Raw genomic sequence first — 144179 nt, 5'->3', positions numbered from 1 at the left:
GGGCTTGTCAACAGGGCAAGGTAACATGCAGTAGACAAGCTAAACTTTCTAGCTGACTTGTAACAAATGAGTTTGAATCCCTTGGAAATTAAATCTGAGGAGTGGATTATGCAATGGAGGCTTTCAGGCATATGTTTAGGGCAAGCAGAACTGGATAGGGAGAGGGGAGGTAGTTGCTCCCCTATGAAAGAACTGGGTCATCCTACCTGGGCTATCACATAACAGTGGATGGCTCTCTGGCCACAGAAGTGACAATACATGCTGCATCTTCTTACAATGTTTTAGGCTGTTATAAACATTCATTTCCAGGAGTAATGGAAAGCCCAATCTTGCATTCCAGGCACAAGCTAAACTCCCACTGGAGTCAAGGCTTTCAGGATAATAGATCAATAAAAGAAGATTTTTGGATAGCACAGAATTCTAACATATTTGGGCTTTAAATTAGAAGTAGACCTGGACCAAAATCCCAGAGCAGAACTTTTCTGAATTTTTGGGAAAGATTCAAAATCTGAACCAAGTGTCACATCTTTAAAACAGGTTGAACCAAAATCCTGGATTTCAGACTTTGGAATCTTTGAAATCTACAGCCAAATTTGTGGTATAAACCCATTTCACCTGTAAATGAAAAAAAATTCTGTAGCAGGTAAGGAAGTGATCTATACTGTTTTCAGTATCTAAAATATAATTCTTTGTTCCTCAGTCCCCACTTTTCCCCACACATACTTCTCTGGAAACATCTCTGGAATGTTCCAGCATAGCCAAGGCAATTTGATCGATTTTGCCACAGAAGGCAGTATCATACCAGAACCACAGGAAGGGGACAGGCACATTCTGAGTTTAGTCTGGATGTTACTCTCAAAGGGAAGGCATGAAGCACAGCCTCCAAATCACGCAGATCCTCATTATTTTGCAATGGAAGGAAGGCCCAACAAAATGGAGTGGGTTGCCCAGCCATGCTGTGCTAGACTCCCCTTTCTCTCTGGCAGCAGGGCTTCCAAAGGGAGCCTGCTGCTCTTGACAGGGCCCACCCCACCTGCTCCCTATTCCTCCCTGATAAAAGGTGGAGAGGGCATAGAAGTTACTGCTTCTTCTCACTTCCATCATTACTAACTCTTTCTGGGTTTTCAGGAAGAATTACTTCCAGTTTTGGAGGAGGCCATGTCATGTAGAATGGCTGCTCCAGGGCTTTTCCTCTCCTGTTCCTTTCGTCTGCCCCTTGGATCTATGAATCTCCAGGGAAGATCCTGTACTGGCTCCAACACCCAATTTCACAGATTCAAGAGCCTTTACATCACTCTTTACTCCCTCCCATATCCTACATGTGAGAAATGGGGGGGGGGGGCGCAAACCCACAATAAGTAATCTATTGTTATCCTCCTACCAGTGAGGGAACATATTTGAAGTCAATGGTTGTTCTGTTCACATAGAAATTGCAGGTGTAGGCTCTTAGTAATGCTCTCAGTCAAAGAGTGTTATTTTTCTTAGCTCCAGCAGATGCAAAATCTACTATATCGACTTTCACTCAATCTTCATTCCCCATGGATTTTTATCAAGCACTTCACTGTAGTGTCGCAGATTCTGCAAAAGTACAGGTCCTTTTAAAATAATTCTTGATAGATAACTGGCATTTAAATATGAATTCTCTGATGACCAATCTGAAGTTCTCAGCTCATCGTTCTGGGTTGTGTTCTAAATGGTATTTCTCGGGGATCAGAGACTCAGGGTGTGAAGGTCTCAATAACTTTTTTTCTTTTTGCGTATGTTCTTTTCCTCATGTGTAGGTCTCACAAGCTTGGTTGTTATAGGAGAGTGACAATTTGGATGAGGGTTTTGTGAACTTTTAAACTGAAGGTTTTGGTAATTGGGTGAAAGCCAAAAAGGCAAACCCAAACTCCAACAACCTGCATTTCTTCTAGTCTGGAATTATTCTGCCTGCTTGATCGATAAGCAATCTTTTTCACATGATAAAGACATTTAGGAACTATCCATGTTTAAGAACTGTAGCTCTAATGGGATAATTAGCAGCACACTCTATGGTAGCAAAACAAAAAAAGAAGTGTGTCCTTTAGCTGTCATCTCAATTGTAGTTGCCATCGAAGCTAAGGAAAGACTTTTTAGCTGTTCTGGGCCTAAGCATTCAATGTGATTGGACAGTCTCCCATCCAAACTGTTTGGGTGAGTATCCTCTGATAAAAATAGCTCCAATGGCTGGCAGAGGAGATGTACATGAACTTCCATGCCACAGAACCCAAGCCCAGGAGTGGGACTGGTAGATTGGCTGCATGCAGGGGTCCTCTGTGCTCCCTGTATACCATGGAAGTATGTCCATCCATGCTTTGCATATGCTGATGTGGGGACTATGTGTTGAGGGTAAACCTGGGAGTCCAATGGATCCACATACTGCAGATATTTACACGTGTTTAACAGTAAGCAGGTGAGCAACCCCATCCACTGTCTATAGACTGATTCCTTGGCTAGGATTCCCTGCACCGGGGGCACAAAGGTGCTATTAGTTCAGCCCACAGAGTTTTGGGGTCTTGATGACTGGAGATGGGTCCTGGGAATTCCTTGTTCCAATTCTGTATCCAAATTGAAGTGGGGGTTGAGGTAATTTCCCACCTCTCTCTGGATACTGCTAAACCACCTTAGCAAGGGATGACTTGTTCCTTGGGCTCACAGGAAAGCCCTTGCTATTAGACTAGCCCAGACGCTACAAAATGGGAGGTATTTTTAAAAATTCTGTATGGAAGATCACTCACAGACCTCATCAGACCACACAGGTAGAACACTGGGCAATACTATTAATTTATGCAGCAGATTTTTGCAGTGCAAAATATTAACATTTCCAGCAAAGAGTAGCTCAACATAAGTTGGTTTGCCAAGTGGTGCTGCCTCATCTCCTTGATTTTGCTTGAACTGGAACAAATGAACACGTTTCTCTGATTCTTGTGCCTCCTCCCTGCAGCACCCCAGGACACAGGCTTTATCATGGGGTAACAGGAGATATTTTTGTAAAAGCCTTACTAAAGTATTGACAGTGTATCTCTGCAGTGTATTGCTGATGAGAGCTTTGTTGCAGCCCACAGCCTGTCTCCTGTCTGGTTGGTGCACAGCATTACTCCAACCTGCACATGGGACCAAGATTCTGGTCTCAGTTATATTCGTCTAAATCTCCATGGTTCTGGTGACCCAGTTTTCAGCAGGTCTTCCAGCTGCTACTTTTTTATTTATAGATCAGCGTTACATCAGATCTATACCAGCCTACCTGAGATCAGAATCTGGCCTACAAAGCTTCTGTACTCAGGTTTTGTTCAGTGGATTATGCATGTAGGGGTGAGTGTCACACCTAGTGTATTACAATAAAATGGCACAATTTGTATTTTCTAATGTAAATTAAAAGTTAAACATGCAAATTCTTATTTTAGAAAAACAAAACAAAAGGAAATTATAATGTGAAAGCCTCTCAAAAACAGGGCCAGATTCTACCACCTTTGTTCACACTATTCTTAATTCAAAACCCACTGATATCCATGGAAACACTCCTACTAAGTTCAATCGGCTTTGGATCAGGTCCATTAAATCGATAGGACTGCTCATAGCGGGCCAAATGTGCTGCTCCTTACTCAAAGCTTGTGGCAAAGCCACAATTAGGACAGAGTAAGGGCTTGTCTGTACAGGGAAGTTGATTGGCTTAGATATAGTGGAATAATTATACTGTGATAGCTAAGTCAGTATAAGTTGCCCTGTGGACACTCTATTCTGAATAAATGTGACTTTCAAGGTGAAATATTCATCCAAGAAATAAGTCTCTTTTATTCAGGAGTACAGTGTCTACATGGGATAGCCACAGTAGTATAATTATTCCACCATAACTATGTTGGACAATTTCCCTGTGTACACGAGTCCTAAGATACGATTTGGTGTGATCTAGGGAATTTGGGGCTACAATTTTGAGCAAAGAAAAGAAGTGGTTTAGTCTAAAAGCCTCACCTCTCTTCAGTACATTACTGTTCACGTGAGCAACCCCCCCGTCAGCTTCCAGAAGTGCAAGAATGCAGACTCAAACTCAGAAGGAATCTCAATATTCTTGGAACAAGTGATTCTTCATATTACTACTTTTTCTGGCAGCGCCTGTCAATCATGAAACTTCAGAAATGTCACAAACACCCACACACTCTGTTTCAAAGATATCTAATGTAGGCTATATAATACCATATTTCAGAATGGATTCAAAGCTTTTCATGTATCCAATAGTTAAGAAAAAGGAAAAACACAAACATGAAATGAAAATGAAATATGTTTGTTTTGATATTAAGAGCAACACTATTAGTCTATTCCACATCCATATTTCATCAGAATTATTTTTGTGATACAAGTTATGGTCCTGATCCTGCAATTGAATCTATGTGGGATCTGTGCGCCCATGTAAGATTCCAGTGTGGCAGGCCTGTGCAGGTGTGATCCTAAAATATACTTTATGATTTTAGAAAGGATGTAGCATATCTATTATGTTCTTTGGTTGTTGAGCGTGTTCCAAGTAACAACACCATCCCCATTCTACACCCTCACTTGACCTCTGCAAATAAAAAGTAATTTATCATTACCTTAAGACAAAAGGAGGAAGAGAACCACATTTTTGTGGAAAGTTCGCATCTTCCACAGTGATTAATATAATAGCTAGGTAGATCACACCACAACTTCTCTTTCCAGGAGGAGAAGCAACTGAAGAGCACAAGCCCATGAGCAATAGGCCATGAGCAAAAGTTATATGCCTTGGGCCTGAATCAGTCTTGCACCTGCATTTTAAAGTTATTATTTAATATTGTTAATTAAGCCCCAGCAATATGCCTGGAACTGTACAAGACGCAGAAGAGAGACAGTCCTCCTGCTGCAAAGCTTCTCTTCTAACCAAGAGCTTGTCTATATGGAACATTATGGGTAGGTTGACATTTAGGCGGCATGTAGAGTATGGACACTGCACACCCAGCTAACATGGCTGTAAACAGCAGTGCAGATGATGAGGCACTTCTCAGAATACAGACACACCCAAACTCTAGGGTACATACCCCACATGGCTCTCTACACCCCCAAGAAGGTTCTGACTGGGCTTCCAGGCAAGAGATGAAGACAGCATGAAGAGAAGCCAGGATTTAAAGGACCCCCTGGCCACTCTGCTACCTGCCTCTTTTCAGCCTCAGCTAGGAAGAGTTAGAAAGCAGGAACGTGCCACTATTCCATCCTCCAGTGCTTCTGTCCTCTCACCTCCTCTGGCTGTTCCACCCACTCCCTGCCTGAGTCAGGTGCAAGAGCAGTAGGCATTGCCCAACCAGATCATGGAATTGAACCCTCATCTCCTGATTCCTAGTCTTGGGCCTTAACTACAAGACCATCTTCCCTTCCTCTAGTCCAGGATCTTGCCTTGACAGATACAGAGGCTTCATAGGAAGGTGCAAGCAATACTATATAAATAACTCTGGGACAACCAGCCCATAATGCATAATCCCCATCACTAACACCTGCCAGTCATTGCTTGGTGTATGCCTTGAAGTATGAGGGTTTACATCCCTATTTTGTTCCCTAATATAACTATGGACATTCTCATGTTCCAAGTAGCTCAGAAGGTCTCTCTGTGTATTTAATTTACCATCATCTCTACAAACTGGTATTGAGTCATATGAAGCTAGAGCCACCTACTGTTGGCTTCTCCTGAATCCCCAGGGGTCTAGCCTGTTAAAAAGTATGGTTACAACCTCACCACTAGATGATGGTTTTGTTTATTTGTGTTCTGCAAGCTTTCCTCTGCTATGTAGTGCAGTCTCCTCTGTGCCTGAGAGTTCGTTTCTAGAACGCTAAGCATATGGGGCTAAAGACTCAGACACAATATTTAAATCCAAACGTCTTCTTTTGTAATCTCCTATATGCAAAAGACGCAGGAACATGTAGAACACACACGTAAGGGCAGTAATGCTCTTACTAACCAACCCTTTAAGACAAGTCATTCAGCCATGTCTGCACCTTGAGCTGCGCGGTTATACAAGTCTCCAGCATCCTACCCTGTCACGTTAATAGAATGCCAGGGCCATTAAAAAATACTGAATATATTTCTCAGTCTCAGCAAGCAGCTTTCAAATGACTGTATTATTTATTCATTAGTATTACATTCAAAGTGCTGTTTCCCTTGTTATTTGGTGAAATAAATGAAAGAAAAGCAATATCATTCTAAATCCCAATTTACTGCTCTTGAATGGCCACATCATAAAATTCTCTCTCTTCCCGCTAAGTCTCCTCTCTGTCCTGCTTCAGATTGAAAGAATAACTGCCTTCAGCATCTCCCCTTATCCATTGAGAGAAGTTAGAGGCAGGCATGGTGTAATGGTAGCTCTAGCTAATTAAGTCTACGCTACTATAATAATCATCCTACTCTAGTAGGGAGGAAGGATGGTGTTGCGATGAAGACACTGGACTAGGATGCCAGAGTCTGGGCTGCTTGTTGGCCAGAGAAGCATAGATAGACTGGGTTAGAGTAGTACACTGCTCCAGAAAAAGAAATAATTTACCCTTCCCCCAGAAAAAGGGGGGAAGAAATTGAGAGTGCAGAAGGTTGGAATATTTTTCCCTGCTGTCAGAAAATCTTGACTTTTCATCAAAAAGCCCCCAAACCAAAATGTTTTTTCTCCAATAACTTTTGGCTGAAAAAAAAATCAAAATTTTCCACAGAAAGCAGAAACTCCCAATAGAAAAATTCATATAGCCCAAACCCCAATTTTCCACTGAATTACTGTTTGGTGGAATATTTTCGAGCAGCCCTAACTGTGACTCTTTCTGCGGTGGTGCATCTATGTCCTGCCCCTTATGCAGGGCAGGCTGTAGAGATAGATTCTAGTCCTCTACATGCAGTCCCTTTGAAATCAGTAAAGGAAGGTACTATTCTGTGTAGGCAGTGCAGTCAACTCTTATGATTTCATCATGCGTCTCAAGATGTTTCATGCTCTTCTTAAGGCTCTAGCTCCTGAAGCTCTATGATTATGTGAACATCTCATTTCTCCATTTTTAAAAAGTAAGTTTGTATCCTTCCTAGTTGCAGAGAAAAGCTTGAACATGCAAACCCCAAAGGCTCAGTAACTAGAAAAAAACAACAAAAAGAAGCTCAAAGTTAATATGTATTTTTTAAATTATGACTTTTTTGGGGGGAAGAAGGGGTGACTCAGGATTTTTGAATGCTTAGCAGTACAGCATAAGATGGCCAGGATCAACCCCTCAGTCAGATGTGATATTAAAAATGCATCAGGTAGAATTTCACAAGCAACCAAAATCATTTCCTGATCCAGGAGAGTTTGCCATGACCTCTGAAACCTCACTTTGTAGACAGAGATTTTTAGAGGAACATGGGATTTTTAAGCACTCAGCTCTCACTGCTTGTCACAGAGATTTGGGCACCTAACAGCCCTTTGTGTCTTTGAAAATCTCCCCTCTAATCTTCAAAGCCAATATTATCGCCTCCCACTTTTCAACTCCCTGAGATCTGGTTTAAGCTATAGCGGCTACTTTAAGCTCCTGCAGTGTCAGGAAACTTGAATTTGCATCCCAAAATGCTCTAGTACAATGATGTAAAGAAAAGTTGGCAGGAAATAGCAGATATTTGACCCACACAGATGTGTGTGCGTGATCGTGAGTATGTGTGTGTGAGAGAGACAAATAAGAGATGAACCCTGCTGTGTACTTGACTGTTTAAACACACTGACTCTGCTTTCAAATTGGCCTTGAAATACTAACTGCTAAGCAGATGCAGACATGTAAACTATGACTTTAGAGGAGGGCCCCAATGTGACAAAAGCAAATTTAGTCTCAACTATCTAGCAGCTCAAAGAAGCTCAAGTAGGCAGAGCTAAATTAAACTGAGGTCAGAATATAACCCCTTCCTGACACAGATTCAGACAGCAAACCCCAATTGCTCGAGGACACAAAAAGTGGTAGTTTATCTTGAAATCTAACATACACTATCTGGCAATGGCATTGTTTCAATTATGAAACAATTCACATCTCAGCTGACACATGTAGTGAAGCTTGCTACTTGCCTAGTACATAATTTAAGGTAAAAGAAAAGAGGGTGTGTTTCATCATGGTCTATCATATCTTTGTCTATTGTTCTGCAATCCATTTGCATACCTAAAGGGAAATGGCCTCTTTAATTTCTTTCCCCTCTCCTAATCATCTGAGGCCTATTAAGAAGTGCTCTGTATCCTGTAATCAGACAATTTATACAGTGTGCACCCTTAGGCTACTGCCATTATAAACAAGCTGGAACAGTCCTTTACAATAAATGATTAGCATGGGAAGACACCATTCATAATTTTTTTTTTTCGTTTTTGTTGGCAGATGGTTCCAGGCATCCTAGCATGGCCTATTGCCCACCTCTTTATTATGAGTAGAGAAGGGCAGTCTACGGGGGGTGGGGAAGAAAGCGAACGTCTGCAAGGCTAACTCACTTCAGGAATAAAAAAATGCTTTTCAGGTTTCCCAATCTTCTCGTGAGTCTGTGGCGAGTTTACTGCTGAAGTTGATGGAAAAATATGTAAATAAGCTTCAGATCGGAATCTTAGTTAAAATCAAGGGAACATTTTAGATCAGGGTCACATTTTGGTGCCACTTTATCCACAGCATCCATTCTTGATACACCTTAGGCAAAGCAGCTAGTACATCGCAGAAACGGGTTGGCAGCATTCAGCTTTGCATGTCCGGAACTCAGATATCTGATATCTGATATCAGATATCTGTAGGAAGCACTGCCACCATGCAAAATGAGAGTTCTGCTTGTAATTGCTTTTTAAAACCAGTTGCCTATTTACCTGCTAGTGGAACCAGACCATTGACAACTAGTCATTTTCATTTATTCTTCGATTTATTAATTTATTCATTTTACTGTTTGCTTCTTGCTTTTCACTCCATTGTCTGTAACAACCTTAACACTTTTGAGTTCTTGGAAGCTCTGTTAAAGCTTCTACACACGGGGATGCAGTCAAAGTGAACTGTCATTTGTGCCCACACTGGTGCTGAGACCCTCTCCCGTTGAGTTCTCCTGCCTGTGATAGGGCAATTTTATCAGAAGACCTGATTTCTACAGAACAGATTCCTTCCCTAAGAGCAAATAAATCTCTTGCTCTCATGGCTCAGTAAGATTCTGAACCTTCACTTTGCTGCTTTAAGAAAATAACACACTGTACTTGCATATTAGACCTTTGGAGCCAGATCTATTCTGATCTCATTAAAGTCTGTACGACTTTTCCTATTGACTTCAAGGAGATTTGCCCTCTGGAAATATAATAGCTCGTTTGCACTACCTAGAAATGTCCAAAGTCATAATTTCCAAGTGAAACAAAAGGAACTGTATTCTAGAAACACATTCACGTGCACAGACACTAAGTCTGATCCTTGGCCAACGGCAACACAAGCATTAAGGCTGAGGTAGCCAGCCATGAGAGGATCATGCCAGTGCAAGGGGATGATCAGTTGGTATACAGACAGCCTAGAAGGCAAACAAAGCAAGGGTCTGGGGGTATGGCTGGGGCTTCTTGCAGATGCCTGACTGCTGCTCACATTTACAGTAGGGGACTGACCTAGAGAACAGCTGAGGAGCCAGGGATCACAAAGATGGCTTAAGAAGCCATCACTATAATGGGGTGTTCACTCCCACATTACCCTGGAAAGGGTTAATGATGCTGGGAAAGGGCCAATTAATGGACAGTCCACACCTGAGGGGAATTAGACCTAAGCAACACTTGAGTGGTTATGGAACCCAGCTGAGAAAGAACAGGCAAAGCTGCTATAAAGCCAGGAAGTTGACATCAGAAAAGGCTGCAATGAGGAAGCCTGCAGGAAAGGAGGAAACCCAGGCGGAAAGAGAACAAGCTAGTCTGATTTCAGGAAAAGGGGCCATGTTGATGTCAAACTTCTCCAACTCTCTGCCGATGATGATGATGGACTTTCTACGGTCACTGACCTCCTCTAGATCATTTGACATACCGGTGCACATTGTCCTTGCATTCCAAAAGCAAGTATGAAAAGGGTGACCACCATATCTGAACCTTCGGTGCATATGCTTAATCAGAAAAAAACCCAACAAGGATGCAGAGGATTGCCTTCAGATCAAAACCCCTTCTTGTCAGTACTGACTAGGCCCAAAGGCTTGGAGACCAAGATGTTAGGAAGCCAGAATAGCTGTAGGAGATGCTGGAGGGAAGAGCAGATTCTCAAACCAACCAACTGATTTGTTTCTCTGCAGTGGATTTGGTTCAGGGTTTTCTCCTTTAGCCTTTGTTCAACTAAGAGCTCACTGCAAGACAGCAGCACTGGATGGAGTTATTCCTTTGTGGATACTGTTATCATTCCAATGGGTGTGATGGGACCACCTGGGTGCCTGCTTAATTCTCCAGCCTGGGCTGTCTCTCACAATGCTTTGCTAGTGACAGGCAGAAAGCTCCTCCAGGCACTGTTATCACTCAGCACAACCGCATATGGAGCCCCACACCAGCTAGATTGCCTGAATGCTCCCAAAGCCACTCCTGAATCGCACAGAGAAGGCACCAGCCAAGTCCCCACAGCTCCCAGACTTGTACCTAAGGAATATACTGTCTTGCACTGCTCAAATTGGCAGTGCAAATTTATTAATTGGTTTATCACTTCATCAATGGAAAGTGGATATACACCAGACTTTGTAAACCTGAGCAGATTTACCACACACTTTGGGCAAATTCACTGGTAAAGATAAACAGTAAAAGAAGTTTATGGACTACAAAAGATAGATTTTAAGTGATTATAAGTGACAGGCAAAAAGTCATAGTTACCAAAATAAAATAAAATATAAGCATGCAGTCTAAATTCTCAACCCTATTAAACTGGGCAACATCTAGATTAAGCAGTTTTTCTCACCCCACTGGATATTGCAGTTCATAGTATGCAGGTTTCACCCTTGACACCTAGGCCAGTCCCCTCTGTTGGAGTCTTCAGTCTTCTCTGAGTGTCCTTGTTGCTTGTTCCAGTGTAGGTGGGGGAAGGAGGAAGGCCAAGCATGGGGTCCCTGTGTTGTGTGTTATACCCTCAGTCTCATGTGCTTGGAGAACACAAGTCCAGGCATGTCTGGTGGGGCATTGCTGAATCTCCAGGCAAGCTTGAGCAATTCCCCTAATGTCACCATATGCAGGTGAGTCATTGAATTGTAGCTCCCTTGTCTGTTCAACATCCACTGATGTGTTGGTTACCTCCCTTGTTATTGTCTCTGGAGAGCTAGTATCTGGGCACTTCCCAAACCCACAGCGTATTTTAGAGACAATTATACAACACATTCTCATAACTTCATATGCATTACTGATATACATATTCAGATAGAAAAATGACTTTCAGCAGATCATAACCTTTCCTCTGATACCTCACACAGCCTGCTTTATATGCAATATCACAATTATATATAAATGAGGAATATGGGGGTTACAGGATGCTCCCCCAAGGTATAGAATGTCACAGTGGGTATCTGGCACGCCTCCCAATCACTCAGTGAGTGGTGGGGTTTCTGGTTTAGTCACTAAACACCTGACCTGTGGCAGGTTGTACTGGCTTATGTGGTACCATTGCCAGTACATGTCCGACCTGACCTTTCAGGACGAAAGGTGAGTCATTTTATTATCCTGACCAAATCTCCATGTCTTTGGAAGCTGGTTTGCCTATCAGTTCAGTGAAACATGCTTCAGTGTGTACTCAGGACAAAGAGTGACTACACTTTTTGCTTTGTTTCTGTTTTTTTCGCAATGGGGGTAGTGGTGGCTTTTTTCCTTTCACAGACAGACACTGCAGCTCCAGATTACAATCACCATGAGACTATATCAATGTAAAGGTAAGTCAAACGCTGGGAGTAAGCTACTTGAGAGAGCCTCTTTGTTTGTCTGGATGACTTAAACTGCAAAAGCTGAGGTCATCCAAACCTCTCAGTCATGGTGCAGCCAAGTTCCAACAGTTGTAGTAGAAACTGATGATGTAAAACATGCTTAACATGCCAAGCCCAAGTTTCAGACGAGGCAATCTGTTACAAGCTTTTTTTCTACTTGAATGTTACACCACAGCATGCAGAGATTTATTTAAACCGTTTCTAATAGTGTGAATACTCAGATCCCCACCACGATTTCCTGCTCCTCTAGCTAATTGCAAGGACTGTTTTGTCATGAAGCAGAAGACAATTTTTGCTTGACTTCAGATCTTTGCTGCATTCAGTTCCACAAGTGATGTGCATTGCAGGTATTTAAACTGGATTTCAGAATCTGGGTTTGGATCCCTATCTTGGGTTTCTATTGTAAAGATTAGTACTAATAAATGCTGTGAGATTCAGGATAAAAGGGAGAGAAAGTAGATGCCAGAAGTCTCCCATAAGCATTTTTTTTTTTGCTAGACCTGTTCATTTAATTTTTGAGCATGTGCTTACTCCTCTATTGCAACTGCTGTTCTGGAGAACAATACAAAGTGAGGCTGTGGTAGCGGTACCTTAGCAGGAAAAACTAAAGTATAAAATTCACCACCTAAATTAGATAATAAGGCTGCAGGCAGGATTTCCAGCTCCTGAAAAGTAATCTGCCTGTAGAAGAGATCCCTCTGCAAAAGAATTTCATAAAGCAAGTTATCTTGTACTGTATTATAGGGCATGAAAGTGAATGAAAAGAAAGAGAGGAGGCAACTCCTCAAGGGCTTGCTGGGTCATCACCGCTCTGGTGACGTTTAAGGCCAGATGCCAACATCTAACGCGGAGCTTGTATTGCCACACTGCCGACACTCGTAAATTGCCACATGTTTGGGTTTCCAACAAGATCTCTCAACAAGATGTGTTACTGCACGTCATTATTTCCACTGGAACAAGAAAATGGCTGTAGCATGTTAACTCATGGCAGGGTGTGCAATAGCGTCAGGGTAACTCACTAGGGAGCATTCCCACTTCGAGGCCAGAAGGTTCTGTTCAAGTCCAACACCAGGATATAGGCTGAGGGCTTTTACCTTATATATTTAAAAATTGTGTGAAGCTAATGCTCATGGACAGTGCCAAATTGACAAGCCCTGGAGAGTGAAATCACACTGCAGCAACAGTTCAAACCTTCCACTCCTCGCGGCCTCCATCTTCATATGTTGAAACGATTTTGAGAATGACTGATGCTCACTCAGTCCCCTAGCTTTTCTGCTCAGGCTGCCCACTAAAGTTACAATGAAACTGAGAGATTCATAAATGTTAAGGCCAGAAGGGACTGTTGTGATAATCTAGTCTGACCTCCTGTCCCACACAGGGCCAAGCACCTCACTCAGTAGTTTCTGCATCAAGCCCATAACTGCTGCGTGAGCAGTTTGAGATATTCAGTCTTCATTTGAAGACTAAAGAATTAGTGCCAGTTGTGGGGGATTTTTGTGAAACAGACTGAGATCGAAACAACCAAACATTTTGTGTCAGCTGAGATGTTTTAAAATTGATCCACCAGGTTCCAGAGGCTCTGATGAGCACATCTTTTATAAATCATCAAATGATACATAAACATACATACTTCCCAGATGCCAATCACAGAGAGCAATGGCTTTCAGTCAGTATTGATCTGAGCTGCATTAAAACTAAGATATAAATATATTCTTGTACCAACTAGCTGGGCCATCCAGTTCACAAATGGTTCATGTGTCATGTTAAAGAGTAGCAGACTACATCATACTACTGTTGATTTCAGCCATCACTTTAGATATTACTAGGATGGCCAGGTGTCCACAGTGAGCAACCTGCACAACTACTGCAATTTTGCCTCCCATTCCTGGACACAACATAGCACTCACCTCTGGTGCAGGGCAGATGAGGAGAAGCTTAGCCACTGACAGTCTGGTTCATCTGCTTACTGCAGGTGTCAGTGTGGGTGAGCTATATCTACCGATATAGTCTGGTACTTATACGACCCTCATCATGGTAGTATTTGAGCACCTCACAATCTTTAATTGAATTTTCTCCTCATAGCAAACCTTTCAGGTAGGAAAGTACTACTCCCATCTTACATGTGGATAGCTGAGGCAGATACTCAAAAATATTTAGGCTCCTAACTTCCTTTGATTTTGAGGATCTGGGCCCAAGTGATTTGTCGTAGGTCACCACACAGGAAGTCTATGTGGATGAGTCAGAAACTGAACCCAGATCAAATGGGTATAGTTCTGTGACCTTTCCACAGAGTACCCCTTATGCTCATCATTCACAGCAATGTCTGCAGTCAATACGTCTGCATGCATGATTCTACCTGCAGGGTGACGGGCTGGCTCAGAGAGTGATGAGAACAACACTGGATAGGTTGTGTGGAGTATGGTCATTGAAGCACACACACACATACTCATTTGGCTGGATGTCATTTTCACCAGCTCAGCTGGCTGGTGGCCAGAATGTGCAATTGTTTGCAAAAATCAAGCACACACACACACAACAAAACAAAAACCAGCACCCCTTGCCCCCTACCACAGATTGGGATGCCAGGACAGACCCTGAACATCAAGATGTTTCTGTTTCCCAAGGACACACAGTTTATCAAAGGATTCAATGAAGTTCATTTCTGTCCTTATGATGTGTATTCAGATCCCACCAGACTCTCCAAGAAGAGCAAAGTATTTTCCTTGCATCATAGTCAGCTCTCTCAGTAAAACATACTCTAATGTACAAGGCTGTGTGGACACTATTGCTGAGGGCATTTCAGCTACTCCTTTTGCCTACACAGGACTTGATCCAAAGCTCATTGAAGTCATTGACAATCTTTCCATTGGCTTAAATGGGCTTTGGATCAGGGCCATAGCTACTACACGATCAATAGCTAGCCCATTGCATTGTAAGGTGTTTTGGGGCAGCTAGTGTCTGAAAAGCACTCAGTTGCATTATAGTGACATAGTACTAAGATACCTCATATAGTAAAGCCAAAACTAAACTAAGATAGTCCCCAAAAGATCTTGTTCAGATTTTTAAACTAACAGAGCTCAGACATAATTGTTTTGGGCCAGTTGGTTGACTTTGTATATTATGCCTATGATTCCCGAGAAACATGTAGCACTTGCCTCACTTAGGACCCATCATCATGTCTGTAATATTTATGATCTCAAACAAATAATATTGTTTCTTGTCAAGCAGTGTACAACATATTATCCACAATTATTCAAATAAATCACTATATAATAGTAATTACATTACTTAGAAGTGTCAGACAGTCCTAGTTTACATCGACTAGCAAATATCTATTACCTTCTCCTGACCATTTCCATTATGGGTATTTTACAACACAGCTGTATATTTAGGTATAATATTGAAAACTAACAAAAATTTGAACTAAAACTAAGATGTTCAAAGAGTTGTGAACCTAACTTACTTTTATAAGTGGGATTCACATAATGAATTTTGGAAGCCTTTCACAGTCAGAAAGTATGTGTGTGTGTGTATGTGTGTGTTTAAATGCAGATTAACTTCAGTGGTATAATACAAGAAGCCTACCAAATAATTCACTGGATGCAAATCTTTTCTATTTTTTTTTTTAAAAGACCCTTAAATACTTTGATGTTATAAATATGGCCGTAAAGAATATCAGTGTAAAGCAAACTTTAAATCAGCTATGTTCAGCATTGACATTTGCTCATTATTAGACAGGACTAATCCTGCAAAGAACTCAGGGCCAGATTTTTAAAGGTGTTCAGGGACTTAAGATGCAGACTGGCACATAGTGAGATTTTCAAGAGTACTTAGGCAAGTTAGCCAACAAACTCCAGCTGAAATCAGCTGCATGTTTAGGCACCTAAATACCCTTGAAGATCTGGCCCTCAAGTATGTCCTTGATTTTACCACACTAAAGTCCTAATGGGTCGCAAGTCAACAGGACAACTCATATGCATAAATGTTTGGCCGGATTGCAGCCTAAGTGCCCTGAACTTATTTAAAGGCTTGATCCAAAGCCCACTGAAGTTGTCTGAATTCAGTGGGTTTTCAATCAGGTCCAGAGGCCCTGATGCAGGAAAGTACTTAAGCATATGTTTAATTTTAAGTATTTGCATAGGTCCCATTAACTGCAAGTTAAGCTTGTGATTAATGCTTTCCCAAATAGGGGCCTAAGTGAGTCGGATTTAGGATGCTCAGCAGTGGCACCTTGTAGGGAAAACATCAAGCCAGTTACCCCGTAGCCTTGTGTAGAGTGGGAGTAAAATACTGGTATGTCTACACTACAGTTAAAAGGTGCCAGCTGACTTGGGCTCGCGAGGCTCGGGCTAAGGATCTGTTTAATTGCAATGTAGATGTTTAGGCTTGAGCTGGACTCCAGGTTCCTGCGAGCTGAGAGGGTCCCAGAGCTTGGGCTGCAGCCCAAGCCTGAACGTCTACACTGCAATTAAACAGCTCCTTAGCCCAAACCTCAGCCAGCTGACATGGGCCAGCCATGGGTATCTAACTGCAATGTAGACATCCCCTGTGATTGTGATTTAGGAGCATTTTACACCCACTTTCCAAGAATGGACACCAAATGAAAGAGAATGGGTAAGTAGATTTTTATATTTAAAACAACCAGTATCAGATTCCAAAACCATTGAACATTGTCAGAAAATAAATGTGTACCCTTCTTGTTTCTATAAAAATGTGATGATGATGTGTTTTGAAGTGGGGAGTTTCTTTAAGAGAGAAGGGGAGGACATGGGAGACTGACAATGTTATGAAATCATCTACAACATATGTATACGCCTCTTTTTAATAAAGCCCCTCTAATATCACACTGTGAGAGCTTTGGCCCGGTTCCTTGAATGGCGCAATTATACAGGAGAATCTACAAAATCCTGAAGGAAGATAAAATAGATTCTTACAATTGTTTCCTTGGGGACTTGGGGCTATAAATGGTTACGCTAGCATCTGAGTTGAGACTATTTGCTATAGTTTCTTGTAAGTTTACTTGTTCAGTTAACTCTTCTGAGTCCTATTCATCTGGTGAGATGTGAAGGAAGGAAAAAAAGAAAAATCTACCATTTTTTAAACATAATTTTTCAAAATGTGCCTGGCTTACAATCCTAGACACAAATCTTGCAGAAACTTAGACACATGTATAACTTAATGTTTATAAGTAGTTCTATTAAACTCAATGAAACTCCTCATGTGAGTAAAGATAAGCATGTACAGAAGTGTTTGTAGGATCTGAGCATCATGCAGTCAGTGACGGAAAAAAACCCCAAGCACAGAAACATGTTATTTGTAAGCCTACTAAATGAAAGTCAAAATATAATAGGCCAAGCCCTCCGTTGCTGTGTATCATCCCAGTTTCACTGACATCAATGGAGCTATGCCAATTTAAACCCATTGAGGATCTAGCCTCATATATTTACAGCTTCTGACCTGCAATATGTACCAGGGACTCCTATCAGGCTAAAGGCAGCCACTCTGTTACTAAGGGACTTGAAAATGATGACATCTTCCCAGGTAGGTGAGCCACAATGTTGGTTATATCCAATAAATATTGATTAAATCCAATATTTGTACTCACTTGCGTCCAAGCTGTAGTTCCTAACTGAAAGGCTCACAGTAATCTGTAATACAACCACCCATCTCAGTCAACACCAATCCTGGGAGTGTTTAGAGGGCCATATGGTGTTTCAAAGGAAACAGAATATGTCACATTCTGCTAATTGAATGGGACAGTTCTTATTACCAAGAAGCATCCTTCCATTTCCCATTGTAGTCAAGATATTTACATATGGATAATGCTTCAATTTACAGTCTATAGAGATTTCATTACAATGTAATTCATAATTGTTTATATAATTGCATGAAAACTATTCACAATTCAAATTTTACAGTAAAGAGCAATGGCCATTTTTGGTTTCACATTTCGAGGTGTCTAGTGGCATATTCCCTAATTATCAGTAAAGCAATAACTTTCAAGAATAGGAAGAGAGAGTGACTCAAGGCCCAATCCCGCACACACTGGATGCTACCATTTAATCTATTATGGTTGCAGAGCTATTTTTATGTGTCTAGATCATTCAATTACAGCATTATTGTAGATTGCCTCTAACTATGTCGCCCAGGTCAGTTGAATTATAGGTCAAGGCAAGTATCAGCAGAGCTGGATTCCACAATTATCTTCCCAGTATATATGTTTAGGGGGGTAAAATTCTGTCAAACTAAGCAGAATCTCCAGTGTCATACCTAGCAGCCGAGAAAAACGTTTCAAAGCAAACATTCTAGGATATTGAAATTCTCTGCTCTTTGGATTATACAGCAACTTTAATCCAAGGATCTCTAAGAGCTTTACAATCTTTTTTTAAACTTCATGAGACCGGGGTGTAGTAAGTAATATTATACTCATTTTACAATTGGGTAAACTTCAGTATACTCAGTGAGGTTAAGTGACTAGCTGGGAAGATAGCGGTGTAGTCCTGGCTCCCAGCTTGCTGCTCTAACCACTAGCCCTGTGTCTTCTCTTTCCTTGACTCCAAGGAGACATTTCCACCCAAGCTTCAACTGCAAATGTCCACTTTTCCACATGAACAGGAAAGTCCTGAAGTAAGCAGTTGATTAATGCACTTCATGTTAACAGCAGGGTATACATGAGTCCACAAGATTCTCTTTTGTAAATAGAGAAGTATTTGTAGCTGATTAAGGTGGTCCTAACCCTCTGTAGACCAACTTGTAAAAACAAAACAAAACACAAACCAAACCAAAATGTACCAGTGATGGTGGTGGGTTTTTTTTGTTTTTAGCCACAAACTTGTACCTTGTTTATATTTCTTTTACAATCACTGATGACTATCAGTACAATAGTCACAATGGAAGCATTCTTCCCTGTAGTCAGCCTTAGTATTATTATTACTATTAATCCTTGTGACTGAGTTATTCACTGATCCAACAGTTTGTACAGAACATCACTATCACTTCCACGGAAATGTCACTGACGCTGATCTGTGACATCGCTACAGAAACAGCCAGCAGCAGCTGAATAGAAAAGGAGGAAGCTCCACAATGAGCCTGATCCAAAGCCCACTGAAGTCAAAGGGAATCTTTCCACCGTCTTCAGTAGGTGTTGGATTGGGCCCTATATACGCCAACCGCTTATTAATAAATGAATGACAGGAAAATCATCTTCTTCCAGCATCTGTTGAAAACCCACCTAATCTGCTAAGCATTCAGGCTATGAGATCCAATTTGTTCTTTTGGTAGTTATGTATCCGATCAGTTTATGGCGTGTGGGGCCCCAATCCATCCTTCAACCTTTATACAAGCAGATAGCTGCCTTGAAGGCATTGGAGAATACTTGAGAAAGCTTTGGGCCACAGCCCCAATCCTACAAACATGTAAGTCCTCATCCTGCAACTGAGTGCACTTGGGTGCCTCCCCATTGATTTCAGCTGGGGTGGACTGGAGGCACTCAACTGCAGGATTGAAGCCTTGAGCATGAGTTTCCCATTAAAATCAACTGGAGAATGAAGCTACAAATATGCTTAAGTGTTTGCAGGACTAGAGTCTTATATTGATATTTTCTGGGCAACCACATAACAATAATGGACATATAGAATAAGTGCATGACAGTAAAATTGAATTTTGTTAAAACATTTTTGGGAGTTCTATTAAGACTTTCATACACAAAGAACACCCAGAAAGAAGGAGTGCACGCATGCACGCACACAGAGGGAGAGGGAGGGAGGAAGTAAGTAAGGGAGTAAGCTCTGTTTCAAAAGATTGAATTTAGGGAAAACATGTCAAGGTTCCTGGAGCTTTTAAACTTTCTCCACCCTCAGAAGAATAAGTCCTTGTTTTGTCTGAAACCATGAACAAACCTCTGCACAATACATGACTTTCTTGTTTCACTGTCCTGGGCTGCTCACAGCCTCAAACACAGTTACCTGAATGTGCCTGCTGTCAGAGCCAAACATGGGGCGGTTCCTTACATTGACTGGTAGCTGTTAGTAATACAAGCAAAAGACATTACACTGCTGGTGCCAAACCTTTGAACAAAATTACTTCCTTTAACACAACACCACCTTAATTATGTGCTGGGGAACGTAAAGCAGGTCAGACAATTTGTACTGGGACATCATAATTCCATCAGTATAATGCTGACATTAGCAAAGATTTATTAATGGAATGTCATAACTATTTTTTTTGTAAACATATCAAGTTTCGCTAATGGGTTTTAGGGGGGCTGGAAGTACTAATTAGCTTTTTCATTTTCCTTGTACCATCTAAAATGTGGGGAGGAAGTGGTGGGAGGGGGGAGGTCTCGTGACAAAAACAAGCACTCAAACAGTTTAGGTATGGCCTGTAATTCAAGCAGATGTTCTCAAATAAGGGCTGCAAGGATTAAAGCCTCTTTGCACATAATTTCATTTTGTTAACTGCTGTCTCTCTGCACATACTTTTCAGAATGTGACAGACTTCTGCTAATAATGAGGGTTATTTTTAAAAAGGAGGACAAGTGAAAGAATCCAAAATATCTATGCTGCTAATTACCAGAGTCTGGCAGCTTCATTTAGAAATTCCTAAACTTTTAGCCAGCTTGGTGACTCCATGGCAAATTCTAGTTTTTGATGGAATTATTATAGCAGTGGCCAATAGTGGTAAGGTTCTGTCAAAGTGTCCTTTGTAACTTCTGGGTCAAAAAAAATTGCACTTGGAGTAAGCAGATAGATCTGCACTGAAGGCAATGCAACTTTACTCTCACTAAGTCCCAATTATAGCTATTTATTTTGATTACAGTAGTGGCTAGAGGCTTCCCTCATTGTGCTGGGTTCTGCAGGTCTCTGCCCCAAAGAGCTGACAACCTAAATAAACAGAACAGAAAAGAGAGAGCACAAAAACAGACATGTAAGTGATTTGCCTATGGACATACCATAGGTCAGTGGCAGAGATGGGACTGTAGCCCTGGTCTTCTAACACCCAGGCTGAGGTCCTGTCTACTAGACCACTCTGACTCTCATTTGTCTTTCACTTTTAAAAAATAAAAACAGAAAAAGATTACAAAATGGCATATTGTAAGTTGTCACTGCTGGAAAAACTCGTCCCTGGCAACAACAAAAGGTCAAATTCTTTTCTCGGTCACACTGGTGTGAATCCTAAATTGCCACTTTGATTCAGTAGATTCATGGTGGACTTACACGACAGTAACTAAGATCAGAGGGTGAAAATCCATTTCCTGAACCCAGCATTAGCTGGACAATGGTGATTTTCAAAAGGGGAAAGAATCACCTATGGCGCAACAAGGCTACTCCAGCCTTCACATCCCTAGCATTCCTCCCTCTGCAGGGTAAGGACCAGAAAATCCACCTCCAGCTAATCCCTCCTGCATGCTACCATGCAAGAATCATCCACAGAATGAGTCTCTGCACCATCAGCAAGAATTCCCTATGCAGCCTCCTGAAAGCATGCCCCCACTCCTAGCACAAAGGAAACCATGAGGGTCCTCCACATCTGAAGAAGTGAGGGCAGGGTTGCCCCTTAATATGGGTCTGAAATTGGACTGTGCTGGTCCTGTATTCAGGGATGAATACACCTTTCGATCTCACAGTCAAGTAGTGCTTTGGAATTTTTTAAAATTAAATTTAAAATGATTGGCATTTATAAATTGCAGTAACATTTGTTTTGTACGTCTCTCTAATGTAGGTTGTGTAGATTATATCTTTATCATCATCATAATGGCTCTATACAATGGATTCTGTGGTCTGAGAAAATACAAGCCAAGATCATCTTATCATAGTCTCCGTAATACTCATACTTAATTACTAAAGCAATACAGTTTTAAGCTTATGGTGGTTATAGACCTGTTCACCATATTCTACCTGACTTTGTATATCAAGTCCATGAGTGTCTAGCATTATTAGTGTTCTAAGGTCCCTCTACTTCATTCAATAGCATGCGGTTTTCAGGGATCTGTAGCAGTATGGTACACTTAGGTGCATCTCAACATACCTCCAAGTACCCTTGAAATGGAGGACTCAAAGTAAAATTCAAGGTACAGTAATGCAGTTGATCCTTTGGAGCTATTTCTCATAGCACTTTTAGAAAAAATTCTTCCCCCAAAACACTGCATGAAAATTCATGAAGGCAAAGTGAGTCCTGTTAATGTTCGCTTAGTTTCTATTAGCTAATCTAATAGCATTTAGAAAATCTGTTCTGAATGTCTGAGGACACTGGTGCTGGGATAGTAAGTCTTCAATCTCTATGTCACTGGTTCTGATCCGTTTTGATAGTGACAGAAAGTTCTTAGCATTTGCAAGCTCTTTAGTGGTCTGTACGCACTATAGACTTGGTGGTCTTAGTCCAGGTGCCCCAGGCAATATATGAGATGCTAGGTGCTCAGTGAGACCTTTGCTGGTATTTGCAGAGAAACTAATGGGCATAAAACCCTGCGCCACTAGCAGTGGATCTTCTCCACTAGGTTTGAGATCCATTGGCTGGAAAGCTTAGATGACCAATATTCAGGCTGTGGGATGCTTTTCAGTGAACAGAAGGCTCCAGAGGTGAATATGAGCGATATGACAAATATCATCACTAACAAAACTGAAATTTCATAAAGTAAAAATTTAACAAGGAAAAAGCTGCTGATTTGTTCTATTTAAAATATAAATGCAGAATCATAGAAGTAAAAATTAGGTGCCTCTTGAAGGCATAACCTCTCCCAATGTTCTTTCTTGGAGTGGAGGGGCAAGGGGAAGTGTCAAGATCCCTTTGGGGAGCATGAGATACCCACAGTATTCCTTGAAAATCTCCCCCATGTTTTTTGCCTTTAGCCTTACTGCTCTCAAGGCTCCATGCAGCTCTCACCATCCTTTTTATCCTATTAAGACTTTGGAGGCTGTCAGTGGGTTTTTTTTTTCAATCATCCAGGTGGATAATTCAGTGATGCAAGACATGCTTTCACCCTTTGCTGCTGAGTGCTCTGTCTCTGGAACTCTCCAAGAGCGAATGACCGGGACCAAGAGTGAGATGTAGATCTTTGGCATGGCGTGCAGAGGGTTAACATGATTGACTGCAGCTCTGAACAAAAATCTGCAAACCTGCAATTCAGTGTACAACCACTAGACAATCCCGTCACTTGGAGGGAAGAAGAAAATGTGAGAAACACTGAATAATAAACACTTCCCTCTAGAACATTTAGTATGAAACACACACACTAGTTTGAGATATAGAAGGGTTTGCTCTCACCATTAGTAACATATAATAGACAACTTTTCCAAACTTCGGTGTTTAAAGATGGATACATATTTAAAAACAATATTTAGACACTTAGGTGTCCTGATTTTCAGAGATTCTGGAATATCCTCAACTCTCAGTGAAGTCAGAGTTGCCTAAATATTCATGTAGATACTCAGATTTTGACACCCAAGTTTGAAAATTTTAGTCTATGGCCTCACTCCTGAGGTCAGACACACATGCAAATGCGGGTGCTAATTTTACAAGAAGCGCGGTGATATGTGCCTAGGTTTATGACATTGGAATGAAAACTAAATATTAAAGCTTCATCCAGAGATTGGTTTTCAATTGTCTCCAGTCTAGTGTACAGCCAAAGAAAAAGCTGGAAAGCATCCAGATGGCCTGGTTCAGTTTCTTTCTAAAAAACGTTTACTGTAAGTAGTAACCAAGACACCCCTTTCTTCTTGTGTTTCAAATGTGTGACAGAAATATCATATCCTTTACTTATCAATAGGCCAGGTGCTGCAGCATCTTTTGTTTATACTCACCTTTCATGTTTCACTAGTGACCTGAAGTTCTGCACAGATGAATCTTCAAATGTACATGTTATATGGGTTTAGGCTTGTCCACTGCATTGTGTACCAGTTCTGCTGGGGACTTCAAGCCACTAAATACTCAGCAGAGAACAATGAGCTCCAGAATCTTCATTAATATCACTATGAATTCAGCTGGGATTGGCTTGCTTTTGCCAAAATGTTTCCAAGTGGCCTTTGTTTTAGATGCCTCCATTTTTAAGAGTCCAACTTGCTATTTTTTTAAGAGTCCACTCCGTTTTTTAAGAGTCCGCTGCTATTTATACCCCTCCTAAGGGGGCATGCAGTGTCTGTACTCTACATACTGCCATAAGATTTGTGCAGGGTAGATCTACCTTTAAAGTAACATCACAGGATTCTGAGGAAAGAAGGAACAGCTCAGAGAGAGAGAGAGAGTCATCACTCAAATGTGATCATATTTGTATTCAGTTGTAATTACCTGTGTTCGCTGCTATTAAGAAAATCTGGAAGGAGAACTTATTTTATGCATCTTGGGGAAGAAAACAGTCACCAAAATGTGATTCAAATAGACAATAGTATGATTTCTTTCCTTTTTCTAACTGTGCTTATTAATAGGCGCATGTTTGTTTCTAATTTTGCGTACACTGTAGCATGATACATCAGCAGCAAAATAGCTGTTGTTTGATGTAGACATTGTAATTAAAATAAAAGCATTAATCCATTCAACATTTATTTTAACTAGTGTAATGGGGGACTGCTTTCTTGTTTATACAGATCTACAGTCAGCTTACCAGGGTTGGTAAGCCAGTTCCGGGGTGATCTCTGCAGAGTGGAGGAATATAAAATCTAGATTGAGGTCACTGGAACCACAACGACATTTTGAAACTTCTTACAACAATTTTCCTTAGTGAATCACATTAAATATCCTGGGGCTTGCAGATGGGAAAAAGGGTGTGTGTGTTTATTTTCTTTTTTCTACTGTAGATCTTTCTTGCAAATTCTATACTAAGATAAAAAGTTCTGCATTTAAATGGCAGAAGAAAAACAGATTAAGGTAGGGGAGTAAATAGACAGACAGCTTCCAGTAAGCATGAGATAGAGAGAGAATTGGAGAAATGCAGGGAGATGGGATATTCAAAAGCCGCATAAAGGGCAACAGGACAGTATGTAGCAATAGCATTATGTAAGGCATAGAATCATAGAAATGGAGGACTGGATGGGGCCTCGAGAGGTCTTCTAGTCCAGTCCCCTGCACTCATGGCAGGAGGACTCAGTATTACCTAGACCACCCCTGACACATTTTTGTGTCACTTGTTCTTAAAAACCTCCAATGATGGAGATTCCACAACCTCCCTAGATAATTTGTACCCGTGCTTAACTATCTTCACAGGAAGTTTTTCCTAATGTCCAACCTAAACCTCCCTTGCTGCAATTTAAGCCCACTGCTTCTTGTCCTAGCCTCAGTGGTTAAGAACAATTTATCACCCTCCTCCTTATAAAAACCTTTTACATACTTGAGGACTGTTGTCATGTCCTCCGTCCATCTTCTCTTCTCCAGACTAAACATTTTCCCTACATAAACCTTAAACAACAGAGGTTCCATCATTCTTGTCCTTTCCCCACTGCACCAAATACTTGTGTCTCGAGATGGAACATATGGATGCATTTTGCATGGGTATGAGGATGAGACTGTGGCATTATCAAATCAGCCACCAGTATTTTTCCCCCAGGCAATGGGCATGTTGTGAGCATAATGCTATTAATTCTACTTCATTTGCTCCAGCTTAGTTTGTTTGCTTTGTATCACATAGTTATTGTGATTAAAAGATACAGGGTAAAACCTTCCAATACACCTAAGTTCCCTTGAAAGGCAATGGGATTTAGGCACCTAAGTCACACAGGCACTTTTGAAAATGTTACCCAAAATCAACAACATAGGTTTGTTTTGTTGTGGGGAGACATGGGGAGGGGATTGGGGCTGTGCATCTCACTGCTGCAACCTTACACCACACATGCAGTGTCAGCTGCCTCATTGTTTTCTTAGTATTTGATTGCACATGGGTGGGTAGGAAGAACCCATGTTTTATGTTCTCTTCTCATAAAGATTATTGTTACGGCTTGGTTTGGTGACAAACCAAGTTTCATTCTAGCAATCACACGAGTGAAAAATAGATGTTTCGCCCACCTATCCTTGTCAGACAAAGATACTCAGAGCTCTCTCCACACTTCCATATTTAGTTATAGTTAGTTCCTAACCAGAAGGATTTCCCCCCCCTCTAAAAAATCCATAATGTCTGCTGTGTACAGGCAGGTTGCAAGAATTTCTAACAAGACCCATGCTGCTTAAAGCCCCTCTTCTCTTCTTAGATATTTGATCTTTTTAATCATCATTTTAACTTACAATGTGCTATTATGCCGAAAAGAAGGAATTCATAAATTAGATTCAATTTAGAAAGTTTTCTTTTCATTGTATAAATGACAGATCTTTAAAAAGATGACTGAAAATGAAATGCAATAAAAATAATTCCATCTTTTGTGGCAGTTTTTCTTAAAGTCTCAGAATTAAATAATTATGCTATCAAAGATTAAGGAACTAGCATTGCAGAACTTCAAAGTGTGCTTGGACAGATGTATGAAACTCACCTAAATTTGCAGATTGATTAGAGAAATCACATTACTCTGGAATAGGAATTTAAAGAGAATGAGTTATGCAGAATACAGACTGAAGGAGAAGACTTTGTTAGAGTTAGAGATGGACACAAGCCATCAAATTAGGATTCACATCTGGATCTGCTTTTCAAAGTCGCCAAAGAATTGAAGGTTTCCAAATACTGGGTGAAATCCCGGCCCTATTGAAATGAATGGGAGTTTTGCCTCTGATTTCCATGGGGTCAAAATGTAATCCATGTGGTTTCTGTTTTATCCATTATGAAGATAAAGGCTATTTGTAAGATTTGGATGCAGTTCTCAGTTTGGATTTCAAACATTTCCAAAGTTTGGGAGTGCTTGGTTTGCAGGCTTTGGTTCACATCTGTCTTTGTGGTGAAGGAGATGATATGTAGATTTGCAGTCTTAGGAGATATAGAAGAAGAGTTCAGGGCCATGGATGATGCCAAGGTGACACCAAGTGGAGGCTAATGAAAGATCTTAGTAAAGAAGGGAGATGGAGGAGACATGGAGTGGTGCTTCAGGGTATTCCTCTTACCCTCAGAAGCACTTATGGTTTTGAGACATTTAAATGAATGCAGACCTGAGCCTACAGTATTTTTGATGGCTCGTATTTTCTGTAAGAGTGGAAGAGATGTGACAATGGATCCACTATGGTCCTCTGCTGGCTTGACCCTACCACCACCCTTTTTAGGTAGGAGCCCCACAGAGCTGGGCTGGGCTCTATACAATGCAGGATGTATTTCTCTGGACATAGTTCATGAATTCACTCAAAATACTTAGGGGCAATCTATTAAAAGTGATCGTTCTGATTGAAAAAACTGACGGAATAGTCCTGGACTGACACAGAACAACTACCTATTACCCTATTGCTCTTGCAATTGGTTTTACAGGACGAAAGCTGGATGATATTTGAAGAAGGTCCTAGGCTCTGATGGAAGGAAATTCCAGAGTCAGAATCTGTCTACCTTTATGTCACAGTGGAAATTACATGTATTCACTTAGGCTTTGGCATAGGGAGATTGGAGATTCGGGTTCAGTTTATCCTAGGTATATAAATCTCCCCACTGTATTTTCCACTGAATGCATCCGATGAAGTGGGCTGTAGCTCACGAAAGCTTATGCTCAAATAAATTTGTTAGTCTCTAAGGTGCCACAAGTCCTCCTGTTCTCCTAGGATCAGAGTTCATTTCAATTTGTCATTGTCAAAGAATGCTGGGTATTAGTATTAATTATTATTTTACATGCCCTCAGACCATCAGATGAGTGGATTTTATACATAATAAAATATAAACGTCTGCATATTCACTTGTTTCTTTAATTGTCAGATCTCAGTCTAATACAAAACAAGGGGGGCAAGATTGTTATTGAGCCTACTCTATTTATATGGTGTGTGAATGTAGTGCTGAAAGCACTTAGGATGCAACTTTCCAAGAAGCCTAAGGGAATTCAATGAGTGCTTAATACCCTTAGGCTACTTTGAAAATCCAAGCCCTCAAAAGTGTGTTTCTGCTTTTCTGTGTGTCTTTGCATTAGTTAGTATGTGGATGCTTGACTCTGTGGTGCTGAGATCTTATTACCGAGTCTTTTTTATTTCTAGACTGACTTTTCTGGAATGTTAATAGCCAACAAACCTAGAAGAGAAGACAAGCTCAGCAGGGGGTTCTGCCTGAAAGAGTGTTTTTTCTACTGTTTATTTCTCTATGAGTTTTTACTGTTTATTTCTCTATGTGTTTTCTTATAACAAGAAACTTTGGCTTGCAGTTTTGGCTAAAGATTTGGCAGCCTTCAATCTTTCTTGACTTCAAAAGGACTGTAGAAGGAAATGGGCCTTTCTCATTGATGACTTCACAGTACTATCTTGTGAATGCCGCATCATCACATGCTGTGAAGGGGAAACAAGTCCAGTAATACTGACCCTTCATGAGTTACTTTAATCCTTTGCAGCTCAATCCTGAAAACATTCAGTTTGAAAGGCAAGTCTTCAGGCAGCTAAATACTAGTGATGTGGAAACCTCAAAGATGTCATAGGGCTGAATTGAATAGGCATGCACATTTTCAGATGCTTATCCACAATTCTCCAAAGCTCTTTGGTCTGCAGATTGGCACTGAATATTAAGAATATAGGTTTCTTAAAGGAATTCCAGTGCTGCTTTCAGTAAAGAGAAAACTATCTCAAGATCGGAATGGTGGTTTAAGAGTGTTCTATTGTGTCTAGTTGTAAGAGTAGGGATGGAAGGTAAGAAGTCTTGAATTGCCTTCCTGGTTTTGGCACAGTGTGGCACTCTCTCCCTGGGCCTCAACTCACCGGTCTGTAAAATGGGATAAGAATCCAAACATTCAAGTTCCTATCCAAATGTAATCCTATCTCTGAAACCTTTGTGATCACTAATTAATTGCCATTCATCAAGACAAGAATTGGAACTTGGCAAGTAATTCATAAGCAAGTCACCTAAGTTTTCTGTTTTCAGGCTCACCCCAAAGGGATCATGATTTTTTTTAAACCCATTTGTTATGTTAACTTGGTCAAAAGCAGTTGTGGAACTGTTTTGATTGATCTCAGAGGTAACATGGTAGATTTCTATTCCAGGCTATGTAGCTCTCTTTGAATCAGGCTTCTTCGGTGAATACTTGAAATTACAAATCCAAACTTTGCTCCTTGAAGATATTCTATAATGTTTGTTTGATGTTTGCTGAGGTAGAAGATTCATTTGCTGAAATATTTGTAAGAAGTGAACAACAAAAGAACAAAAACAGATAAAGCAAATAATGTTACAAATTTGAATGAATATTGGTGGAAATTTTTTTTTTGTAGTATTCATCTAGATCCAATAAGAATACTCACGTGAAACAATATCAGGTGCTATGACCATGAAAAATGATACTGCTGATTCATGTCAGCAGTCAGAGGAGGAGGGCTCATTAGTTCCTGTCCACACTGAAAAGAGTTTGCACATTCCACCTGCAAAAGGAAGGAACAGAGTGACACGGTGGATCCTCTGTAGAAAATCTGCAAAAAGAGCACTCTGAAGGGGAAGCTTGGGCTCCAGTTTACATATTCTGAAAACTGAGCGTAAAGGAATTCCCCGTCCCACTCCACGTGGTGAGTTTTGGACAGTAACTCAATGTGCGTGTGCACATGTCTGGAGAGCAGGATGTGGAGTCTGCCTATACATGACATCTATTGGTCCCTGAAACAGTAAGTTAATATATGACACCAGCATATGCCTCAGGAACAAACGCCAGCTGTAGAATATCGATTTTTATAGCCCATTTACAGAACTGTTAGAAACTGGGTGCTTTTGTAACGCCAACAAACCCTGGATGGGATCAAACTTGGGGCCTCTGGAGCTTACTGCGTGAGCCTCTACTCTACCACATGAGATAAAAGCCAACTGCCTGTTAGCTAAAGCTGTAGAGCAGACTCATTTTCTCTCTCTCTATGTGGTCTCGGTGTCACTAGATGGGACAGAACACCACACCCAGATGGCGTGTGGGTTTCATTATCACCACAGTATTTGAAATGAGGCATCCCCCAAAGATCTACCTTAATAGCCATCTTTTTCATATGTGGTCTCCTTCCTAAGTAATTTCTAAGGGGCACAGTATCATAAATTAAGCTGATGAGACAACTGCATAATACCTGCGCTTGAAGAAATGCTTGCATGATACTGGCAAGTAGATAAACTGGAGCTAACATGTCCTGAGCCCTAGGAAGACAGAGGTCTTGCTGCTGGATAGAAGTAATCAACAGGAGATGGCTCTCTTCCTCCGTGTCCTCCCAATACTGAAGAGAAAGAGCAAATCACTCAATTACAGACCTAGAAGTCGCAATTCTTCAATAAAAAAACTTCAAAAACAGACTCCAACGAGAAACTGCAGAACTGGAATTAATTTGCAAACTGGACACCATTAATTTAGGACACCATTTAATGGACACCATTAAATTGAATAAAGACTGGGAGTGGATGGGTCATTATACAAAGTAAAAAGTATTTTCCCATGCTAATTTCCTCCCTACTGTTACTCACACCTTCTTGTCAACTGTTTGAAATGAACCATCCTGATTATCACTACAAAAGTTTTTTTTCTCCTGATGATAATAGCCCACCTTAATTGATTAGTCTCATTAGAGTTGATATGGCAACACCCATTTTTTCATGTTCTCTTCCAACTGTATTTTCCACTGCATGCATCTGATGAAGTGGGCTTTAGCCCACAAAAGCTTATGCCCAAATAAATTTGTTAGTCTCAAAGGTGCCACAAGTCCTCCTGTTCTTTTTGAAAATCAGAACAGGAATCCTGGGATGAAATCCTGCCTTTATTGAAGTCAATGGCAAACCTCCCATTGACTTTGATGAAGCAAGTATTGACTTTAATGGTTAATTTAAAAGGGGGAAGTGGGTTGGTTTTTGGAAAAATGTTTTAGTGCATTTTTAGCAATGGAGTTTATTGTGCTGTAAAGCATCTGCATGCCTTGGTGGAAGAAAGCATATTTTAGAAATAAAGATATAAAGTGACATCACTAAAGATAGATCATCCTCAATTGGGACCGAGGAACCATTTTGAAAGGCAATAAAAATTCAATTAAACCATTTAAGATTTTACAGACGGGGAACAAAGGCACAGAGAAGTAAAATTATTTGCCCAATGTCAAACAGAAAGTCGGTAACAGAGCCAGGAACAGGACCCAGACCTTCTGAGTTCTCAGCAAATGCCTTAACAATCAAACTATACTTCCACCCCTGAATGAATAAGCCTGCACATAGGATAAGAGAGAAGCTGTCATTATGCCAGCAGATGAGAGAACATTGAACAGAGGTATCCCATAACAATGTTGTATAATATAATTTGCATAGCAGCTTTCATAGAAATTGTATCCCGGGATCCTTTACAGAGTTAAATAATACAGCTAGAGAGTTAATAGCAGAGTGAAAGAGAAATTAAGTAGTAGAGGCAAAGAGGAAAAGAAAAGGTGTTTCAACTGAGGCATGAAAATAAATGTAGGCAATAATGAGCACTTATGCAATGCTTTGCATCTTCAAACCGCTGTACAAATATTATTTTACTAATTTGCACGACATCCGTGTAAGGAGGTAGAATATTCGGTTATAATATATTATTTAAACTTTTTCCAGACAGGGAAACTGAGGCAGGAAGGTTAAATGACTTGGTTAAGGTGGGAGTCAGTGTCAGAGCTGGAATTAGAGCTCTGGAACTCCTGGATCCCGGACTTGTGCTTCAGTGTCCTTCTGCAGGTGGAGAGTTGATAAGGCAGATCCCCACAGGAAGGCTATTCCACATAGGAGGGTTCTGCAGAGGAGAAGGCTCTCAGAATTGCAGTAGCCCAACTATGTGAAGGGCAGAGAAGCAGATGGGGAGAACCATAATCAAAGATGATGTGCTGAGCTGACTGAAGCACCTAACTGAATAAAAAATTCCACTGGGTTGATCAGGGCCCCCTTGAAAAACAGCCAGGCAGGGAAGATAATCCTGCAATTGCAATGCAGCTTAAAAATACTGGCAAAGCAGGAAACGGAGCTCATTAGAGATCAAATTAGAATCAAGATTTATTTTTATTTATTAATATTAGGCCTATTTAAAAGGCCTGCTTAATCCCAAAATGGGTGATGGAGTTATTAGTTATTTATATCATGCTGTAGAAGTAAAGGGCACTTTACAGACTAATAAAAAGAGAACCTGGATCCTCTCGCATAGAGTTTACAACACCTGATCCTGCAGAGTGTTAAGCATATGAGTAAATTTATTCACAGGACCAGTCTCTTGCTTGCCTTCCCTGGGTTGTGGCTTATGGGCTCCAATCTGGAAGCCTTACTCCCAGGAGTAAACATGACAGATAGGAGTAGCTGCATGACACACATGACAAGGGTTAGATGAGGACAACAGAAGCAAGGGGTTACCTGGTTTTGTAATGTTAGTTCTACTTTGTTTATGGCCATTTTAAAATGTGTATTTTATTTTATTTTAAAATTGTATTTGGAGTAGCCAAGTGAGTCAGCTGGCACTAGGAAGACACTAAAGGAAGCAGTTTTGGTGAATGATTTGAAGGAGAGCAGGAAAGTTGCTTAGCACATGGGTTTCTTCTCAGCTTCTATTAGCATGAATGTACCTATCTACAGCAGACCTGCTTCCTTTGTTGGCAGCCTAAATATGAAATCACAAAGAATTACAGCTGGGCATTAATCTAGATGTTTTTACATAACATGCACTCTGTATGACCTTGTTTTATACTGTGCTAGAACAGGGTTATTTTTGCATTTTTAAGCATTTTCATTGGCAGTAAAAGAAAATAATGTACAATATATTGCAGGGGTGGCCAATCTGAGCCTGAGAAGGAGCCAGAATTTACCAATGTACATTACCAGAGAGCCACAGTAATACATCAGCTCCCCTTCCCGCACACCGGCAGCCCCACCAATCAGTGCCTCCCCCTCCCCCTCCCTCCCCGCACCAACTGATCAGCTGTTTCATGGCATGCAGGAGACTCTAGGGGAGGGGGGGGAGAGGAGTGAGGGCATGGCAGGCTCAAAGGAGGGGATGGAAACGGGGCAGGGCCTGGGGCAGAGCCAGGGGTTGAGCAGTGAGCACCCCCCGCACATTGGAAAGTTGGCGCCTGTAGCTCCAGCCCTGGAGTCGGTGCCTATACAAGGAGCCACATATTAACTTCTGAAGAGCCGCATATGGCTCTGAAGCCACAGGTTGGCCACCCCTGATATATTGCATACTGCTGCTCCTTACCATCCTGATGTGCCCTAATCTCACTACTATTTTGGAAGGTGGTAATGACCACTGGGAACATGTAACCCTATTTGGCTGCCTATAAACATTTAATATTCATTAAACTTTATTAGGATTGTGGGTGCAGCCAGATTAGGGCGGCAGATTAAGAGCACAAGCCTGCAAACATGTCCGTAACTTTACTCATCTGAGTAGTCCCAGTAACGAAATAATCTTTTGTCAATACATACACACACACATTCAATTCTAAATTCAATCCAAATATACTGTGCTTGTTTTAGCCTAGAAGACAAAGTTCTGAAGTAGTTGTCCCTATATCGTACCAAACAGTGGAAAGGGAGAACTATAAATAAAACTGGTGTTTTAAAAAATATCCTTACTGGAATTATGCCTCTTGTTACAGTCTTCGGTCCTGTGCTCTCCTGGTTCATCACATTCATAATCAGATCTCCTAGCCAGGCCTGAAATGGCTTAGTCAGAAAATTACTGAAGCTAAGGGTTAGTTGGAATGCAACATTTGTAGCCTTATTCTTCCTCCAGAGTATAGAACACAATCAAATTCTCATTGAAAATCAGTGGGAGCAGAATCACAATAACAGAGTCCCACTGAAATAAATGAGGGCTTTCCATAAACTTCAATGAGTTTTGAATGAGCAACAGTAAGTGGGGAAGGGTTGCAAGTATTGAAGAAGACATAAAGGAAACAGACATGGGTATCATAAAGCCACGGTCTAGATCCCCAAGACATCTCTGTATGAAATATCTATCTTCCTCTTAGCGCTAAGTGCGTTATTTACTATTATTTATTTTTCATGCGCCAAAAGGTAAATTAATCCATTTATTTTGAAAAGCATGTTTTTATTACATTCGGAGTAATTTCCCTTGAAAAAGAAAAATGTTTCTTAAAACCCTGGGCAGTAAAACTAGATTTTTTTTTGTTTACATCTGAGATGAGACTGTGTATCATTATTCATGCATAATCTGATTCCAAATTCCTCCTTGTTTACAATTTGTTTTCTGTATTTTCTTATGTAAGCAAGAATTAATACACGCACCCATGAAAGAAATATGCTATATTATCTTTTACTGCATTTCTTTAGAAGATGCTATATGTCTTCTTTAACTTCCCAATGACATTCAAAGCAGTCTGAGGAAAACACAAATAAATACACATATAAACAAAGACACAAACTCTAATGGGAAAAAGAAATAAAACACAAAACCTCTACCAAATAGATATAATGGAAGTGTGGAAATGATAATCAGAAGTTTGGAGTCTGCCTACCACTGAGATTTACTTAAGGGAGGTATAGGTGGCATGGAGGGCACACAGTCAAAGCAGGGACACAGCTTGTTTTCACTCAGCAACGAGAAAATAATTAAAAGCTAAGTTCTTCTTTTTCACTTCCCTGTTTGGGAAGACAATGTCATGGTCTCTTAGCTGCCTCTAAATATTCGCACCCTCCAGCGTGTGCTCCCAGTAATCTAAACTGCCCTCCTTTCTCTTTAAATTTATCCTCTAACAAATGCTAGAGCCCCCTGGGTGTGGGCGATCAAAGGTTGGCGGCAAAATGGCTGGGGATCTGAGGTGGTTCCAAGTCCCACTGGACTAAAGGAACACTGGAAAAGGTAAAAAGGCATTGCTGGCTTATTCTGGTAGCCCTGACTCATGTCATTGACTATTTGCATGTTGACCTTTACATCCACCGCATATTTACCAGCCTCACTCAAACTTCTGTTGCCTCCTTTCTGATAAAATGGTCACTCTGTCTACCCACATTTGCTAATTCTATTGCCTGTCTCCAATTTCCTTTAGCTCAGCAAAGTTCTGAATGCACTAGCACCAGCTTCCCTCAAGTACAACCTCCTTGGCTACTTTCATTCTGACTTTCCATCATACTTCTTTACCAAGGGAAATTGCAGTGCCTGAGGATTTTGATTTGGTTTTTTACCCCTATCATGTTCATATTTGCAGCAGAGAGAGATAGCACCCTACTGTCCTGTGATTTTGGAGGCAGTCCTGAGCACCTGAATTTAGGAGAGAAAACAAAGCTGACTTTCACAGTGCTGAGAATGCCCTTTTTTGTGTGGTTAACGATCTACTTTGTCTCTTTGCTGTTTAGCTTGTTCTCGGTACGCTTGAGTATTTTAGATGATTTGGTTCACAAACCTAATAGCTGTCGTTTAAGTGTAAATAACAATAATATTATCAACATAATATGCATTTGGATTATTTTGGAGTGTTTTAAAATTTGGCATTGTTGTGCAGCTGGTGTGTCCGTGACAGACATTATATAAATTCAAAATAAAATAAATAAAAATAAAGCTTTTTAATTCAAACAGATTCCACCATGATTTGCAACTTTACATCCAGCACCGCTGAATACAACCACCTCATAGGCAGCAACCAACCACACACTGGCCAATGAATGTAAAAGTGTTGGAGAAGAGAATTTTTGACCAAGGACACTGGGGCAAGCCCCGAGTCTAGAGCATCATTCTCATGTATAGTGGTTTAAATCAGGAATAACTATATTGAGATCAATGGAATTATATCAGTGTACAACAAACGCAAGGTGAGGTAAGAGCTAAGTGTCTAGTTCTCAAAAACGTGCCTTGGAACCTCATTCAGAGCAGAAGCCAGTAATCTTCAAGATCTTATTTGAAGTGTATTTTCTTTTAACGCTCATTCTCCCCTCTCACAGCCTGATCCAAAGGCCATAGAAATCAATGGAAAGACTCCTTAACGTCAGTGTGGCTAGGATCAAACCCTTACATTGGTGTAAATCCAGAGTAACTCCATTTGAGTTAATGGTGCAAATGGGAGGAAAATCATGACATGTTTAATTCCACAATTAGATGTGCTTTTCAGAGGCAGAGTTTTATTTAGGGAAAACAATGGCTGTGCTCTGTTTAGTTGTTCGAATCCTAGCATAGTCTTTCAGCTGTGAACTGAAAAGTAACAGATATGAAATATTTGTAGTGATCTGTGATTTCTGACTACATTTAACAATATCTTTATTTTGTATGATTGTAATAGTCCATAAGTAATTGAATATGTCTTTTTTTAAAACAGCATTAAATCATCAAAGGAAGTTTTCAGATTCAAATACAGGAAAGATTAAATAGATAAAATGTCTCAGAAAGAATTATTATCTATAGTAATAACTGGGTTGTAAAGTTTGACCTTATGAATCAAGTAACATGATGGCCTTTGGAAACCTGAGGCCTGTGGTATTTCTGGGTCTGTCACAGTGTCCCTCTGAATGTTCTTCAAAGGTATAAAAGCTGTCTAACCTGTCTTGCAACTAAAATAAAAGTTTATTCCTGCTCATCTATTTGCAGGATCACAATCCAAGAGCAGTTATGACTTAACGAAATCCAGACCACACTCATCTTTGTGGAAGGGCAGTTCTGAATTTCCCTTTCAGAATTCCACCCTGGATCCAAGCCTTTTAAAAATTCCACTTATTCTAGTCTATATTTATTATGTGTTCAGAAAGGTGAGGACATACTCAGTTATATATTTTCCCATTAGGTTATCTGACACATGCCTTTTGGAGGCATTTGGGGTAAATGAATTAGGAACCTACATCATACTGACTTTCTGTGAGACTTGGGGGCTCCTATGTGCCTACATCATTTTTGACAATGGTAATTTTGACGCTTTTGAAAATTGTACCCTTGGCACACTAGCTACATAATAAATAGCAATCTAAAATCCAAAAGAAGAATATCCAGACTACTGTACAATGATACAATACAGTGACAGGTAATGCATATACTTAAAGCCATTTTCTGCCCTTGGAAGTGCACACACTCTGCTGAGGATAAAGGGTCTCCATACAATTCATGTGCCAGCAATGCTCCTCTGCCATTTATATTGGTCAAACTGGACAGTCTCTACGTAAAAGAATAAATGGACACAAATCAGATGTCAAGAATTATAACATTCATAAACCAGTCAGAGAACACTTCAATCTCTCTGGTCACGCAATCACAGACATGAAGGTTGCTATCTTAAAACAAAAAAACTTCAAATCCAGACTCCAGCGAGAAACTGCTGAATTGGAATTCATTTGCAAATTGGATACTATTAATTTAGGCTTAAATAGAGACTGGGAGTGGCTAAGTCATTATGCAAGGTAGCCTATTTCCCCTTGTTTTTTCCTACCCCCCCCCCCCCCCCGATGTTCTGGTTAAACTTGGATTTAAACTTGGAGAGTGGTCAGTTTGGATGAGCTATTACCAGCAGGAGAGTGAGTTTGTGTGTGTATGGGGGTGGGGGTGGGGTGAGAAAACCTGGATTTGTGCTGGAAATGGCCCACCTTGATTATCATGCACATTGTAGGGAGAGTGGTCACTTTGGATAAGTTATTACCAGCAGGAGAGTGAGTTTGTGTGTGTGGTTTTTGGAGGGGGGTGAGGGAGTGAGAGAACCTGGATTTGTGCAGGAAATGGCCCACCTTGATTATCATACACATTGTGAAGAGAGTTGTCACTTTCGATGGGCTATTACCAGCAGGAGAGTGAGTTTGTGTGGGGGGGGGGGGCGGAGGGTGAGAAAACCTGGATTTGTGCTGGAAATGGCCCAACTTGATGATCACTTTAGATAAACTATTACCAGCAGGAGAGTGGGGTGTGAGGAGGTATTGTTTCATGGTCTCTGTGTGTATATAATGTCTTCTGCAGTTTCCACGGTATGCACCTGATGAAGTGAGCTGTAGCTCACGAAAGCTCATGCTCAAATAAATTGGTTAGTCTCTAAGGTGCCACAAGTACTCCTTTTCTTTTTGCGAATACAGACTAACACGGCTGTTACTCTGAAACACTAACATGGAATCTTAACGATAAGTGCTGTAAATTCTATGTCTAGGCAATGCCCATAACCTCAGAAACTTCATTGTTTATTTTCCAACACATATGCTTCAAGGTTTATTTTTGGTATATACAACTTGAATTAATATTGGCTTAGTCTAATTAAAGGACCAGCTGCTGAACCTCCCAACAAAGCATTTGAGAAGAGGGAGTCAGATTTCCTCGCTGTCTTACAATATAATCAAGGCTTTTAGAATGCTCACCTCTTAATATATTCTCAGGTAAGTGCAAAACATAGCTCATCCTTAACTATGGTGGTGTCTCCATCATGCTAAAGCCCATTTCCCGGCAAGCAAGTCTGATGGCATTTTAACCTTCTTTTTGCTTATTTTAAGAATCCTTTAAGTAGCTTAGAGGATTAAGACCTGGTCCTTCAGGGTATGTCTATTCCGTTGCTGAGAGTAAGGGTATGTCTACACTAGAAACACCACAGTGGTGCAGCTGCAGTGTCACTGAAGCACAGACACTTACTACAGCAACAGAAGGGCTTCTTCCAGCGCTATAGTAAATCCACCTCTTCAAGAGGCAGTCAGAGGAATTCTTCCGTCGACCTACTGATGTCTACACTTAAGTTGACTTAACGAGTCTCTCGGAGGGTGGAGGATGGGGTGAATTTTTTACACCATGAGCAATCTAGCTAGGCTGACCCCAGTTTTAGGGTCCCTGAGTCTTGCAGCCTAGTTTGGAAGACTTGTCAAATATAGCGTGCTAAAAATAGCAACGTGACTGTTCCAGCTTGGACTGGTATTCAGTCTCTGAAGACCAGGGAGGAGAAAGGGCTTCAGAGCCTGAGCCTGAACATCAAAGCAAGGGCTCTCCAGCTATTTTTAGCATGCTAGCTCAAGCCTTGCTAGCACGAGTCTGTTGACCTACGCTGCAAGACTCTCTCCCAGCAGGTGTGTGACATACCCCCAATGTTCTTTAAGTTAAAGTTAAACAAGTATCTAAGTGGTAACTCAGATGTGCACACTCTTCAAGGAACTGCACATTGGCTATCTGAAACCAGCACTGGGGTAGAGCCAGGAAGGCATTGTGGTCTAGTGGTTAGACAAGGAAACTCTTGGGGTGAAACTCTTGCCCCATTGACTTTAGTTTCTATTCTGATCTTTCTCACAGACTTGGGCACTAAACCTCTTTGTGCCTGAGTTTACCCATCTATAAAAATGAAGCTCAACTAATGCTGCAAGGCTGAATTAATTCTTTATAAAATACTTCAGGCGATGCTAATGGAAAAGCATTATATGTATTAAGTCACAATTACTGATTTGAACTGTATATTCAATATACTTGCAAGATAAAGCACGTTCCTACTCTGTCCCTCTTATCCACAGACTTACTCCCTTCTGTTTTCAGCCCAAGTTCATAGAAATAGTTCATAGGTAAATTTGCCCACTCTCAGTTACTGCCTCCTTCCAGGCTCCCTGCTGGTCCTTTGCACTGATTTGATTTAACTGCAACAGAGCATGACTGGACCAGATCCATAAGAGATGATGTCACATCTGCCCGAATGAATAAGGTGATAAACTCAGCATGGTACTGTAAGATGAGCTGAATGGGTCAACAGATGGGTACCACCACCGTGTTCTCCCATGGCTATCTGGGATGGAGCCCCACAATTCAGCTCTTTGGGAAAAAGCTCTTTGCAGTCAACTCAGATTAATTTCACGTTCTTGTTTGGCATATATGTTAATATCCTTTATGAGACCTTAACCTGGAAAGTCTGTTGACTCTTGAAGATCTAATACATGTCATATGTCTTTAATGAATGACTGCCAGGGCTGTTTCTTTCACCTTATTTATCTCCTACTCATGACATAAATGTATCAATAGACACTCTCCCATTTATTATGCGTGTTGTGCCTCCACACTGCGTCACTTTATCTCCACATTATTAATGGCGTACCTCTATTTTAAAATGGCTTATTGCTTAATACTTTAATACACTGGTCACTTCTTTGTCCTTTTCGCCAGCCCATTTTTTATCTTCAGTCAATGAAAAATGCTGGTCACTAAAAAAACAATGATCATAACGCTATTTATTTTGGAAGGTACACAACACACAATGTGCATATCTGGCCATTTTAAGAATATGGCTTTTGTAGGGAGGCAGCATGTTGAGTGGTTATAGCTTGGGACTAGGCATCAGGAAAGCTGAGCTCTATTCCTGACTTTGCTACTGCCTTGCTCTGTGACTTTGAACACATTTTTAAAAGTGGTCTCTAATTTCGGGTTTCTCAGTGTTTGCCTCTGGTGCTCTGTGTGAAGCAGGAAGTCAAGCTGGTCCCTACCCACCCAGAAGAGGTGGCACTGGCCCACTGGGGGCCCTAACCAGGATCATTTTTTGCTTCCCCTCTCTCCACACACAACAGATAATAAAAAGTGAATAAGAGCGCACCTTGAGCTGCTTGCGGCCCTAAACAATTGCTTAGGCTGCTTATGCCTACTGCTGGCTCTGCCACCCAGAGACCCTTATGGAATGTATGGTAATGGTCCTACATGGCTCCCGTGAAGACTCAAGGGAAGGAGTATCAAGCTCTGCAGAGTGGGGTGGATGGTTAAGACAATGTTTAACCAGAAGCCAGCAAAATTTCTAGTGCCCAGGTTAAGGGTATGGGTGAATGTTTGAAAATCTTAGCTGGGTTGGCTTGACTCAAGCCTACTTTGATATTTGTCAGATTCTGGGTTCTGGCTCTTCACATAGGTCTTCAGATTTTTAGGGGACAAAATGCTTAAAGAAACTGCTCCAAACAAGCCCACACAAACAGGGATGGTAAACAGCATTTGGTAGATGATCTCCATGAGGAGACAGGAGCACCTAGGGCTATGTAAATATTGAGGCCAAATATGACCTGGACTGACAAAAAAATGGGTTTTTTTTGGTATCGTTTTTGCATTATTACATATTCTCAAAGAATGATGGTCTAAAAACATAATTGGGCCTCCTTTGTGTACTGGATTGAGGCTCTTGAGACTGGACTGAGGATACTGGCTTAATCTACACTGTCAATGCTGAAAAAGAATGAAGGAGCTGGACCTGCTTCCTGAAACTAGCCCCCGTTCTCTATTTCCTTTATCTTCCCCACACAGGTTGGGCTTTAGCATGCCTTACTAGAAGAATCATATTGAGAAAAGCGGGGGGGGGGTGACATGTAATTATGGCATGAGAAACATACAAAGCTGTGGATATGTTCAAACTTCTCAGGGGAGTGCGACCAACCAACCAAGCTTTTGGCTAAGTACAAACAACTTCAGGTCAGTAGACATTCTAGTTCCTTTCAAGTGCTGCTGAGGTTTGGACTTCAGAGCCACTGGATTAATATTTAATTGTTAACAAGTGACTTTCTGCAGGTAATGAGGTGGACTCCAGCCATAAAGCAACTGTTTTTCTGAAAAAATGGCCTTTGCTAGGAGAGAAAAATTCAGAAGGCCACTGAGTCCTGTTTTCCCATTAGGCCTTGCCTTACATTCTACTTGTTACTGTTACTAAAAAGAGGACTGAGCCAGCTGGTATAAATTGACATACTTCTTTTTCTTTAATGAATTATGCCAATTTACATTAGCTGAGGATACGTCCCAAATACTTATGATTAATCATAAGCAACATCACCTTATCAGTGGGGTAAGTTGAGCATAAAAGCTTTTTATATCTGACCATAAATATCTGGTCCCTTCTCTAGATCCCTTTCTTACTTCCTATGATTGGCCCTAGGTCCTGGTAATACCATTTAATACTGACACAGTCAGTTAGAGATGGATGAAAAATATGGATATTGTCTAGGTCATTCGTTCTCAAATGAGGGGTTTTGACCCAGTTACACAGGGGTCACAAGCCCTGACCCTGGCACAAGGCTGCGAGCCACAAGCCCCAACTCATGCCGGGCTGCGAGCCCCGATCCCAAAAGTGGTGCATGGCTGTGAGCTCTGACACCCACGTGGGGCTGCGGGGCTGTGAGCTCCGACCCCAACTATGGCCAGGAGCAGGGCTGCGAGCCACGAGTCTCAAGCCCTGTGCTGGACTGCAACCGCAAGCCCTGACCCCAACCCCCCTGTGGAGCTGCGAGCGTTGACCCCGCACCTGCGTGTGGGGCTGCAGGGCTGTGAGTCCCAACCCTGGCCAGGAGAGGGACTGTGAGCCCCAACTCTGACCCCCATGTGGGGCTGAGGCCCCAACTCCGAGCCCCCATGGGGCTGCGAGCCCAGACCCCAACCCTGGCCAGGAGCAGGGCTGCAAGCTCCGGCCAGGCACGGGGCTGTGAGCCCCAACTCCAACCCCCCATGGGGCTGCGAGCCCAGACCCCAACCCTGGCCAGGAGCGGGGCTGTGAGCCCTGAGCTAGGGCATCCAGGACTCTGTGAGCCCTGACCCCTGTACTGGGGTTGTCAGGTGGAGCCCAGTCAAGTAGAGGATTATCAGCCAGGAGATCCGTCAGGCACAAGGTTGTTAACCCCCAGCCCTGCCACACATAGGGTTGTCAGCCCTGAGCCCCGCCACCCACTGTGAGCCTGGCCAGGCGCTTGGTTGTGAGCACCCATCACCACCATGTGCAGCCCTCAGAGCCCCAAGCTCCTCCAGCCCAGCTCCACCCTAAACTCCACTCCACCTCCAGCCCTACTCCACCTCCAAAGAAAGGGCGCCAAATAGATGTTTGCCCAGGGCGCCATTTTTCCTATGGCTGGCCCTGGGACTGAGACAACATCAGAGGGCATGATTCTTTAGCAGCTGAACAAGTACTTTATTAATTAACAGTCAGACACACAAGCGCAAACTTTCTCCTGAAAATAATGGCCACCTGTACTGCTAAAACCACTAAAAAACGAAAGTATCTTGAGTCTTACAGTAAACTGCATTTCCCCAGTATCATCACCTCTGGGATTGAAAAACCACAATGCATCATTGTCTGTGAAGACTTGTCTGCTGAATCAATGACACCATGCAAACGGTGGCAACATCTTAAAACTAGACATCCTGAGCATAAAAATCATAGCATCATAGAATATGAGGGTTGGAAGGGACCTCAGGAGGTCATCTAGTCCAACCTCCTGCTCTAAGCAGGACCAATCCCCAATTTTTTCCCCAGATCCCTAAATGGCCCCCTCAAGGTTTAAACTCACAACCCTGGGTTTAGCAGGCCAACGCTCAAACCACTGAGCCAGGTGGGGCAGCCCTACTTCCCCTTAAAGGGGCCAAGGATGACAGTTCCCTCACCTCACAAGAACGATTCAATGTTTTAAAAAATGATTTTTTTTGGTTGTTTGTTTTGCAAAAGGGAAACCTAAGCTATCTGTCAAAAATAGGAAAAAAAAACATTCCCAATTCACAGCCCTCCAAAAACAGGACACCGCGTTGTGCCACCCTACATGCAACATACGGTATTGGTTATCCTCTCCCTTTCTCCACTCCGTTTTCATGATTTCTCTGTATTCGTTTATCACTCTGCTCAATTTTCACCCTATTTTTTCTTTTCTCTTTACTCCTTGGTAACAATCTTTCCTACTTGGAATGTATCAAATTACACTTTCAAACTCATGATGCTGGTGTGTGTTAGGTTCATCTTTAGCATCAGTGGTTCTTAGTGGGCCCTGCTCCTCTCGTGTGTCTGTAACCCATTGGTGAGTATTACAGATCCTCCTCTGTGCCACTTATTTGACAGCCACTATCTTGGTCCACAAAAACAGGGACAGAAATAGGGACTTGCAGAGCTAAAAGCCTGAACCCTTAATATTTCTACTGTATTTTCTAAAACTGTTTGCTGTAGAATTCTAAATAGCCAAGGTACAGCTAACATAGTAAACTCTCCTAATATCCTAGCACTGTTATTGTCTAAACGTCGTTAGAAGCCTAATTTGTCTTTTCCCAACAGCTCTGACCTTGTATCACTTGGCTATAGAGGAAAGTCAAAGTGAACTATGAGGTATCCATAACACGGTAAAAAAATAAGCACAGTAATGCCCATTTTTGTTAAAGAGAATTATCACTGCTCCCCAACGCTACCACTACGTAACTTTTTCAAGACAATATCAGACATGCTGGGTAAACAGTAGGATGTTCTCTGTGGATGACTGGTAATAAACTAAACGACAGAATTTAAGACAACTAAATGTGCTGAATCTTATGCTCAAGCTTGGTAGTTGAAGAGGACTCCCCATACCTTTGTCCAAATTCTCCTTTAACTAGCTAAACTTCAGAGTATATAGGGTATCTGCTCTGAGCATTCACAAACCAATGAGAAGACTTGTGTCGCAGAATACTGTACCCCATTTGACCTGAGTGGTTAAGCAATATTCAGGGTCTTGTGGGTTGTTTCCGTTAGGAGAGGAAATTGATGATGGAGTCAGGTATTTCTTTGATACAATCCTATTGATTTACAATGAATGTACATAAAGTCCTGTTCCTCTGAACACAGTAGGAATTAAACAGCAGGAGACAGTTTCTTTGCTTTCAGTTTCAAGCCTGTTTCAGCCAGCACTCTACCCAAAAGCGTGCTCTCTAGACTTTTTCTCAGGGTCATGCTCCCAATGCTTGTTTTGGCTATACGCAAGTATGATTCTCAGAACAAACTCTTTGCACACCAGATGAATCGAGCGTGGTTGATTTGCTCCAGCCTCATAACTCTGGCTGCAACCATCCTGAGGTCATAAAATAGTTACACTGATGGCTTCAGCAGGCAGTCCCATCTAGACTAGTCCCATCTAACCTGAGAAGGGAGACTGTTGTGATGCAGAAGGGAGGCCTTAAACTTCATGATGGGTGAAAGAAAGGAGAGTTTTCCAAACGGCATTTTGAAGAAATCTCAGAAAGTGGTATGTCACTCCAGTGATGTGGAATTTGATATGGAATGCTCAACCTAATGTTGCATGTACTATGCACATGATACTGCAGATACAGAGACTACACGTCTCTTCAATTTACAAAACGATGAGATTTTCATACTGAGCCTTGATTGTCCCAGGGTCATGAACTTCCATATAATAGACACAGGGATTGTTTGGAAACTGAAAACAACACAGATTATCACAACGACGACAACACTAGTGCTGAAAAGATTTCCCTACTTTGAATGTAGACCTGAGTGACTCCAGTAGGTGGGGGCCTCCTGGCTGGGAGCCTCTCTGGGCACGGACAGATGGCAGACAAAATGCAACTCCAAGGTCTGAATGCAAGAGTGACACAAAAATCACCACCTGTCTATCCACATATTGATTAAATCATATTAACCTTTGAATGATCAATACCAGTGTCTATTTTTTGGGCTGTCTGAGCCTGCATCTTTGCAGGCCACCTTTCAAACACAAACATAAAAATCACCATAATTAGAGGAAACGCTATAAGTTCATTTCCGTGAAGGGGAAAAAAAAAAGAGTTTAAAGACTAGATGTTTAGACAGCCCTGCAAGCCCCCTTGTGACCTTACTCTGATATTTAACAAAACATTAATCTTCTTGCCAGCAATTATAAAGAATACAGTGATGTAGCTGGGGCTCAGTGAGTGAGTAATAGTAATTCCATTGTTCTCTTTTATTTATGCCTTGGCTGTACCAGGCAGATGAGGTAAGTTGGGGCTTTTTATATGTTATTATTCTGAACTGGCAATCCATAAAGGCTGATTACACAAATATCTGTCTGTTTCTGAAGCACTGTTTCACACCTCCTTCCAGCTCACGCTCAAAGCGTTTCAACATTATATTATGAAATCATGAAATACCCCCTCTCTTCGTTTGCATATGAATTATAGTCTTTTTTTTAAATACTGGTGTACAACAGTGACAGTGCCTTCTGAACGGAGGAACAAAACAAGGTGTTATATATTACTTCTTGAAGGCAGGGACTTGCTGAATAATTTGGTTTGCTGGAGCACAGTAAAACCTCTCTTTTGAATTCAAAAGCTCTGAGAGCTCAAAAGCTCTGAGAATTCAAAAGCTCTGAGAGTCTCTCTCTGGCAACCACAGGCCAGTGATTTTGTTTCAGTTTGAAAAAATAACAGGACCCACTGTTAAAGCATCAAGTTGAGAAAAATATGTTTCATGTAGCCATATTTATAACTAACATAAATGATCTTCCCTCTGCTTCTCCAGACTACAGCACTTGTGTATGCTAAGAACAGAGAGTCCTCATGTAAACAAAGAGTAATTTAAATAGTGTCACTCTCTATTTATTGACATAGTTCCTTGCATCCCAGAAGGTTCCACATTGTTTACAGATATGTGCCATAAAGAGCCACTGAAAAAACAGCCACGGGGCAGAGTGTGGCAGGACCCAACAAACTGTGAGCAGAAATTCTGGTCCAGGCATGAGGATAAACACTCACCTCTTATGCCACTGAATCAATCTCTCTCTCTCTCTCACACACACACACACACAGTTTATAAGGACTCATTTCACCAACATGCTAAACTGCATGGTACTCATTTTGTCTACCTCAGAAAAATGAAGAGCTAAGATGCTGAGATGTGAACCTCTGGTTCCAGGAATCATATATTTCAAAGTTTCAAACATGTGAGATTTGAGCTTACTTCTGTGGAAGTTAAAGGCAAAATTCCCACTGAATTCCAGCAGATAGTAAGTTACATTTGCTTGTAGGACATTTCTTATTATCATACAGCTAATCAATCAGAGATCAGTATTTACTTTTTTACCTGATCCTGAGCATATTTCCATGTTTTCCTTTGAAGTGGCTTCATTAATAACCCATTGAGGTACTACATTATGTTTAAGGTTTTTTTTTAAATTGCTTTACAAGATAGACAGACAGACACATGCACACACAGTAAACAATTTCAAAGCTACAATAAAGAAAGTTGTGTTTGGCTTTAAAATCTGTGAATCTTGACTATACATGCTGCTGTCATTTAAACCGCTGGTACCACTGTAAGAGCGAGCAGAATTTGGCCAATAAATATTGACCTGCTTTATTTATAAGGCTCTTCTCTTCCCTAATTCACTATTTGGATTGGTAGAAACAGATTTGGACCATCTCTTTGAATCTGATAATGTTCCAGAATCTAGATTTAGAGTGGGAGAGTAAAATGAGATTGTCTCCGTGCTTCATTACATAACTAAAGAGTGATGGACCCAAGACAAGCTCTGACCTGGGGACTTTTGTATGGGCATGAAGAGCAGGGGTACACAGACAAGCCAGCAGTCTGATTTATAATATTTTCTCTTTTAAAGATGATATTTTTATATTAATGGAGGTGTAAGTCGTAAGTAGGTGGCAAAATAAATGACTACAATAATTATTCTCTTTGTAAATAAACTACAACTTTTGTTTCCGGCATAGAGTAAAGATCAGATTCTCCCCTTGAATAGTCCCTTTCTCCTGGGATAGCCCTGTTGACTACTATGGGATTAGTGGAATAAGATACTATTCAACAGAGTCAGGATGTCAGAATCTGGCTCTGAGTTAGTATGGCTACAGTCTGACAATGCCGCCACTACACAGAATTGTGGCTGTGAAATCTCAAAATCCTTCACCCAGCAAGCTAGAATTTTCCTGGTGACCTATGTATGTGTGAAACTAGACATGTTTCTCAACTCCCCCTAAAATTTGAGACCAGTCTCAAAGTCTTCATGAAATCATACAGCTTATTGCATAGCCCACCAAATCAGGAAGAGGAGGTGGATGAGGCATTTCTAGAAAAAATAGCAGAAATAGCCAAAACACAAGACCTGGTCGTAATGGGGGACTTTAACTACCTGGACATTTGTTGGAAAAGTACTATGGAAAAACACAAAATTTCCAGTGAGTTCTTGGAACGTATTGGAGACAGTTTTCTGTTTCAGAAAGTGGAGGAAGAAACCAGGACAACAGCCATTTTAGAATTGATTCTGACAAACTGGGAGGAATTGGTTGTGAATCTGAAGGTGAAAGGCAATTTGGGTGAAATGACAATGAAATGATAGCGAATCAGAAAGGAATCCTACAAAAAGTGAAAACATGGACGAATTGCTAAGGAGGAGTACAAAAGAATAGCACAAGCATGTCCAGACAAAATCAGAGAAGCTAAGACACAAAATGAGTTACACTTAGCAAGGGACATAAAAGGCAATAAAGAGAGGTTATTTACATACATGAGAAGCAAGAGAAAGATAAATGAAAGTGTAGGTCCTCTACTTCGCAAGGAAGTAATGGGCTTAATCTACAGCAAAGGAGATTTAGGTTAGATATTAGAAAAAACTTTCTAACTATAAGTGCAGTTAAGTTATTGAATAAGCTTCCAAAGGAGGTTGCAGAATCTCTCCTACTGGAGGTTTTTAAGGACAGGTTGGACAAACACCTGTCTGGGATGGTCTAAATTTACTTGATCCTTCCTCCCACAAGAGGATGGACTTGACTTCTTGAGGTTCCTTCCTGCCCTATATTTCTATGTTCATTGGTAATATAAGCATTTCATCTGCTTTTCCTAAAAATACAACTGGTTTATATTTCTCATTAACATAATCATTGAATTTTCTATTCCAGAGTGTTTTAAAGCATGATCACAGTACAGCATGACCTCACATGAAGTATCAACAAATAAAATCTTCCATGTTGATACATTATTACAGAAATCTCCTGAAATCAGATCCAAAGAATCTAATGTTATTCCTTACATTCTTTGCATAGGGTTAAAAAAGTAGCACAACAGAAGGGGAGAGATACATTTTGAAAAATGTCAAACTTGAGCTTTAGAAAAGATTCCGTCTCTAGGGCTTGATGATATTCACAAATGCACAAGCCGCAGCATCTCTGTGCATCTTGTAAAATCAGCAGCTCCACAAGCATGAGAGACAAACTTACAAAGGCAAGAATTCAGAGCTGAGGCTTAAGCCCTGTTCATAATTTGTTGCATTGTTACAGCACATATGAGATATGTAAGACCCCACACTGTTCGGAAACCCCTGACATGTCTCGGCACAATGGGGGTGAGTAAAGGACTGAATTGTAGCCACAGTCCTTCAGTTCTCTGGCTTGTTAAGTTTTAAATAAGACACTTAGTGTTATCTGAAAGAGTTTTTGTGCTAATGGAAAAGGAAGAAAAAAGGAAATAAAATAGCATTTTAGAAAATTAAATGTAATCCTATCTTCAAGGTGTGTGAGACTTCCCATTTTATGCCACTACATTTGCTGTGGGCCATCGTGCAAATAAACAAACACATAATTGAATAATTCTAGCAACTCATTTTATCTTGTACAGTTCTCCTGAAATAATTTACACAGTAACATAAAAACATAACAGAAGGGGCAATTACGGCCTACCGAGAAAGAGGTTTTTAAATTTGAGTAAATATACATTTTATGGAATAGATGGTTGTTTTGGTCACCCTGGAATATCAAACACAAATTAAACTACATTTATAGATGTTTATCTTGTAAAACACTTGTCCAACTTTTCAATTATTACATTAATAACGGGCATTAAATGGTCTGATGTGATACAAGACTGTATATGGCAGATACTGCTTGAGATGTGATTGAATAAAGTACATGACCACAAAAGCTCCTCTTTGAACAACTGCAATCTATCACACCAACATGCAGATCTGTCATACAAAGTCTGGGACATCTGCTCATGTAACACAGCTATCAAATTGGATTTATTTGTCAATCACAGGGTCTGAGGAAAGAGCTGGGAATCAGCTCTCTTTTGTCACTGTCTTGTTGTATTGCCTTGACATGTCACATAGCCTCTCTGTGCCTCAGTTTACCTGTCTATAAAATAGGTAAAATAACGCTTGTCTGCTTAACTCACAGAAATGGTGTTATGATTAAATAGGAGAATTTGAAAAACACTTTGGGATACTTGGAATGAAAAGTATTACATTAATGTAAAATATTATTAGTGTTATTAGTTACAGTATTATGATAATAATTTAAAATGCTGTGTTATGCCACTGGACCATGCAATCTAGTATTCTATGACTAGCTTTGGGCAGTAACTGATGCTTCAGAGGAGAGTGAAAGCCGAAAAAACACATCTAGACAGTTATGTAGATTGGAGACCAGTGAGAGCTGAGAGTATTCATTCGTTTGAAAAATCTGACCCTCTGTATCTATAGCCTCTCAAAAATTGGCACACTCAAAATTACAGGCCATTTTTGAAACTTCACATCCTAATGTATTGTGGAGGTGAGAGCTCCTGACTTGAGGAAATCCTATAGCATGTAGAAAGTAGATTTCTTGGGTTTTTAGACAAGGAAGTCATGCTTCATTCTTTTGGACACTTCTGATGCTTCAGTATGGATGGGGAATTGGGAGGGAGTAGGTAACCTGGTGTAGAGTCAAGCATAAGGAAGGTGAGTCACCAAATCCTGGCTGGGAAAAGATCAAGAAAACAAAGATATACAAATAATGCATTTTTTCGGTTTGATGGTTGAACGGATTTTTTTTTAAAATTTTGTTAATTTTTTGGGCAAAATTAGTATTTTAAATAATTTAAAAATGAAATGAAAGTAAAATTCAAAAAGAAACATCCTTTTGTATAGAAAACCAAAATATTTAATTTAGAAAATGTCAAAGTTAAACATAAAAAGAAAAGGAGTACTTGTGGCACCTTAGAGACTAACCAATTTATTTGAGCATGAGCTTTCGTGAGCTACAGCTCACTTCATCGGATGCATGCCGTGGAAGTGAGCTGTAGCTCACGAAAGCTCATGCTCAAATAAATTGGTTAGTCTCTAAGGTGCCACAAGTACTCCTTTTCTTTTTGCGAATACAGACTAACACGGCTGTTACTCTGAAAGTTAAACATTTCAACTTTTTTGTAGGTGGGTTGTATGTGTATGTGGGGAGGACTGAAGTAATTTGGCAAATTTGACACAAATTCACAAAATGTTTCAGGCAACCCGAATGTGTATTTTTGACAAAAAAGAGGTTTTGTCAGAAAGAGAGCTCTAAAGGAAACAAGTCCAAATGTTACCGGTCCTGTCCAGAGGGCCAGTATATCTTAACTTCCGTGTATAAATTTTCTGAAGAGCTTTGTCTTTGTGTTTTCTCTGGTTTGACTCTATTTTCAGCTGGATATTTGCTACCTTTCACTAAAATGGATAAGGCAGAAATGTTATTTTTTGGGTGTGATTTGACTTTCTACACTTGAGAATCTGTACTATGAGGAACTCGGCTTGAATCACACTTGTGGCTCCTATATGTAATTTGGGTGTAACCTTTGACTTCAGTTTCTTGTTTCATTCACATATTGATTCTGCTGTTTCAACTTGTCGATTTCACTTAATGAACATTTCCAAAATCTGTGCTTACTGCTGCAAGTATAAGTCTTGGTTCTTTATCAGATTGATTATTATAATGGGCTACTTGCTGGTCTTCCTACATCTACTGTCTTTAAATTGCAGTTTTTGCAGAATCAGGAAGCTCATCTGATTTTCTTTATTCCCCAACCCCCATACCACCACTTTTCTCAATTTCTTTTCATCACTCAGGTGTTTACATTTGTCATACTTTTATCTATTCAATTTATAGTTTTCACCTTGACATTTAGTGTATAAAGCCATTTTGCAACACCACCCTTAAGATCCAGAATAAAATTTTCAGAAGTATCTATATGATTTAGCTGTCTAAGCCTCATTTTCAGAAGTGACTTAGGCACTTAGGAGTCCAAATCTCAGTGAAACACAATGCAACTAAAATTCCCAAGTCACTTTGAATAATGGAACTTAGGCTCCCAAGTTCCCATGGCTTTCAATGAGACTTAAGGTACAATTTTTAAAATGCCCACATCAATTTTGAAAATGGGACATAGGCACTTTTGAAAATATACCCTTGATCAATTCCCAATTTGAGCTCACTTTCTGATTTGCAGTTGGTACTCTCACATTTACAATTCTTTAAATCTGAATACTCAGCCATTGCTTGCATTTTTCCACAATGGAGGACTTCTCTTATGAACAGGAGACGTTCAGTATGGTTGATTCATAAAGGGAATTAAATTAAAGGTTACAATTCCTAGTTAACGGTTCTGCTTCTTAACTTATTTTTTGTGAGCCATATGCAACATATGACCACCCCTTAATAAAGTAAACCATGGAGACAATGTCAGTGGAAAACAGATTATATCCTATCAGTCAAACAACACTTTAACAGGAAAAAAGAAATCACATTTAGTGCTTAGATCTTATATGCTTTCTTCCCATTCCATTTTGAGCTGTGCTGAATACAGGGTTGAATTAGCAGAAACAGACCATCTCCTGAACAATTTCCATGTGGGTCTCTTGGATATTACCCTTATCCTTAACTTCAAAACCTATGGACAGATGGCCTTTTCCATTGACTTAAATAGGTTTTGGACCAGGTCCTTTGTACCCTTTTTTCTTTATTTTTCTAGCTCCTCTCCATGTTCTGCTCTGCAATTTCTCTCCTTTTTAAAGCTCCCTTTTTCATAGATAACCATTATTTTCTTATATATAATTCCTCCTAAGTGCTGTAATATCCCAAATGTTTTTAATTCCATAAACAGTTTCCTGTGATCTTTTCCAGACAACTTCTCTGCATGGTTTCTAGTTTTCTCTGAGGCTATCCTTTTTTCATCCACCTCTTCCTCTCCTCACTTCGCCCCCACCATACAATAGCACTGGCTTCCTTTATCCATAGCTCATTTGTCTGTTTAGCATCTATTTGTCATTCATTGCCCTTGATGTTCTAGCACTCCTCATCTCTTTTCATATTCTCAGCTATGGCCTACTGTGGATACTTACATACTACTATGGAAACACCAACCACTTAGTTTTCAGTTCTTTTTCTTCTAACTGGACATTTGCCTAGTTATCTTCAAAAATCTCCCTCTTCTCCAGGAAGCTTTAATATTATCACCACTCCGGTGTGTACAGATCCATCATAATAAAGTCATGGAAGCTGGCAGAAGAACCCCTATTTTAAGTTTACTGTTTCCTGAGGCTAATCTTTAATTGCAAAAATGTAATAAGACTTTTTTTTCCAGTGGAGCTACTCTATTTTCAGGAACATCCGTTTGCCTGATTTACACATGCAAAAGCCCATTCTGAAACTCAGAGTTTGGCATGTATCAAAAGACATGCCTTCTGTCACTGGTGGGGCAGATAAGGAGGCCCACTGATAATGTCCCACTTAGACTAAAATACTGAACTACACATGCTAACTTAGAGTCAGTGAATATTGAAAAAAAACTAGCAGCGTCCATGGAAAAAATACAGCAGTCTAACAAGGTTAACTATTGGCAGAAAAATTCAACTGAATTGAAGAAGCCAAACTCTGTTCTCAGTGTTACCCACACTACCCTATAAAAACTCGTGTCAGTTTAACTAAGTGCAGAATTTGGCACAATATATTGACATAGTGATGCTACAGTGAGCTTCATCTTGTCATCCTACAATTAACATTTAATATTTGTAACGTGACGGAACCTAGAGCCAATATGTATTGAAGCCCCGTTACGCTAGACACTGTACATTATATAATGAAAAGACAGTCCTGCCCCCAAAGAGTTTATAATCTAGGTATAAGAGAGACAACACCTGGTAGATACAACAAACAGATAGGGAGAACACAAGGTAAAAGTAATTTACATCAGCTGAGGAGCTGGCCAGTAAAATCAAACCTATGTGTAGACATCAAAATAAACAATACTGTTCAGCAATACAGTTACACAAGAAGCATATCATACAATGAAAATAAAGTGAATCTCCCAGTTATAAGCAGCAGTGGTCACAGCACCCCAGCTGCTTTGCCAGTTTTAAATTAGCTTAATAATTATTACAGTGTTGGAGTGGGAATTCATAGTGGTGTAGTAGTTCATTGAGATCTCTATTCTACAATATTATTCAGCTCTGAAGTGTTCACTGGGAATGTATTCATGCTGTTAATGAAATGTATATTTGTATATACAATCTCAGACACCCACATGGTTTTCTAAATAGGATGCACTAATTTTTTTTTTAAAAGTACTGAATAAAAAGCCTAAAGCTGCAATCGGATTAAGTCACAGGATATCAGCATTGAATGTGAGGTCAATTCAACAGGAAGAAATTCATGTCTCTAATGACAAGTTTGATACAAGGAAATGAAAAAAGATCAAAGCTGATAAAAATAAATGTATGTAATGAAACAGTGGTTTGAGAAGTCTGGGAAACTCACTTTATTTTCATTGTATGATATGTTTCTTGTGTAGCGGTACTGCTATTCAGTATTGTTTGTTTGGATGTGTATACGTGGATTTAATTACATTAATTCAATTATTGCCCGGATCCTCAGCTGGTGTAAATCAGCATTCCTTCACTGACTCCAGTGGAATGACATGCTTTCACCGAGGCTGAAGATCTGACCCTCTAGATCTTGCAAATAGAGGGCAGTGGGCTTAACAGAGGTTAAAACTTCAATAGTTTGCTAACAATGCACAGATCTATAACAGTTGTGCAAATGGCTAAAAGTTCTTGCTACAAAGATTTTTAATTAGCATTATAAAATTAATTGCAATTTAATAAAAAATGAAAAAAAAACCAAAAAACCCAGAAGTGGAAAAATGGTAAAAGAATAAAACAGGCAAGAAACGCTCCTGGATTTGGATGCAATTCTAACAGTAATTGAACCAACATCTGAAATGAGTTATATAATTTTAAACATATACCAAAAATTATTTTCTTCCAAGCTTACAGCAAGTATAGAATCACTAGTTGTTGCACAGTTTTTTGCAATTTTCCCCTTAATCTTTAGCTTTAAATAAACAAGAATGTTAATTAAAAATGTTACCTTCGGCAGGTATCTCACCAGACATTCTATGTTAGCCAGGGCTAGACTTAGTCATCAGTTGGATGGGAAACCTTGGAGGAAAATCCTTGCACTATAAGACGACGTAGCGATTCAGGAGATGACACAAAATTTTAAACTAATGGCCCAGTATTCTATTTGGGGGCAATGTAATGTCTGTTGAATGAGACAATCAAACCAAGGTCTTGATCTCTTGTGGTCCACTGACCCTCCTATGGAACTCTTCCTAGAAGTGTTGTTAACCCTGGTATCCTGGCTAGATTTCATTTGAAACCATTGCAGTCTGCCTTCCTTCAATTCTCCTTGTTTCTGTGGGGTAAGTCTAACAGCTGTGCGCTGTTAAATAACAGTGGTGTTTTTCCACAGTAATGGCTGCAATCTGCAATTTCCTCAAAGTTGCTGAAAAGCTTTGAAATTCTTCTGTATGGAAGGCCTTGATTTCTAACAGGATTTCAGCTCAGTCTGCATTTTTGCACTTGCAATTAACTGAGCTTGCAGTTAAATTGTTAAGGCTGCGATTTTCAAGGAACCTAAGAAAATCAAGTGCCCAACTTCAATTGACTTCCAATGGGATTTAGGCACCTAGCTCCCTTAGCCCATTGGACATCCCAGCCTAGATGTTTCAGCGGTACCATTTGAACATGCAGTTAACTGGATCCAAAACTGCAGATGCAAAAACTGGGGCCAATTTAATGTAATGTGATTACACTGGAGAATGAATTCCTCCATTCGTCCACACAGCAGGTATAGGAAAAGCCATGGGGCCTGGTTTGAAACCTGGTGGTGCCTCTAGTACCCTGGCAGGGCAGATTTGTGATCAGTTTTTGTTATTTTGGAAACCGATGGGAAGTTAAGTCTCATTGTTGGCATCACTTTCAATATATTTCATTATGTTACTGGTGAAGTTAACTGTGAATCTTCTGCCTTAACTGTTTAAATGCTGATTTGATATATCACAACATGCAAAATGCAGAGTACATTGTAATTTATCATTGATACCAGTTTTAGAATAAATCACAATAAATGTGTTTTTTGAAGCCTCAAGTGAGTAGGGGTTCACATATGCGTAAAATACACATAATAATAAAGAAAATTATTTCTCACCTCAAAGTTAGACATGGATAGAATTCCTCTTCTAAGTATTGTACACCCTTTTGTCTGAAGTACAATGTGATTGGTACCTGACTGCTTACACTGTTCTTTGCATCTTGTGTAATACTCGATACATCTTAGCTCACTGATGAGGGGAGCTTATCGCTTAACTGAGAACACAGTAGCCATCTAACTTTAAAACCAAACTGGTCAATATTTTTCACCACAAACATTTTTATATGGCATTTTGAGTCACGTCGTATGAGATTTTCTCATCCAAGCGAAAAAAAAAGTTTCATTTTGATTTGAAAGGAAACCAGCTCCATCCCCCTAGCCCAAAACAATTTTTTATCCCTTCTTTAATTTCCCCTTCCCCTCTTTTCTGTGCAATGATTGGGAGAATTGGCTCCTTGCATGGGGGTGGGAGATTCATGGGAAGGGCACTGACACCTTCAGCTGGGCACGAACCGGAATTTCTAGTTTAGGGGAAATGCAGTGATTTCTAAATTTGTTTTCATTCTGAATCACAATGAAATGTTGAATTTTGAAATTTCTCACAAAAATGAAATGATTGAAATAAAAAAAAACATTGGAGGTCAATCAGAATGTTCCATTTCCACAAAAAACATTTTGTTTAGATTTAAAACTTCATATTTTAATAAATTTTGAAAGGAAAAGTTGTTTCAAAACAAAACAAAATCAAAAAAGTTCTATTCAGTTGTTCTGTTCTATTCTACGAAGTTTCATCACAATCAACAAGTTCCCATGTAAAAATATTCTGTTGGGAAATTCTGTTGGACCCTTTTGTCCTGGCCAACAGGCAGGGCTAGTGCAGCAGAGAGTGCATGCTTCGGCCCCTTCAAAGTCTGGTACAGCTCCGGTTCTAGTATGCTGTGTCCCGTATGACCACAGAGCCATTCTGAGACAGCCCAAATGTCTCTGGGTAAATTCATTTCTGTATGGCCCTCTTTCACCCCCATCAACGTTGGCTTTGGCTTGAAAGTCACTACATAGCCTTTCATGTGTGAAACTACAGGTGACACAGGCAGTGACACCTGTAGTTTAGGTTACCTGACACTTTCCATCATAAGACCCTGTTTTCAGTTGTTTGTGACTTTGCCAAGTGTAAACTATTTGAGCTGAAATTTTCCATGCCAGGCGTCTGCCTCAGGCTGAAGTTTTGGAGGGAAGTTTCAGTTAAAATGGTAAAACTATTTGCAAGAATGAGATTAGGGAAAAATACATTTTGTCAAACTAAAAAAAAAAAAAAAATTCTTACAACGGTTTCACTGAGAAGCTCTAGACCTTCCATGCTTTGGGGCAGGGACTTGAAATTATAAGTATTCATGTAATTAAAGTATATCAAAATACATATGCACTGGCAATCTTGATCATGGCATTTCCTAACTTTTGAGTGCTTGACTCTTCACCCTTAGTGTTCTTTTAATGGCATTTTTTTGGCTGGAATACTATAAAAGTTACTGGTGGTTAAATGATTTTAAGCGCATGACAGTTTGTAAGGGGAATCATGTATCTGCTCAAGTTGCTCATACTCACCATTTCTGTACCATTAAGAGGGATTTCAATTGCAGCTAGTTAATTGTAAAGCTTTGCTTGGAGATTGAGTCCTGTATCATTCTATAATTAAACATTTAAAGAAATCTATGAAGTACAATAAGGGAATTCTAAAACTACATTCATTGTGGTTAGAAAGCCTATCATATGCTCAGAAATGTCAAAAGGTTTCCTTTGGGTAGTCATTACTTCCCTTATTTTCATAAATGAGGGAATATTAGGGTTTCACTCCAATTTTTTTGTGCGTACAGTATATTCATATGCATTATGTTAGGCTACAAATTCCCATACAGACTGTAATCTGTACATAATATACTATCCAGAAACATAATAGAATGTACAACAGAGATGTTAGGAATAGAACATTTCCTATATATGATCATAAGATATCTACACTTAACTTAATATTACAAAAACATTTGGATGTGTTAGTTCATATATTTACATTTAAATAAAATCTGGAATGATTCAAGACAAAAATTTTTGCATACATATAAAAGCAAGATTACATTATCTTGGGAGGGACAGTTTTTGGCATTTGTATGGTTGACTACTCATGAACAAACTGCAATGTTCATCTAGTGATCTTTAATTGTATATTAAGTTCAGAAAACAACTGTCACTATCTAGGTTACTACTTCAAATACTACACCCTATCATATTTGTATTGATTAGAACATAATGTGTAGCTAATGAGAATCAATCTGATGTCTACACTGTTGGTACATACCTATTGTGAAAAGTCATACATTACACAGACAGCTCCCCTGCATTTGGTTTACAATGTAGAATTCCCTATACAATTTTCCCTCCCTGCCATTCTGTGTGAGAATTTGATTATAGGTATTGATTTACAGTGTTCAAGGTAAATATAAAAAAACACATTCTGTGTAATGATGCCACAGTGGAATACATATCTGAACATATATCAGTAATATTGCTAACATATTCATCTGTTTGTTTAGTACTTGCATTGCACTTGGTGTTGTGCAATGTCCTAAAATAAAGAAACACCCTGTCTCAACAGCTTAGGACAAAAATGATCAAACATCTGATTCTGCAGATAGGTACACAAACAAATAGCTTTACTTACCCAGTAACCCCATTAACTATTGTGTGTCTGGGAAGTATCTAGGACTTCAATGGATCTACTAGTGCTAGTAAAGTTACACGCATGCAGAGGTGTTTCCAGGACTGGGCTCTTGTTTAAGCAACTATGACAATATTTAGACACAGGGGAAGACACCCTGGCCTAAAAGTCATTGACAAAACTCCCACTGGTTTCAATAAGGCCAGTATCTAATCCCTAAAAATATGCAGCCTCCTTTTTAAAGGCACTAGGTGGCCACAGCTCCTATTTACCTCATTAGGAGATGCAGATACTCAGCATCTCTGAAAACAAGGCCATGCTTTTTCAGATCCATGTGTATGGATTTAAGGTGGCGCACTGTAGGCCCCTAAGTATGAAAGTTTTCCTTAAAGCAGTGTTTCCCAAACTTGGGAACCCGCTCATTCAGGGAAAGCCTCTGGCGGACCCGGCCAGTTTGTTTACCTGTCGCGTCCGCAGGTTCAGCCGATCGCGGCTCCCACTGGCTGCGGTTCGCTGTGCCTGGCCAATGGGGGCTGCGGGAAGCGGCAGCCAGTACATCCCTTGGCCCGCGCCATTTCCCGCAGGTCCCATTGGCTGGGCACAGCGAACTGCAGCCAGTGGGAGCCACGATCGGCTGAACCTGCGGACGCGACAGGTAAACAAACCAGCCGGGCCCGCCCAGGGGCTTTCCCTGAACAAGCGGGGTCCCAAGTTTGGGAAACACTGCCTTAATGCATCGGTGAGCATTGTACTATACTAAGATATTAAAATTATAGTCCTGTCCCAAAAAGTCTATAGCCCAGTGGTTCAGCGGCACAGTACGTAAGTTAAAACCATACGGGCTCAGAGGTAATTTATAGCCATCTTTTAAAAACTACATATGCTCACTTTCTTTTTTTCCAGGTGTAAGTGCGTAGCTTGGTCTTTTGGGCACAGATGCATTTTACACATTTTCTGCTCTCTTTGAAAGTTGTGCGCTCCCCTTGTGTAAGTGGCAAGCCATTTCCGGGATAGAAGCCCAGTTTGTCTATTGAAGAAAAACAATTACACGTAACATAAACGGCAGCCTTTTCACACATATACGGGTCATAAATGAATGCAGAATATTGCCATTAGTTAGGAACTCCAAGAAGCAGACAAAAAAATCTCATTCTAGAAGGCCAGACTCTAACAGGAATATATTTGAGAGAGATCCATGTTGAACTTCAAAGTGTCTGTGCTGTGTGTAATATTTCAAATATGAATGGCCAAGATGGCATTGCTTTTTTTTTTCTGAACCAAAGTTTGAATGTTTCTGGCAATGGTTCTGGGAAGATCATGGCTTTATTAGCTAAAAGCCTCATTCAGAAAATAACCTTATACTAGCTTTAATGGATAAACAGTGATAGAATCCCTTAAGTGACAGTAATTCTTTTAAAGAATCTGTGCTTAGTATGGGGGTTCTACCTGAAGTCCTTGGCAGTACACTCCGCAGTACATGTATTTCATTAATACTTTGCTTATTAAGGATTTGATTCAGCTCCTATAGAAGCTTGTCCATTGATTTCTATGTGAACTGGATCAAGCCCCAAAAGACAAACAAGCTAACAAAGAAAAAAAGGGGGAAGCACATCCGTTTAATACGCTAAATGTGTCCCATTGATTAACAGCTAATCTAAGGGGACAGATGCTGAAACCTATTTTGGGGAGCTACTTTATTCTCCTTGTCTCTGTCAATAAGGGCTTGATCCAGCAAAGGTGCTGAGCATTCTTGCCTAGATCCTCAGGCTCCTGACATTGAAATCAATGGGAGATAGCGACTTAAATGCCTCTGAGGAGCTGGGCCTCTGGTCGTAATACAATAAAGCACATAAAAAGTCTTGAGAAAGAAAGAATGAGGGGGGACCCAATAACAGTCTTCAAAGAGATTAAGGGTTGTTATAAAGAGGACAGGGATGAATTGTTCTCCATGCCCACTGAAGGAAGGACAAGAAGTCATGTAGCTCAATCTGCAGCAAGGGAGATTTAGGTTAGATATTAGGAAAAAACTTTCTAACTATAAGGACATTTAAACACTGGAATAGGCTTCTAAGGGATGCTGGGAATTCACATCACTGGAGGCTTTTAGAACAGGTTGGACAAACACCTGTCAGGGATGGTCTAGGTTTGTCCTGCCTCAGTGCAGGAGGCTGGATTAGATGACCTCTCAAGATCCCTTACAGCCCTACATTTCTATTAATCTGATTCAACATAAACACATGCTTAACTATCACCACACGAACAGCCCCATTGACATCAATGGGACAGCTCACATGCTTATGTACTATTGGATCAGACCCAGAGCACTCAGTCCCGTGCAAAATCAAACCCACAGGGCAGCCCTGACTTGTGTCACGTTTGTGTAGAATGTTGAGATTATAAGAAGATAAGGCTAGTGCTGGTCTGTTACAAACTAGGACAGAAGTGATTTTTTGGCATCTCTTCAAAATGTGCTTGGATTGATGTTATCAGAACAAGTCCGATCATTAAAGCTACCAAGGAAAGTAAGATTTAGCTAAAATGTCCAACTATTTATGAAGGGCTAGATTCTGACATCCTGATTCATGTTGAATACCACTTTATTCCATGAACAGTCCCATTGACTGCGGTGGGGCTGCCCTAGAAGTGAGGTCCTGTGAATAAATCTTTGAATCTGGCCCTAAATCAACTGTTTCAGACCTGAGGGGGAGAGTCTATGCAGCTCCTCCGTGTTGCACATCTTAGAACCCAAAGTCCAGGGGAAGTCAGGGTGAAGGTGGGTTTGCCACCTGTGTACCCTTGCCATCGATGGTTGCTCCAGGGGCTGCTCAGAGGACCCTGGCAAACTCTAAGTTTTGGCAATTTCCCAGGAGCTACCCCACTGGTTGTTGCATTGCCTGGAATCCCCACATTGATGGATGCTTTGGCTTTGCCCCTAACAAACCTCCCCTGTTGCCAGCCTTCTATCCAGCATGCTCCAGGGCTCGCAAAGGAGTTCTCAAAAGGGAGCTCTATGGCTGTCTTTTGTAGTGCCTGAGCCAGAGGAATCCTCCAACAGCCAGAACTAGAGCTTTTAGTGCCACTTGATGCTACTTACACAGTAAAAAAGAGCTGGGGCAGGGGTAACAATCTCGCCCCCAAACTCTGCAAAGGCCTTATAAGTCAGTCTCAACGGGAGACTGTCCAAGAAAGATACATTAATCCCTTTGAGTATGGTTGAATACTTAAACTAAAATACTAAAACTGGTACAGAGTACTAAATAAAAATGAGCAGAACAGACTATTACATACCCGTGGTACTCAAATAGTGTATACCCTAAGGGTATAATATTGGGCTCAACATTAGAGAAAACTGGTTGATCATACAATGCCTATTATTTCTTAATTATATCTATTTTGTGATACGTGTACCCTGCCAGCATTATTTAAAGGAAGTCTGATATTCAGAAATAGGCATTGATTGGAAAAAAAGGGAAAAAACCCCAAAGTTATACACTAAAAGTAAAGTACTGAGTAAAGGAATGGATCACATCATTAATGTAGGATATAGTTTCATGTGAGTGAAAAATATATACAGCAATTTGCATGGTGGCAAAAAAACAATTTGATTCCATACAGAAACCTTTCCTGTCTTAATTTTAATAAATAATATGTCAAACCCTGAGATTCTCTCTTAGGCCTGATTCCATAAGGGCAGATCCCTCTACTCACATGGAGCTCATTGCAGGATCAGGACCTTAGTTATTTCTCAATCCTTACTCAAGTAAGCTTCTTTTGATTTTGATGGGAGTTTGCCAGAATAAAGAGTGAGTTACAACTGAAGAATCTCAGGATTTGACCCAGAGGATTTTTTCCTTTTGTATTGAGCTGTTATTTCATTTCTCTTGCTCTTTATATTTGCTGCTTAACTTCTCTTTTCATGTCATGTTCATAGTTCTGTATAATTTAGTTTTACTAATATTTTACCTGCTGTTATAACTCTTAAGTATTTCATGTATCTTTACTGATCTATGCCTGTACTTGATAAATATGTATAGTTTCTTTAAAAAATCAGAAAAGAGTTAAAATAAAGTCATGCATTATGCTAACAATGGCTGGCTATTTTTTAAATCAGGCCGTTCAAACTGCATGTCCAATATCATGGACTATTTTGCAAGTTACATCATTTTCAATACCTTTGTCATAATAAACATTTAAAATGTTCTATTCCATCCTTTATTTCAATAAATTGTATTAAAGGAATGTGAGGCATTTACTCATTCACTTGGCTCAGAATAAATCACAACGTTTTATAGGGTTACAAACATACTCTTTACATCCAGCTTGTTCAAAACATGGTTTCTTGTAAGCTTATTAGAACTTTATTAGAAGCTTAGCAGATTCCTGCCTCGGTTGTCCTCATCCTCCCTCTCCCATTCCCTTTGATTATCTGTTACACCCACTTGTTGTGTCTTGTCTTAAATTAGATTTTAAGTATTTTGGGGCAGGGACTGCCTCTGACCATGGGCTAGAGTTTGCCTTTAGGGCGGCCCAGCCCTGAACAAGGGACAGTTTGTAATCTGTACTAACCCAGGAGTAAACCTGGAAGGTGTTGTGACTCAGACATACACCTCTGCATCACAATTCCTTTCCTGCTTTCTCCTTGCTCTGGGGTTAGCAATTTGCTCCTGGCCTATTCCAGCAGCAAATTATGCAGTACCCCAGCTGGCTGAGCTGCACTGGTTAGAATGTGGTAGGGGTGCAGCAAAGGCTCTGCCCACTCACCACTCACCTACTCCAAGGAGGTAAGAAATGGACTCGTTGCCCTGCTTACCCCTATGTGCCAAGAACCAAGTGTAAGGGGTGTGGACAGTTCTTACTCCCTCACACTCTATGTTGTGGATGTGTAGTCCACTCACAGTCTAGCCACCTATCACTATTACTCAAGATTTGTATTTTATGTCCTGAAGCATGAGGTCTGTTATTCCCTTGAAACGTTTGTGACTTAATTTCCCAGTTTACTGCAGCTATTGATTTCAAACTTGTATCTATTCACTCCACTTTTTTAATCCTATTAAACTGTCACCATGTTTTCTTGCAGCAGTGAATTCCACAGGTTTGCTAAAAGTTTGAATTTTGCAAATGGTCAGTTTCATTGAGTGTCCCTCTTCCATTAAAATAATGGCTTAATCTTGCAGAGTCTTTCTACATAAGACCTCCAACATGTAGCCTTTCCTATCCATCGACACAGCTAAAACTCTCATTCAGGTTCTCATCATCTTGCATCTCGATTACTGCAGCATTCTTTTCTATGACTTGACAAATGCTAGCTTGATCCATTGATATCCACTCAGAATGCTGCTGTAAAGATCATTTTCCTAGCCCATTGCTTTGACCACATACCCCTCTTTTTGCATCCCTTCACATCACAGACTCTCTCTTCTCTATCATACCAAACATAAGTTATGTCTCTTCTCCTATGAAGCGCCTCACATTTAGGAAAAGCCCCCAATAAATGTCCACAAAACTCATTATGCTCCTTCATAATCTTCCTTAAAACTCTTCTTTGCCACGAGGCCTACAAAAACTTAACAAGGCTTAGGCTTCTGGTGCACTGAGACCAGGCTTAGGCTGCTGGTGCACTGCCTATCATGCTGACCAATATAATCTCATGATTTCCTTGTACTCCCCCTTTCCCGCATCTGTATCTATCTATTGTTTCTTGTCTTTCTTTTAGCTCGGTGTTTGTCTGGCGCCTAGCACAATGGGGTCCTGACTGAAGCTTCTAGGAGTTATGACTATACAAATAAACAACATAATAATCACTGAGAAGGAGTGCGTGACTGATTTACATTAGTCGAGTCACTATTCTGTATACCTTTGTCATGTCACCTGTTCTCACCTTCTCTAGTGCAGATCTTTTAACTCTCTTCTCATTGTAAGTCACTTGTCAAGTAACTTGCCATTTTCTGGGCCTTGTCACTGTAATTGGAAATGTCCTATAGCATACATTAGAAAATTCTATTTCTGCTACAGAATTCTAAAGAAAGATTATCCTTCCATTAATTTTTATAAGTTTTAAAAGTAGTTTCAGTCAAGCCATATTATTTTTCCATAGCACCTGATTGGTTTCACTGCTTTTAAGTTTTGTAGGAGTTTTCCAATAGGTCAAACTTAACAATATCCATCTTGAAAAAAGATTAAAAAAGCAAACAAAAGAGGATGCATTAAAGGGTAACACATAAATAACACATCAAGAACACTATTACATTTATACCTTTCTACTGTAAACTAGCATCATTTCTGCAATTTTACTGCCATTGTCCACTGAAAAATATATTTCCACTGAACTCTATTTTCCTTACAATTGTGTTGGAAATGTTTTCTTCTAGTTGATTTTGTAGTAGACTCATCTGACTATCCGTGATCTGAGAGCAGGTTGGTAGGAAATGTGTCTTCATCTGTGTTTGGAAAGTGCTTATAACATTCTAAATAGCGATAAAATGGCCAATATGCTAGTCAGCCAGGAGTCTAACCTACTTGTCGCTAAATGAAAACAAGGGTGAAGGTGAAGCAGAGGTTAGAGGAATTCAGAAGGATGGGCCCAGACTCTTACAGGTTGTCTCACAGCTATGCCTGCTGACTGGCTCCTAGTAAAGGAGAAAGACAACATCAAGCTGTTGTTATGATTTTTTTAAGAATCAACCAATTTACCAAATTTCTATCTAATTTCTTAATCAGACATCCTAGGCAGACTCTACATCTCTGTTTCTTTATACTAATAGTATTTTGTGCTGTCCTGACTTTGCCATGTGCATGGCAGTACAACATCCTGTATAACTACCCTTTTGACTGTGTGGCATATTTAAGGTGGCTCCTTCTTTGAATTTTTTTAAGGCTCTGCTCGCAGTTTCACCGGGACAACTCTATTTCTTTCTATGGTGACTTGCTCCCTGTGCAACCCCACTGCAGTCAATGAAATTACACAGGTGTAAACAGCAGAAATGTGGTCCCTGGCTTTCAAATATAGGGGATATTGGTCATACCATTAAGCCCAACACAAGGGCCTTTTAATTTAAATGTAATCTGCAAAAGACCAAATTACCAGCAACATGTTCTCATTAATTCCTATAAGGGATGCTCAGGCTTTGACCCCTTATTGTTCTCCTTATCGGGAAGTGGCTGAGTCATAGTATTAATAAGCCATCACTCACTTAAATGGTCATTCACTGCTCCATGGACTAAAGACAGGCTCATCCTTTTGAAGTGGGACTGGGCAAGCAAGGCTGCTGTAATGGGCTGTGATTATTTTCACTATGAATGCTCCTCTGGCTTTGAAAAATTAAAAGGAGAGCTCGTTTTCTTTCTTGAGTATTTCTCACACTGGCAAAAAAAAATGAACACTTTGAAATGTAAATGATTTAATCTTTGCAAACCTCTGCCTCAGAGGGAGCTACAACTTCATTTACAAAATGAAGACATTTTAGGAAATGATTATCATTGTAAAATTGAGGCCGGCAGGGGGTCTGAGTTCAAACTCTTAGGATATCAGCAGTGTAACAAGTTTGATCTTCCTTATTGCATTGCTTGCATTTGCTCGTGTGGGTTCCAGCAGAGAGACATTGTAAATGGGAATTTGTTCCCAGTAGTTTCCCTTAGTTAAATAAAATAGTTATGCTCATTGTTTAAAAAAACCCAACCATTCTAATACAATTCATGGCAAATAAAAAATAAGATTAAAATTATTTGGATTAGTACACAATTGGTGTGTGTATGTAATTTAGTACTTGAAAAGTACCGACAGCTTTGAAGGTTGAACTCGTTTGTTTATCCACAGCACAGGCAACAGTAGTGCTATCTTTACTGTACTGTTGTGTCTCAGACCTGATCTGGCAGGACCACCCCAAGTGGGGAAAGAGTATTTCATTTAAATGGAACCATTCAGTCCTTGGCCTCCTCTGCTAAGACTCCCAAGACAATTAATGCCAGTGGTAGTGCTGGATATAGATTAGGTCCCTTAGTAACTGACAGAGACTACTGACTCCCATCACAAGGATGCAGATGGTAGCAGCTTTCAGTGATTAATAATCTAGACCATGATCTGAAATCTGATCTGGATGGACAGATCCCTGCACGCACATGCGATTCGACTGAGATTAGTGGCGCTCCATAGAGAAAGAGGGATCAGTCTGTATGAATTGTACCTTAAGAGGGAAGATGTTAGAGAAGATTCCCACTGGTGACTTTAGGGTGGGATTCAATGCTCTCTCACCCGCTTTACACCAGTGTAACTCTACTGATTTCATTGGAGTTGCTCCCAGTTTGCAGTACTGTACATGAGATTAGAATCAGGACCTTTAACTCATTACCTTTCCTCCTGAGCCAGCCTGTCTCCCAGCATGATTTACTCAAAAGCATGACTTCAATGTAAACTGTAAAGACACCAAATCTTCCTCGTGAAGAATCCCTGCTGTTACTTTGATCTCACTCTAAAAATTGAATGTATGCAACTCTGGCGACATTCAGAAGTGTAAGCAGTTGAATGCATCTATGCATCTACACATGCAAGGACAAAATACTGAATTTACCAGTATTCAATATCTGACCATGGTAAAAGTGAGTTGAGAATTAAGGGCTGTGTGTGCACAATGTACACAGCATAGACTGAATAAGTTATGGAGAGCTAAGCCGTGGTACTGATCCAGACCAAACTTCTGAGGCTTTCCTTACACTAATCGTGAGGAGCAAAATATCTGCATTGTGTTTTAATATTCTATAAAAAGAGAGAAAAATATGCACTTGGGTTAAAAAAAGTCTGTTGAAAATGTCCACAGCATGTAGAAAAATAAAGAAACCTTTTAATAGGTTGCAAAAAAAAAAAAAGTGTAAACAGCATCCAGTATAAAGCCAGGCTCATTGCTTACTGTTTTTCTGGGCTTAAGCAGGTGTTTTGTTCATGTGCACTGAAGTGTGAGGCAGCTGTTCTCTCTAAGGTATGAAGGAGTCCATTGTGAACAACAGTCAGCTTTGGTTCCAAGGCAAGTTTGTAAATTGGACAATCCTAGTAACAGAGGTAAGTTCCACACACTTCCTTTTGGATAGGACTTCTTTTGCTTAGTTGAGCTACACACCTGACAGGTGCTGCAGACTCAGAGTCAAAGATGAGGGTGTGTAACCAGAAACAAAGGTGAGAAAGAAAGCCCTGTGGAGTAAATCTGGTCTTTAGCACACAGCATGTCAACTGTATCTAAATGATTGCAGTATAAATGTGCTATTTGGTGGTTTTTTATGAGTTCTAAGTGCCACTGACCTGAAAGATACTCATTCAGTGGAGGACTGACCTCTGACTGTTGAGTACTATGTCCTATGATATTTTACATAGCTATTTGCATATGATGCCTATAACAGAAGATTACTCTGTTGGCTGATGGGCATTGTGGCTAGACGGGAGGCTATGGGACTGATGAATATGAAGGATGAATATGTAGGCTAGCGATGAAATAGCACTGAAGCGGGGTCCTGAAAGTTATACTAGATTGTGAGCTCTCTAGGGAAGACCATGTTTGTTTTACTTATTTCTACAGAGTGTTGCACAATGGAGCCTTTATCCCCACCGTAATAGAATTAATAAGTTTTTTTAATGGACTGTAGCTAGTGAAACTCCATGGAGAATTCCAGAGCATTCAGTGAATTCTGAAACCTCAACTCTCAAATGGATAGGGTGCGACTTCCTCAACCTCTAAGGAGATTTGATTTGATCGTTACTGTTAATTTTTTTCCCCAGTCCTGGCCAACAAGACTTACAAATACTGGACCCTGATTCTTTTTGCAGGCTAAGAAGAGAGATGGTAAGGGGTTTTGGTTAAAGCAGTATTGCCAACTCTCATGATTTTGTCATGAGTCTCATGATAATTACTGTTTTCCTTAAAGCCCCAGCTCCTAGAATCAAGTGGATATGTGATGACTTCAGCCTTTATTCTTAAATAAAAAGTAAGTTTGTAGCTCTCGTGGCTGTGGAGAAAGCTACAAAATGTGACCCCAGCAGGCAAATAAAAGAACCCCAAAGACTCAAAAAGCCGCAGGCAAATAAACAGAACCCCAAATCTATTATTTTTACATCATCTCATTATTTTAAAGCCAATCTCATGATTTTGGTGAGCCTGACTCATGATTTTTGAACATTTGGGGTTGGCAGTACTGCTAAAGTTCCTCCATCAAATGCTTTTATGCACAGTATTCATATAGATCAAATGTCTCAGTATGAACATCACCCTCCATGGACTGCCATTAAACGTGTGGCGATAAACTAATGACAATAGTCATCTTTAACGTAAGTTCCTTTTAGCTCAGCATTTTGGACAAATAACTCACTGTTTTACACTAGGGGTTGGGGGAAGCTGAAATAAATGTGCAACATGTTGCTTCATTCTCTATTACTGAGCTTCTAATTTTAAAGAAGTAGGGAATTTAGCTACTGGACTGGGATTCTTTAAGAACTGGCTGCTTTGAACTAACCTGCAAATACTCTGCTATAGTTAATTCACTATCAACGCAAACTATTTCCAAGTTGTTGTTTTCTTAATATTGTCTTTAGTGGCAGATATTTTACATATTAAAAGTATTTTTCATGTTAGCCTAATGAACATGAATGGCTGCTGTAATCCACCAGGGGAACATATATTTGGGTTTTCATTCATGCTTTAGAGTATTGTCACAGTTAGGCACAAAGGAATAATCTGATTGTTTCCCAAATAAGCAAGAACAAATCGTGATTGAAGGATTCCTTCTATTTAAAGCTATGCTTTGCAAAGCCTATTGAGCATGTTATCAGAGTCATCTCTAATGCATATACTAACTACACAAAGCTGTTGTATAGATGCCATTCAAGAGCCAATTTAGTATCAAATGGTCAATATTGCTGACTTGCAGATTACAAATATCACAAGATATTTATGTTTTTGTATTAAATCAGGTTGAAAATAAGAGGCAAAACTCTGGGTCGCTCCATTTGTAATTAAAATAGGTCTGAATTTGAATCGATGTTTTATGATTTTGTTTGGCTGGGATTTGAAAAGCGCCACCACTGATCCAGTGCCTTTGCCTTTCACAAAATAATGTGAAATTTGTATAAATGGGCAAAAGAGCATTAGATTACATCACCTTGTAGGTCAGCTGGAAAAGCAAGAGCATTAAGAGTGAGTCGTCCACAATACGTATTCTGATTATGAGAAAGCAGAGTGAAAGGCAAAAAACAGGTGTTACAGGACAGTGTGAGAAATTATGTTAGGGGATGATTGTAGCAAAGGGGTTAGATTCCCTCTGCTATCTTTCTGTGGTCAGACACTAAAACTACCAGGGGCGGTCCTCATATGTTTGACCTCTGGGCAAAGATAACTCTTTCATACCCTCTGTTCCACTTTTCCACTTTGTATCCAAGCCCTCTGCTATAAAATGTAAAACCAGCACATAGAACATGCTGCTTTGGAGGTCTGCCACTTGCATTCAGGCAACCATTTGTACTTTTGCAGGCGTAATCAATCTCCTGTTGCTATCAGCAGGGGAGTGGAGCTTTGCTGCTTTATGGCTTAAAAGTAGTTTTGTGCAAATTCTACTCTTCTCTCCCCTCTCCCCCCTCCCCCCAGCCCCGCTTTTAGCTCCACTACTCATAGGATTTTCAGGGACATGGGCTAGAGCTGAGAAAAGAATCTTGTTTGATTTAAGCATAGAGGGGTTTTTTGTGCGTGTTTATATTTTCTCTGCATCTATTAAGGGGTGTGGGGGAGAGACTTCATTTATATGTTAATATTAGCCAGCACCCTGACTAAACTGACAGAACTATTTCATGGGAAGCTGACAAATTTTGTCAGCTAGGCTATACTTCCACATCTCAATGGTGGCAATAATCTTGATTAGCAAAACAATTGGGGGGCCAAAGCAGTCCTGCTGCTCCAAAGGCCCTGCTCTCAGGTTACAGTTTGCTAATGTGATGCATCCAGAGAGTCCTTCAAGCTTGAAAAAATTCTCAAAAGCAGCTGAATTTAGGCAAATGAAGGGAACCATTTTGGGGGCTGGACAAAAGGGGTTAAATTGATTGACCATGTCTCCATAGTCTTATAATAATCATTTACTTAACAAGTGCACAGAGAATCATTCCATGGTAACTGATGGAGTTAACAGAGGAAGTTCGAATGGAATATCTGTTTATCGGAGACGTATGGGAATTTTAGCCAAAAACCAACCCATCATTTCTATCTGTAGTATTGGGTCTTACTTAGAAACAGCAGTAAAATTAAAAGGATTACAAACACTTTATGATGGCATCTTCTCTGAAGCATTCCAGGCTTCCATTTTTCATTAGCTTGCTGCATTGCTAATTAAACCTTTGGAAATTAATTGCTCTTGTACTGAGGAAATGAAACTGCCTTATAAAGGCTTAAGCAGTCTTATTTTCAGTGTTATTTATGGCACCTATTTCTGCCTGCAAGCAAGTTATTTATATCGTCACCTTATTTGAATCAAACAGGCTTCATTATTATATACAGGATCCACATTCTGCTCTCATTTACACTTGTTCAAAACGGGGGCAGCTCCCCTGCTATTAGTGGAGTCACTCCGCATTTGCATTCATCTAACAGAACAAAATTTGGCCCACTGGAATTACAGGCTCACAAGAATTAGTCTGGCCCATATGGGCATACTATGCAAAAGCCGAGATGTTATACAACTCTCTTCAGAGTTTGTGTGCCAAATTCTACAGTTGTATGTGTGTAAGTTGCATGTGTGGTATCAGTCAAAAAACAGATCTCATTGTAAAGGAGGGTGTAAAATAAAGGCCATCCCACACTTTACTTGACACCCTCTGATTGTTGCTTTCCTGCTATACACACAGCCTTGACATGTAATTTACACTCCTTTTTCTATATAACTGTACATTATACTACTTTACCACTTACACTGTGATTTTTATCCTTGTAGAATTTAGCCCAATGTGTATACAAATAATAAGTATACCTGTAAAATGCAATGATAGATGTGTCTTTTTTTGTAATGATTCGGGGAAAAAAAAAAGTTTCCTACCTATGGCAGTCATAGCACATATTTTAAATTTGCATGGAGCTGCTACACATTGAACTTCTTTAGCTTCAACAGCTCTTAATTCCATAATTTTATTAGATATTCTGCACACATGAAGAAGGGACCAGGTTAAATCACAGAGAAGAACAAGACAAATTATTTGTGCTTTTGCTTCCTGTTCTTTGAAGTTTAGTACCATAAACGCTATTATGGTGAAATTCAAACTTTTCTAAGCCAGCCACTTGTGACCAATGTGCTGCAAGTACATTCATAACTCTTCCTTTAAATCTCAAAGCCCACTTCTTCGGTGCTGTTTAGAAAGATGAGCAACATTTTCAAATTTAGTTAACTGTGTACAGTTAGAATATTTATTTTAACTCTCAAATTTGTGAGCGCAAATACAGGTGAACATTTTTCAAGCACTGTCTTCTGCACATTCAAGATGTATCATATAAACAGGCAAAATCCTTTTCTCTAAATAAGCGGTGTGTGTGTAGGGTAAATTCTATCCACCACACTATCATAGCAATTGAAAATTGAACATGCAAAGTTGCACGTGCATAAATGAAAACCAGGTGGAGGCTTCCTTGAAAATTAGTCCTCTTCATCCTGAGTCTCCTGTCAATAGCATCATTTTTATGGTGCTGGTACTCCATTGATTTAAATGAAGATACTTCCAACAGACACCAGTGTAGATGAGAGGATCGTCAGCTCCCTTATATCTAACCAGGAAATGGGTACTTAAAAAACAGCATCAGAAGGTGTCATAATGATTTGGCACATAATCCTGACTTTACTCAGGCAGAGCCCTCTTTAATGCCAGTTGGAGATCCGCCTGAGTAAAGGGTTCAGGAATGGGTCCATTGAGCCTTTGAAGACCTTGAACCACATTGGCTAAATCACATTGTAAACAAGCATTTATTTTCTGCAGATCTTATCCAGCAAAACAATGATTTTCAGAGATTGACAAGACATAACAAACAAAATAATCATGAAGAACTAAATCCAGTGCCCTCAGGAATTAAAACTACAGTCGGGAGAGGGGTTTACTAACACGCAACATACTGGCAACCTGCATCAAGCGGACTTGAAGAAGAGCGCTGTTTCCTCTTCTTTTTAACAGTTCTGTTCACAGGCTCAGTTTTTTCACTACTTCGTGTTTCCAGATGTTCATAACTGAATTAATTTTTTTAAAGGAGCCCAGAGGGCTGTTTTATACCATCTGTCACATGGTGCCATAGTGACACAGAAACAGAAAAGAAAAACACCATATTACACCATTGACATCATATTGCTACATCTTCATTAAGAACTAGGGCTGTCAAGCAATTAAAAAATTAATCATGATTAATTGTGCAATTAAAAAAAATAAAAGAATACCATTTATTTAAATATTTTTGAATGTTTTCTACATTTTCAAATATATTTATTTCAATTACAACAGAACACAAAGTGTACAGTGCTCACTTTCTATTTATTTTTTATTACAAATATTTCTGCTATAAAAACTAAAAGAAATAGTATTTTTCAATTTACCTCATGCAAGTACTGCAATACAATCTCTTTATCATGAAAGATGAACTTACAAATGTGGAATTATGTACAAAAAAACTGCATTCAAAAATAAAACAATGTAAAACTTTACAGCAGGGGTGGTCAACGTATGGCTCCGGAGCCACGTGTGGCTCTTCAGAAGTTAATATGAGGCTCCTTGTATAGGCACCGAACCCAGGGATGGAGCTACAGACACCAACTTTCCAATGTGTAGGGGGGGTGCTCACTGCTCAACCCTTAGCTCTGCCACAGGCCCTGCCCTCAACTCCACCCCTTCCCGCCCCCTCCCCTGAGCCTGCAGTGTCCTCGCTCCTCCCCAGAGCCTACTGCACACCACGAAACAGCTGATCGGGAAGGAGGGGGAGGCGCTGATTGGTGGCGCTGCTGGTGGGTGGCAGGTGCTGATGGGGGGGCTGCTGACGAAGTACTGTGGCTCTCTGGCAATGTACATTGGTAAATTCTGGATCCTTCTCAGGCTCAGGTTGGCCACCCCTGCTTTAGAGCCTAAAAGTCCACTCAGTCCTACTTTTTGTTCAGTCAGTCACTCAGACAAACAAGCTTGTTTACATTTGCAGGAGATAATTCTGCCTGCTTCTTGTTTACAATGTCACCTGAAAGTGAGAACAGGTGTTCACATGGCACTGTTGTAACCAGAGTCGCAAGATATTTACGGACCAGATGTGTTAAAGATTCAAATGGTCCTTCATGCTTCAACCACCATTCTGGAGGATTTGTGTCCATGCTGATGATGGGTTCTGCTCGATAACGATCCAAAGCAGTGCAGACCGACGCATGTTTACTTTCATCATCTGAGTGAGACAGCATGACCGGAAGGGGGATTTTCTTTTTTGGTAGTTCGGGTTCTGTAGTTTGCACATCGGACTGTTGTTCTTTTAAGTCTTCTGAAAGCATGCTCCACACCTCATCCCTCTCAGATTTTGACAGCACTTCAGATTCTTAAACATTGGGTCGAGTGCTGTAGCTATCTTTAGAAATCTCACATTGGTACCTTCTTTGCGTTTTGTCAGATCTGCAGTGAAAGTGTTCTTAAAATGAACACCATGTGCTGGGTCATCATCTGAGACCGCTATAACATGAAATATATGGCAGAATGCAGGGGACATACAATTACTTAACACATTATATTTTTAACAAGCGTCATCAGCATAGAAGCATGTCCTCTGGAACGGTAGATGAAACATGAAGGGGCACACGAATGTTTAGCATATCTGGCATGTAAATACCTTGCAATGCTGACTACAAAAGTGTAATGCCTGTTCTCACTTTCAGGTGACATTGTAAATAAGAAGCCAGCAGGATTATCTCCCATAAATATAAACAAACTTGTTTGTCTTAGTGATTGACTGAACAAGAAGTAGGACTGAGTGGACTTGTAGGCTCTAAAGTTTTACATTGTTTTGTTTTTGAGTGCAGTTATGTAATAAAAAATCTACATTTGTAAGTAGCACTTTCATGATAAAGAAATTGCACTATGGTATTGTATGAGATGAATTGAAAAATATTATTTCTTTTGTTTATCATTTTTACAGTGCAAATATTTGTAACAAAAATAATAATATTAAGTGAACACTGTACACTTTTTATTCTGTGTTGTAATTGAAACCAATATATTTGAAAATGTAGAAAAACATCCAAAAATATTTAATAAATTTCAATTGTTTTATTGTTTAACAGTGCGATTAAAACTGCGATTAATCACAATTCATTTTTTTATTGTAATTAATTTTTTGAGTTAATCACGTGAATTAACTGCAATTAATCAACAGCCCTATTAAGAACCATAAACACCCACCCCCCCCGCCCTACATTGTTGATATCTTTATCCAAACACCCATGATGGAACTATCTCATTTGGAGATTGCTTTGGGCAATGGTATAGGTTACAGTGACAGATCGGAAGTTATGAAGCCCTGGCATCACAACGATGCTAAGGATTCTGGTTTTTATTCTCAGGCAATTTATGAACAGCAGAGAATTTCTCACTTCCACATGCTCAAACTTTCAGGCCAGGAGGCAACACCTAAATCAAAAGCATTTGCCACAAAAGTTTCTCTACGGCATGACATTATGGTGATTCCTTTTCTGAGTGAATACAGTGCAAACTTTCCAGACAGTTCTCTTTCAATCTATGCTTCTTTATAATTCTCATATTGCACCAGATAATGGGTTTCAAGACCCATTGTATTATCCACATGCAACCAAACTCCGTGGAGGGCTCTCAGCAACATTCACATCTGTGTTTGTGTGCGGGGGGGGGGTGGGGAGGGGAAGAAGGAGAGCCAAAGGGAAAGATATTCACTGTCTATAGCACCACAAAGATTCCCTCCAAAAGGTAATGCAGCTGATCTGTATTACCAGTCCTGAAGCACCCCTTCTGTGGTAGGCGACGTGTAAGGTCTCCTCATGGCAGTAGAGGCCCCATGTTCTGCCAGGGCGGGAGTGGTGCCCCAAGGCATGGCGGCAGTACACAATAGGAGAAATCTGGGGGCAACCCCCTTGGCCTGTCCATGGGATAGGGCACATTTTCCCATCAACCTTTACTGAAAATTAGAGTAAGTCAAGAGTCTCCTTGTGCTGTAGTATTCCTCATTATTTTTAAAAAATGAAGGGATATATATTCTTTACTTGATAAATGGGTGTGCACGCATCTGTATGTGTGTAATTCATCACTGGGAGAATCTCACAAAACTTCATTTACATGATTTTGTGGAAGAGATATTCAGACCTTTGTGTATCTCACTCACAAAAACTAGCCTGATCACTGCTCTTGAATGACCAAACAATGCCTCAGCTTAGCTGAAATGTTTCCAGTGAAGTTGTAAGTGAACAAGAAGCTTGAATCAAGCACTGGAATAAAAGCCCTCCACAATTTCAAAGAAAAGATAATAGATTTGGTTTGGTTCCAAACATCGTCAGCTAGATGAACACCAAGGACAATGTTTAGTTATAGATTAATAATCCAAAGTACAAATAGTTCTGAACAAATTGGGGGAAAACATAAAACCACAATATTAAGCAAACCAGAGGCCAAAGGTCTGCCTGCGGTTACTAACCATTCTCAGAGTTATCTATTTTTTTAAAAGTGATGACACAAACTATACTTAATAAGCTACAGAACTTCACAACACAAATATTAAGGTGAATCAGCCTGAATCATATATGCTGCAAAGAATCATGAAATGTAAAAATCAATCACCGTGTGTGCAGATCATAGTTCTTATGCAAACAGCAGTAATGAAATCACATTTATTTGCTGAATAGGAAAATGAAGATTGCTTTGCTCTCATTTAACAAGGACTCTCATTTAGAAGGGAGGGATTCTAAATTATGATTTAAGTTTATTATGGAAAGTTCTCAAGAGTTCTCATTTCTGCATGCTCCTTTAAACTGGCTGGTGAAATGCCAAGTTATATGTGAAAGATTCTATATGAAATTTCAAATTCCATATGAAAGAAAACTGGCTTAATAAATCTTATTATTTAGGTGACCATGTGGCTGTAATATGTAACATCACTGGAATTCTACTTTAATCATATTTACTGTCAACTGCTTATAAAGCATTACCTACAGAAGTAACATGGGTTGTGGATTGTTAAAATATCTGAGGAGTAAATGGAAAAAGAAAGAGAGATGGACTTTCTTTCAACAGGAAGATAACAGCTAGAAAGACAAATTCAGACCTGCAATTTCATATATACCAGGTCTGAATTTTGTCTCACATTTTACAAACTGTGATCATTCCTTAGTTTGTACCACTAGGCCCACCATCAAAGGTGACAGCAGAAGGCCTTCATGCAATACAACATGCAAATCCCACCAGTGCTCTATTTTGAGGGACTAAGGTAAGATTTAAGTGGTGCACAATGTGGTTGTCCTCTTCACAGTCAATATTAACCTTTTTTCTGTTGTAGATCATTTCCCAAAGCAGTCCCAATTTGAATGAATGGGAGCACAACTCCTGTTGGCTTCAATGGGGGCTTCATGTGCATACTCTGGCCACAAAAATTTGTTTCATGACATTTAGCACAAATGTCACCATTTTGTTTTGCCTAACTTCACACCTTTCCCCACAGCTTACACCTCCCACTTCAGTTCTGATTTAGTTGCAATTTTCCCTGAAATCTTGAACAAGTTTGCATGTTTAGTCAGCACTGAATTTTAAGCCTGGAGATTTCCTGACCAATTTGAGGTCTGATAAAACTTAAACCACAGCCTTATATCCTTTAGACTCTGATTCTATGTTACCATTCTATATGCACTGTATCAAACTATTCACATTTTTGCAACATACAAAGAGGCTTTTCTTTTAGTTCCCAAACAAATGACCTCTTCAAATTCATAATGAGGAATGAATCGAGCTAAATGGACTTCAAGGTGAGTCATTCATTAATCATAAACAAAACAGGACTGGAATCAAGGACACATCAGCACATACTGTAAAGGTAAAAGGTTGCACAAGCTTTTTATTTAATATTAACTACATTATGTTTTTTTTTTATGTGAATTCTGAGAAGTTGATTTTCTCAGCTTGTTTGGAAGTGTTCAAAGTGACTGGCTAATCGCTCTCCTCAACCACTTTCCCTTCAAGTTAATATTTGTTTAACAAAACTGTATCATGTGTTATGTGTTTCTCTTCCTGACGTTAGAAAGCTATGGACATATTTAGACTAAAATTATTTTGGCAATTATGTAAATAGAAAAGTGCTGGGGGAAATTTCACAATCAGAGGAGTTATGGGCCAAAGCCTCAGGTGGCTAACTCCACTGGAATCAACTATTTCATTGGAGTTATACTGACAGAATTTGGCCCATACCATTTAAGAGGAGGCCAACCATTGCATTTACAGAGCTCCACTCAGCACAGCTGAGAAACTGGGTGGTGGGGAAGGAGAGAAGGCTTTAAGCCAACTTTACTATTCCTAGCTCTGGAGACCAGGTTGGGGTCAGTAATGCAGTTTAGGGTGAGGACTGCTCTAAATTATACCTCACTGCCCCTTCAGCTTTTTTTTTTTAAATAAATCAGTCAAGCAATCAATAAAATCAATAATTCTTCTCTAACTTGTTATTGTCCATGTGAGGGGGAAATGGATCACAGCTATGATGGTGAGTACAGTTCCTAACAGCTGTTTTGAAGCAAAATACTGAGCTCTGATCTGGATGGTGGGTGCTAAGCTAGGAATATACAAGAGGTTGGGTTCACAGGCCTGTACTGATCTTATTTACACGTTTTACATCCGTGTAATTCCATTCACTGCAGTGGAGCTATTCTTGATTTACATCAAAAACAGTCTCAAGGTCTTGGGCATGAAGGTAGGTGAACCCTCCCTCCCATACACAGCAATGTGAGACCTAGCGAGGACCACGGTGTGCAAGGTGAGAGTTGAGTGACCCATTTGGAAAGTACTAGGTCTAATCTGAGGGGGTTAACAGTGAGTACCACAGGCAGGAGACAGCATATCAATTTAAGTCCATATACCAAGGTAACAGGCTTGTCCTTTATACGGGCAGACTTTTCACCCTCAGTTCTGACTTTGAAAGATGTGGAGCATAGAAGTTGGTGAGGCAGATTCACAAAACTAAACAGCAGAATCACCCACAAGCTCTAGAACATTCTGTTGCCCAACCAAGACCCAAGTTCTGTTGGAAACACAACAAATGTAGCTAGTGATTACATATATATGCCAGGAGTTCAGTGGTGACTAAGCCTGGCTCTCCCTGCACGAGATGTGCAACGAAACAAAGGTCAACTGGCAACTCTGTATTTTCGTAGAAAGAGAGAATAGTATTTGGACAACAGAGGAAATTAAATTAAACTGCTGCACCTGTTGCATCCAAAGCTGAAATTCATATTGTCTGAACATGCTTATTCTGTGAGCATATTTGACTGAAAGGTTCAGCAGCAGCTTGAGACACTTTCAATAAACAAAGGCGCAAGAGAAAGTGATTTAAACACATGGGGCCATGCTGCGACGTTGCACCTGTGCGATGCAGGGATTGAGTGGAAATACTCTGAGGCCCAGGGCAGAAGGCGGCAGACTGCCATAAGGAGAGCGGGGAACAGCACTCTTACACGTGGGGCAAAATGAAGTAGTGTGCTTTCTCCATTGAGCCTGCTGCAAAACACTAGCCGCCATACTGGAACTGGGGTAAGATGGAATTCTGGCCACCTCATTGACTACATTTTTTAGGGGACCACTGGATGTTGCTGGGTATGCTAGCCAGCCCCCCCACCCCAAAAATGTAGGGAGTGCTAGAGTAGGTACAGTGCGTGGCTCTACATTTGTGCAGAGTGGGGAGAGGAAAAAGGGAAGAGGTCTTCCTAGCAGTGCATATACACAGCTGCTCAGATAGTCCAGTGATGGGCATGATCTAAAACCCAACAGAATTGCACCCTTGATTCTGTGTAATCATTGTCCCTCAAGGGATCTCTAGTTTTCACAATATTACTAACCCCCTCCAGGGCTAAGGCACAGAACCTGGCTTTTGTCATACATGTATGATGCAGGCAACTTTAACTTTAGCAAATACATTTTCAAATAATTGTTTTAGAATTTCCATCAATTTGCCTGTTTTTCTGAAAACTCTCCTCCAGGAGAGGGTAAATAGAAGAATACTTTCCTCTCGGATAAAGAAAAGGAGTACTTGTGGCACCTTAGAGACTAACCAATTTATTTGGATAGGTATCTTGGACCTATTATCTGCACTGTGGATACTTCAGATAAATAGCCAAATACTGGCCCATTGTGTAAATGGCTCCAAAACAGATATGTAATATGATGCAAAACAGCTCTATTGTGAGCCCTTAATCTAACAAGGAATCCTCCCTCCCCACTGTCACACACCATAGCAGCCCTGAAGCAGGGTTACTATTACTCATCTGGGGCACTGGTGGGTCAGGAGGGTGACAATGTCAGAAACCCCTTGAGGTGGTTCTTGGGGTGATGTAATATATTGAGTCACCACTCTCAGAGCAGATTATTCACAGTAATCTGGATTGTTTGGTAAAAGCAAACAATATGTGTTTTCATACAGCCACATGTAAAGTTATACATCTAGGAACAAAGACTGTAAGCCACACTTATAGTATCGGGACTCTATCCTGGGAAGTAGTAACTCTGAAAAAGACTTAGGGGTCATAGTGGATAATCAGCTGAACAGGAGCTCCCAGTGTGATGCTGTGGCCAAAAAGGCTGATCTGATCCATGATGTAAATAGGGCAATCTCAACCAGGAATAGGGAAGTTATATGACCTCTGCATTTGGCATTGGTGAGACTGTCGCTGGAATACTATGTCCAGTTCTGCTGTCCACAATTTAAGAAGGTTGCCGATAAATCAGAGAGGGTGCGTGAAAGAACCACGAGAAATAATAAAGGATAGGGAACAAAACTTTAACAATGGACTTGAATAACGGACTCTTCAATTTAGCAGACAAAGGTATAACGAGATGCACTGACTGGAAGCGGAAGCTAGACAACTTCAGACTAGGGTGTGTGTGTGTGTTTGTTTTTTAAAACAGTAAGCGTTACTAACCACTGGAACAATTTACCAAGAAAAGTGGTGGATTCTCCATCACTGCCAATTGTAAAATCAAAATGGGATGTTTTTCAAACAGATAGGCTCTAGTTCGAAAAGGAATTAATTCAGGGAAGCCCAGTGGCTTGTGTTACGCAGGAGATTAGATGAGATGATCACAGTGCTCTCTTCTTGTGTTATACTCTGTGACATCTATTCTTGCCCTGGACAGTGCTGGATGGACAGTTCTCATTGCCAGGTAAGGAGCCCTACATACACTAAATATTCAAACCACGCACCCTTATGCTCTTGATTCACCATGGCATAAGAATAAAGTGTTTTTTGTAGCATATCACATGTCTCTCGGAGCACCACCTCTCTGGAGGCTTTGGGGAAACCACAGAATCAGGGAGGAAATGTCCAATCTCACAGAATCTGGCCCTTAGCAATAAAGATATGAGAGGCAAACATTGCCCTTAGCTTTTCAGGTGTGTTAACTATCTCCCAGACTACAATTTACATGAAGAAATACAAAATACTATGTCCACTTACGTAATCAGTCCCACGATCATGTTTTCCATACCTTATCTGAATAACCGATGCAAGTCCTGGAGGGCTGCTGTGGTATCTTTTTCCATAATAATCCCGTCACCTTCCATCTGTTAATAATTAGCTACGTAATCCATGTGTCATGTTATATAGTCATCAAAAAGTGATCTTACCTGCATATAACACACACAAAACAGTATGATAAGATACTTTTAAAAAGAAGCGAGAAACTTAAACATTAATAAGTAGAAAATCTGGGAAATCAAAGCATTTTTCCTCCTTTTTTTTTTAAATAGCCTTTCATTCTTTTTATGATTTTGTCTTTGAAAGCTCTTTCTGTGGATGACAGTTGATATTGTTCTTCCATCCTTCTGCAGACAGCATTAGGGAGGGAGAGAGAAAAAAACTATTGTAGAGCTTCTCGTCTCTGCAACATGATTTTTATAATTAATATATACAACTGAGCAGAGAAAGGTACGTTATAATGAAGTGCAATTAAGAGGTGTTTGTTCCTGTCCCACACACAAGATGACTATAATTTCCCTGGCTGTTTAGAAGTAGACCATGATCATTATATTTCACACATATCTTTTCTACTTTTTTTTTTTTTTGCACTCCTGATTTTGTTTATTTTCAATTAAAATACCAAACAAACATGAGTTCAGAAAATCTGATATTCTGTTAACATCATCTTTTAATTACACTTCTTAGCAATCATTAAATCTAACATCCCACTCACAAAACCAAATTCTGTTCCAATGTATACCCGGCATAACTCCATTCATACCTATGGAATTATACCACATTTACACTGTGGTAAAGGAAAACAGAATTTGCTCTGTCCCCAGGCAGTCTGGCTCACATGCAACTTCTGAGTTATTAATCAATTAATTTTAAAATTAACTTACCTTAGAACAGTGGGTTTAGTTTACCAAAGCTGGGTTTAGACTATAATGCTTAAATTTCAGTTTTGCATTATTTGTATTGTGGTAGCACCTAGAGGCTCTAGCCCCATTGTGCTAGGGTCTGTACCAACATGTAATAAGAAAATGTCCCTATCCTGAAGAGTTTACAAGCCAAATTCACGAGACAACCATTGGATGCAGGAGACAGAGAAGAGGAGAATATGGAGATAAGTTTCTGTTTGATATGGATCTGACAGTTTGTGCTTTAATTACAACCCCAACATGTTGGTGCCTTAATACTGATATTAAGAATAAAGATGGACAAAGCCAACAAAAGCTGATTTAATTGTGGATCAAACTTTGCAGTTCAGGCCTGGGTCTGCAGGAAGTTGATCCAAAATGCTGAATCTGGCCCTCCCCAAACTTGGTTTCGGAGGAAGTCCAGAACTGAAGCTGTCTGTGAGTTTTGCAGGTTGGACCAATTGCTAAGGACGCAAAGGAGCTAAACAAACATTCTCCCCCTCCCTCTTTAGATTTGGAAAACCCTTGTAAACCAATTCTGCAAAGCACCTAATAGTGACAGTGGAAAGCCAAACCAGCATTTATAACCTTATTAAAGCCAACTGAATCCAATGAAAAAACTACCTCTGACTTCGATGGGCCTTGGATTAGGTCTGTATAATTTTGCTCAGATCCCATTTACAACCATAGGTAAAGAGCATACTGTTTCTGAAAACAAGATTAAAACAGATTTAAAAATGTTATTAAACCCAATGTTAAAAAATTATGTAATACACAGGTTAAGAAAAGAGTGTCTGTACATCTGGGTATAGTGCTTAGATTATCCACAAATACAAAGTTTGTTTTAAAATTCATAAGATACATATGTACATAATCAGCAATAACCCAAATTTAGGTGAATAAATTTAACAATACAGTTTAGATATTAGCATTCAAGTATTTGAGTACATCACACATGAAAAGTTATACAGAGAGTTGGTTGTGGAAAGCAAATATATCAATACATGAAGATTGTCCCTCAGCAATTGAGAATTTAGGGTAGTACTACCCCTGCCTATCTTGTGGAGATGACTTTCGAGAGGAAGGAGGGTATTATTTCTTAGATCTGAGTGAATAATTTCCAGCTGCATTATTAAATGAATGAATCCTCTGTCTCTGCTTATAGGATGGCACAATTTCTTTGAAAAAATTCAAGAAGTTTGAAGCACAAATATAAATTTTACCCTCTGTGAGCACTTGTCCTAGTAAAACTGAATAGCTCAAATTTTCATGGATAGGGAATATAAAAGGGGTGTGAGCACAGCAATACAAATTCATTTTTAAACTGTAGTGAATATTTGCCAAACCTTCTTGTGACATTTGCTCAACTCTACAAAACGCTTGCTGGAGAAAAAAAAAATTTCATATTTCGATATATCTACATCACTTTAAATCTATCTAAAACATCATTTTTAAATTCATTGTTGGGGTTCCCCAAATGATCTAAAATATAAAAAAATTAAACCTTCTGTTTTTCAAAATATATTATCCATTTACCCTGTTAGATTACTGACCTACCCTCATATTTGTGTTCTTTCTCTCTCTGCTAGTGTCTCCAACTAGCTTCACTTCAAACTACAGCTGATAAAAATTACAGGATCAACTTCCACATCCCGAATCCCTGCAAAACTTTCCCCTCAGTATCTTTTATTCACTCCTCAGTTTTTCCATGCGATATTTTGACAGAATTTAGTCTGCTTGTTTTAATACTGCTTTATATGACTATTAATTTAATTGGACAGAAGGAGCCTTCCTACTAGACTGAAATGTTCAGTGTCTAGTACTTGTGCAATAGACAGGTTTCAGAGTAACAGCCGTGTTAGTCTGTATTCGCAAAAAGGAGTACTTGTGGCACCTTAGAGACTAACCAATTTATTTGAGCATAAGCTTTCGTGAGCTACAGCTCACTTATTACCGTGTGTGACTTCTCTTATCTGCTACCAATAAGCCATTTTGCACTGGTATCCCTTCACATTATGTTTTACACTAAAAGTCATAAAAAACCCTCTTATTTCAAAGAAAAAAAAATCCAATCCAACCAGCTCTCCCCCATTAACTAAGAAAAAACCCAAGTCTGCCAAAGTAATGATCTTATCCCAGTTGCTCTGTAGTAGATGCGTTAAAGTGATCATGTAGACTTCTCACAGTAACCATGTGTGTTAAAAGACAGATTTGATGGGATTTGCATGTTAATTGATTACAAGTGAGGAGCCAGCCATATCTTTCAGCAGTTATGGAAAATTATTTACTATAATACACATTTGGAAACACGGAAATGGACAAGAAAGTCAGTCTAATTTCATTCTTTGGATTGCATAAAAAAACCTAAACAATTAGAAATTAAACCACCTTTCCTCCTTAGGCTCCTTGCTAATCTCCCCTAAACTCCTCATTAATCCTTTGTCCTCCTATATTTAGTTAACATTTTATTGTACTGCCTACAGTGCAAATCACTTGTCGAAAGCAAAGAAATTGAAACTGCATGGCATCAGTCATGGGATAAACAGCATTCCTGTATAAATGACAGATGCCATTCCGGCAAATACTTATGCACAAGTAACTTTACTTAAATGAGTAGTGCTATTCAATTCATTGGGATTATTCACATGAGTAAGGAACTGAGAAGACTGCATACATGTAGTACCATTCATTCACCAGAGATGGTTAAATAACCATTTAATGGACTGCAAAGGAAATGCCATATTGTCATGAGCATGGCACAGCTCTCATCCTTCTCACCTTGTCCCAAGTTGGAAAGCTCCATTAATAATCTTAAACTAGTAATTCTTACGTGACAGCTTGCTGTACTATCCCACTTGCTACGAGGCCAGATCCCGTTCTGTTTAGATCTTTAGGGTCATGATCTTCATTTTGCTTTTTAAAGGGTGTGATGAAGTCACACAAAAAAAAGAGAACACACAGAAAAAAGAGAACACAAAAGAGAACTCCTTGGGACTGTCACCTGATGTGCTGAAATTACCTCTGAGCCAGTTTTCCCTGCCAGTTTGGGACTTCAGAACTCTGTCTTGTTGAGCCAGACACACTAGCCTGCTGCAACACAGACCCAGGGTCTGGGCCATGCCCCCAAAGCTGCAGGCTTTAACTGAAAACCACTCAGTAGGTTATCTATCTCCAGCACCAGGACACCCAGTTCCCAATGAGATCCAAACCCCAAATAAATCCATTTTACTCTGTATAAAGCTTATACAAGGTAAATCTGTAAACTGTTCGCCCTCTATATCACTGATAGAGAGAGATGCACAGCTGTTTGCTCCCTCAGGTATTAATCACTTACTCTGGGTTTAATAATAAACAAAAGTGATTTTATTAAGTATAATAAGTAGGATTTAAGTGGTTTCAAGTAACAACAAACAGAACAAAGTAAGTCACCAGGCAAAAGAAAACAAAACACGCAAGTCTAAGCCTAATACATTAAGAAACTGATTACAGGTAATATCTCACCCTCAGAGATGTTCCAATAAGCTTCTTTCCCAGATTAGACTCCTTCCAAGTCTGGGCCCAATCCTTTCCCCTGGTACAGTCCTTATTATTTCCAGCAGACATCTTAGGTGGTAAACATGGGTATTCTCATGACTAGGTCTCCTTTGTTGTGTTCCACTCCCTTTTATAGCTTTGGCACAAGGTGGGAATCTTTCATCTCTCTGGGTCCCCACCCTCCCTTCTAAATGGAAAAGTATCAGATTTAAGATGGATTCCAGTATCATGTGGCATGGTCAAATGTCCTGTGAGATCTCATTCTTCATTACCCAGGGGCTGGTCATACATACACAGGAAGGCTTGCAGGTAAATAAACCCATTCACAACCAATTGTCCTAGTCAATGGGAGCCATCAAGATTCTAAACCACCATTAATGGCCCACACTTTGCATAATTACAATAGGACCTCAGAGTTATACTTCATATTTCTATCTTCAGATACAGGAATGATACATACATACAAAAAGGAGGAATATATTCAGTAGGTTATAACCTTTGTTATTATACCTTACAAGAGACCTTCTGCATAAAGCATATTCCACAGTTACATCATATGCACACTCATAAGCATATTTCCATAAAACATACGGTGTACAACGTCAGAAAGGCACTCACTGAAAATTCATTGGGCCAGAATCTTAGGTTTTATAAATTGGCATATCTCCATTGAAATCCATTGTTTTAATTATTCTATTGTTAAAAATCATATTGCTCTTATAGAAAATAACTTTTCAGACAAAGTTTTCTCTCACTCAGGTATGTTCTCTACCTTGTGTGGCTTAAACTTTTAGAGGAACAGTTAGAACTTGTTAAAGAAATATCAGATGATATTTATCCTCCTCCCTCCAAACGGTCTTGGAATTCAGATTCTCCCCCTATAGATTTCTTTCCCGATCAACATATTATATAAAAATACATCTTGACTTTGCTTTGCTTAGAAAGGCTCTAAATACTCAGTGTAGCACAGCAGGAAGCTCCTTTAAAGCAGTTTAGATTGGTGGGTGGATTCAGAGGGGAGGAGACCACAATTATACCCCATTTCAATGACATGTCTGGAGATGCAGTGACTCCAGACAAAGAAGCTGAAATGTATGAAAGTTGCCATGTCTTCAAGACAGACCTAAAAATACCTGCCTGAACTGCAGGTTTGAAACCATTTCCAAGAGCAGTTCACATAGGCTCCCAGCAGGAAAGCCTAAGACAGCACTGAATCATTTACAACAGGCTGTCTAGAGTACCTGGTTATCAGTGAGAGTGAAACACAAAGCACTTCTCTACTTAGTGCAAACATATAGTCATCTTTGTACATGCATGGTAACTACATCTCTCTATCCTCTAGTTGTTACTCAGGCAAAACTCCGACTCACTCTCATTGCTGATCATTACGATGTGCCATTCATTAATAATGTTTGCCGATGAGAACTAAAGTAGATCATTCCAAAAAAATCAAGACCTGAGCTGAGATGTTTGAAAAGAACTCTGAAATGGCTACCAACCACACAATAGTCCACAATTCTCAGAACACTTGTCACATGAAGCCAAAGTTGCTAAATTCTGTAACTTCCTCCAACTTGGCACACGGTACCCATTTCAGTTCAGAAGCCATTTCGGGCTAGGGATGGGTACTCTCACACACCTTGCCACTAAAGAAATTTATTTTTGTGGCCTCAGTGTCATACAAGCTCTTTTGAAACCAAAAACAATTGTTTCCTAACTGAGATTAGCCCAACAAAGCCAGCACAGGTGGCACATTAGAAATATCCAGGTCTCTATCTTTCCCCGTTTTGGCTAGAGGAACGGGTATAGGATTGAATCCCGTATACACAGCTCTGCAGTCAGAACAGCATCTTCAACAGCTGCTGCACAAAGCGGCTTCCTACTGTTGTTGCTGACTCTCCGGTATCTCTGGGAAAAACGTGCTCCAGATGTTTGTGAGAAGAAACCCCAAAGTTCAGGCCTCTGTGACAATTATAGTTCCTTTCCCAAGTGGGTCAGCCTCTTCCTCTGAACAAATGAGCAAAATGGCTTCCGCTGACCCTTCAGAGCACCAGAACTAGGCTCAGCCAAATCAGGAAGTAAGAAGAAATACCATTTGTTTGCCCTTTTCACTTCCACGTATGTTGTGCAAGATCAAAACTTGAAATACACTACGAAACACAGGAAAATCAGAGAGGAGACAACATATACTGGAGAATTGGGGCCAGTGTTACAATGTGAATGGACCTCAGCTTCGACCTACTGTAATATTTTTCAATATTTTCCCATTCATTTGCAAGAGGCAATCAGTTATATGAATTGTCTGTGAGAAAGCTGTGACCTTGTTCACAGGTGATGATGCAAACCAACCCTCTCAGTTTTGCTTGGAGGATTCAACTACATGACCGCACAGCCTCCAAGGGGAATCTTACATAGATGTCTCCGTCCCAATGCACTTTCACATACATGGGTGGAGGTTTAAAGAGTTGTAACCCCAATCAGTGGGTTGGAAATCTAACAAACAGATACCGTCCTTAGCATGAAGGCAGACATGAATTTGGAGAATTTTATTAAAAAACAACGAAACATAATTATTACACACAAACATCTAGTTTTTCAAAACTTAGGTCCCAGGTTGCTCCAAAACACTTTCCTACAATAACAGCGAGATTTTGTCACTTGGCAGTAGGAGTCTGTACGTCTCAGGTGGATTATAAGATAACTAACGGGCCTGGGACGCATATGAACACAACTTGCTTTTCTCAGATATAAAACAGAGCTTAAGAATACTTTCATCAGCTAACTCCTCACTTCAAACTCCATCTTTTCTGGCATTAATAATACCTATCAGAGGGCCTTTTAAGTTTCAAAGTGCTTTATAGACATTCATCAAGGCTCACAACTTTCCCTGTGAGATAAATATCAATTTATTATCTCAATTTAATGGTGAGGAAACTGAGGTACTGAGGCCTTGCCTACAATGGGGAAAAGCTGGGTGTGAAATTCTCCACTGGAGTAGCTCCACCTGTGGTAACAACAGTGGAGACTGTAGTGTAAACAAGGCTTAAGTGCTTTTACCATCATGTCATCTATCTCACAAGCTCCTGCCCCTATCCATGATTGCACACTTGCTCACTCAGGCTCTTTTTGACCTGAGAAATCATTGGAAAAGTGAGTGAAAGGAGATTGTATTTCAGAAATGGAGAACTTAAAAAATAAAGTACCCATAAAACTGCACAGCAAAGGCAAAACAAATTTGCCATGTTCCATTTGAAATTCTCACATAGCTAAAGGTCTGATCCTGCACACATTTAAGTCAATGGTAAAATTTCCATTTATTTCAGGATCTGAGTAGAGGATCAAGCCCTACATAACTGTAGATGAACAATTTATTTTACAACCTGGTTTGGAAATACTGTTACTATCTCAGTAAATGGTGTAGATGGCACCCAACAAACCCTGGTGTTTTATAGCTACTTCCAGAAGGAATACCATTCTGTTCACATACAACAGCGTGTGACAAAGTAAGAACTTCTCAGCAGGAAGCTGCATCCGATGAAGTGAGCTGTAGCTCATGAAAGCTCATGCACAAATAAATTGTTTAGTCTCTAAGGTGCCACAAGTACTCCTTTTCTTTCAGCAGGAAGTGACTACATGGTCAAGCCTGGAGAAATCTGCAGGCAGATCCTGCTGTAAATCAGCATAACACTCCAGCATAACTGAAGTCAACAGAGCTATGCCAACAGAGCTTGATCTTGATCTTCCATTATCTGGCCCACATTTACTTTAAGTGCAACACCAAGAATACGGAAACAGGGGTGAAATTCTGGCTCCATGAAAGTCAGTGGGAGTTTTGCTATTGACTGCAATGGAACCAGGATTTTACCCATGGTGAAGGCGGCTACTGAAAACTCTTGGCCAGCTTCTGCATAGTTACTGCACAGCATGAAAGCACAGTAACTCTACTGAAGTCAAATTTCCACACTCAAATCCCATTTACATCAGGGTTACTGAGCAGAATTTGGCTCTAAAAATTGAGAAGAATAGGATTCACAGAGAATTAAGACAAACACTTAGCAGTACTCAGAAGAAGACAGATACAGAGACCAGACATACTGTAGATTTTGATGTCAGCTCTGACAGCTACCGTGATGTTTAGTGTGTGTATGTTGACAGCTGAAGATGAGGGGCTAAAGCAGAAGGAAAATCTCCCACTCTTGAGACACTAAATTATTCAACTTAATTGATGCAAATGACTGAGACTTAACTAAACTATAACATGAGCTACGGCTCAGAGACATATGATGCATGCCAATTTATAGCACTTTACAGTAAATTTTTACTAACTAAACACTAATAACTGATCAAAGTTATCCCTGGTATAAGGGAAATTAGTTTTCCTTTTTTTCAAATTTAAATCCTTTATATGTAGTTTGACTAAAATCAGGAAGGGATATGGAATGACTAGAGAGATTTGGTCCAGATCTAGGATAGGACATACATTGAAACAAACAGATGAAGTGCAACAACAACAAAATCCATGCCACAACATTTGCGCGGCACACAAAGCTTCCATTATCACACTAGTTTAAAAATTATTTTGGAAAAATACCCTGAGTTGACTGCTATGCCATGCTGAGTGGGCTGGTATATATTTCCTTGATTTATTTTACAGTCTCCCATTATTCCCTCTGTCTAAACAATTTTTCCATGTCATTAATTGTTTTGCAACGAGGTAAATAAGAGACAGACTTTTTCCCCACTGTGCATCGGTTCCTCTCATTTTGTTTTGTTCTGTGCTGTTTCATGTGCTCTTCTGGCTGAGACAAGTAACTGGAGATCTTGCAGAACTTTGGCAACAATATGAGAGTTTCTGGGAGAAATTTCAGAGAGCTTTGCCAAGCTTGTGCAGCAGCTATCATACTTGTGACGATACAAGACTATTTCATTGCGATTGCATGCCAAAGTGAAGCCTATTCAAAACACCTGTTTTGTGAAGTGTAAGTACCAAGCAATATAAAAATCTTGGTTTCCCAAAACATATAGTGGAGCAGTGGTTCTTCATCTTTTTTCACTCTGGCCACGATTTTCAAGAGTGACTAGCAATTTTATGTGCCTGTACTTTTGCATGCCCAGTTTGAGACAATCTATTTCCCTTAAATGCTAAACACCAGCACTAACCATCGTTAGGTGTCTCAGCTGGACACCCAAAAATTGGAGGACCCTGGATAAAAGCCATCAAGGTCTGACCCTAAATACCTTACATATTTATTGGTGCGGATCAAAAAATCACATTTGAAGAATCTTTACCCTCTCAATTTCTCAAGAAAGAGATCCTCTTGTGTGTCTGCTTCCCCTTCCAATTCTCCTTTTTCCTGGCATTTTCGGAGTCTTCTTTTGATGTCCTGTAGACTAAGCTCCATACATCAGTGATGGTCCAAAAATGGTCTCCCAAGGGAGCAGGGTCAGGCTCATGTATGAGAACCACCGTGTTGGTTACATTAAATGGACTGGGAAAAATGGGAGAAGAAGAGATACACTCCCTGGTGCAGTTTAAATATAGTTGTTCCAGATCCTCAGTTGGTGAAAATCAGGGTAACTCTTTGATTTAAGCCAGCTGAGGATCTGGCAAATGGAGTGCAAAATAAGATGCCAAGGAACTGCAATAATACATTTCTTATAATGTGAAACACTGAAGTGCCGAATAATAGAACTTCATCCCATTATATTATGTTTTATTAAAATCTATTGCTGCCACTGCGATTTATGAAAACATTTACCTAATTGCATGACCAACATTTACTTGTTCTTTGCTTTTAAGAGCAGGTTTTTCCTCACTGGCAGAGTGCTTTCACAATATTATAGATAAGAATACTTAAAGAACAGATAGAAAACACACATATTTCAGGGACTGCATGGTTTAGGAAATTGGAAATGGATTCTGGGAGCTTTATATCATTGGTGGTTCAAATCCAGTCTGAGTTGGCAGTGACCACGATAAGTTACCAGATGGTTTTCAGTTCCCTCTACAAAATGAATTTGATAGTTTCAGTTCACTATCCTGTGAAAAAGTGCCCTTATTACAAAAAGCACTATCTATATTTCAGTTGCACCTACAGTCCACCACTGAGATCAATTCCCTATTTTATGATTTAGTTATGAGTCTGATGACAATCATTGTTTTCTATAAAGCCCCAGCTCCTGGAGTCAAGTGGATTTCAGCCTTTATTCTTAAAGAAAATGTAAGTTTCTAGCCAGTGTGGCTCTGAAGAAAGCTTCAAAATGTGAACGCAGAGTACCGGAAAGGCTCAAAAAGCAGAAGGCAAATAAAAGCACACCAAATCTATTATGTTTACATAATCTCATGATTTTAAAGCACTCTCTTTATTTTTGGCAAGCCTGACTCATGATTTTTGAACATTTGGGATTGGCAATACTGGTGATAGTACTTGCCCTGAAGAGCTTTCAGTCTAAATAGACAAGACCATCAAAGGTTAGGAGGAGAAAAACGGGCACAGAAAGATGAAGCGACTTCCTCAACATCACACAACGGGTCTGGCAGAACCAGGAATAGACTCTAGGTCTCCCAATGCCCCATTTGGTATCCTATTCTCCCAACACCAATGACCCTATTTAGCAATGCTGGTGAGAGTCTGAACAGACAGACAAGGAATTAATGATGAAGGAGACTGAACAAATCTCTCGCTCTAATAAGGTGGTCTCTGAAGATCAGGGTTGCAACGCATTGACAGCACAGCATAGACCAGCTTACACAGCTGTAGGTCATGCTGCACTTGCTGTGTGGATAATCAGAGGACTTTGGGACAGAATCTGTTGATGTACTCTGCTGTAATCTCCATTGAAGTCTGGCCCTTCAATTTTTCAAGACTGTTAATGTGGAAACTTTCATGAGGACTAAATTTACACTATGTTTTTAAAAGAAGAAATCCCATATCTTTTAGGAAAGAATACCACCAGTCACGGCCCAGACTCAGCATTTAAGCGCGTGTGTAAATTTACTTGTGCAAGTAAATGGGATTCTCATGGGGTGTGCAGTTACGTATGTGCTCACATATCTGTGGCTCAGGACCCACAAGAGAAGTGCAATATTATAGTTCCCAAATCTGTGGACAATTTACCATGAAATGTTGATTCATAATTCTTCTCATGCTTTAATGAATAAATTATACATGTATTTTAAGATAACGATACAGGCCACTTCATAAAATTGTCTTTGATGCAAAAGATCAGACAACTGTTACTGTTTTTTATTAGTGGGGGAGGGAGCTCGGGTTGGCGTCAGCAAGACAGACCATTGTATGTATAATATCAGCGACTTAACTTTGCTCTGAGTTGGCTCCTTTGTAAATTCTCCAGGCTCCATGAAATCCAGAGTTGGGGCTGATAAAAACACTTAAAAATAAAAAGGCATCAAAAGAGCATTTCATAAATGCAGCATATTTTATAAAAAACAATTTCAAATCTGATCCAGGTAGACATAAAATTTTAGGAATAAGTTCAAAGCATGGTTCAAAAAACTTTGATATGTTTCCTTAAAATACAAAAGAGACTACAGAGGCATGTTTGGGAGAATCTTTTGCGTGTGTGTCTGTGTGTGTAAACAGAATTAGGAGTAAATGCTCTATATTTATATCCTTCCATACTGAAGCTCTAAATTGCATATTTTTGCTCTTCAATATTGTTCTTTATTTTTCCTATGACAAACAATTGCTATGGAGAGGAAATAATTACCTTTATTAAACAGGCAGTAGCTTACTCTGTCTCTTACACCTTTTAGACAATTTTGTATATAAAGGAAGCCAACAGAGCCCAAACTGTGGGCTCACAGTATCTGAAGGTCCATCTGAAATGGGAGCAGAGTAGTGGAAGACTTCCCCAACCTCTTAGTCAAGGGCCCAGACTGTCTGTAAGCAGAAAGGGGCAGCTAAAGAACAGGCTGGTCAAGGCTATTTGTATGTAACCCCCACTTGGAGTTTGCCTGCTCCTGGACTTTTGAACTGAGCTTCTAGGGGACCTACCAAAAGGAATACAACTAAAATGGTTACCAGAGCACTCTGACGCCATTTGCCAGCATATTTGGGGTTGGAGTGAGGACAGAAGGAACTAGAAGCCTTTGCTGGGGCCAATAGAGAGGATTCTGCATACGGTGATACGGACAAGTGGTCCACTGGGCCAGTGACAAGCCAGAGCAGCACAACCTCCAGCGAGAGGGCATTCTGACTTTGCAGCCCTAAGGAGAGAGTTTAGATTTTAGTTTTAAGATTGGAAGCTGAGAGAGAAACAGCACAACTGAGGAAGTCTCTGTTAAAGTGACACTCCCTCCTAAGGGAGTTCTTGCACGCTGTGAGATCTATGGGTCAGATAGTTCCAGTACTGCAGCAAACTGCACCTAGCAGAGAGAGATCTGACCAGGCCCTGGCTACCAAGACCCAGCTGAGACCCCAGGAGAATTCCAAACCAGGGAACTTGTCTGAAGTCAGGAGAGGACTCTGGCCAATTCAAGGGTGAAGATAAAGTCAGGGGACTTTTGTTTGAAGTCAGTGCTGCAATACTTTGTTTCTGGACAGTCAACCTCAGTCTACCTTGGGAAGGTGCCAAAGAGGGAACTGGATTCTGAAGAGGAGTTAGTGTTTGCAGGCAGGGAAATGGTTTATGTTTTAAAATGTTTATTACTTATTAGTTAACCGTAACCCTTTCCTTTCCCAGATCCTATTTCTCTGCTCCCAAACAAGTCCCCTACTTGCTTTACTGTTACTATTGGTGACTCAACCTTTGCTGGGGTTTGTTTTATTTATTTTATTGTCCCTTGTGTACTGGGCTTTATATTTTTTGCCAGCTACTAGCAGTACTGATTTTTGTTCAAGGGTCAGCATCCTTGTGTATATGGCACAGTGAGGAGTCAACAGTTGGTAGAGGCACTAGGTGCCAGAGAAGACTCAATCCATGTGAAGAGAGGGGAGAAGCCACCATGATAGCAAGTGAGGTGTGGGAGTGAAAAGGGGAGGAGCCTTAAGCCACACCTTTGGGAAGGAGCGACTTACGAATGGGTGCTGATTCAGTGTCTCTCTCCCAGGAAGCTGACACCTGTGTGGCTTTTATGGCTGAAGTTTAAAGTTTCTCTCATAGTGGAACCTTCAAGGAATGGCACTGGCAGTATCACCGCATGCCTCCCCCAAAGGTAAGTCTACACTGGTCCGACAATACGCGGGCTGTCCTGTACTCACAGGTGCAAAATATGTACCTGTAAGGATGCATACTCTATTGGCCAGTCCTGAAGTCCTTACTCAACGACTTCAACAAGAGCTTAGTCTGAATAAACGGTAATCAAACTCTCTGTCAATAGTTTTGCCTGTCCTCAATTATGCTGCCAATTATGGTAATGTTTATTTTCTTTACTTTCACCTTATATTACCACATTTAAACTCTCTAATCATCTCAGGCTCACTTATGAAGATACTAGGATCAAGAAGGGTGTTCCACAAAGTCTTTTAAGCTTCTAAATGGGCCTGCACTTTTTGTACTGAATCGTTCTTCAGAGAAATACATGGTCGTATTCCAATCCATTCTTCTACTACTGGGGAATCAAACTTTAGTATTCATAAAATATTTTCAACCTTTCCAGTATCAAAACCTCATATTCTTTCACATCATCTACACAAGGTCCCTTGGTATCATCTGTCAAGTTATTATTTATAGACATCCATCCTAGTAAGGTAGGTCCGGTACCCATGGTCTGAAACTCCAGCTATTGCTGATATTTGCTGAGCAAAGCTGACTGGGGACAGCAGTAGCACTCTAACACTCTAAGAACATAAGAATGGCCATACTGGGTCCGACCAATGGTCCATCTAGCCCAGTAGCCTGTCTTCCAACAGTGGCCAAAATGCCAGGTGCTTCAGAGAGAATAAACAGAACAGGTAATCAACAAGTGATCCATCTCCTGTCGCACATGTCCAGCTTCTGGCAAGCAGAGGCGAGGCACACTTCAGAGCATGGTTTTGCATCCCTGCCATCCCGCCTAATAGCCACCGATGGACCTAATCTTCATGAACTTATCTAGTTCTTTTTTGAACCCTGTTATACTCTTGGCCTTCACAACATCCTCTGGCAAAGATGATGTCTGCCATATCTTCTTCTCCCCCTGACACTCCACATGCCTCTTCACCAAGGAAATTTTAAAAAATGTTGTCCTGAGTTTATTTTAATATGAATCTTTGTTGTTTATTACACAGATGCCTTAACCCCAATAATGAACATTTAACATTTCAATGTTTCAAAAGTGAGTCTTTATATAATAGAAACATCAGCAGAGATTATATCCACACATGCTTATGATCAGATTTAACTACTTTTTTCCTTTTCATAGCTTGTAAGATCCACAAATGTTAGAAGTGAGGCTGACAACAGAGGCAAGAAACACAAGGAACTCATTGAACCTGTGGCCTTGCCCTTAATAGAGATCATCTGCCCTTGAATTGTTAAAGGAGGTGCACAGCAGGGATAGCCAGAAATACTTTCTCTCTGTTGGTGAGCTAAGAGCTGTGCCTCACCATTCAGATGTGGATCTGCTCCATGGTTTGGTCACAGTACAGCTGTAGTATTACAAAAACTTTTCCCATGGATAGATCATGATGTTCACCCAGAAATTACAGCTAGTTCAACATACAGTGGCCTACCTGTTAAATTACACTGCCCAACATGAGTACATCAAATAAGTTCTCTGTAGTGGCTACCTATCCATTACCGGGTACATTTGAAGTGCCTGACCTTTAATCTTTAGAACTCATGGATATGAAACTCACTACAACTGGCGAGGAGGCTGAGCTCATATCTTGTCACACTTAAGGTCAAATACCAGACACATGCATTATGGTGAGTCTTCTAAACTAGCAGAAGTGATTCAGCAGGCAGTGCACAGAATCTTAACCCTTCTAAGAAAATAGCTTAAAGGCTGGGGAGAAATAAGGATCGTCTGCTAGTCAAGGCACAAGACTGAACAGCAAGAGAACTGGATACTAACCCAATTCCACCGCAGACTTCCTATATGACATTGGGTAGGTTACTTCACTTCTCTGTGCCTCAGGTCCCTCATTTAGGGAATAGGCCTAATGGTATTTCTGTGGCAAACATGGGTAGTGTGAGTCTTAGTTCACTGATGTGTATGGAGATTCTAATGTAGACAGCACTGCATGAGACAAAAATATTAGTGAAAAACTTGGGTGTGGGTGACCAGAGAGAAGGTGAAATCCTGGTCCTACTGAAGTCAAAAGGGTGCTTTGCCAGGATGTCACTCAGGGAATCTTAATCCTCACTCTTGACAGAATTCCTTAACTTTTGGTAACTGGAGTCCAGATACCATGGTGATTTCTTTTAGAAACATTAATTAAACATTTCCTGCCAGTAACATAGTCTATTTAAAAAAAAAATGATGGTAGGATAAAGCAGGAATTTAAGATGAAATTTAAGTGAATTCATCATGATTTCAAATAAATAAAATAGCTGCTGAAACACGCTGGGGAGTTTCCAAATCCTAACTAGCAAGGCAAATGGGAGGAAGGGGAGTCATTGTTTGGTGCTTCTGACCTAGGGAGAGAAGTAAAAAAATCAGAGGCAGGAAAGTAGACAGGAATATTTAACGTCCCTAAAAATCAGAGGCAGGGATGTTTAACATCCCTTTATTTACCCACTTCATTTAGTAAATGCATTAAATTAAACTGCAGATGTTCTGCTGTCAGTGCAGTGAGCAAGCTGCTGAGTGTTAGTGGGCTGTTTCATGATGGAAACATTTTATGTACTGTAAATAAACAAACACTATTTTGTTAATTAGTTAATGAATTATTTTTAAAAATGCTCCATTAGGCTCTTTACAGCCCAAGTAGCTGTAGTTCCTGTTTTTAATAGAGACCCTGCACTAGAAAATGCAGAATGCTCAAGCTCACAGAAATTGCAGATCATGAACAACTAATTATCACCAGTACACCCATGTTTTATGTTATTATACGTTATTTATAGTATTTCTATACCCAAGACCACCAAAGCCATGACACTAGAAATAAGAAATCCAGTCTGTGGGAGGGATGTCAAGAATTAAGGTTTATAAATCAGTGGAAGGTACAAAAGATTATTAATGATGAAGAGACTCCTTGAATAGGTTCAATATGAATTGGGAGGGAGGCCAATAGCTGGTAAATTCTGAAGAGCTGCATTCTCAGTTATATACGTACCATCAAATCAGAGTCTGAAATAACAGCAAGCTGAAGATTTTCAAGAATAAACAGTCCACTCAGGAGTCCAACAGATGGAACGGTACAAAAATAAATAAATAAATCATGTATCTGACTGTATTTCATTGCATCACTGTGCTCATATGATTCAGGCTGCTAGCTGTGTGGTAAAGTTTTTAATAGACAGATGGCTAATTTTACAATTCCAACCCAATTTCTTAATGGACCAACTCCAAAGATCCAGTGTTAGTGTAATGCCATGGATAAAGGTCAGCAGAACACAGAGCAGAACATATGCTCATGTCAGCATTTTCACATAGTCTTCTTTAACAGAATATACAGCGCTAAGCTGAGGGATTTGCACTGGCTCAACACTAGCACCATATGGGTGGCCTGTTGCAAAGTAATGATGGCCTAAGCATAGAATCTTAATCAGGTACTGATGGCCAATGAATCAAATAGCACCACACAAGTAATCACTAAGTGATTAAAAAAAAATGACCGAAGATGTATTGCTGAAATTACTCCGCTAACTAGAGAAGTGATTTTGTCTCAACTATAGCCTGTCATGTCATTACCTCTTAATCTGAGCCCCAATCTTTCTCTCTTGGCACAAATCTCTCGAGAAATATATGAAACTTAATGTCTAGTAGTTATAAACTTTTACATATGTAATGGAAATGGAGCAGTGATGCTATTGTGTTACCATTTGGAGATGTTGATTTATTTCCAGTCATTTGTTAAAGGTGCACATGAACTGTTCTAATCCTATTTACGGTTTAAGGTATTCAGTAGAAAAACTTGATACAGTATTATTTGTTGACAGTGTAACACTATTGTTACAGATTTCATAGCATGCCAAGCCCAGCTCGCTTTACTCACATGAGTAATTCTATTTAAACCAGTGGAATTATTGGTATGAGTAAGGTGAGCAAGATTTTGTCCTGCAGTATATCCTGCATTATAATTTGATTACAGAATGTGTCTGCATTTGATGATCATTTTGGGAGGAACTGCAGACAGACAGTATCATAGAATATCAGGGTTGGAAGGGACCTCAGGAGGTCATCTGCTCAAAGTAGGACCAATCCCCAATTTTTGCCCCAGATCCCTAAATGGCCCCCTCAAGGATTGAACTCACAACCCTGGGTTTAGCAGGCCAATGCTCAAACCACTGAGCTATCCCTCCCCCTTCTAATACTTAACCCAGACTGATGCTTTGCAGAAGAGCACAGGCAGTACAATTTTTCTGTACCCCAGCGGAAAGGATCTGCGTGATTGCCCTGCATGGGAGGCTCAGGGTTGCGATACGGGTTGGCCAGAGGCGATGCCATGGGATCTGGGTTTAGGCAGATTGTATTCCCACTGTCCCATTCACCCCCAACTTCCATGCACTGGGGGGACAGCAGCCATTACTCCAATACATAGACTGTGATAGTGGCTGTGAAACTGTATTGCCACATCTTGGACCCAGTTTCAGGGGTGAATTTCAGCTTCTCAACTCATCTGCAGTTCTGCACTACCGGAAGTGCAGATTTTGCAAGGCACTTAAACTCACCCTTAACTTCAAATTTATGAGTAATCCCATCCTTATTCATCAAAGCACTTGAGGTCAATGGAGTTTAACCACATGCTTAGGGGCCAGAGTCCAATATTTGGACTTTCCCCCCAAAGTGGGTTTCACCCTTATATATACATACATATATAAAATAAATCTTAAGTAAAAATAAAACATTTCTAAATGGCTCCTTGATCTATGGCGCTGCTAGTTTTTCTACAGTAAGGAGATGCAAGGCCAACATGAGATAAGAATGCAACACAGAAATATCAGTGCACTGTAACTAAAGACTCTGGACCTTAACTTCTATGAAGAATATTCTATTTTTACCCTAAAGTAATAGATAAAAATACAGAGGCTCTGTGCTCGCAAACTGGGGGCGGGGGGGGGGGGCGGGGAGGTTTTGAGTGATTTTAAATCTCATTTTAAAAATCTTTTGTTAAATCTGCATTGAAATCTCTGGGAAGCTTTCCTCTCTAGGTTTCATGTTCTGAAAATGACTAGAAACCCTACCAGCCATTTCAAACGTGTCCACAGTAGTTTTATTTAAAACAATGTGAATAAGCGGAACAAAGCCTAACAGTCCATATATACACATCAGACTTCAGTTTTGCGAGGAGAATAATGCTGAAACCTCAAATTTAGTAAGTAAATACTTCCATTAAATTAATGTTAATTGTTTATTTAAAAACCTGAAAAGTATTGCATTTCCTTTTACCAACAGGTTGTCTTAGTCTCTTCCAGACTGTTTGTTGTATATTCAAAATAATTCTAGTAAAATGACAGGACATTTACTTTTGAGATTTTTTGTGGATAAAGTTTAGGAGCAATTTAAAAAATGAAAAAAGCTTTCTCCCTAAGCCTCATAGATAAAAGCTAATTACAACAGAAAAACCTCAAAAAAAACTCAGATAATTATTCTAACTAACTCAAATACTTCGGGACAAAAAGCCTTATAAATATATACAAAATCCAAATGATCAAAATCTTCATAGTTAATAGAAATATGAAATGTTCTGTCTGAACTGGAAGCCTGTAAAGGAGCATTTAGGCTAAATACAAAACATAGTTTGAAGAAACTTTAGACATGTGCAAAATTACTTTGAAAGGGAAAAAGGAAAAAAGAAAACCCCCAGAAATTAGGCCAGTTTTTAGGCTACAAGCCAACTGTTTGCTCTACTTTGCTTTATTTATTAGTTCTTAAGGTATTTAAAACTTGAGCATTAAAACTGCAGAATGATTTGCAAATGAATGCAGTTGCAGTTGTGAAAATATAACTCACAGCTGAATGTGGGTTATTCAGACAAATGGCTGCTTTGTTAGAGGAGGGGAAGTGAAGTTCTGTGTTAATTTATTACAAACTGCAGCATTTCAACCCTGATGTCCAGGCAACAATGTTTTTTATTTCAAGTAATTTATAAGTACTTCCCATAGCACTTAACAGTGATGTCTTTGGTTGTTTCACCATGGTACCAGAGTGTATATGTATTTACTGTGGGAATTTGTTTTTAATAAAACTGTTGTAAGGCATTTTTATTCCTTCTCTTTGTTACATTAAAACATTCGCTGCATAAGTAATGTATTTTATTCCTACTTGAAAGGCAGCAGATTACGGCCAGCACTGTATTTGGTTGTGTAAAATAATGACAGGGTAAGTAATGTCTCAAGCAAAGCAAGCTATTTCACTTGCCACTGTATCTTTTTTCTATCTTGGTGTGATCAAGATAGACCCAGGACTGGGTCTGTCCTAAGTGAAAGTGAAAAACACGAAGGGGAAATAAAATAAAGGAAAAGAAACCAAATTATTATGTCGGACTAACCAGAATTAATTATAGTAGCATATTTTAGCAATGCTAGTGTTATAGTTCTTGAAGAATTTCCATTATAAATGCTTTGAGGGATTTATTACAGGGCCATGAAAATTAATTTTGGATTATTTGGTTTACAGGCTGCCAGCTCAGAGACTGGCACACAAATGGACTGCTTAAGGGAATACACAAGTACTAGTTCTATATATCCACACCCAGGACTAGGATGGGGCTTTTTGTCATACAAGTTTTTTTCCCGATCCAAAAAAATGAATAGATTTTAAGGCCAGAAGGGACAATGATGATTATCCAATTTGACCAAGTGATGACAAATTCACCATGTTCCCAGGTAAGCAGTTCAAATGATTAATTATTCTCACTGTTAAAAATGTACACATTACTAGTCTGAATTTATCTAGTTTCAGCTTCCAACCAGATGATCTTCTTTTGCCTTTTTATGCTAATTAAAGAGTCATCTACCATCAGAAATATTTTTCCCATACAAGGAATAAGTACTTGTAGATCATGACCTCATTTGGAGTAGGGACGTTTTAATATTTTTCAAAAAATTGTTTCACAAATCCCTAGTTATTAGGCCAAAATTGATGTTCTTAATGATGATCTTATTTCATTGCTCTCCCAATGATTTGTGTTTTTTCAGTTTATTGTTGCAGCTGTCAGGAAAAAAATTATAGGCGGAAAACAAAATGATAGGCTAAATTCAACGTTCGGCATGGCCTACACCACAAAGTTAGGTCAATGTAAGTCACCTGGTCTTACTTTTTGTGCATGTGTTTTTATTCACATTTGTCCCTGGCCAACATATGCACCATGGTCAGCCTACTGATGTCTTCGCAGTGCAAGTGTAGACACTGCATGACCCGTGTTGACCATGGGAAGCGAGTGAACTTCTGGCGGGGGGAGGCTAGCCCCTGACTCTTCTCCCCCCGTGGACCTGCCCCCCTCCAAGCCACCAGCACCTCCCCAAGTGCTAGGCGGGCAGGCCAGTGGCACACGGCCCCCAAGCGCAGGGTGGGTGGCACCCATCCCCCCTCAGTGCCCCAATGCCCCCAGCCTCCCCAAGACAGGGTGGGCAGCCCCAGCTCCTCCCCATCCTGAGCACTGGGTGGTGCAGCCCCAGCACCTGCGGATCCTCGGTGCTGGGCACTCCAACCACCCCAAGTCCTGGCCACCCTAGTCCTGCCCCGGCAACACTGAAGAGGAGCATTCTGCCTGGGCTGGGGCCAAGGGAAAGCAGGAAGGGGCTTCGGGGAGGAGCATGGGCGGGGCCATGGTGGCCTGTCTGGGGAGGCACAACCTTCTTCAGCCTACGTGTTGCGCCGCACATGGTGTTGACCACAAACAGTCAGCTATCCCGCTCTGGTCACAATTATAAACTTTACAACCCAGAGGTCACAGACACCGGAAGCCACTCCACCTTCTAAAGCCCCCCAGGCATTTTTGAAATATCCTTTCTTAATCACCCACTTGTACAGCATACCTAGCTGCTTTTCCTTATTATGTGCAACTGCCCAGCCAACCATGCCAGCTCCATGCACTAGACATGCACCTGCCTGAAACAGACAGAAGATATTGAATCTCCTGGGCCCACGTGGAGAAGAAGCCGCGCAAGCACAACTGCAGGCCAGCCATGGAAACATAGATAGCTACAAAATGATTGCACAGGGCATGCAGGCAAAGGGGTACAACTGGGATCAGCAGCAGTGCCATGTAAAAGCGAAGGAGCTGTGGCACCATGTCATAAGGCCAGGGAGCAGGGCCAGATTTCCAATTAGGCACAGTAGGCAAATGCCTGGGGGCACCAGTGTTCTAGGGGCACCTCACCTCTCTAAAACTGTGTGCAACACGAAGGGCAGCTGTAGGCTGGGGAGGGTTACTGAAGACGCTGTGCCTAGGGCTGCATAAGGTGTAAATCCAGCCCTGCCAGGGAGGGCACCAATCGATCTGATGCTGAGCCACAGATTTGACAGCTTTACAAACTACACGCCACACTTGGCGGAGATCCAACCAGCATCTTGAAAACCACCCTGGATACCTCGCTGGAGCCCAAGGCAGAGACCACTGCCATGAACAGGGAGGAGGAGGTGGTGCAGGAAGAGAGAGAGGGGAGATGCAGCAGGGTGACCAGCTGTGCCACAAGCCAGGACCCGTTTGCAGGGGTACTGAAATAATTTGTATAGTGAGGGTGCTGAAAGCGAATGAACCAAACTGTAAATCCTGTATATGATGGAAATCACTTCAAGGTAGGGGGTACTGCAGCACGCCCAGCACCTCTAATTCCAGCACCTATGCAGTCTAGCCAGCTCTACCAGTCAAGCATAGATGAGCCCAGGGAAAGGGAAGGGAATTCAAGCAAGTGTGTGCATGCATTTTTTCTTACAAAGTTCAAATTTAAAGATGGCGCCCATCTCATCCCCAAGTTAACAAAAGACAGGCATTGACTTGTCATTGTTTTACTTGTATGAGACGAGGTAGCCGTACAACAAACAGAGGTAGAATTGGTATCTGCTTTTCATTCCCCTTTTGGGCTAGGCCGGGGTGGTGGGGAGGGTGCGGTGCAGTTTATTTATGTACATTGGGATGTCCCTTGTATCCTCCTGAGAGATTATTATGAAATTTTTCATGGAGATTCTCTGCAATCTTTTCCTGAAGGCTAGCAGCATATGGACCCAGGCAGCTTCAGGACACCAGTAGCTGCTGCGCTTTCTCTGACTCTGTTACTCTCAGGGATGAGACATCAGCTAAAATCACCATTCCTGGGAAAACAGTGCCAATATTCAGTGCCTGTGCCCTATATGTTTACCATGGAATAGGGACTGAGATTTTATCGTTTTATGCAATTGACATTTCTCCCCAGCTCCCCCACACTCGCTTTCAGAATCATAGTATCATAGAATATCAGGGTTGGAAGGGACCTCAGGAGGTCATCTAGTCCAACCCCCTGCTCAAAGCAGGATCGATCCCCCACTAAAGCATCCCAGCCAGGGCCTTGTCAAGCCTGACCTTAAAAACTTCTAAGGAAGGAGATTCCACCACCTCCCTAGGTAACGCATTCCAGTGTTTCACAACCCTCCAAGTGAAAAAGTTTTTCCTCATATCCAACCGAAACCTTCCCCACTGCAACTTGAGACCATTACTCCTCGTTCTGCCATCTGCTACCACTGAGAACAGTCTAGATCCATCCTCTTTGGAACCCCCTTTCAGGTAGTTGAAAGCAGCTATCAAATCCCCCCTCAGTCTTCTCTTCTGTAGACTAAAGAATCCCAGTTCCCTCAGCCTCTCCTCGTAAGTCATGCGTTACAGTCCCCTAATAATTTTTGTTGCCCTCCGCTGGACGTTTTCCAATTTATCCACATCCTTCTTGTAGTGTGGGGCCCAAAACTGGACACAGTACTCCAGATGAGGCCTCACCAATGTCGAATAGAGGGGAACGATCACGTCCCTCGATCTACTTATACATCCCAAAATGCAATTGGCCTTCTTGGCAATAAGGGCACACTGTTGACTCATATCCAGCTCTCGTCCGCTGTAACCCCTAGGTCCTGTTCTGCAGAACTGCTGCCTAGCCATTCGGTCCCTAGTCTGTAGCGGTGCATGGGATTCTTCCGTCCTAAGTGCAGGACTCTGCACTTGTCCTTATTGAACCTCATCAGATTTCTTTTGGCCCAATCCTCTAATTTGTCTAGGGCCCTCTGTATCCTATCCCTACCCTCCAGCGTATCTACCTCTCCTCCCAGTTTAGTGTCATCTGCAAACTTGCTGAGGGTGCAATCCATACCATCCTCCAGATCATTAATAAAGATATTGAACAAAACCGGCCCGAGGACCCTTGGTGTACTCCCTTGGCGTACTCCACTTGATACTGGCTGCCAACTAGACATGGAGCCATTGATTACTACCCATTGAGCCCGACAATCTAGCCAGCTTTCTATCCACCTTATCGTCCATTCATACAGCCCATACTTCTTTAACGTACCAGCAAGAATCCTGTGGGAGACCGTGTCAAAAGCTTTGCTAAAGTCAAGGAACAACATATCCACTGCTTTCCCCTCAACCACAGAGTCAGTTATCTCATCATAGAAGGCAATTAGATTAGTCAGGCATGACTTGACTTGATGAATCCATGCTGACTGTTCCTGATCATTTTCCTCTCCTCTAAGTGCTTCAGAATTGATACCTTGAGAACCTGCTCCATGATTTTTTCCAGGGACTGAGGTGAGGCTGACTGCCGTGAAGTTCCCAGGATCCTCCTCCTTCCCTTTTTTAAAGATGGGCATTACATTAGCCTTTTTCCAGTAGTCCAGGACCTCCCCCGATCGCTATGAGTTTTCAAAGATTCTTTTCAAAGAATGCCTGACTCGGATGAGAGGAGAAAGAAGAGGACTAGGGAGGACATGTTCAGCGAGATCCTGCAATCAGTGCTGCCCTGGACCGCGAACATAAGACGTAACATTCTTTTTCACTGACTGACCAGTTGCTTTCCCTCTCAGACAGCTTCTTGCTGAGAAACACTACAGTGTGGAATTCTTGATCTGGTCCTTCCTGCATTAAAACTGCTCCCACAGCACGCTCAGACGCATCTGTGGTTACTAGGAATGGTTTGTCAAAGTCTGGGGCCCTTAGCACAGGGTCAGACATGAGTGTTGCTTTAAGCTGGTTAAAGGCCTTCTGACACTCTTCGGTCCACTGAACGGCATTTGGCTGTTTCTTTTTGGTTAGGTCTGTCAGTGGGGCAGCAATTTGGCTGTATTGCGGTACAAATCTAACTGATTCATGAAAACTCGCTGTCATATTAATAAATGCACAGCAAGCACCACATAATTCATAGCTTCAGTAAAACACAGTCTCATATTTATAAACGTACAGTATAAATGTTCAATGAAGCATATACTCATACTTACAAATGTACAGCAAGCACTACACAATTCCTAACAGCATCCAAAGCTCCAGGCTCAGAGAACCGTCCTGCACAGAACACTACTGCTGCTGACTGCTGAAGTGCTTTTTCAAAGCCTCCCTCTCAGCCACTGCATCTGAGCTCTTGTTATGGGTCTTCTGTCTGGCTGTTCAAAGTTAGCAGACAGCTGCTTCACCTCTGCTCTCCACCCTAGCTACGGCTTTTCCCCTCTTTGTCTCACAGATATTATGCAGAAGCAAACAAACAGCTGAGATATTTTTCTCACTGAGATCCAATCTAGTGACTAAACACCGCCAATGTCCCTTCAATCTATCAAAAACACATTCAGCTGTCATTCTGCACCTTTCCTTGCTGCCGTCAATGTGACCAACTACAGCTTCATGATCCAGGGGAGCAAGGGATAGGCTGGGTTCTCAAGAATCATTATTGGCATTTCAATATCAACAATGGTAATCTACCGGTCAGGAAAGAATATTCCTACTTGCAGCTTTCTGAATAGGTCTTGTGTTCTTAAAGATGTGAGGGTCATGCACCTTCCCTGATCAGCCCATACTGATATCAGTGAAGAGTCCCTGTGATCCACCAATTCTTGAATAGCTAGAATGGTAGCCCTGTCTGGTGACAAACTCTGATGCCAAAATAGGTTGGTGAGTGCCATTTATAGTCCCGTCACAGTTCAGGAACCCCATTGCTGCAATGCTGTGCACATTGCCAAGAGTCACAGTCCTGCGTAACAGGAGATGACTGATGGCCCTACACACTTGCATGGCAAAGGCCCCCACTGTGGATTCTCCAACTCCGAAATGATTTACCACTGACCAGTAGCAATTTGGTGTTGCAAGCTTCCAGAGTGTGATTGCCACTCACTCCTCCACTGTCAATGAGGCTCTTCCACTGTCAGTGATCTCAGGCTGGTGTCCCTGTGCTGGAGGGCTGGGGTAAGCTCAGCACACACATCTAAGAATGTGGCCTTTTGCATCTTAACGTTCTGCAGCCACTTCTCATTGTCCTATATCTGCTTTCCAATGTGATCCCACCAGCCAGTGCTCATTCCTGAGGCCCAGCAGCAATGCTCCACCGTCTGCAGCTGCTCCAGGAAGCCCATCAACCACTTGAATTGCTTTTTTGCTATGTCCCTCAGCAAACTATCCCTGAAGAAATCCTCCTCTCCCCGTTGCGGTGCTTCCTGAGAGTCTGCAAATACAGGGGAATTGTGCATCTTATATTTGCAATGTTCATAAGAATAGCTCAGAGCTCTGTGGGCTCCATGCATCTGTCAGAGATGGCAGACACCAAAAAGTACCATGTTGGTTTGTCAGATTTAAAAAAAAAAGGTGTGAAAATTATAGGATATAGATGGCATTAGAAGATGGAGAAAGTTGCTTGCTGGGAACTTGATCCTTATCTCCTCCAGATCCCTGTGCAATTCTGAATCCACAACACACTGAATAATTCCCAAAAGTCACTGCTCCAGATAGCAGTGAATAGCACACTGGGATACCTACCCATGGTTCACTGCCCTTTGCATCAACACAAGCACTCCTGGTGAGGTTGTGCAGCACTGACTCAAGCAGCCAAGTATGCACACGCTCAAGTGACACACAAACTTTGGTGGCTGTACACCAATGTAACGTGTGCCAACCCAAATTTGTACTATAGATATGACCTTAGTGCAAGTCCTTCTAGTTCCTTAGCATAATTCCATTGCAGGGATTTAGCCCTAATATACTAGCACTAGATCAAGCCTCTTAATAACATTAGTAACTAATTTTGTAATAGAGATTGATACATGTTAATATAAAGTGATATGTAACAGAAGTTGATAGATACGGAAATATGTGATCCAGCTGAACGTAATTCAGATAACGTGTTCCCTTGAACAATAGCAAAGAAAGCAACCTTTTGGGTGCTCTGCTCTAAAACCCAAAGAGACGCCAATTAGTACCCATCCTAATCTCTTCTCCCAAGAGAGAGGAAAACACTTGTCATTGGCTACCCATTTCTGTACTCCAAGGGCAAAGCTGAAGAAAAGGCAACTAATGGTCTCATTCTTCCTTCTAGCAGCCTGGAGCTGTGTTCTTGATTGTTATAAGGGTGGCCTTGCTCCAGCCACTTTCTGTGCTGTAGCATATGTCCTCCAGCTCACACTGACACTGCTTGTGGGGAGCACACCCCAGAACATCTTTGCATAAGGGCTCTCAAAAAATTTCTCATCTCCAACGAAATCAAAGAACTGTTTATTGGGTTTGCCTCATATTTTTGTCTTAAATTCTGCAAAAATGAAAGACAGCTTCCCTGTGGAAAAATACCCATTTCAATGACACCCCCACTCTTCCGCCCCACACAACCACCCAAAAACCAGCAAAACTCCTTGTCCAAGCAAATGCAGAAAAATCCACAAGTTCACTCACAGAAAACCTAAGTATGCATTCAAATTTTTTCTCAGGATCATATTTATAAAATCTTGTGAACACTAACAGTCTCATACAGGCCAAACTTGTGGCTTTCTCATTTTGCTTCATTTTAAGTAGATTTGAACATGGAATGGCGACAACTTCTCCTTAAATTTGGTTCAATTTGACACACTGTAAGCTACCTCTAAATAATTAGTTATATTTCCTTTCTGAAGGCAAAACAGTAACACTTAGCATTTTATAGGGCTTTCTGTATTACTAAATTACAACAACAAATTAATTAAACAGGGCAAAATCAGAGACTGATTAGCATGAAAGTCAATCTGTGTGCATAGGACTTGAATGCTAGCAGCAGTTTTGGCATCTCTGTAAATAGTTCTCTTAACAAAGAACCAGTTTAGTTTTACAAGCATGGAGTTCTCTTATATTATGACACAACATGTGAACTATGAACATGAAATACGGTGGCAGTGATCAGGCTAGTGAGACCCACGGCAAAGAAGAGAGTGTGATCAACAAGCAAACAAAGCAGCAACTAAAAACAGAGTAACAGGCATCATGGAGGAAACTCAGACCACTGGGAATGATGGCTTTCCAGTCAAAAAACCTTGCACAAGCATGGAATAGTGGAAACAACAATTGACTCTGTTCACAGACCTGCCCATGAGAGATAAAGGGTAAGTAAAAAGCTTTCCCTTATTTTCTATCTCATTTTGAGGAAGGGGGGCAAAAGATGAGAAGTGAGTGAGATACTGTTGCTGGGAATAATGACCAATACACTGGAACAACTATATGAGTGTTTAATGAACACTGCGACTTAGACAGAATGAGACTATAGAGACCCAAATCCCAGAAACTGAGGATGGTGCAGATACCTATGTTACAGAGCTGAGAACTCTGGCATCCATGTGTAATTTTGGGGACATTAAAAATTAAATTAGGATTATTTGTGGAACATGTGATTTCAGGTTTCAGGAGAGATTATTGAGGATAAACAGGCCTAACCCTATAGAAATGCCTCCAAATACCAAAGGCACCTGAACTGTCCAGGGAAAGGATCAAACAATAACAACCACTAAAGTAATAGTGAAAGCACAAGCACACAGGCAGGCGCAAGATCAAGAAACCCAGGAAGCAGGACAGAGACAGAGTGACTGAGAATATAGGCAACATGGTCCAATGTATATAGTGTGGAACGCAACACAAAAAGCAGAAAGAAAAATACCCAGCACATAGGCAGCGGTGCAAGGGGCGTGGAAAACAGAACCACCTAATGTCCCAGTGTCACAGGCACCCCAGGAAGACTAAAGCAGTTAATACAGTAATTGAACATAAAGACTTCCAATGAAGAGGAGGTTCTGCAGTGTGATGTCAGCAGATCCAAAGACTCTCACATGCACCGAAGAAGAAGACTGCCGGCTATTCAACGACCTTATTTGCAACTATGTTCTTGTACCAATGACCAATTTGATTCCATCCAGCCAGTTGTAATGTAATCTCAGCAGCAAATGCAGCTGGGTCTACAGACAACAGTTCACTCCATAACCCTGATTCATCCCCAGAGCAGGCCCTCTTATGCAGTGAAGGAGGGAGGAGTCCTGTGGGAAAATAGTATGTGATCATGTAATTAAAAACTGCATCAAATTAAATTTTTACAGGTAACCATGAAGTATCATCATGTGACATGATATTGACATTCTCAAAAAAAATTTCAGCCTCAGGCAGACTCCCTACATGGAAAATTTCAACTCAAATAGTTAAAATGTGATAAAGTTTATAAACAACTGAAAACAGGGTCATATAATGGGAAGTGTCAGGCAACCTTAATAATAGAAAGTGCTATCAGCTCCACCTACAATAACAGATCACTCCAACATTTGCCATGTACTGTAGATGTCATTTTTTATTTAACCCACTGGATGTTTCCTTAGATCAGCAGTACTGACTAAAACACATCATGCAAATATCTGTAATCATGATAATATTTTTGAAGCTCAACCCAGAGTTCCATGACAATAAATACAACAAACTTATAGGACATACTCTTATGTGCTCTCACATGCACGATAGTGTACTGTCAAATGCAGCACTACCAACTCAACCATTCAAAAATCATAAGTCAGGACCCACAAATTTGACGTAAAATCACAAAATCTTAAAACAAAAAGTTTAATTTGCCTTTTGAGTTGTGATCCTTTACGGTACAGTTGGGTCATGTATTTAAGGATGTCTCCATAAGCACAACAGCTAGCAACTTACTTTTACGTAAGATGAAAGCTGATATTTTCACCAAACATGACTTCGTGAGCTGGAACTTTAAGAAAAAAACATCAAATATCACCGGACTTGCAATAAAGTTGCAAAAGTTGGCAACACTGCAATTGTAGTACATCTGGGGAGAGATCAAGAACAATGACAGTTACAAACTCACACCCCTGCGATGAGGTAAACATGTAAAGCTTCTTCAAAGGGCTACCAAGTTTTTTAAGGTGGCAGCATTGGGTTTCAACAGCCAGAAATACAAGGCATTTGAAAATTCAGAAGTATTTTGTGGGTTTACCCTAGCCACCATTACTCCTCTGAGACAAGGGCTTAAGTCCAGAATGACGCAAAATTAGTTTAGTGGCTACCCGAGTAGTGGGGAAAGACACACATAGAGGTTATGGGCATTCAGGGCACACAGGTTCTACTGGAGAGATACACAGGAAAACCATTAAGATGACACCAGCCCTTACCATCAAGCTGAATTCCCATTGACTTCAATGGCAAGTGGTTGTGCAGATGGATTGCGTGATTGGACTCAGAGTGTTGAAAACTTTGTGACAAGAAGTTCTAGCCACACACACTATATGTGGAGGAAGTCACACGGTGGATAATAGCAGCAGTGGATAAACTCAGCCACAGAGAACAGAAAGCTACGGACCTCGAAGATACTGCTTATATACTTGAAAAAGTGTGACATCTCATCCAAAGGGGCAAATGGATGTGCCATACTGACTTATGAGGCTAAAATTCTCATATTTTTATGTTAGAAAAATATAGCTTTTCTATGTAGTGAACAGAGAGGAAAGATCCTCCTTCTCCTAGCCACTGCAGACAGAAGCAGATCAACATTTCAGGCTGTGATTATTGTGAGTCAGATCGCATAACTCTGTCCTAATAAAACTCAGACAGGCGCACATTAGAAGCATGTCATTTTTAAGGGTCTTGGTCTTCCCACTTCTGAATCAGAATTTTCTCTCCAGGAAGTCATGTGATGGTGCATTATAAATCTCAGAGACTAGATTAATCCCCTTAGAGATTACATGAGAAAAACTGCAGGAATCCTATTTCAAGATGAAAAAAGTTCTTTCCTATCAGCTGGTCTCGTTATAACAGACACACACTCACTTTGATGCCTGCATCAAAAATCTAACAGACAAATGACATGCTTGTAAATATATTTATCAGGCTGGCATCATAACCAAAACCCTGGATCAGAAAACTCAGTTATATGGCTACCTACAATAATTGTGGAAGAGGGCATGAGAACAGGTGTGAGTATACATTAATCCTGTCCTGCTTTGAGGGGGGACATTCCCAGCATAGTAAATGGTAGGATAGTGTATGTCCCCTTCAAGCCTTCCAGTGGTTGCACCTAGATGAACACCAACATTTTTGAGGGGTTTGGAATTGAGACCAAATCTGAAATTTGTAGCTGGCACCTGCCTCCGAAACAGGCTGAACCAAAAACCTGATCCCGACTCACTCTCTCTTACATTGTGGAGTAACTATCGAAATCAATGGAATTCTATTCCTATGTGAGATCAGGACGAGGCCTTCTATATGGGAACATCTGTGAACTTCAGAGAGAACTTAGATACTGGATGCAAATTTCGCAGCTCTGGCCTGACTCTACTTTGGAAGTTTCTTAAAATGCCAAGCTGCTTGCAAAGAATTGTTGCACACTGGGTCACATAGCTGTTCTCTCCCTTCATGTGAGCCTAGTTATTCCCAATATGCAGTGACAGTGCAATGACATACTGGAGCCATACACAAGAAAATGCAGTTGGAAAGCCTAGATAAATGACAAAATAAGGCTATTTCCCCCTTAGTAGCCATTCTAAATATTGCCTTGAAGTTGGTTACTTAAAAGCAACGTCTTTTACATTTTGACTTTAATTAATCAGCTGGGCTTGTGCAAGTCAAAGCAACACCCCCTTCAATCTTCTGAGTTTTCACCTGTTTGGTTTCTGCTATGTACTACAGTATTACAGAAGCCAAGATTTAGAGACACACTCACTTCATATTATCTTAAGAACCAGTGACATTAACTGGAAACAGTCCACACAGCTCTGTATTGTCCATCAGATGCTTTAAAACCATTTAAAAGCTGAGAAAAACACACACATTTCTGTGGCTGGAACATCTGCACTTTCTCAACTATTTGTAAAGCATACAAAATGCCTATTAGTATAAAAATTGAAGAAAAATTACCCGCAGGAGGAATGGGCATTAGCCATGCTTCACTTCCTCCCTTTCTGTTGACATTTGAAGCACTCTTTTTCTCCTCCTTTCTTTCCAATTCACAGTGGGTCTAAAGAGGTGAATCAGTGCACAGAGAAACAGAGAGAGAGAGAGAGAGAGGAAAAAATAAAGAAAAGAAAGAAAAAACCTCAACCCTCTTTTTGCCAGGCTGGGTATGAAATATGAAGGCCCAACAATTGTTTGAGCTCAGTGCATTGGAATAACATTGGTTAAATTATGGATAGTTTTGAATAGTGTCACTTTTTTTTCCCTCTGCAGATGGTTGTTCACACAAGGCGCCTGGCCTGCATAATTGTATCACTAATAAGCAGTAAGGCAATTAGTTGTGTAAGTGTGCTATAATCATTCTAACAGAAGAGATGACGAAGAGACAAAAAAAAGGAGGGGGGACAAAAAATGTCTTTTCTCAATTCATCAACTGACAGCCATAATTAGATATATATAATTGAAAATTCCACAGTAGGGGGGCAAGCTTATACAAATGAATTTTCTTTGCTTCCCTTATGCATTTTTCCCCCTTTGCCTGAACATCCCCCCAGAAAAAGGCAGAAAATTTGTCATTCCAGGGGAGCGTATACTGTATGAACTACAGGCTGCTCATTCAGAGCAATGATGTCAGAATAACATCCCCTCCACCCCCCAGTATGAAATAGACAGCTTTGAACTGGGCTTTTATTAGCTGTTTTCAGCCAGTAGCAAATAATACCCCCAGATGATCTATATCAGCTTGCGGATCGCGAAATGTAAAACTCTAGGAAGAGGTCACCTTTTTTTCCATTGACATGAAGACGGCTTGTTTTTGGGGAGGGTGCGGGAAGAGCTCTGAGTTATAATAGAGCATTACATCATCAAGTATTATGGGAAGAAGGGGATTTCTTTTGAGCGAAGCCTGATTATCAAAGGCTATAATTAAATTTGGGCTAAAAATGCTCAAGTGCTTATGAGTTTGTGGAAACTATGCACAGAACAGCTTTCCATTGAATTAATCAGCTTGCAAGTTTTCATTATTCTGGACCTTCTCTTTCTAAACTGTAAGCTCACAATCAGAGCCCCCCCCCTTTTTTTATCAACAAACCCTCCTAAAATTTAATTGGACAAACCTTAACCGTGATTTTTTTTTCCTTAAAGAGAGAGCATGTTAAGGCTGGAGCTTGTTAATTAAGTTCTTTAAATGCCCCCAGCTGTGCAATAAATTTTCAAAGTAACACAACTGCATATTTATTTTTTTAACATTTGCTCCCTCGTTTTTCAATTACAAGCTGGTTTTGAAAACAAAACAAAAAAACTCAGAGAATTCCCATGTATCATTGTGATTCTGGCTGGTGAAAATTGGAGAAAGTCAGAAGTTGCGTTTGATTAAAATAGAACTTGAGATCAAAGGAAATGTTTTCTGTGGCCAAAATTTACTACATTCTTCAGAGATAATCCAAGAGTGGGTTGTTTTTTGTTTTTAAAGTGTCCTAGCAAGTTATTGTGGCAGATGTGTGCAAGGAGAAAATGCATTCTGCAGCTATTTCACAACGGAAACCTTTTACCTGACACCAGATAAGAAGTGGGCAAATGAATTTATATTTAAACTTCAAATTCAAGGGCCAGGTCTCCAAACTGGTGTAAATCAGTATTGTTTCATTCATTTAAATGGAGCTACGCAAAACTACACCAGTTCAAGTTCTGATCCCAAGACTTAACAATAACTACCGGTGCTGATAAAAGTAGGATAACATGCTAGTATTTATCTTCACATTTATTCTTCAACATATGCCCCACTGTCTGTATTTAGGGTCCTGATTTATAACACAGAAAATGCATTGATTGGATCTACACAGTGAAATCCCATCTTAAATATTAAACTAAGAATTATGCTTGGAAAACATTCTATAGTACTAATGCTCTTCTGTTTGGGGGGAGAGAAAGAGAGAGAGAGTGAAATATGTGGTCCCCACCCATCCTTATTAGATCTATATTTTGTGGATAAAAGTTATCATACACAAGGACTTTTAATCTCTGTCAGCTCAGAAAAGTTTGCAGAATGGAAATAGCTTAGTATGGCACTAAGCACTGGAAAATAGCATTGGCACTTTTGTGTATCATGGAATCAACAATGAAATGACAGCAGGTGGCTACACTTTTCCCATGTAGAGTCCTCAGTTTAAACAGCCCACGGCTGCCTCTGATGAAAAGAGCTAACCACGTTGAACCTCAAGAACAGACCTGTTCTCCATGCTAAACAATCAATGGTAATGGGAGGTTGTTACTACAAGGGATACTCATTTAGCTTCCCTCTATTTTGAAGAGCTCCTCTTTAGATTCAAACTAGAGCATTTCACTCAAACATCCCTCATTTTAGACCCCAAATTCCCAATGTTTCATACAAATTTGGTGTCCCACCTCGTTTTTATTGTTGAGAATTACTTAAATCAGAAATAACCAATTGTGAAAGTAAAGTTATAGAAAGAGGTAAATATGCTAAAGGGGCGAATCCCACTGGATATTAAGTTTCCTGTAGGAATAATTTTTTGGTTGTGTTCCTTGGTTGGATATTTGTCCTACGTTGCATCCCACATTTTGGACCTTCAAAGATTAAGAGCTGTGAACTAGTGTGGCAAATGGAGCAAAAATGTTTAAATGCAGGTGACAAAATGCAAGGGGCAAAAATTGCTGGCAGCACAAAAAGAGAATAAGCACATTCCACTTCATAAATTTTGCAACATTTATCTTAGGCCAATTGTTTATATAAATGGAAATAAATGGAATATCTCAGATTCAGCAATGAATAGGAATCCCCCAAATAGTTCTGGTATCCTTTAAACGTATAAAATATGAAATATCACAAACACATTGAAATTGTGGCTAAATTCTCCTTGCAATTACATCCAGGCAGTTCAATTTACTTTAAGGACCCAGAGGAAATTTGGCCCATACTCCCTTGTGCATCCCCAGTATAGCAGACATTGTGCCTCGCTATCAGTGGATAGAGACAGGAAACAAAACAAAACTCAGAGGTATTCTGCCCTTAAGGACTGTACTGGCCAAGCTCACCATTTCCTTCTTTCTACTGCTCCCCCAACATTTTCTCTTTTACGTGTCTACAGTTTGAAAAGAGTTTGGTTTTCTTCTCTCATTTTCAGATCATTACCCATTTCTGACATTTTGTTTTCTTTTTCCTGCCTGCTCTTTTTTGAGCTCTCTGAGCACAGTACTCCACTGCTTTACACAATGTCTACTCCTTTCTAGATGTTGGGATCAGCCCAAAAGCAAATGCCCCTGAAGACTCTTGGGCATCCCATTTAGCTTCTTGCCAATATGGAGGTCACATTCTTGGCGAGAGATTTACACAGAATCCAACCCTTCCAAACCAACTGAATGTAGCCTGCAGTAATTACTAACTTTTCTATCCTCACTCCATTATCAGGGAGCCTTTAGATCTTTAGTCTTGCAGTGGATGTGCTGGTACGAGATAAAGACAAGTCTTTTCTCAGAGTAACTTTTCCAGAATGAATCACCACCCTTTTCTGAAGTGGTTTTGCTTCCCATGCTGTCTGGGGGAGGTAACCATGACTCCAGCTAAGAATGCCAGACACGTAACTGAATGAGGTACATGCTCAGTTCCACTATGGAGGGCATCAGAAGGTCAGCAGAACCCCCACATATTTCAGGAGAACTCCAAGGACATGGATTTGGGTCTAAGTCTATTACACTGTTGTAAAACTGTATTCACGCAAAAAGTTAAGTTTATTTTCATTGCAGCTCTAAACTATTAGTTCTAGTTGAAATTTTTCTATCAAACCCTTTTTTAGTGGAAAATTGAGTTTTTGATTAGACAAAGTTTTTAGAAGAAAGTGTCTGCTTTCCTCAAAATTTTCTATTTTCACTGGAAAAACAAACATACTTAGTGTTCCGTCAAAAATGTTCATTGTTCATATTTTCTTTTTGTTTCTTTTCTTTTTTTTTCCTATAAAAAGTTGAAATTTTCCAGTGGGGGGAAAATTCCACACAGTTTGATAAATTATGCAGTTTCTGAAATGAGTTATTTCATGTTTTAGAACTTTTATTTGTAAGGCAGTGACAAACGATACTTGGAAGCTCACTGATTCCACAGAGACAGGAAAGGTGGCTTATGCTAACTTGATAAAAAGCTTGGTTAACTCCCTAGTTTCAAACTTCAATGTATATGCCATCGTTTTCTGAACAGATGTCATACTTCCTTTGGCCTAGATTGCAACTCTAGGCTCGACTCTGGAGTAATTCTGAGAGGCCTTGTCTCTCAGACACACTCCTCTGAGTCACAATTCAGCCCTCTTTGCCCCTAGGGAATACTATTTACCAATGGCCTATGCCAGAAATTAATTACAGCCCACAACTCTGGCTCAGTTACTCTGATCAGCGGATCGAACCAAAATTCTGCCTATACACAGCCTACTCCACATCCACATGCCTCAGGGAATAAGTGAGTGGATAGGCTGCCCTGCATTCTCCAGTGTGCCCAGAACGAAGGTCTAGGTAGCCCTAGTCCAGGTTGGAGGGGAGTTCTTACTTCTACCTTCCCTGAACAGGCTGTAGTTTGAGTCACCATCCAGATCCTTGATATTAAAGAATGAACAGCAGAGTCAACTTCTATCCTTGTTATTTAAGATAGCATGATCAAGAGCAGAATTTCATCCTAGTTCCCAAAAGAGATTGACTCACACCAAAATCCTGGATGAAAAAAGCCCCAAACTTTGAATTGTTTGATACCCAGATCCAAATTCTGCATCCAACTACTAACCGTTAGAATGCATAAAATTACCCCTAACTGCATGGCTGGCACCTTTGCACTCATGTGAAACCCCCATAAACTTAATGGAATTCCACGCAGGTGCAAGGGTCTGACCATTCAGATAGATTGTGGGATTAGGGCCACAGAGAGGATACACGTTTGTCAAGCTACAGTACCAATCACATTCCAGAACAGCAAATGAATCCTCATAGTTAAAACCTTTACTTGTTTGTTCAGAATTTCAGGTGGCTGCTTTGTAAGATTTTCCTCTCTCAGCCCCATCTAGTTTTTATAACGATATCATTTTTCATTAGCAGCAACACAATCAGCCATGGACAAAGAAATAAGACTTATTTTGGAGATGTCGGGGTTTTTTTTAAAAAAACAAACCATAATGCATTTTTCCTTTTGTTGCAGCAGCTGTCTCAGGTGTTGCTCTCTCTTGCACAACAATATAACAAATCAGATACACTCAAAATATATACCCAGGACTTGAAGTGAATGCACATTTTACTGTTTTTTTTCCTCCCTAGAAGAATGAAAGGTTTTATTTTATTTTATTTTATTCTACTTTTAAGGAGGATTCTTGGCTGCATTTCCACAGTACACAATGACACATTTGATCCTTTGTGTTCCTAACTAAGTAATGACATAGTTTCTCTAAACCATGAAAAATGTTGCATTTGACCAAACAAGAAAGGATGAACTTCTGGGAAATTCTATTCACGGGATCTTGAATTAGACCCAGAACACTGGGACATGTCCATTCTTCCTGCAGCCCCCTGCCAAACCTGGCTATAGCTCCGGCGGCACTGCATTGTTTCTTCCTTATTCACTGCATACAGTAATATCAACACAAACTGTTCTCAGCTGCTGAAGGCTTGATTCTCAAACATATGGATACGTTGAAAATTAAATTGCAGGGTTTATTTGAATTTATAGACAGCTCTGTGAATGTACTTTTGAGATACAGTCTCCGTCAAGGAGATAGATGTCACCTGCCATGAGTAACATGATTCTCTAATGTTAAAATGCCACATTCTCTTTGTAGGTAATTCTATTCAATCACTTCCCGCAAAGATTTGGGTAATGAACACTTGAACATCTGTTTTTTTTCCCTCCTCCCCTCTCCTTTCCTGAAAAATCCTGATTTGGATATTTCTTTATTGAATGCAAAACTCCTCAGATCAATTAATCTCTCATGACAATTTCAAGACTCTGGTTTGGATTATGTTGGTATATTATTCTCTCCACTTTTATTAAAATTCTCATATTTTCAGCGGGAATGTAGCAGGGCAGAGTAGAGGAGGGCCATGTTTGGCTGTATTAAACAGTCTGCTTTCCTCCTTGTAGTCCGTTGCCTGGCCATGGAATGCAGGAATAGATACAAAGTTGGTGTTTTGTCTTTTTGTAGCCCAAGCCTCATTGCTACTGCAAATTATTAAAAGTCTGAAGTGAATGATGCCCAGGAGTCAGTCGCCAATGAACAGAAGCACGTCAATAATTTTTCAGTGTAAGCATTGCATTACCTTATCGTCATATCCACTTGTGATTAGAAGGTATTTTTTTTAAAAAAAAATCTTTCAAGCAATTATAATTATGGTCCCCTCACGAGTCACACCCAAGTGATCTTCAGAGCTGAAGAACCCCATTCTCTGACCACCACCACTTGGGCTGAAGCATTAGATTGGACTATGATTAAATATGAGTGGATAGGTGGTATCAAATAATTCAACCAATACAGATCTTTTTCCCATTTGTGTTTCTATCTGCAAATAGGCTATTATTACAAATGTGTTTGTTATTTGAGATGTTTGGAAAATTCTATGCAAACTTAATCCAGTTGTTCACAATCAAAGTCTTTGATTATTTGCTATTTATTCTGTGATTTTGTTTATTTAGATTTATACTTCATACACACAGGAGTAAGCAGCTCTCCCAGGCTTTAGTTTGTTTTGCCATGTACATGGAAAGTAAACCCAATTGATTATCACTCGTTTCACAACCAAAAGATAACCAACCAAAGATGGAGTCAAACCCAAACAATACTCTCTCTCCAACAAATACCAATCTATTTCATGCTCCTCCCTTCCCTACAAGGTTTAGGGGTGGATAATACAATCCTCACTCATGTGGGTGAATAACATTACTTGTAAAATATTAAAAGAAGAAACTAGATTATATGGGTACCTCTTCTCAAGCTGAAGCATAGTTAACATATAAGAAAGGAAGCTGCTAGTAGTTCATTCACCATGAAGGTCCCTCTAATTTGGAATTTATTCCCTCTTCCCCAGTTTTAAATACCTGTAATAAACGGAGACTTTCTGATCACATGGCATAGATAACCGGCGAGATGGTCAGCTGCACTGAATGCAGCTATGCTGACCTACCACAGAGGAGAATATAGCCCTGTATTTTTAATTGATGGCAAGAACACCTAGTCTGGGCTAGCACCCAACTCCTCTGGTGCTTTGAAAATTCCAGCCATGGTGCCTCGGATAGTTTTTCATTTTCAGGTTCACGCTGTACTAAAATCAACATTCAGCATCTCCAATACTTTGGTTCTGCCCAAGCAAGGATGATCATTTTTCCAAAGGACCTGAAATAACACTTTCCACAAAACATATATAAACTATTGAGAAATATTTTGGCCTTTTGAAAGTGAAAATCTTGCTACCGCTTTATAACTTAAAAAACCCAAAACAGCTCAACTGGTGACATTTGCGCAATTCAGTACAATTTACCACCAATGGAAAGCTAATTCTACCTGTCTTGATTCTGACATGAATTTCATTAATTTTTCTGTCAGTGAACTATGTTGCCTCAGTTGTGATGGAATCCATAATTTGGTTCAGATGATTAGTGAGTATATTTAAAGTCCCTTTATCAGCAGTCCAGCCACTTTTTAATATCTAATAAGTTCAAAAGACATTCCCCGAAGATGGAGAAAGAATGTAGAGGATCTGTTATTCTTTTATGTTCTTTTGGCACAATGTAAGTTTATACACAGCGCAGCTTGGATGCCATTATTATTTTTTATTAGTAGTAGTAGCTTTCATTAACAAAGATGCCTTTCCATTTATGTAATCACCAAAGAACTATATCAGAGAGTATAGAGGGTAGTCACCAGGAAATATCACCAGGTACTTATTAACTTTGTACGTGATGACCAGGTTTGGATGTAATAACTCCTATAATACTATATCACAATCACTTGGTTTCATATTCATTCAGAACTATCTACTCCCTTGACCTTTGGGAATCTGAGAGGGCTGTTTATTTTTTCAGACTCCAAGTTAGTGAAATTAAAACGTGACTAAATTTGAACAGTACATTATAGAATTTTGCCAAACAAAGCAGCAGCATGCTAACTGAAAAGTAAGCAGCGATTAAAAAGTAAACTTATTTTCTTGGCGGTTCCTATAGGTTCTTACTTGTTGCATTTCAGGTCCCAGCAAAGAAAAACACAAAGTGAACCTCAGTCAAAAGCACGGAGATTCACCTGGTTTCATATTGAAATGGGAAGCTTAAAGCCATAAACTCAAAACTGATTTGACTAGGCTCAGGTTTGTGAACTTTACCTGAACATGGCAGTGTTTCTATTAAGACAGGAAAGCAGGTAAGCTGTCTTAACAAAAGTTTTGCATGGCCCTCTCTCACAGAGGTGTTGTGAGGCTTAAATAATGTCAGTTAAGCGGTCTGATGTTCTTAGATACACTATACAACTATACAAGCCACTATACAACTGTGAAGTATTTATAAGTGCAGCTGTTAGCACTGCCTTAAGGTTGCTTCACACTTCCATTAGAAGTCCCTGTTTTCAGTTGCTTTTGTACTTTGCTATACTTTAACCATTTGGGCAGAAATTTTCTATGCTTCCTCTGCCTCAGGTTGCTTTTTTAAGCTTCATCAGCTAAAACAGTTAATCTGTTTCCAAGGAAGTTAAGGAAAATATGTTGTTTCCCCATGTTAAAAATTACTTACAACCATTTGATTGAGAGGTTCTAGCACATCCCTCTGTGCTTTGGAGCTGGGACTTGGAATTTGGGCGTGAGGGGTGAAGGGGAGGGCTTCCCTGGCGTTAGGGATGCCCTTTTTGCCATCCCTGTAAAAATCTGCTCAGATCTGGTGAAGTTATAAGCCTCTGAAGAATCTCAGTTCACACATGCTCAATAGAGACTTTCCAGACTTGGCCGCTAATTTCTCCAAAAATTCTATCTATACTGAGCATGCTCTGTCCCCTCACAACCTCCAGGTGCTGACAGAACTCTGAGGAGACCGAGGCAAGGAACATCAATAGCTGTGTTTATTATTTTATCTAGATCTGCATGTCTCATATGCTATGTGAGTAAAGAATAATTTGTTTTAGAATCCTATGCAAAGTCTATTGCTTTCACTGTCATGTTCCACTGAGGAGTTAAACAGTAAACCTAGAGCGTGCACATGATTGAAGTTCTGGGAGAGCAACTGGGAAGTCTGAGGGGTAAGCAATGGTTCTGGGGACCTACGGTAGCCAGACCATATCAGTCCCATTTCTTTGCAAGAGTAACAGACAGTGTGCCAGTGCCCAGGAAAAGTGCCAGAGAGGCCACAGGAAGAGATACATGTTCCATCCTACTTAGACCCAGGGAATCTTAGAGCACACAGGTGCAGTGGATTTGGACGCAACACAGCAGCCTGGTGAATATCTAGCAAAGGGAGCTCTATTAAGGTGACGTGTGAGACAAATCACATACTATTTTTTTCCCCTGAGGTGGCTGAATTAAGGTTGCATGAATAACTTTAGTTCTGGAATTTCCTAACTTCCACTGCTGACTTTGTAACCATAACATTCTTTTACTTCAGGTTTCTTGGCTGTAATTATGATGACTGGATAAAACATTTGCCTTCTTTTTTTCAGGGTCTGCAGTTCATGCTCTAAGAGTTTATTGCTCTGAAATCTCTGTCAGTCTGCTACTGGGAATATTAGCTTCTGGATGGGAACAGAGCAGCAAACCACTGGGAGAATGACAGAGTGCTCAACCGATTAGTGTTGGGGCGGAAACAGCAGCAGGAAGCCAGCCAATCATTTGAAGAGGAAATGGGCATCAAGGAGAAAGTACATTTAGGGTAGCTTTTTCAAAAAAGAAAAGCACTTAAAAATCCTCCAGAGTTAATTTGTTTGAAATATGAAACTTTTCAAACACATTCTGTTTGGGTGATTTTGTCCTCAGAATTTCATGTGGTACTTGGGTTCAAAATGACTGCATCAAGCCATGCCACCTCAGGGAGAGCAGCAAGTGGGCAGAGGGAATGTGATAAGGGTAGGCAGTGTCAGGAAGCTTTTTCCTTCTCACTGGTTTAAGTTTTATTAGCAAGTCTCTTGGAAAGCACTGTACTGTATCAAAGGCCTTGATGTTTTTAGAACAAAGAATTTATGTGCATTAGACGTGTAACCTACCTTGTTCTGTTCACTGAAATACATCATCATTTTGTGCCTTGTGGTAGCAAAGGTAATTTAGAGGATCCTGACAGAAATATATATATATATATATATATATATATATATCATTAAAACTATCCATTAATATACTTGTAGTATTATAAACATAGGGGTTTGTGGATGACAGAAGTGAAAACCAACTCATTAGTTTGCATCAGTATTAAAATGTGATAACTTGAATCAGACTGAAAAGAAAATGTAAGTGAAAGGAGCTCTCTCAGCTCCTAAGTAATTTGTCTAAACCAAAAAACAAACACCTTCTCCTCACCCCTCCCAAAAAAACTCCAACTCAGCCATAAAATAGTAATCCTTTAGAAATCTCATGTCCAATTTGCATTTGCTCACAAATGTGATGAGTATGATAGTCTCAGGCCAGACCAGAGCTCAGCCCAGTGCAACTGACCATGCTGCACTAAAATAAACAATACTTGCATCCATTTGCATTTGCATTCTTATCTCAGGAGACATCTAACCCTGTCATATCAGGGCTCTTGCAGATCCAGACTGACATCATCATTTATTAGTATCTTTCCCATCTATTCCTGCAAACAATCTAAGCAGACTTCTATCAATACGGTAAGACAGGACTGAATTCTCAGCTGTGCAGAGCTCACAAACAGCTCAGTTATGCCAGAAGCAATGATCTAATACAGATCTCTCCATTGAACAGCTTTCTGCCCCCTCTTTTCCTCCAGCATGCCCTCTACACAAAGAGGGGGAGAAAGAGTGGGTGATACAGACCATCTACATGTAAAGAATTTTTGGCTACGAAAGCAGCACAACAGAACCAGAACAGCAGTCAAAGATGTGGTCCATGAATCTGATATTCTTGCTACAGTAACTGGACACAATGGCATCAATGACATTGAGTAGTCCACTGCTAACTTCAGTGTAATGACGATATAACAATCCCGCAGAAACAATCCTGATTTATTTGTCATGTATAGAAGTGTTATTTAATATTGCAACGGTTATACATCTATATCCCTGAACACGGGAGAAGCTTTTCACATTTTTCCGTCTGCCTTTTTTTGGTCAAGTTTTTTATGTCTTGTGAAATATGATGCTCATAAAAATCCAGTGGAAAATCCCCAGCGTCTAAAAACTGAAGAAACATCTTCTTTCCATAGTTTTCCCATTTGTGAGCCTGTGTCACCTAAAAGCAGAGGACAAACCAACTGTACAAAATATTGGTATTGCTTTAAATGCATGAAGCTAATAACTTAGAGGCATGCAATTGTTATTTGTTCAATAAGATATTGGCATGGAAATTTGTGTATATAAATATGCTTCCACCTTCTTGCTTATAATGAGGAATATCTTCATCTGAGCTGATAAAAATCTTTAAAAAAACAGTTATTGGTTTGGTTGGGATAATTTAATTATGAAAAAATAAGTAGAGTTTCACTACAGTATTTAAAATAGATGTGGTTATCTGAAGTATTCTAATGACTGCATACATATTTAAATTATCCATTTTGGGGGTGAACCACTTTTAAAGGTTTCCTGTTATATTCTTGCTCTTAAGTTATTCTTTGTTCTCCCTAAGATCCATCACTCATGAAACAATGTAATGCAGTGATTTGGGACCAAATATTCAAAAGAGCTCAGCTCCCATTTAGGCACTTAGATAAGGGCCAGATTTTCAAATGTGCTCAGCACTCAATTTGCTGAGGTCTTTTGAAAATCTGGCCAATAATGGGGAAAAGCGAAGGAAAATTATTTTCAAGGTCAAAACTCAATCTTGGTGAATTGGTTTGGATACACCTCACGCCAGCCATGTCCTTCCTTCTGAAACCAACCAAAAATTGAGCAGCAGTTGATAATTGTTTCTGACCTCAACAAAGAGAAGCCACACCAGCCAGATTTTCATTCCAACAACCCATGGACTATATACAAACAAACCATATCAAATAAACTAGGAAAAGATTTGCCCTACATTTTACATCCCCTTCAGCTTTTATAAATAGGAGTGAAACACAAACTAAAAAGTATAGGTGGATGAAGAGCAGTGAGAAACTGACCATGGAAATGAAAAAAGGACGGCACTCATAAGAATGGCCATAGTGGGTCAGATCAAAGTTACATCTAGCCCAATATCCTGTCTTCCAACAGTGGCCAATGCCAGGTGTTGAGAGGAATGAACAGAACAGGTAATCATCAAGTGATCCATCCCCTCTCGCCCATTCCCAGCAATGCTCAGGAGTGCTGAGTGCCTACACCCAAGAGCATATTAAAGGGGAAAAGGATAAGTGTTAGTTTACTATTCATAAAGAAGATCACTGCAGACATTATCAGTGAATTCAGAGCTAGATGAAAGCTAGCAAGATTCACTCCCTCTTTTCTTTCAATTTGGTCAGTACCAAATTGAAGTACTAAACTGTGACAGGGTCAGGCCAGATGGCTACAGGAGAGTGATAGAAGGTAGATATATTAGCCACAGATTAAGCAGATCCCTTTTCCCTGAGTAAGATAATGGGCTGTTCCAGAACAATCAGGAAGTTGCTGGAACCAATTAAGGCAGGCTAATTAGGACACCTGGAGCCAATTAAGATGCTACCAGAATCAATTAGGACAGGCAGGCTAATCAGGGCACCTGGTTTAAAAAAGGACCTCACTTCAGATAGTGAGGTGCATATGAGGAGGTGGGAGCAAGAGGCGCATAAGAAACTGAGAGTGAGTAGGCGTATTCCTGGAGGACTGAGAAGTACAAGCGTCATGAGACATCAGGAGGAAGCTCTGGTGGTGAGGACAAAGGTGTTGGGAGGAGGCCATGGGGAAGTTGAGTTGTTGCTGTCATTCAGCTGTTACAGGAGACACTATAGATAGCTGCCATTCACAGGGCCCTGGGGTGGAACCTGGAGTAGTGGGCAGGCCCCCATTCCCCTCAAGTTCCTATTTGAGACAAGAGGAGGTGACTTGGACTGTGGGTCCCACCAGAGGGGAAGGTCCCTGGCCTAACCCCTGCTGGCCTAACCCCTGACCCACTAGGTGGGTCAACAGAGACTGTGGGGATTGTTCTCCTCCCTTTCCCCCTGCTGGCCAGTGATGAGGTTAGCTGAGTGAACGAGCAAGTTTGAGTCACTAGCAAAAGTAGCCAAACTGAGGGCTGCCGTGAATCTCTGAGGTGCGTAAATCCGCCAATAAGCACAGGACAGACGAGGAACTTCGTCACATAAACTTATGACCCAATATTTTTTAATAATTAATAAGGGAAATATTCTGCTCTCTGATCAGCCTGGGAGACCTCAACTCTGATAGCGTGGTCTCCCTAACTGCATAACACTACATGAAAAATCTGTATATGTGGGAAGAGCAAACCTGGTGAGCTCTGCCATGCACATCTGGAATTCTGCCCTAACTTATGTCCGTGACCCACCTTACTCTGGAATTTGTCATTATATACCTCTAAGTGTGTGAGTGTGTGTGCATGTGTGTGAGAACGCATTCTACCCTTCTTTACAGGATAGGATCTCAAACATGTTCACGTGACCATGACATGCTCTAGCATTTGACTCAGAGAAGATACAATCCCCACTACTTTGGCAAAGATTATTCGTTAACTCGTGAACTTTAGCTCTACCCTCCAACACTTAGGCTCTATTATCAATAATACAAGCATATTGCTTACCTGGTGACATAGGCAGAGTCCATTGTTTGCAGCCATTAGCAGGTGCCCATTGTTTGCAGACGTGGTGAATTTGTTACAAACTACTGTATTTGCTGGTCTGCGAATTTCAGGTGTTCAAGGTGACTACAGTCTAATTGAAGGAGTTGGGGAGGATTAAGTAACGTATTGGCTAAGTGGGTATATGTATCACTAGAAAGTGACACCTGCTTCAGGAGAGGCTATCACTCAAAAATTAGCTTGTTGCATAATAATTTTGGAAGACAAACTGAAACCACTAACTGCATAATGTAAGAGATATGCTTGAAGTCTTGTTCTCATTTATGCTTGCAAAATGGTATTTCTGCAAAGTTCACTCCACAATGTGAGAGACATACAATATATCATCTGGTTTTCACTAGGTATGAGTGAAACCTCACAAATTTGGAGATCAGTTGTTAGACTTTTGTGGAAAATTTGCTACACAAAGAAATTGGGCCAAACACATTGTTGGGGTAAACTGGAACAGCTCCATTGACTTCAACAATTTATACCACCTGAGGATCCTGGCCATGGCTGTTTCCTTACATTTCCACAAGTTGTTTCACTGGCCTTAAATTGTGAAGTTATCTTGTGTTACGCTAGAGAAGTTCAGGTATTAAAGTACTATCTTATTAGCTCACAAGGAGTATATGACCTTTTGGTAGTTTTCTTTATCTGTTAATTAGCTGTGACAGTCCACATAGGTATCTTCCTGCCTGGATTTGTTATTCTGAATTGGTTTTCTGTAAGTAAAATAGTGGCGCTAGTAATAAAGATAAGTTAAAGGAAAATTAAAAATAATATCTCTGAATCAGAAAACTGTTATCTAGATATGCAAATAATCTATTGCGTGTATCACTACCACATTTTCCCATGTCTGCTATTCAGTTGTCAGTCACTTCTAACCATACACTGAGACTTGCTTTCTCCTTCTATTTAGCCCATAGGAAAAATATTAACAATGTATCATAATATATTCACTGAAGAACTGAGGGAGGGAAATGCACACTGGATGATGATAGTGCTCTGCTTTGACCATGAAAAGGCCTCAACTTTACTTTCAGAGTATGAAATGCTCTCACCTCTTATAGCTATGGAAGATACAAAAGTCATCTCTAGAAATTATAAAGAGAAATGGAATAAAATGCTATATTTACAGCACGTATACTAGTATTTTGAACCTGCAGTGTTGAATAAGGGTAGATGCCCACTGCTGAGCTCTATTAAAGGACTCCAAAGATTGCTATCCACATCAACTTTCCTAAGTTATTCTTTCTAAAGAAAAAAAGGACATGGACACGGACACACACACTTCATTTGTGATCACGGTTAGCTTTTCCAGTGTTGAAGGTCTACAAAATACAGCAACTTCTGCTGGCTAGTGGCTAGGAGGAGATGAAACCACAATCCCCCCTACTCTCTTTTCATGACTGGCTTCCAGAAAGAGCAGTAACAGTTCAAAGACTACAATTTTGTGCAGTTCTTAACATGCGCCAGGCAATGGACTGGGGATGCTCCTTACTCACTGTCCTTAACAAACAACCACCAAAAGACCACTCACTTTGGTGAGGGAGAGTTTTCACAAGAAAAAGTGTTACCTGAACTCGTGCAAACTTTTACCCTGTATAAATATCCAGTCTCCTTCCACTTCATAATAACGGGATTGTCAAGTGTCAATACTGCACACATGCAAAGCTAGAAATACTGCATTTACACAACACACTCACCATATACCTAAAAGGAGAAGCTGACTTGCCCAAGGTCACACTGGTCAAGCTGGAAATAGATCTGAGCATTCTGAACCCAACTTCCACTAGTCCATAAACAAAATATTAGCAAGTGCTGAATTGTGGATAAAAATAAATGCACAACATGAATTTCATCTTTATGAACACACCTCGGATTTGGTTTCAAACTATGGCATTTACTATTCTTTTAACATATTTATATCAATGGTAATATTTATAAGACACCTATCAAGGGAAAAAAGGCCGCTTGATAATAAACGTTCACCTGAAAAAATATTATTTTGACAAAAGGTCCAGAGGATTACTGAAATTCTATTGCCACTGCAAACCAAATTTTTATCAGCAAAAATATGAATACTGAACTCTATCATAGTGCCTTCCCATCAATTTTTCCAAACCAAGTATTAAATATTATATTGTCTTAGACATGTTCAAAACTTTATTCTTATGTTGGTACGCGTCAGCTACTTCCTATTCAGAAGCATGACCTGTGCTCCTTTGCAATAGATATTTTTCCATACAGACAGTGGGAGATGATACTTTAAAATTTAAGTTAAACTCCTTCCATTCATCTCAAACTCATTATAATTCAAGCCTGTACACTGAAACTGACAACGGTCCCTTTCCTTTATTTCTTTAATTAGTACTGTCATTTTTAATACATTGAAAAGAAGGATTGTGTGTCTTGATATCAGGCATCTTATCCTAAAACTTCCAATGTGTCTATTTTACAAAGCAAAAAATAAAATCCCCTGTACAACTATCAATTGAAGACAGGGTCTTTTCTGTGTGTCATTAATTTAGTTCCATTTTTGGACATAGGACACACAATTTCTTTAAACAAAGATGTCAGATTGTTAAATGCCTTAGCTATAGTGTCCTGGTAATTCAATCCCTTGGATTTGCTTGGATGTCCTAAAGTGTTGTGAGTGCAAACACTGGAAGGAAACTGCAGCACCGGTCAGTCCTCTCTTAAATCTTCTTATGGATTTCATTTGCTGTGTGGCCTGAGAGAGGTCAAAAGGTTTTGGCATAGAAGTAGAATTCTAGAAATAATCACCTTATAGACCCACTAAATCAATCATAATTAATGCACTTGCCTAGTTCTGTCAGAGGATTGCTGCTAGAGGGCAAAATAAAGAGGCCTTTTCTAATACAATTTGAAAAGAGATCAAATCTGTCATTTCATCTAATAATTGAGCCAAATGAGAAAAGAGAAGGGTCAGAGTTCATCCTGTGACCTTATGTAAACCCAATAATACATAATTCATTTTCATTTTATGGAATTTATAAGATGCTGTAAACTGTCAGAATACAGACACATCTGCTTTAGCTTCCAACAAACTCGAGTCTCCTGCTTACCATGCAACACACACTGAGCTGCCAAAACTTTTAAGTGGTATATTCTGGCAGAATAATCCAAAAGCCTTCAACAGGGACTGGTATTTAATTCATTCTTCCAAGCGTGTGAAGTTAATAACTGAATAAGTCACTCGCAGTTCTTTCTAAATGATATCAAACCTGTAATTTATTTATTGAATGTTACAAATACAGTTAAAACATGTTTTCAGGCAAAATGGTTTCTTTTCTTTTTTTATCATTATCATCATCAAAATGTAATCTGGATTTTTTTTTTTTTATAATATGGTCTATAAATACATATGCATCCTTAGAGAGCAGCACTTTCATTCCGAGCCCCTTGCTTCAATCAACAGGATGCAGCAGAACATTTACAGGGACCAGGTATTTCAGTTAACTACTTAGAGCAAATGGTGGGAGGGCATGCTTAGAAAACATTTCCCGGGGAATAAGCTCCCTCAGATGGTTGTCCGTTTAGGTGGAAAACATTGAATTCTGCCAAGTTGTTTCTAAGCCATTTTATTACACTTTACTCAGATCTTGGCCTATTTAGTTCCTTTCGGGGACACATTCGCCTCTCAGTTAAGCTATTTAGGGTTGTACTGGAGGAGAATCTGATCCATTATGTTCAGATGTTACATGAATGCCAGGGGTCCTATTCCTCGCTGCCTTGTACCATGTGCTGTTCTTGTGCCAGGCACCTTGTGGAGCATTCTATGCATCCCTGACTTTATAGTTTCCTTAGAGACACTCCTAGCAAGCAGTTTACTTAGAGATTTTTTTTAAAAAATATTTTATTTGATACAGTTTGTAAAGTGCTTAAAACTGGAGATAGGCACTAACGGAAGTCAAAAGAAATAAACAGTAAACAACAAATAAATAGATCAATATGGAGTTACACTATAGAATGTATTTTCCATTACACATGCTGCAGAGTGGAAGTCGGATAGAAAATCTAGCACTGTCTGTTTGCTCCGTTTAGTGTTGCTGGACACAATAAAGAGGTCTCACACAGTCCCAAATCCAACCACTTTGTACTGCTTGGACAGTACAAAGCTACCAAAAAGATGTCTTAAATCATGCCAGGGGCTGCTTTGGCCCCCAGCCAGTCCAAAACAGAGAAGTAAAAATGTGGCTTAGAGCTCTCTTTTCTCCCTGCTCTCCTTAGCTGCACCAAACTGAAGATTGAGCCTTTTGCTTACATAAATTCCTCACTTCACGAAGATTTCCTTAACTCCACAGTGAAGGTAAGAGAGACAAATAAAATTCAACATTAAGACTGACTAAGCTATGCTAAGAAGGTATCCAGATTCCAGTTACATGTACAATATGTGAGCTAGTTACTGAGCAGTAGAATTAGCAGTAACACTAATCTGCATGTCTTTAGCGCTTTCTATGGGTGAATTTCAAAGTGCTTTACAAGCACTAATGAACATATACTCACAGCACCCCTCTAAAATAGAAGAGTATCATTTCCCCATTTTTACAGGTTGGGAAACTAAGGCAGAGAGACAAGTGACTTGTTCAAGGCCACACCAAAGCCTGTTAAGAGTATATCTAAGCAGCAAAGAACAACCTGCGGCAGGCTCACGCCAGGGACTCAGGCTCGCGGGGCTCAGGCTGCAGGGTGTGAGGGTCCAGAGCTCGGGCTCCAGCTGTGGAAGTCTACACCTCAATGAAATAGCCACACAATCTGAGCCCCCACCCCCGAGCCTAAGTTGACTCACATGGGCCAGACGGGGTTTTTTCTTTGCTATATAGACATACCCTTAAAGCCAGAATTAGAACCCAGATCTTCTGAGTCCTTCCCTTTCCCTTGTAGTTTTACCACACACATCAAGACAGAGAATACATTTTCACACACACAAAATTGCCTTTTGATCTTGTTTGTGAACTACGAGAAATAAAAATGTAATGTGTATGTCAGTCTCTCAGGATTCACATTAACCTTTATATATTTACCCTTTTTGAGTTTGAAGCGCAACAATCCTTGAATTCATCATATTGTTTAAGTTTGACCCCTGGCCCCTAAGGTCATATCACCCCCGAGGTCATCTGCCCATCTGATTAACACATTCCATAATTTTGGAGGTGGCCAATCTAGTGGGCTATCCCATTAATCATGGCAGAGGCACCAGAAGCAGTATGAAGAAAACACTGAGGTTATCAAATCCCCGCAGGAGATTAGGAAGTTAGATAAGCATGTGAACTTTAACAAACAAAACGTACATGAACAAACCAAAAAGTACTCAAGGCCTGTAACCTGACACAGGCAAAGCAGCATGAGAAAAACAAACACATCAGCATAATCCTCCTCCCCCTCATCTCCCTCTGACTAGAATTTCATAAAGCTCTGATATTTCCTTTTGAAGATAATATACCAATCTGGTCTTCTCAAGACAGTGTTAAATACTTCTCCTCTTCTTGGCCTATATTAATCAAATTGCCTGTATAATATACAATTGAGTTAGATCTGGCTATATAGCAAACTAATGTTCACCCAAGGTGGTAAATTAGGGTGGCCACTGCTGCATCCCTCAAATACTGGACATTCTGGAGTACCTCTGGGAACAGCAGAGGCCTGCCCCCACTTGTGTGACCCCATATGTGACGCACTCAGAAATAGCCTCCTCTGTGAGTCCACTGACTCCACATGAAAATACTGGACAAAACCAGGCCCAATTCTAAATCATTACCAAAGAAGGAATAATACTTTAGAAAACCAGGACGGTCAGGCTTAAAACTGGCTGCATGGCCTCCTTGTGGCAAACTCTGGCCAAAGATCACTTGCAGAATGACAACAAAGTGCCATGACTTTGGTTTCATCAACAAAGAGATGTTTAAGATGGTGTGGTTTTGCTTGTTGACATTGGATCTGATTTTGACTTAGCTGAAGGGACATGGAAGAATTATAAAATGGGCTATATAACCACATTTTTAAAAATGGTTTCATTTAGAGTAAACATAAAAACATCTTTAGAGGTAAAAATGAATGAGAGGTAGCCTGATTTAGTGGATAAGACAGTGGACTGAGAGGTAGAAATCCTGAGTTCTTTTCACAGATCAGTCACTGACTTGCTATGCAGCTTGGGCAAATCACTTCAACCCTGTGTGCCTCTGTTTTTCCTCCCAGTCTTTGTCTATCTTGCCTACTTAGACTTCAAGCTCTTCAGGACAGGAACTGCCTCTTGCTCTGTGTCTGCACAACACCTAGCACAATGGGATCTTAACTGTGGCCTGTAACTGCAACAGCAATACAAAGGTTAAGTTAAGGATGCTAGGTCTTACTTAGGCAGTGTCTGATATTGTTAGTTTTTCCCAGAATGTGAGATCTCTGTGGCAGAGACTGTGTCCTTTTTTGTGTTTGTAAAGCCACTACCAAAATGGGACTCCAGTCCTGAATAGATTACGATCATAATAGAAACAGGTCGACATACTAGCTGACCAAAAAAATGAAAACTTATTTTCATGAAACACTGAAATCTCAAACTTGTTTTCATTTCAAAGTGCTCAGAACTGACCCATTTTTGTATTTTTCACATTTATTCAATTTCTCCCATTTTTTAAAATTAATATAAAACATTGAGAGCTAACAACATTTTTAATTGACTAAAACCACAAGTTCCTCTTTGATATTTTTTGCTAAAAATAATTTAAAACAGAAAAAAGCATAGTTTTTATGAAAAACAACATATGTCAACAGTTGACATTGTTTTGCAAAAAGCTCCAGTAAATCTAATTGTCCCCAGTTAACTGACGGTGAAACTGAAGCAAAGAGAAGTAAAGTGACTTTACAGGATTACTCAGCTACTGAGCTAATGTCAGAACCAGGGTAAAAAAACTGATCTCCTGACTCCCAATCCTTTGCCAAATCCACTAGACCACAATTCCCCCAGTTGGCAGAGAATAAATGATGGTTAAGCTCTGCAGAAAAGAGAAAAAGCCTTTTGCCTGTTGATAGTAAAAGAAACCAATACGGTTGTTTTCTGTTTGCAGCTTTCAAGGAACAAGTTGTGGATATTTCAGTCTCAGGAAGTTCAGGGTATGGATAACAAATGTCAGCAATGATTGAGCAGTTCATATGAAACTGACATTCCTTTGCCATAAGTGTACCTTAAGCAAACTTCTAGTCAGACACAACAGCAAGAACTAGAAAGGCTGGAAGAGAGTAGTATCTTAACCTGAAAGGAACTTGCTGATGCAACAAAACATGTTGAAAAAAAGAACATGGCAGTAGTTATTAATTGTATTTTGTAACCACCTTGCAAATTTGGAAGTCTCACATTAGGACTCTTACTGCATCTTCAATCTTTGCAGCTGAATACTTACTGAATTATAAGGACCACGTTATCAGAAAGGAGTTTTATATTTGTGCCTATAATTTTGCATACACAATCAATCATTTGTGTGGGCAAACAGCATGTACAGCCATGGACCACACAGAAGCCCAAATGCAGACTTTTCCCATCTCATTTCATTGTCATTTCAGTTGACTGCGTATAGGAAGCTGCAGGTGCAGAGCCTGGTTTAAGGCACATTTGAAAACAGCCTTAAATGTTTAACTGTAGTTTACAAAGAGGCTTAGGGTCTGGCACATGCTGGCTATGAAGAGGCGGATGCCACTGTGGATTCATGAAGTAGGCAAATGATTCCATGACATTGATAAAGCCTCGGGGTTAGGGCAATCCTTAGGATTTATCGGTGTCACAGAACCATTTGTGCCTTTGTTACAATTTCTTCCCTGCTCCCCTCTTGCTCCCAAGTAAAGTTAATACTATCCTTGAAAAGATGCAGTGTACATCTCCACTTGTGTCTGGCCAGCAAATAGGAGGGAGAAACCAAAATTATCTGGCCACCCGCTTGTAGGATGGACTATCTGGGGATGCAAGGGCAGCACTCAGCACTAAACACGAACCCAAAATCCAAGTGGGCTGAAGCAAGGTTTGTTGGTCCCTCACTTCCCCATCAGGCCAGATAAGACAAGGGCTAAATCTAGCTCTACCTATGGTCATTAAAACCCCATAAGGTCAGGAACTCAGGGTATTAAATAAAAGAATGAAAATCAAAATACAAGGATTACTAGCAATTTTTCTACTTCCTGTTGTGCTGCTTTCTAAAGGTTCACTTGCTATTATGAACAAGTTTTATCTTTAGAAAAAAGATGGAAAGACACAAACCATTTGTATACTTTTATACAAATTTCCTAATGTGGAAACTGACTGCATAAAATATATAATAATCATGATTTATTTAAGCACTGGTTATGTTTCAAGGTATAAAATCAATTAGATCAAAGAATTTATAGTTCTAGATATGCTTCAGAGAATGACATTGTTATGGTTGTAATAAACAAAATATATTGGTAAGTACATGTTCAAAACTATAATAATTTAACCACTTCCTCTGCTTAATTTCTACACTCAAATTTTTTTGACTTTGGAGTACAGATTTTGCTGAGGTGTGCGTCCAAACCTGTCATTTAGAAGGAAAAAAAAAACCCAAGCCCATACTGAACTACCAAAGAATGGTAAAGCATAAAACAAATTTTATACTTAGAAACTAGAGATACTGGTTTCTTATAGTGCTCCATATTATTGTTTCAATTATTGTATATACCAAGTTCCATTTCCAGCGTGTCAATCACTACCCTAACTAAAGATGACAAACTAATTAAACAAAATTTACTTTGATGTATGAAGGTGTTCGGAAGTTGATGGGTGAGACTGGGAAGGGTATCTTACTGTATGAATAGAGAAGAGGGAAACAAATCAATCTTAGGCCTTCTCTACGTGAAAATTATTCAAAATTCATTTTTAAAGTGGACTAGTTAAACTGCATTAAACCCCCATGTGGACACTCTTATTGACAATAAAAGTGGCCTTTATTTGATTTAGTTTAATTCACTTCCAAGATGTCCACACACAGTGAAGTTTAACTAATCCACTTTAAATGCACAGCATTAGTTAATTTGGATTAATTCTTCTGAGTGAAAACATATAGACAAGCCATTGGGAGGGCAGATTTTGGAAGGTGGGAATATTAGTTGCACCCATTGAGCTAGCAAACCTCATATTTATCCTGCAGTTGGGGCGACTAATACCCCAATCAGCATAATACTGAAGCACATGCTTATCTTTACCTTTAACTTGAAGTCAACGGGATTTAAGCACAAGCTAATTACTTTACTGAACTGGGGACCTAGTGCCTAACTAAATACTGGTACACACATTTTCCTGATTTCTAAGCACAAGTGAGCACATCAGTTTTGTGGGTGAAATTTAAACATATGCCTTTGAAAATGTGTTGCTGTAGAGCATCTTGCAATGGCTTTTCTTGGCCTGGTAGGAATCCACAGGATATACACCACAGTGTTCAGACTGTGAGCGAGATGTTAATAAGTGTGGAAAGGAGTAATGCCCACTGTAGAAAGGCTGTGATACCACTCTGTTTGCACCTATTATTTTGCTCTTCTTTACACAAAGTGTCAAAAAGCATAAAAAGTAGAGAAAACAGGTGGCTCCCCAAATGCACGTAACGACCTATAGTAAAAGGGAAATTAAAGTGGTCCAAAGCCTGACATGTGAACTGTTGAGTACTCTTCTTTATTTTTCTTCTCTGTATAACAACTACAAACGGTTTTAAATTTGCCCCTTTCAACCTGTCCCCCTCCCCTGCACGCACACCTCTATTCAAAAATATCTGGCTACTGACTGGTTCCTTAGCAAAATCAGACATCTATATAATAAATTTGTGGATGCTGGTATTTACTCGGTTAGCCACACATTGCTTGATCTATTTTAAATGGGTTATAAGGTGCCACAGGACGCTTTGCCGCTTTTACAGATCCAGACTAACATGGCTACCCCTCTGAAGCTTTAAATGGGTTGAATACCTTAGAAGAATATTGTTTTCTGGATGGCTCCTCCTCCAAGATCCAAACTCAAGATGAAGAATACATTCATAAAAAAAATTTATTGAAACAATACATGTAAATTTATGCATAACGAATAGCACTCTGCAACAAGCTGACTTGCCTGTACAGCTTAGGAATGGACACAGTTCACTCCAGAGCCCACCTGTTATTGTAGGCATGAAGAGATGGAGCCACTTGAGAGTGACTCTCTCATGAGGTTAGCCATACTGAGTCCACAGTATTCTCGTGACTGGGGGATGAGTTCCAGCCTGAATCCAGAGCCTTCATACTGTATTGCTGATAGGTGGGTATGTTGGCCTCCTCATTCTTCTACTTTTATCTCTTTGCCTTCTTGGGATTTCTGTTTTTCTTCCTTCACACAATGTTAATGGGTGATGATAGAATCTATCTATCCTAGGTATTAATATCTGAGCACATCAAAATCTTTAATGCATTTATCCTCGCAACACCCTGGGGAGGTAGGGAAGTCTATTAACCCATTTTACAGACAGGGAATTGAGGCAAAGAGAAAGACTAATGCACAGCTATTTAAAGGTATTTAGGTATTGCTCCACTCAGTGTTTGTTGCAAGGCCTAAATAATTTAGAAGACAGTCTCATTTGTACAAGTGACTTCGGCACCAGGGAGTAAAGCTGGGCAAAAATTGTCAAAGCTTTTTCTTAATTTTTAAAAATGTCTTAATGTTGATTCAGGCTGATTGAAACATTTCATGAATTTGTGTCAATTTTGGCAAACTGGTTGGGTTCAACAAAAAAAGAAAACATTGCAGAAATGTTAAAACAAACCATTTTGACATCATCAAAAGGAAAAATCTCTATTCTGGGGCTAGATGTACCAGGGATTTAGGGATCATTCACAGTAAGTGGGAAGGTAGTCTCCCCCTTGTAGCCAATAGCCTAGTGGTTAGAGTACTCACCTGAGATGTATGAGACTCAGCTTCAAATCCCTACTTTGGAGTATCATTGAATATTAATGGAATTTAGGCTCCGAAATGCCTACATCACTTCTGACATTAAGTGAGTTAAGAGCCCCCATCCCAGAGCTAGATTTTTAAAGGTATTTAGGGACCTAACTCCCATTGACTTCAACACTGAGCAAAGTAACACCTAAATACTTCTAAAAATCTGGGGGTAAGAGACTTGTCTAAGGTCACACAGGGAGTATGTGACAGAGGTAGGAACTGAAGCTGGGTCTTCCAAGTCCCACACCACTGGGGATACTCATCTTTCTATGTTATCACTTCTAGGTAATCATCATAGGTAAATTACCCAAATTACAATTTCTTCCCTGCACAAAGCTGTCAATCCTACAAATGTGGATCTGACAGTCTAATCTCTCCAATATGCTGGGTATTCTTAATTATGAAGGGAGCACTTTCCATAGTCAAAGGAAAAGCAGTTCAAATAGATGACTTGTATCGACAGCTTAAGGCTATGAAACCTTAAGACTATTGACACTTGATCTATCTGCACTATAGTGATGCTCACATTTAACAAAGCACATGGAGAATTATGACTATGTTACCTAAACTATGGACACATATTAAAGAGAGATTCATTTATAGAGCAACATTGGCTTGTTTTTTTCTCAGTTACTAATCATGAGTTTAATTTTTAATGGAAAAGCATTGCTAGCACAATTAACAGTCACTTTACATGTGCATCCATAGACCCAATTAATTAAATTTTATTGATGCCTAGTTGCTCTTTAAAATGCTTTCCAAATGCCTTCAAATTGATTTTAAATGGCTGATAGTGGGGAAGTCAGTTTGTACTTTTCTTGGGTGATAGCCAATACTAACCCCACAGTACTTAAAATAAGCCTTACATACTGTAGGCATTCCATGATTACTGTACTGTATTTTTGCATGGCAATGGACACAGTTGTGACAGTGTAACAGTGTGGTTAAAACAAAGTTATATAAAAAGTTACAAATTAGGACCTTTCATATGACTGCATTTTATGTACCATATTATTGAAGGAGAGAAAACGTTATTCATGTTCAACATTGTGATTAGCGATGGCTGACGTAGTGCAGATAGAATATGCATCATATAGACCTAGTAACAGTTATGAAACCTGCAGATCATAGTTTCCTTTGGGAATGCTTCTCAGTCTGTGATACTGACAGACTCTTTGTCCACTCTTTTTATATCTTGCATAATAATTTAAATATTCTGTCTAACTATATAGGAACATATCCCTCACCACTGTAGTATTCTAGCACCACCCAAACACTGACGAATTTATCTTTGCAACACCCCTGCGAGACAGGAAACTTCTATTAGCCCTTTTACACCCACTGGGAACTGAGAAACCGAGAAGTTAAGAGGCTGATCCTCTGTCTATTGAAGGCAACAGGAATCTTCAGTGGGCTTTAGGTCATATACTTCAAGACTAGCCTAAGGTCACAGAGGAAATCTGTGACAGAGCAAGAAATTGACCCCAAAGCTCCTGAGTTTAAGTCTAGTGCATTAATCACAAGATCATCCTTCCTCTCTTCTTCTATACAATGTAAATTTCATGAATTTGCTTTCTGGACACTACTGCAGTTTCATATTTTAAGGTCATTCCCACTGCTGCCTTCTTCATAGTTCCCTGGGTGGTGGCAAGTTTCTATTTTATTTTCTAGGTAGAGGGGCTGTATCTTTCCGCCATGTATCATTATGACAGGAAGCAATGGTTGTAAATCCTTCTCTTCCAGCTCAGTGGGAGATTGATTTTCATGACATCTCTTATCCTCTGAATAAGCACCTGCTTAGTTTGATGTCTCTCATCTAGATTATATCTAACGTGAGAAGCTGTCTAATGTACAATAGTAATAAATATTTGTCTCCACATCTAATCAATCTCTTTTTTGCACCAATACCATTTGTTATGAACAGCTTTTAACATGCTTCAATTTTTCTGGGATTATTTTTAGTCCAAGATTCTAGATTTCAGTCAAACTCCATGATTAGCGTTGGTTTATGCTGTAACCTAAATAGAAGGAACTAGAAAAAAGTATATACCTAATACCATATATCAACCAACACTTTCAATATATATTTAAATTCCATTGACCAGGGTTCAAAATACAGTATGTTAATAATTCAGAACTTTGTTACCAAATTGTGATAGATGCAATATTAAAATACATAAAATCTCTAAACAATAGGAAGTCTGTACTAGTATAATTTCTCATTCAGTTACCATTATATTTAAACACTAGTCACTGAAACATAAGAACAGCCATACTGGGTCAGACCAATGGTTCCTCTAGCTCACTATCCTGTCTTTCGACGGTGGACAATGCCAGGTGCCCAGAGGGAATGAACAGAACAGGGAATCATCAAGTGATCCATCCCCTGATGCCCATTCCCAGCTTCTGGCAAACAGAGGCTAGGGACAACATCCCTGCCCATCCTGGCTAATAGCCATTGAAACATACTGTATCAACAGAAAGACAAGATGAGATTGTAAATGCAAAAGTCTTTAAGTCAAGTGTCATTAAGAATGCCATCATGCATTTTGTAAAACTAAGATTTGTCCTGGTACCTATGATGACATTTCTGCTCCTTAACTGTTGTACCTGTGTCCCCACCGGCTAGGCACCAATTTTCTGATTGTCTATTACCAGCAGGACAGTGGGGTGGGAGGAGGTATTGTTTCATATTCTCTGTGTATATATAAAGTCTGCTGCAGTTTCCACGGTATGCATCCGATGAAGTGAGCTGTAGCTCACGAAAGCTCATGCTCAAATAAATTGGTTAGTCTCTAAGGTGCCACAAGTACTCCTTTTCTTTTTGCGAATACAGACTAACACGGCTGTTACTCTGAAACCTGTCACCCATATGTGGCTTTAGTTTAGCGGAGTTGTATGGTGATAGATTGTGAAAGTGTTTAAGATCTTTCAGGATTAAAGGTACCAAAAAAGTGTAAACTATTATTATCAGAGATAAATAACAACTATATGCCATTGATACACTATTGCATTTTAGAGACTGGAATTTCCCAGAAGGAAAATAGTACAATCTTCAAGTCATTGTTTTAATTTATTTAACACGAACATACATGCAGTAAAATTCCAGTAATTAGATTATTACATAAAGACAGTAAAGGGTGATAACATAAAAGAGATGATCTGGCATTCATCATTTATTCAAGGAGATCAGATGACTGGAAGATGCCATTATTTTACATACAGATCAGGAAATGAACCTTAAGATATAAAGAAATATTATATAGCAAACAAAGAAGTGTATATAATGTATGTTTTATCCAAAAGACAAAAATTCTGTTAAATCGATATACTCAATAATATGCAAAATAATGCTTAACTTGTAAGGGCAGTGTAGATATGACAGATGAAGTTACAACAAATCTGCCAGAAGAGAACCAGTGATATAAAATCAGCCATAACAGATTGGATCATTGGTCCATCTTTTCAAAAGCAGTCAGTACTTAATGCTACAAAGCAAGAGAGAAGAAAGCAAAACCAAACATTCTGCACCTAGCCTGTTGTGCAGATTGATGTATGTGAGAGGGTGAGGCTGGGGAAGATTGATTCTTGAAACCCACTCAGGTGGTCAGCTCACATCTTAAACAAGGGAAACGGATTACTCGTAAATTATTATTCGGTTCTGACAAAAATTAAAAGTTGCCTACTTCTGGTCAAAGCACAAATACTGGAGGATGTCTTGCAATGTACTGGTATTTGCATAATAGGATCCATTCAGAACCTAGTAGCACAGGGGGCATAAAAAAAGTGAAACATGTTCAGGATTTACAACATTAAAGATGTTCAGCATTCCTGAATAACAAATTTGGGTTGCTTTGCAAAATCAAATCCAAACTCAAAATCTTTTCAGGTGCACCTATCACTGTAGTAATAAGGGTATAATCAAATCTCATGCTTCAGGATAATCTGATTGCCCATCAGGGATAAGGAAAGATTTCCCCCTCGTGCACATACACAATTGCACAACTGGCTAGATGCAAGGGAGAGTGTATGGTGTGTTCATCTTCCTCTGAAGCATCAGAAGTATCCTCCAGAGGGAGGATGCTGGACCAGATATACCAATGATCTCATCTATCATAGCAGGAGGCATGTTCCCTATCATCTGAAGACACATCACCAGACAACCTCCATGAGTGCTATATCCTACTCTTATCACTCAAGCTGGGTAACCACCTTAAGATCAGTTGGAGGTCTCAATAAATACATGAACAGTTGAGAAGATTTTGGTCAGGCTGGAGTCACCCCAGAACTGTTTCCCCTTAACTCCATCACCTGCCTTTTTACTTGCTGATGTCTTTAGTGGAAGTTCCGATAGCACGGTCCTCCCCACCTCCCCAATACATTCACGGGTTGGCTAGCCTGGAGCCATCCCTCTCACCCTTATCTGACTCTTTATAGGAGCAGCAAATAGGTTCATTGCACCCTCACTCCAACAGGGTTTTCCAGCCATTTGGACTAGAAAGGCTCAGGCTGCTGCTTCTCTGGTTTCACAGGAGACTGTGGCATGAAATGCTCCACACTCACAATCATCATAATTAGGAAAATAGCTAACACTCCTTTCTGGAAAGTGTCCTTTGGGGCGGATCCAAAGACTTAGTTCAAAAGTGGAAAGATTCCCAACTGACTTCAATGAGCTTTGGATCAGGACCTATTACAGGACTCAGTTCAAACACTTTCAATGGCAACTGGGCATCTATCTCCTCTAGACTCCTTGAAAATCCCAGACACAGAGGGCTGAACACTCCTGTCTTTAAGAGGCAAAATCCCCATGGATCTCAATGGATATTTTGACTGCATAAACACTACAGGATTTGGAGAAGCTTGTGGAAAAGTGTGGAACTGCCTGGCTGTTGTCAGCATGTGTAAAACACTTAATATTATTTAAACTTGGTTTTCCAGCACTTAATTCCACCCCAACTCCCAAATCGTAAGAGCTCATAAGATGATTTTGTGAAGTGTTTTAACATTTAACACTGCATTGTAAATAACATTCCATGCTGCATGTTGAATATGAATTAAAATGTTACTGCTTCTACATTTTATTGTTTACAAATTTGCCTTTAAATGGAGATTTATAGGATGTTTCAGCTCCACGCTGACAGAGCTATATTAATGTCCTCACAAGGGTGTGTGAGTTAAAGCAATCTCTCACTAGACTGAGACAATATCAGTAACTGCCATTCAGGAGCTGTTCCTTTACCCCTTCCCGCACCATTCCAATTTTAAATACATTTCCCCCTTCAAAGTAGAATTTAAAGCACAGTTGCCAACTTTCACGTGGTAAATAAGCACACCGACTTTCACAATAAGCCAAAAATCAAGCTAATCCCATTTCAAAACAAGGCCAAAATAAGCCAATCCCTAAGAACCCCAACACTCTATGTGACTAGATTCCTCCGGCGTGCAGTCTGGGACTATGGGGGGCCTGCTGTGCACCCTTGACTCTCTCCCCACATTGCCCCTGCTTGCCCGCTTGCCGGGAGCTGATAAAAAAAAAAAGAAGCAACAAGCTACAACAAGCCAAAAACTAGCCAACAAGCAACTCACATGCCAATTAAGCCAAAACCAAACCCAATTTCTGCATTTTTTCCATGGGTTTGGCATGTCTGATTTAAAGCCTTTTTAAAAGACATATTTTTCATCCTGCAATGATAGCAGAGATATACTGCACAGTGGGATGATATCTCCCTACCCTGAATGTTGTGATAGTTTTCATTGACCTGTAATAAGAAAGTATAAGGACATTCTCTCATCTTAATGCATGGGACTTGAGTTAGAAGAGCAGATCTAGGTTCTCATTTCATCATCTTCAGGGATGGCAAGTAGATTATTTCATGTAATTGTCTATTGGTGCAAAACCAGCTCTCTCGAAAAGTGAAGAGAGCTTTATGAGATGTTTGTCTGAGTTTATGAAAATTTCCCCTTTTAAATTACTCTTGCCTCATTCTTCCTGGATTCCTTCATCCACCTCCAGCTTCTTTAAAAGAATAAATAAAACCCAAAGAGGAGCGCAATGTCGTTGTCTCAGAAATATATTTTCAACCGAACGATACATGAAGTTGTAATCACCAGGAGGTAGTCCCTTACTGAGCAGCAACTTTTCATTC

The 144179-nt window shown here is 40.1% G+C and overlaps 2 long non-coding RNA genes across 3 annotated transcripts; one reads left to right on the top strand and one right to left on the bottom strand.

Annotated features, from left to right (window-relative positions):
• Positions 1-36867: 36867 nt before the first annotated feature.
• Positions 36868-82843, bottom strand: LOC140896222 (uncharacterized). Its single transcript, XR_012154469.1, has 3 exons — positions 82765-82843; positions 81249-81387; positions 36868-37068 (listed from the first exon to the last, which is right to left on the bottom strand). It is a non-coding gene; the product is annotated as an uncharacterized lncRNA (long non-coding RNA).
• A 17052-nt stretch (positions 82844-99895) lies between these two features.
• Positions 99896-123487, top strand: LOC140896541 (uncharacterized). Of its 2 annotated transcripts, XR_012154571.1 has the most exons (7): positions 99896-100100; positions 101405-101613; positions 101926-102025; positions 119315-119413; positions 121349-121466; positions 122156-122244; positions 122801-123487. It is a non-coding gene; the product is annotated as an uncharacterized lncRNA (long non-coding RNA). The 2 variants fall into 2 exon arrangements; XR_012154570.1 differs by having other exon boundaries at positions 122156-123487.
• The last annotated feature ends 20692 nt before the right edge of the window (positions 123488-144179 follow it).

Source organism: Lepidochelys kempii, chromosome 12, assembly GCF_965140265.1.
Source record: "Lepidochelys kempii isolate rLepKem1 chromosome 12, rLepKem1.hap2, whole genome shotgun sequence".
Classification (NCBI taxonomy): Eukaryota; Metazoa; Chordata; order Testudines; family Cheloniidae; genus Lepidochelys; species Lepidochelys kempii.
Note: the sequence above shows the minus strand (reverse complement) of the source record. Positions and strands in the feature narration are given on the sequence as shown.